This window comes from Equus asinus, chromosome 29 (genome assembly GCF_041296235.1).
Source record: "Equus asinus isolate D_3611 breed Donkey chromosome 29, EquAss-T2T_v2, whole genome shotgun sequence".
Taxonomy (NCBI): domain Eukaryota; kingdom Metazoa; phylum Chordata; class Mammalia; order Perissodactyla; family Equidae; genus Equus; species Equus asinus.
Genome location: NC_091818.1, coordinates 5,165,259 through 5,309,437, shown reverse-complemented (window position 1 = coordinate 5,309,437; position 144,179 = coordinate 5,165,259).

The following is a 144,179-nucleotide window of genomic DNA, read 5'->3' as shown; positions in this document are numbered from 1 at the left end:
TGGCCTAGGCTAGGCTATTAAAGGGACAGACACCCAGAAACAGGTTTGGCAAACAGAAAGCAGGCACAGAAACTAGAAGAGATAAAACAGAGTCTGATGCAAGGGATAAGAAAGGAACCCTAGGCCACAAGTGAGAATAGAGGGAGAGGCACGGAGAGGAGAACATTGTCATCTATTCAAGTCTATGGGGAGGTCATGCTGATTCAAGCTTGCAACTTCATTGGAAACAAGTGGCCGGACTTGGGGTTCATCACACCTACAGTGCCCTTGTGCCTTAAGCATAATGCAAAGTCAAGAAAGATGTCTTGAGGACATTGAAGAGAAGAATCGATGCCTCCTTTCCAAGGCCCATAGCATTCTTTGAAGGTCAGTCTCTTTTTCCGAAGCTCTGGTGTCACGTGGGCCCACTGGGCACATGGTAATGTGTCCCAAGAGATGTCTTGGAAGCCTTGAAGGAATGGAGCCCTGTCACGCTTGGGGTATGTCTCTTTGTTTGGAAGTGCTCTACAAGGGTGCTGAAAAGCACCCTCTTCCACAGGGCTTCGTTCCTTCGTGAAGGCTGCCCTCCCAGGCTAGTGTGCTCTGTTTGCCTCCATCGAAATTCTCTCCCCCTACCTCTTGCCGTAGAAGGATTATTGATTATGTGTTTTGACACCATATGTAAGGAAGTTGCACGAAAATTAGAACTTTACAGTTGTGTTTCAAGAAAAATAAACAGGCCAGGGTAGAGGATGTAGGGCAAACAAATGGCACACCCTATAGAAATTAAGTAAGCCGGTATCTGGACGGAATCTAGGGGAACGTTGAAGGATCAGGGGTCAAGTTCGAAACTTCCCAAATCCGGAAAAGAGACAGAAAAATATCTTTCCTGGAGAGTGGAATTCATCCGATTTGTCTAAGTTGTCTTGGAGACATTGTGTCCGTGAAGGGGGTTGCCAGGACCACCTCGAATTTGGAGTTTCTGATCTCAGGATGTCAAACCAACCCACATGACCACGTGTTCTCAGTGCTTAGTTTGACCTAGGCTAGGATAGCCAAGAGTCCTACAAGTGACCGGTGCAAATTCAAGGACAACAACCAAGAGTCACGAAAGCACTCACACCTCACCCTAGAGAACATACAGCGATTAAAGAAATACAAACTAATCCCTCGGAATGAAGGAGAACGGACTGATAAGCATGTCTAAGGGAGATAGCTGAGAAAGACCATGACGAGTATACTATGGAAAAGAAAAAGAGGACCCAGAAAATGGAAGGTGAACAGAAATCACACCTGAATTATCCACAATGAAAGATGATGTCCGTCTTTAGACAGACTCTGCTGGAACGTTTGAAAGTCAGAGAAATTCACAAGCCAAAAAACGGCAGCGAAGGTCAAGCATGGGCTAACTGGGAAGGGTGAGTTATGAGACTGCTCCAAGCAGGCTCTGAAACCTGTATCCAGGAAGCATGCTGGACCTCAGAGACACAATTATGACAAATCCTCTGACATCACAATGGACCCGAAAAACAACCTAGCCTCATCTACACAGTGCTAGAGTTGGGCTCACTAGTATATTTAACTCCCGTTGCACTCAACTGCACGTTGCCACTGAACATGTAAGTGGCCGGCCGGTGGTGCAGTGGTGAGGTCCGCACCTTCTGGGTCTGTGGCCCAGTATGGGCTGGGTGGAATCCTCGGTTTGGGCCTCCTCACCACTGCTTCAGTTGTTCTGGTGCAGGCGTCCGAGGTAGAGTAGAGGCAGATGGGAAGGGACGTTGGACAGGGCCAGACTTCCACAGCAAATACAGGAGCATTGCCAGCAGATGTGAGCACAGCAATGCACTTGTGCCAAAACAAAACCAATTAAAAGTTGCAAAGAATAGAAAAACTGAAGCTAAGGAAAAAAAAAAAAAAAAACAGGAGCTTGCCATTACGAAGAATAGGATCTCTGTGAATAACCTTAGCAAAACAGGTGAATTCTATGTTAATTCAAAAACTAGCAAACCTTTGGGGAAAGAAACTCAAGAAGACACAAGAAAAAAAAAGATATCGAGGGATCTAGGAATGGAAGGATTAACACACTTGAAAGGTTCATACCGCAGTAAGGAATCTCTGGATTCCATGCAATCCCAGTCAAAGTTGCAGCAGTATTTGCCACAGAGAAGAAGAGAGAATCCTAAAGTTTCTAGCCAGCAACACGAGACCCTGACTAGGCAAAGGAATCCTCAGGAAAACGAACAAAGCAGCACGTGTCACAATTTCTGATTTCAACATAGAGGACGAAGCGCTAGGTACCGAAACGGCACAGTCTGGGCCCCAAAACAGGCATGAAGACCCATGCAAAACAATTGAGAGCCCAGAGCCCAACTCAAACTTACATGGACAGCCCATTTTGGACCAGGGAGCCAAGTGGAGACAGCGGAGGAAGGAGAGTCTCTACAATAAACGGTGCTGGGAAGCCTGCACAGCCACATGGAACACAACGAGAGTACGCCATGATGTTACACCTGGCACACACACCACCTGAAATGGATTAAAGCCTTGAATGGCAGACTTGAAACCGTGAACCTTGTAGGAGAAGACCTAGGCAGAGTGCTCTTTGCCATCTGTCTGAGCCGCCTATTTGGAAGAAGCATGTCTGACTGGGCAAGGGCAACAAAGGAAACAAGAAACAAACGGGACCACATCAAATGCACACACTTCTGCCCACTCAAGGAAACCATCAACTGAATACTAAGACACCACAACAATTGGGAGAGGATGTTTGCAAACCACACATCGGACAAGGGGTGAAAAGCCCAAAGATACAATCAACTCGCACGTCTCCACAAGAAAAAAAACAAGCCAATGAAAACCTGGTCAAAAGATGGAAGCAGAGATTTCTCCGAAGAAGACAGAAAGAGGGCCAGTAGGTGCATGAAAACTTGTTCACCATCATTAAGTCTCAGGAAAATGCAAATCCAAACTGCAAGGCCATGGCAGCTCACTGTGGTCAGCATGGCTACAAGGAAGCAGACAGGAAATAACAAGTGTCAGAGAGGAGGTGGAGAGAAGGGAAGCCTCCTGCACTGCTGGTGGGAGTGTAACCCGGTGCAGCCACGATGCCAAAGGTGTGGAACTGCCTCAGAAGTTTAAGTATCCATGTCCCGTATGACCCAGCTATTAATCTGCCGCTTGCTTATCCAAAAGAGTCAGAAAGACTACCGCATAAAGACATGTGCATGGCTGTGTTCACCACAGTCTTACTCCGGATATCCAAGACTTGGAAAGCACCCTGGTGTCCAGCAAGGGATGATTGGAGAAGGAAGATGGGCTATAGCCACACAATGGTATACCACTCAGCCGGAACAAATGATGCAATCCAGCCGTTTGTGACCACCAGAATGGCTGTGAGGGTTTTAGGGGAAGTGTAACAAGCCCCAGGGAGAAATTCAAATACCATAGAATCTCACTTACAAGGAGAAGAAAAAGCAAGCACTAACCAACAGGTGGCACTGAACATTTGTATGCGGGCTCCCAGAGGCAAAGAGGGGCGGTGACAGAGGGTGAAAGAGAAGATTAGGCACAAGTGTGTGGTGAGGGCCTGTGATTAGTCTTACACTGGTGAAGATGATGTAAGCTACACAGAAGTCTAAAGCAATGAGGATGTGAATCTGGAAGTTATAGTACGTTCTAATGCAGGGTCATGGCTATAAATTCACCTCAAATCAAAAATCCAAAACGGGGTCCAGAATGATGTCATAAAGCTTTGGGGGCGGAAAGAGTTTACGGAAGGTGAACTTCCAAGGATGGAAAATCACCTCCAAATGCTTACAGATGCTACAGAAAGGCAGACCATTCCAAATAGGTGAAGAGGAATACTACGAAGAGAACATGATCAGTCCTAAACCCATGAACGAACGGAAAATGTTACCGTCCATGATGTTATTACTAATCACCTTCACGAATAATCCAAACAGGCCCACGTCTTCCCAAGTTCAGGCAAAAGGTTGGTCCAAAAGTACAATTCAGGGCCGGCCCTGTGGTGGAGCAGGTAAGTGCCCACATTCCGCTTGGGCGGCCCGGGCCTCACTGTTTCACATTACGAGTGCATATCACATTAGTAGTGTTAGGAAATATAGATTTCATGGTATGGTGCGGGCAGAGATCATAAATAAGCAGCAATTGTGAGGATACGTTATCAATACGCACAAGAAAAGGAACCATAAGAATATTACAATCTATGGAAGTATCTGGTACACTTCCCAAAGGCAGAAGGAAGGAAATCTTGTGACCTGCCAAGGTGGAATTGGCAGAGTGCCACGAGATGACACCATCATTGTGCATCAGAACATTCCCTGGGCAACTTCAACTTGTGAGGGAGTCCAGGACTTTTTCTGGGTAAGGTCCACCCATTTTGCCATCTACCCAAGATATAAGAGATAAAACCCAGGATAATCTTACAGGAGTGAAACCAGTGTCTAGAGAGAATGTAGGAGCCCTTTCGAAGTTCAAGGAGAAAGATAGAAACTGACAACAATTGCAGAAAAAGGAAAACTATCCTACCTAGACAGGGTGAGGAGTCAGACTGGTCTGAGATGGCTGTGAAACTCTGTGTGCACGGAGGTTGTCAGGACAACTTCGAATTTTGAGGTCGCTTATGACATCACGGTGAACATGTCCCCCAGGGTGGCCGCATGGTTACAGTCTGAGGATTGGCCTAGGCTAGGCTATTAAAGGGACAGACACCCAGAAACAGGTTTGGCAAACAGAAAGCAGGCACAGAAACTAGAAGAGATAAAACAGAGTCTGATGCAAGGGATAAGAAAGGAACCCTAGGCCACAAGTGAGAATAGAGGGACAGGCACGGAGAGGAGAACATTGTCATCTATTCAAGTCTATGGGGAGGTCATGCTGATTCAAGCTTGCAACTTCATTGGAAACAAGTGGCCGGACTTGGCGTTCATCACACCTACAGTGCCCTTGTGCCTTAAGCATAATGCAAAGTCAAGAAAGATGTCTTGAGGACATTGAAGAGAAGAATCGATGCCTCCTTTCCAAGGCCCATAGCATTCTTTGAAGGTCAGTCTCTTTTTCCGAAGCTCTGGTGTCACGTGGGCCCACTGGGCACATGGTAATGTGTCCCAAGAGATGTCTTGGAAGCCTTGAAGGAATGGAGCCCTGTCACGCTTGGGGTATGTCTCTTTGTTTGGAAGTGCTCTACAAGGGTGCTGAAAAGCACCCTCTTCCACAGGGCTTCGTTCCTTCGTGAAGGCTGCCCTCCCAGGCTAGTGTGCTCTGTTTGCCTCCATGGAAATTCTCTCCCCCTACCTCTTGCCGTAGAAGGATTATTGATTATGTGTTTTGACACCATATGTAAGGAAGTTGCACGAAAATTAGAACTTTACAGTTGTGTTTCAAGAAAAATAAACGGGCCAGGGTAGAGGATGTAGGGCAAACAAATGGCACACCCTATAGAAATTAAGTAAGCCGGTATCTGGACGGAATCTAGGGGAACGTTGAAGGATCAGGGGTCAAGTTCGAAACTTCCCAAATCCGGAAAAGAGACAGAAAAATATCTTTCCTGGAGAGTGGAATTCATCCGATTTGTCTAAGTTGTCTTGGAGACATTGTGTCCGTGAAGGGGGTTGCCAGGACCACCTCGAATTTGGAGTTTCTGATCTCAGGATGTCAAACCAACCCACATGACCACGTGTTCTCAGTGCTTAGTTTGACCTAGGCTAGGATAGCCAAGAGTCCTACAAGTGACCGGTGCAAATTCAAGGACAACAACCAAGAGTCACGAAAGCACTCACACCTCACCCTAGAGAACATACAGCGATTAAAGAAATACAAACTAATCCCTCGGAATGAAGGAGAACGGACTGATAAGCATGTCTAAGGGAGATAGCTGAGAAAGACCATGACGAGTATACTATGGAAAAGAAAAAGAGGACCCAGAAAATGGAAGGTGAACAGAAATCACACCTGAATTATCCACAATGAAAGATGATGTCCGTCTTTAGACAGACTCTGCTGGAACGTTTGAAAGTCAGAGAAATTCACAAGCCAAAAAACGGCAGCGAAGGTCAAGCATGGGCTAACTGGGAAGGGTGAGTTATGAGACTGCTCCAAGCAGGCTCTGAAACCTGTATCCAGGAAGCATGCTGGACCTCAGAGACACAATTATGACAAATCCTCTGACATCACAATGGACCCGAAAAACAACCTAGCCTCATCTACACAGTGCTAGAGTTGGGCTCACTAGTATATTTAACTCCCGTTGCACTCAACTGCACGTTGCCACTGAACATGTAAGTGGCCGGCCGGTGGTGCAGTGGTGAGGTCCGCACCTTCTGGGTCTGTGGCCCAGTATGGGCTGGGTGGAATCCTCGGTTTGGGCCTCCTCACCACTGCTTCAGTTGTTCTGGTGCAGGCGTCCGAGGTAGAGTAGAGGCAGATGGGAAGGGACGTTGGACAGGGCCAGACTTCCACAGCAAATACAGGAGCATTGCCAGCAGATGTGAGCACAGCAATGCACTTGTGCCAAAACAAAACCAATTAAAAGTTGCAAAGAATAGAAAAACTGAAGCTAAGGAAAAAAAAAAAAAAAAACAGGAGCTTGCCATTACGAAGAATAGGATCTCTGTGAATAACCTTAGCAAAACAGGTGAATTCTATGTTAATTCAAAAACTAGCAAACCTTTGGGGAAAGAAACTCAAGAAGACACAAGAAAAAAAAAGATATCGAGGGATCTAGGAATGGAAGGATTAACACACTTGAAAGGTTCATACCGCAGTAAGGAATCTCTGGATTCCATGCAATCCCAGTCAAAGTTGCAGCAGTATTTGCCACAGAGAAGAAGAGAGAATCCTAAAGTTTCTAGCCAGCAACACGAGACCCTGACTAGGCAAAGGAATCCTCAGGAAAACGAACAAAGCAGCACGTGTCACAATTTCTGATTTCAACATAGAGGACGAAGCGCTAGGTACCGAAACGGCACAGTCTGGGCCCCAAAACAGGCATGAAGACCCATGCAAAACAATTGAGAGCCCAGAGCCCAACTCAAACTTACATGGACAGCCCATTTTGGACCAGGGAGCCAAGTGGAGACAGCGGAGGAAGGAGAGTCTCTACAATAAACGGTGCTGGGAAGCCTGCACAGCCACATGGAACACAACGAGAGTACACCATGATGTTACACCTGGCACACACACCACCTGAAATGGATTAAAGCCTTGAATGGCAGACTTGAAACCGTGAACCTTGTAGGAGAAGACCTAGGCAGAGTGCTCTTTGCCATCTGTCTGAGCCGCCTATTTGGAAGAAGCATGTCTGACTGGGCAAGGGCAACAAAGGAAACAAGAAACAAACGGGACCACATCAAATGCACACACTTCTGCCCACTCAAGGAAACCATCAACTGAATACTAAGACACCACAACAATTGGGAGAGGATGTTTGCAAACCACACATCGGACAAGGGGTGAAAAGCCCAAAGATACAATCAACTCGCACGTCTCCACAAGAAAAAAAACAAGCCAATGAAAACCTGGTCAAAAGATGGAAGCAGAGATTTCTCCGAAGAAGACAGAAAGAGGGCCAGTAGGTGCATGAAAACTTGTTCACCATCATGAAGTCTCAGGAAAATGCAAATCCAAACTGCAAGGCCATGGCAGCTCACTGTGGTCAGCATGGCTAGAAGGAAGCAGACAGGAAATAACAAGTGTCAGAGAGGAGGTGGAGAGAAGGGAAGCCTCCTGCACTGCTGGTGGGAGTGTAACCCGGTGCAGCCACGATGCCAAAGGTGTGGAACTGCCTCAGAAATTTAAGTATCCATGTCCCGTATGACCCAGCTATTAATCTGCCGCTTGCTTATCCAAAACAGTCAGAAAGACTACCGCATAAAGACATGTGCATGGCTGTGTTCACCACAGTCTTACTCCTGATATCCAAGACTTGGAAAGCACCCTGGTGTCCAGCAAGGGATGATTGGAGAAGGAAGATGGGCTATAGCCACACAATGGTATACCACTCAGCCGGAACAAATGATGCAATCCAGCCATTTGTGACCACCAGAATGGCTGTGAGGGTTTTAGGGGAAGTGTAACAAGCCCCAGTGAGAAATTCAAATACCATAGAATCTCACTTACAAGGAGAAGAAAAAGCAAGCACTAACCAACAGTTGGCACTGAACATTTGTATGCGGGCTCCCAGAGGCAAAGAGGGGCGGTGACGGAGGGTGAAAGAGAAGATTAGGCACAAGTGTGTGGTGAGGGCCTGTGATTAGTCTTACACTGGTGAAGATGATGTAAGCTACACAGAAGTCTAAAGCAATGAGGATGTGAATCTGGAAGTTATAGTACGTTCTAATGCAGGGTCATGGCTATAAATTCACCTCAAATCAAAAATCCAAAACGGGGTCCAGAATGATGTCATAAAGCTTTGGGGGCGGAAAGAGTTTACAGAAGGTGAACTTCCAAGGATGGAAAATCACCTCCAAATGCTTACAGATGCTACAGAAAGGCAGACCATTCCAAATAGGTGAAGAGGAATACTACGAAGAGAACATGATCAGTCCTAAACCCATGAACGAACGGAAAATGTTACCGTCCATGATGTTATTACTAATCACCTTCACGAATAATCCAAACAGGCCCACGTCTTCCCAAGTTCAGGCAAAAGGTTGGTCCAAAAGTACAATTCAGGGCCGGCCCTGTGGTGGAGCAGGTAAGTGCCCACATTCCGCTTGGGCGGCCCGGGCCTCACTGTTTCACATTACGAGTGCATATCACATTAGTAGTGTTAGGAAATATAGATTTCATGGTATGGTGCGGGCAGAGATCATAAATAAGCAGCAATTGTGAGGATACGTTATCAATACGCACAAGAAAAGGAACCATAAGAATATTACAATCTATGGAAGTATCTGGTACACTTCCCAAAGGCAGAAGGAAGGAAAACTTGTGACCTGCCAAGGTGGAATTGGCAGAGTGCCACGAGATGACACCATCATTGTGCATCAGAACATTCCCTGGGCAACTTCAACTTGTGAGGGAGTCCAGGACTTTTTCTGGGTAAGGTCCACCCATTTTGCCATCTACCCAAGATATAAGAGATAAAACCCAGGATAATCTTACAGGAGTGAAACCAGTGTCTAGAGAGAATGTAGGAGCCCTTTCGAAGTTCAAGGAGAAAGATAGAAACTGACAACAATTGCAGAAAAAGGAAAACTATCCTACCTAGACAGGGTGAGGAGTCAGACTGGTCTGAGATGGCTGTGAAACTCTGTGTGCACGGAGGTTGTCAGGACAACTTCGAATTTTGAGGTCGCTTATGACATCACGGTGAACATGTCCCCCAGGGTGGCCGCATGGTTACAGTCTGAGGATTGGCCTAGGCTAGGCTATTAAAGGGACAGACACCCAGAAACAGGTTTGGCAAACAGAAAGCAGGCACAGAAACTAGAAGAGATAAAACAGAGTCTGATGCAAGGGATAAGAAAGGAACCCTAGGCCACAAGTGAGAATAGAGGGACAGGCACGGAGAGGAGAACATTGTCATCTATTCAAGTCTATGGGGAGGTCATGCTGATTCAAGCTTGCAACTTCATTGGAAACAAGTGGCCGGACTTGGCGTTCATCACACCTACAGTGCCCTTGTGCCTTAAGCATAATGCAAAGTCAAGAAAGATGTCTTGAGGACATTGAAGAGAAGAATCGATGCCTCCTTTCCAAGGCCCATAGCATTCTTTGAAGGTCAGTCTCTTTTTCCGAAGCTCTGGTGTCACGTGGGCCCACTGGGCACATGGTAATGTGTCCCAAGAGATGTCTTGGAAGCCTTGAAGGAATGGAGCCCTGTCACGCTTGGGGTATGTCTCTTTGTTTGGAAGTGCTCTACAAGGGTGCTGAAAAGCACCCTCTTCCACAGGGCTTCGTTCCTTCGTGAAGGCTGCCCTCCCAGGCTAGTGTGCTCTGTTTGCCTCCATGGAAATTCTCTCCCCCTACCTCTTGCCGTAGAAGGATTATTGATTATGTGTTTTGACACCATATGTAAGGAAGTTGCACGAAAATTAGAACTTTACAGTTGTGTTTCAAGAAAAATAAACGGGCCAGGGTAGAGGATGTAGGGCAAACAAATGGCACACCCTATAGAAATTAAGTAAGCCGGTATCTGGACGGAATCTAGGGGAACGTTGAAGGATCAGGGGTCAAGTTCGAAACTTCCCAAATCCGGAAAAGAGACAGAAAAATATCTTTCCTGGAGAGTGGAATTCATCCGATTTGTCTAAGTTGTCTTGGAGACATTGTGTCCGTGAAGGGGGTTGCCAGGACCACCTCGAATTTGGAGTTTCTGATCTCAGGATGTCAAACCAACCCACATGACCACGTGTTCTCAGTGCTTAGTTTGACCTAGGCTAGGATAGCCAAGAGTCCTACAAGTGACCGGTGCAAATTCAAGGACAACAACCAAGAGTCACGAAAGCACTCACACCTCACCCTAGAGAACATACAGCGATTAAAGAAATACAAACTAATCCCTCGGAATGAAGGAGAACGGACTGATAAGCATGTCTAAGGGAGATAGCTGAGAAAGACCATGACGAGTATACTATGGAAAAGAAAAAGAGGACCCAGAAAATGGAAGGTGAACAGAAATCACACCTGAATTATCCACAATGAAAGATGATGTCCGTCTTTAGACAGACTCTGCTGGAACGTTTGAAAGTCAGAGAAATTCACAAGCCAAAAAACGGCAGCGAAGGTCAAGCATGGGCTAACTGGGAAGGGTGAGTTATGAGACTGCTCCAAGCAGGCTCTGAAACCTGTATCCAGGAAGCATGCTGGACCTCAGAGACACAATTATGACAAATCCTCTGACATCACAATGGACCCGAAAAACAACCTAGCCTCATCTACACAGTGCTAGAGTTGGGCTCACTAGTATATTTAACTCCCGTTGCACTCAACTGCACGTTGCCACTGAACATGTAAGTGGCCGGCCGGTGGTGCAGTGGTGAGGTCCGCACCTTCTGGGTCTGTGGCCCAGTATGGGCTGGGTGGAATCCTCGGTTTGGGCCTCCTCACCACTGCTTCAGTTGTTCTGGTGCAGGCGTCCGAGGTAGAGTAGAGGCAGATGGGAAGGGACGTTGGACAGGGCCAGACTTCCACAGCAAATACAGGAGCATTGCCAGCAGATGTGAGCACAGCAATGCACTTGTGCCAAAACAAAACCAATTAAAAGTTGCAAAGATTAGAAAAACTGAAGCTAAGGAAAAAAAAAAACAAAAAAACAGGAGCTTGCCATTACGAAGAATAGGATCTCTGTGAATAACCTTAGCAAAACAGGTGAATTCTATGTTAATTCAAAAACTAGCAAACCTTTGGGGAAAGAAACTCAAGAAGACACAAGAAAAAAAAAGATATCGAGGGATCTAGGAATGGAAGGATTAACACACTTGAAAGGTTCATACCGCAGTAAGGAATCTCTGGATTCCATGCAATCCCAGTCAAAGTTGCAGCAGTATTTGCCACAGAGAAGAAGAGAGAATCCTAAAGTTTCTAGCCAGCAACACGAGACCCTGACTAGGCAAAGGAATCCTCAGGAAAACGAACAAAGCAGCACGTGTCACAATTTCTGATTTCAACATAGAGGACGAAGCGCTAGGTACCGAAACGGCACAGTCTGGGCCCCAAAACAGGCATGAAGACCCATGCAAAACAATTGAGAGCCCAGAGCCCAACTCAAACTTACATGGACAGCCCATTTTGGACCAGGGAGCCAAGTGGAGACAGCGGAGGAAGGAGAGTCTCTACAATAAACGGTGCTGGGAAGCCTGCACAGCCACATGGAACACAACGAGAGTACACCATGATGTTACACCTGGCACACACACCACCTGAAATGGATTAAAGCCTTGAATGGCAGACTTGAAACCGTGAACCTTGTAGGAGAAGACCTAGGCAGAGTGCTCTTTGCCATCTGTCTGAGCCGCCTATTTGGAAGAAGCATGTCTGACTGGGCAAGGGCAACAAAGGAAACAAGAAACAAACGGGACCACATCAAATGCACACACTTCTGCCCACTCAAGGAAACCATCAACTGAATACTAAGACACCACAACAATTGGGAGAGGATGTTTGCAAACCACACATCGGACAAGGGGTGAAAAGCCCAAAGATACAATCAACTCGCACGTCTCCACAAGAAAAAAAACAAGCCAATGAAAACCTGGTCAAAAGATGGAAGCAGAGATTTCTCCGAAGAAGACAGAAAGAGGGCCAGTAGGTGCATGAAAACTTGTTCACCATCATGAAGTCTCAGGAAAATGCAAATCCAAACTGCAAGGCCATGGCAGCTCACTGTGGTCAGCATGGCTAGAAGGAAGCAGACAGGAAATAACAAGTGTCAGAGAGGAGGTGGAGAGAAGGGAAGCCTCCTGCACTGCTGGTGGGAGTGTAACCCGGTGCAGCCACGATGCCAAAGGTGTGGAACTGCCTCAGAAATTTAAGTATCCATGTCCCGTATGACCCAGCTATTAATCTGCCGCTTGCTTATCCAAAACAGTCAGAAAGACTACCGCATAAAGACATGTGCATGGCTGTGTTCACCACAGTCTTACTCCTGATATCCAAGACTTGGAAAGCACCCTGGTGTCCAGCAAGGGATGATTGGAGAAGGAAGATGGGCTATAGCCACACAATGGTATACCACTCAGCCGGAACAAATGATGCAATCCAGCCATTTGTGACCACCAGAATGGCTGTGAGGGTTTTAGGGGAAGTGTAACAAGCCCCAGTGAGAAATTCAAATACCATAGAATCTCACTTACAAGGAGAAGAAAAAGCAAGCACTAACCAACAGTTGGCACTGAACATTTGTATGCGGGCTCCCAGAGGCAAAGAGGGGCGGTGACGGAGGGTGAAAGAGAAGATTAGGCACAAGTGTGTGGTGAGGGCCTGTGATTAGTCTTACACTGGTGAAGATGATGTAAGCTACACAGAAGTCTAAAGCAATGAGGATGTGAATCTGGAAGTTATAGTACGTTCTAATGCAGGGTCATGGCTATAAATTCACCTCAAATCAAAAATCCAAAACGGGGTCCAGAATGATGTCATAAAGCTTTGGGGGCGGAAAGAGTTTACAGAAGGTGAACTTCCAAGGATGGAAAATCACCTCCAAATGCTTACAGATGCTACAGAAAGGCAGACCATTCCAAATAGGTGAAGAGGAATACTACGAAGAGAACATGATCAGTCCTAAACCCATGAACGAACGGAAAATGTTACCGTCCATGATGTTATTACTAATCACCTTCACGAATAATCCAAACAGGCCCACGTCTTCCCAAGTTCAGGCAAAAGGTTGGTCCAAAAGTACAATTCAGGGCCGGCCCTGTGGTGGAGCAGGTAAGTGCCCACATTCCGCTTGGGCGGCCCGGGCCTCACTGTTTCACATTACGAGTGCATATCACATTAGTAGTGTTAGGAAATATAGATTTCATGGTATGGTGCGGGCAGAGATCATAAATAAGCAGCAATTGTGAGGATACGTTATCAATACGCACAAGAAAAGGAACCATAAGAATATTACAATCTATGGAAGTATCTGGTACACTTCCCAAAGGCAGAAGGAAGGAAAACTTGTGACCTGCCAAGGTGGAATTGGCAGAGTGCCACGAGATGACACCATCATTGTGCATCAGAACATTCCCTGGGCAACTTCAACTTGTGAGGGAGTCCAGGACTTTTTCTGGGTAAGGTCCACCCATTTTGCCATCTACCCAAGATATAAGAGATAAAACCCAGGATAATCTTACAGGAGTGAAACCAGTGTCTAGAGAGAATGTAGGAGCCCTTTCGAAGTTCAAGGAGAAAGATAGAAACTGACAACAATTGCAGAAAAAGGAAAACTATCCTACCTAGACAGGGTGAGGAGTCAGACTGGTCTGAGATGGCTGTGAAACTCTGTGTGCACGGAGGTTGTCAGGACAACTTCGAATTTTGAGGTCGCTTATGACATCACGGTGAACATGTCCCCCAGGGTGGCCGCATGGTTACAGTCTGAGGATTGGCCTAGGCTAGGCTATTAAAGGGACAGACACCCAGAAACAGGTTTGGCAAACAGAAAGCAGGCACAGAAACTAGAAGAGATAAAACAGAGTCTGATGCAAGGGATAAGAAAGGAACCCTAGGCCACAAGTGAGAATAGAGGGACAGGCACGGAGAGGAGAACATTGTCATCTATTCAAGTCTATGGGGAGGTCATGCTGATTCAAGCTTGCAACTTCATTGGAAACAAGTGGCCGGACTTGGCGTTCATCACACCTACAGTGCCCTTGTGCCTTAAGCATAATGCAAAGTCAAGAAAGATGTCTTGAGGACATTGAAGAGAAGAATCGATGCCTCCTTTCCAAGGCCCATAGCATTCTTTGAAGGTCAGTCTCTTTTTCCGAAGCTCTGGTGTCACGTGGGCCCACTGGGCACATGGTAATGTGTCCCAAGAGATGTCTTGGAAGCCTTGAAGGAATGGAGCCCTGTCACGCTTGGGGTATGTCTCTTTGTTTGGAAGTGCTCTACAAGGGTGCTGAAAAGCACCCTCTTCCACAGGGCTTCGTTCCTTCGTGAAGGCTGCCCTCCCAGGCTAGTGTGCTCTGTTTGCCTCCATCGAAATTCTCTCCCCCTACCTCTTGCCGTAGAAGGATTATTGATTATGTGTTTTGACACCATATGTAAGGAAGTTGCACGAAAATTAGAACTTTACAGTTGTGTTTCAAGAAAAATAAACAGGCCAGGGTAGAGGATGTAGGGCAAACAAATGGCACACCCTATAGAAATTAAGTAAGCCGGTATCTGGACGGAATCTAGGGGAACGTTGAAGGATCAGGGGTCAAGTTCGAAACTTCCCAAATCCGGAAAAGAGACAGAAAAATATCTTTCCTGGAGAGTGGAATTCATCCGATTTGTCTAAGTTGTCTTGGAGACATTGTGTCCGTGAAGGGGGTTGCCAGGACCACCTCGAATTTGGAGTTTCTGATCTCAGGATGTCAAACCAACCCACATGACCACGTGTTCTCAGTGCTTAGTTTGACCTAGGCTAGGATAGCCAAGAGTCCTACAAGTGACCGGTGCAAATTCAAGGACAACAACCAAGAGTCACGAAAGCACTCACACCTCACCCTAGAGAACATACAGCGATTAAAGAAATACAAACTAATCCCTCGGAATGAAGGAGAACGGACTGATAAGCATGTCTAAGGGAGATAGCTGAGAAAGACCATGACGAGTATACTATGGAAAAGAAAAAGAGGACCCAGAAAATGGAAGGTGAACAGAAATCACACCTGAATTATCCACAATGAAAGATGATGTCCGTCTTTAGACAGACTCTGCTGGAACGTTTGAAAGTCAGAGAAATTCACAAGCCAAAAAACGGCAGCGAAGGTCAAGCATGGGCTAACTGGGAAGGGTGAGTTATGAGACTGCTCCAAGCAGGCTCTGAAACCTGTATCCAGGAAGCATGCTGGACCTCAGAGACACAATTATGACAAATCCTCTGACATCACAATGGACCCGAAAAACAACCTAGCCTCATCTACACAGTGCTAGAGTTGGGCTCACTAGTATATTTAACTCCCGTTGCACTCAACTGCACGTTGCCACTGAACATGTAAGTGGCCGGCCGGTGGTGCAGTGGTGAGGTCCGCACCTTCTGGGTCTGTGGCCCAGTATGGGCTGGGTGGAATCCTCGGTTTGGGCCTCCTCACCACTGCTTCAGTTGTTCTGGTGCAGGCGTCCGAGGTAGAGTAGAGGCAGATGGGAAGGGACGTTGGACAGGGCCAGACTTCCACAGCAAATACAGGAGCATTGCCAGCAGATGTGAGCACAGCAATGCACTTGTGCCAAAACAAAACCAATTAAAAGTTGCAAAGAATAGAAAAACTGAAGCTAAGGAAAAAAAAAAACAAAAAAACAGGAGCTTGCCATTACGAAGAATAGGATCTCTGTGAATAACCTTAGCAAAACAGGTGAATTCTATGTTAATTCAAAAACTAGCAAACCTTTGGGGAAAGAAACTCAAGAAGACACAAGAAAAAAAAAGATATCGAGGGATCTAGGAATGGAAGGATTAACACACTTGAAAGGTTCATACCGCAGTAAGGAATCTCTGGATTCCATGCAATCCCAGTCAAAGTTGCAGCAGTATTTGCCACAGAGAAGAAGAGAGAATCCTAAAGTTTCTAGCCAGCAACACGAGACCCTGACTAGGCAAAGGAATCCTCAGGAAAACGAACAAAGCAGCACGTGTCACAATTTCTGATTTCAACATAGAGGACGAAGCGCTAGGTACCGAAACGGCACAGTCTGGGCCCCAAAACAGGCATGAAGACCCATGCAAAACAATTGAGAGCCCAGAGCCCAACTCAAACTTACATGGACAGCCCATTTTGGACCAGGGAGCCAAGTGGAGACAGCGGAGAAAGGAGAGTCTCTACAATAAACGGTGCTGGGAAGCCTGCACAGCCACATGGAACACAACGAGAGTACACCATGATGTTACACCTGGCACACACACCACCTGAAATGGATTAAAGCCTTGAATGGCAGACTTGAAACCGTGAACCTTGTAGGAGAAGACCTAGGCAGAGTGCTCTTTGCCATCTGTCTGAGCCGCCTATTTGGAAGAAGCATGTCTGACTGGGCAAGGGCAACAAAGGAAACAAGAAACAAACGGGACCACATCAAATGCACACACTTCTGCCCACTCAAGGAAACCATCAACTGAATACTAAGACACCACAACAATTGGGAGAGGATGTTTGCAAACCACACATCGGACAAGGGGTGAAAAGCCCAAAGATACAATCAACTCGCACGTCTCCACAAGAAAAAAAACAAGCCAATGAAAACCTGGTCAAAAGATGGAAGCAGAGATTTCTCCGAAGAAGACAGAAAGAGGGCCAGTAGGTGCATGAAAACTTGTTCACCATCATTAAGTCTCAGGAAAATGCAAATCCAAACTGCAAGGCCATGGCAGCTCACTGTGGTCAGCATGGCTAGAAGGAAGCAGACAGGAAATAACAAGTGTCAGAGAGGAGGTGGAGAGAAGGGAAGCCTCCTGCACTGCTGGTGGGAGTGTAACCCGGTGCAGCCACGATGCCAAAGGTGTGGAACTGCCTCAGAAGTTTAAGTATCCATGTCCCGTATGACCCAGCTATTAATCTGCCGCTTGCTTATCCAAAAAAGTCAGAAAGACTACCGCATAAAGACATGTGCATGGCTGTGTTCACCACCGTCTTACTCCTGATATCCAAGACTTGGAAAGCACCCTGGTGTCCAGCAAGGGATGATTGGAGAAGGAAGATGGGCTATAGCCACACAATGGTATACCACTCAGCCGGAACAAATGATGCAATCCAGCCATTTGTGACCACCAGAATGGCTGTGAGGGTTTTAGGGGAAGTGTAACAAGCCCCAGTGAGAAATTCAAATACCATAGAATCTCACTTACAAGGCGAAGAAAAAGCAAGCACTAACCAACAGGTGGCACTGAACATTTGTATGCGGGCTCCCAGAGGCAAAGAGGGGCGGTGACGGAGGGTGAAAGAGAAGATTAGGCACAAGTGTGTGGTGAGGGCCTGTGATTAGTCTTACACTGGTGAAGATGATGTAAGCTACACAGAAGTCTAAAGCAATGAGGATGTGAATCTGGAAGTTATAGTACGTTCTAATGCAGGGTCATGGCTATAAATTCACCTCAAATCAAAAATCCAAAACGGGGTCCAGAATGATGTCATAAAGCTTTGGGGGCGGAAAGAGTTTACGGAAGGTGAACTTCCAAGGATGGAAAATCACCTCCAAATGCTTACAGATGCTACAGAAAGGCAGACCATTCCAAATAGGTGAAGAGGAATACTACGAAGAGAACATGATCAGTCCTAAACCCATGAACGAACGGAAAATGTTACCGTCCATGATGTTATTACTAATCACCTTCACGAATAATCCAAACAGGCCCACGTCTTCCCAAGTTCAGGCAAAAGGTTGGTCCAAAAGTACAATTCAGGGCCGGCCCTGTGGTGGAGCAGGTAAGTGCCCACATTCCGCTTGGGCGGCCCGGGCCTCACTGTTTCACATTACGAGTGCATATCACATTAGTAGTGTTAGGAAATATAGATTTCATGGTATGGTGCGGGCAGAGATCATAAATAAGCAGCAATTGTGAGGATACGTTATCAATACGCACAAGAAAAGGAACCATAAGAATATTACAATCTATGGAAGTATCTGGTACACTTCCCAAAGGCAGAAGGAAGGAAATCTTGTGACCTGCCAAGGTGGAATTGGCAGAGTGCCACGAGATGACACCATCATTGTGCATCAGAACATTCCCTGGGCAACTTCAACTTGTGAGGGAGTCCAGGACTTTTTCTGGGTAAGGTCCACCCATTTTGCCATCTACCCAAGATATAAGAGATAAAACCCAGGATAATCTTACAGGAGTGAAACCAGTGTCTAGAGAGAATGTAGGAGCCCTTTCGAAGTTCAAGGAGAAAGATAGAAACTGACAACAATTGCAGAAAAAGGAAAACTATCCTACCTAGACAGGGTGAGGAGTCAGACTGGTCTGAGATGGCTGTGAAACTCTGTGTGCACGGAGGTTGTCAGGACAACTTCGAATTTTGAGGTCGCTTATGACATCACGGTGAACATGTCCCCCAGGGTGGCCGCATGGTTACAGTCTGAGGATTGGCCTAGGCTAGGCTATTAAAGGGACAGATACCCAGAAACAGGTTTGGCAAACAGAAAGCAGGCACAGAAACTAGAAGAGATAAAACAGAGTCTGATGCAAGGGATAAGAAAGGAACCCTAGGCCACAAGTGAGAATAGAGGGACAGGCACGGAGAGGAGAACATTGTCATCTATTCAAGTCTATGGGGAGGTCATGCTGATTCAAGCTTGCAACTTCATTGGAAACAAGTGGCCGGACTTGGGGTTCATCACACCTACAGTGCCCTTGTGCCTTAAGCATAATGCAAAGTCAAGAAAGATGTCTTGAGGACATTGAAGAGAAGAATCGATGCCTCCTTTCCAAGGCCCATAGCATTCTTTGAAGGTCAGTCTCTTTTTCCGAAGCTCTGGTGTCACGTGGGCCCACTGGGCACATGGTAATGTGTCCCAAGAGATGTCTTGGAAGCCTTGAAGGAATGGAGCCCTGTCACGCTTGGGGTATGTCTCTTTGTTTGGAAGTGCTCTACAAGGGTGCTGAAAAGCACCCTCTTCCACAGGGCTTCGTTCCTTCGTGAAGGCTGCCCTCCCAGGCTAGTGTGCTCTGTTTGCCTCCATGGAAATTCTCTCCCCCTACCTCTTGCCGTAGAAGGATTATTGATTATGTGTTTTGACACCATATGTAAGGAAGTTGCACGAAAATTAGAACTTTACAGTTGTGTTTCAAGAAAAATAAACAGGCCAGGGTAGAGGATGTAGGGCAAACAAATGGCACACCCTATAAAAATTAAGTAAGCCCGTATCTGGACGGAATCTAGGGGAACGTTCAAGGATCAGGGGTCAAGTTCGAAACTTCCCAAATCCGGAAAAGAGACAGAAAAATATCTTTCCTGGAGAGTGGAATTCATCCGATTTGTCTAAGTTGTCTTGGAAACATTGTGTCCGTGAAGGGAGTTGCCAGGACCACCTCGAATTTGGAGTTTCTGATCTCAGGATGTCAAACCAACCCACATGACCACGTGTTCTCAGTGCTTAGTTTGACCTAGGCTAGGATAGCCAAGAGTCCTACAAGTGACCGGTGCAAATTCAAGGACAACAACCAAGAGTCACGAAAGCACTCACACCTCACCCTAGAGAACATACAGCGATTAAAGAAATACAAACTAATCCCTCGGAATGAAGGAGAACGGACTGATAAGCATGTCTAAGGGAGATAGCTGAGAAAGACCATGACGAGTATTCTATGGAAAAGAAAAAGAGGACCCAGAAAATGGAAGGTGAACAGAAATCACACCTGAATTATCCACAATGAAAGATGATGTCCGTCTTTAGACAGACTCTGCTGGAACGTTTGAAAGTCAGAGAAATTCACAAGCCAAAAAACGGCAGCGAAGGTCAAGCATGGGCTAACTGGGAAGGGTGAGTTATGAGACTGCTCCAAGCAGGCTCTGAAACCTGTATCCAGGAAGCATGCTGGACCTCAGAGACACAATTATGACAAATCCTCTGACATCACAATGGACCCGAAAAACAACCTAGCCTCATCTACACAGTGCTAGAGTTGGGCTCACTAGTATATTTAACTCCCGTTGCACTCAACTGCACGTTGCCACTGAACATGTAAGTGGCCGGCCGGTGGTGCAGTGGTGAGGTCCGCACCTTCTGGGTCTGTGGCCCAGTATGGGCTGGGTGGAATCCTCGGTTTGGGCCTCCTCACCACTGCTTCAGTTGTTCTGGTGCAGGCGTCCGAGGTAGAGTAGAGGCAGATGGGAAGGGACGTTGGACAGGGCCAGACTTCCACAGCAAATACAGGAGCATTGCCAGCAGATGTGAGCACAGCAATGCACTTGTGCCAAAACAAAACCAATTAAAAGTTGCAAAGAATAGAAAAACTGAAGCTAAGGAAAAAAAAAAAAAAAAAACAGGAGCTTGCCATTACGAAGAATAGGATCTCTGTGAATAACCTTAGAAAACAGGTGAATTCTATGTTAATTCAAAAACTAGCAAACCTTTGGGGAAAGAAACTCAAGAAGACACAAGAAAAAAAAAGATATCGAGGGATCTAGGAATGGAAGGATTAACACACTTGAAAGGTTCATACCGCAGTAAGGAATCTCTGGATTCCATGCAATCCCAGTCAAAGTTGCAGCAGTATTTGCCACAGAGAAGAAGAGAGAATCCTAAAGTTTCTAGCCAGCAACACGAGACCCTGACTAGGCAAAGGAATCCTCAGGAAAACGAACAAAGCAGCACGTGTCACAATTTCTGATTTCAACATAGAGGACGAAGCGCTAGGTACCGAAACGGCACAGTCTGGGCCCCAAAACAGGCATGAAGACCCATGCAAAACAATTGAGAGCCCAGAGCCCAACTCAAACTTACATGGACAGCCCATTTTGGACCAGGGAGCCAAGTGGAGACAGCGGAGAAAGGAGAGTCTCTACAATAAACGGTGCTGGGAAGCCTGCACAGCCACATGGAACACAACGAGAGTACACCATGATGTTACACCTGGCACACACACCACCTGAAATGGATTAAAGCCTTGAATGGCAGACTTGAAACCGTGAACCTTGTAGGAGAAGACCTAGGCAGAGTGCTCTTTGCCATCTGTCTGAGCCGCCTATTTGGAAGAAGCATGTCTGACTGGGCAAGGGCAACAAAGGAAACAAGAAACAAACGGGACCACATCAAATGCACACACTTCTGCCCACTCAAGGAAACCATCAACTGAATACTAAGACACCACAACAATTGGGAGAGGATGTTTGCAAACCACACATCGGACAAGGGGTGAAAAGCCCAAAGATACAATCAACTCGCACGTCTCCACAAGAAAAAAAACAAGCCAATGAAAACCTGGTCAAAAGATGGAAGCAGAGATTTCTCCGAAGAAGACAGAAAGAGGGCCAGTAGGTGCATGAAAACTTGTTCACCATCATTAAGTCTCAGGAAAATGCAAATCCAAACTGCAAGGCCATGGCAGCTCACTGTGGTCAGCATGGCTAGAAGGAAGCAGACAGGAAATAACAAGTGTCAGAGAGGAGGTGGAGAGAAGGGAAGCCTCCTGCACTGCTGGTGGGAGTGTAACCCGGTGCAGCCACGATGCCAAAGGTGTGGAACTGCCTCAGAAGTTTAAGTATCCATGTCCCGTATGACCCAGCTATTAATCTGCCGCTTGCTTATCCAAAAAAGTCAGAAAGACTACCGCATAAAGACATGTGCATGGCTGTGTTCACCACCGTCTTACTCCTGATATCCAAGACTTGGAAAGCACCCTGGTGTCCAGCAAGGGATGATTGGAGAAGGAAGATGGGCTATAGCCACACAATGGTATACCACTCAGCCGGAACAAATGATGCAATCCAGCCATTTGTGACCACCAGAATGGCTGTGAGGGTTTTAGGGGAAGTGTAACAAGCCCCAGTGAGAAATTCAAATACCATAGAATCTCACTTACAAGGCGAAGAAAAAGCAAGCACTAACCAACAGGTGGCACTGAACATTTGTATGCGGGCTCCCAGAGGCAAAGAGGGGCGGTGACGGAGGGTGAAAGAGAAGATTAGGCACAAGTGTGTGGTGAGGGCCTGTGATTAGTCTTACACTGGTGAAGATGATGTAAGCTACACAGAAGTCTAAAGCAATGAGGATGTGAATCTGGAAGTTATAGTACGTTCTAATGCAGGGTCATGGCTATAAATTCACCTCAAATCAAAAATCCAAAACGGGGTCCAGAATGATGTCATAAAGCTTTGGGGGCGGAAAGAGTTTACGGAAGGTGAACTTCCAAGGATGGAAAATCACCTCCAAATGCTTACAGATGCTACAGAAAGGCAGACCATTCCAAATAGGTGAAGAGGAATACTACGAAGAGAACATGATCAGTCCTAAACCCATGAACGAACGGAAAATGTTACCGTCCATGATGTTATTACTAATCACCTTCACGAATAATCCAAACAGGCCCACGTCTTCCCAAGTTCAGGCAAAAGGTTGGTCCAAAAGTACAATTCAGGGCCGGCCCTGTGGTGGAGCAGGTAAGTGCCCACATTCCGCTTGGGCGGCCCGGGCCTCACTGTTTCACATTACGAGTGCATATCACATTAGTAGTGTTAGGAAATATAGATTTCATGGTATGGTGCGGGCAGAGATCATAAATAAGCAGCAATTGTGAGGATACGTTATCAATACGCACAAGAAAAGGAACCATAAGAATATTACAATCTATGGAAGTATCTGGTACACTTCCCAAAGGCAGAAGGAAGGAAATCTTGTGACCTGCCAAGGTGGAATTGGCAGAGTGCCACGAGATGACACCATCATTGTGCATCAGAACATTCCCTGGGCAACTTCAACTTGTGAGGGAGTCCAGGACTTTTTCTGGGTAAGGTCCACCCATTTTGCCATCTACCCAAGATATAAGAGATAAAACCCAGGATAATCTTACAGGAGTGAAACCAGTGTCTAGAGAGAATGTAGGAGCCCTTTCAAAGTTCAAGGAGAAAGATAGAAACTGACAACAATTGCAGAAAAAGGAAAACTATCCTACCTAGACAGGGTGAGGAGTCAGACTGGTCTGAGATGGCTGTGAAACTCTGTGTGCACGGAGGTTGTCAGGACAACTTCGAATTTTGAGGTCGCTTATGACATCACGGTGAACATGTCCCCCAGGGTGGCCGCATGGTTACAGTCTGAGGATTGGCCTAGGCTAGGCTATTAAAGGGACAGACACCCAGAAACAGGTTTGGCAAACAGAAAGCAGGCACAGAAACTAGAAGAGATAAAACAGAGTCTGATGCAAGGGATAAGAAAGGAACCCTAGGCCACAAGTGAGAATAGAGGGACAGGCACGGAGAGGAGAACATTGTCATCTATTCAAGTCTATGGGGAGGTCATGCTGATTCAAGCTTGCAACTTCATTGGAAACAAGTGGCCGGACTTGGGGTTCATCACACCTACAGTGCCCTTGTGCCTTAAGCATAATGCAAAGTCAAGAAAGATGTCTTGAGGACATTGAAGAGAAGAATCGATGCCTCCTTTCCAAGGCCCATAGCATTCTTTGAAGGTCAGTCTCTTTTTCCGAAGCTCTGGTGTCACGTGGGCCCACTGGGCACATGGTAATGTGTCCCAAGAGATGTCTTGGAAGCCTTGAAGGAATGGAGCCCTGTCACGCTTGGGGTATGTCTCTTTGTTTGGAAGTGCTCTACAAGGGTGCTGAAAAGCACCCTCTTCCACAGGGCTTCGTTCCTTCGTGAAGGCTGCCCTCCCAGGCTAGTGTGCTCTGTTTGCCTCCATCGAAATTCTCTCCCCCTACCTCTTGCCGTAGAAGGATTATTGATTATGTGTTTTGACACCATATGTAAGGAAGTTGCACGAAAATTAGAACTTTACAGTTGTGTTTCAAGAAAAATAAACAGGCCAGGGTAGAGGATGTAGGGCAAACAAATGGCACACCCTATAAAAATTAAGTAAGCCCGTATCTGGACGGAATCTAGGGGAACGTTCAAGGATCAGGGGTCAAGTTCGAAACTTCCCAAATCCGGAAAAGAGACAGAAAAATATCTTTCCTGGAGAGTGGAATTCATCCGATTTGTCTAAGTTGTCTTGGAAACATTGTGTCCGTGAAGGGAGTTGCCAGGACCACCTCGAATTTGGAGTTTCTGATCTCAGGATGTCAAACCAACCCACATGACCACGTGTTCTCAGTGCTTAGTTTGACCTAGGCTAGGATAGCCAAGAGTCCTACAAGTGACCGGTGCAAATTCAAGGACAACAACCAAGAGTCACGAAAGCACTCACACCTCACCCTAGAGAACATACAGCGATTAAAGAAATACAAACTAATCCCTCGGAATGAAGGAGAACGGACTGATAAGCATGTCTAAGGGAGATAGCTGAGAAAGACCATGACGAGTATACTATGGAAAAGAAAAAGAGGACCCAGAAAATGGAAGGTGAACAGAAATCACACCTGAATTATCCACAATGAAAGATGATGTCCGTCTTTAGACAGACTCTGCTGGAACGTTTGAAAGTCAGAGAAATTCACAAGCCATAAAACGGCAGCGAACGTCAAGCATGGGCTAACTGGGAAGGGTGAGTTATGAGACTGCTCCAAGCAGGCTCTGAAACCTGTATCCAGGAAGCATGCTGGACCTCAGAGACACAATTATGACAAATCCTCTGACATCACAATGGACCCGAAAAACAACCTAGCCTCATCTACACAGTGCTAGAGTTGGGCTCACTAGTATATTTAACTCCCGTTGCACTCAACTGCACGTTGCCACTGAACATGTAAGTGGCCGGCCGGTGGTGCAGTGGTGAGGTCCGCACCTTCTGGGTCTGTGGCCCAGTATGGGCTGGGTGGAATCCTCGGTTTGGGCCTCCTCACCACTGCTTCAGTTGTTCTGGTGCAGGCGTCCGAGGTAGAGTAGAGGCAGATGGGAAGGGACGTTGGACAGGGCCAGACTTCCACAGCAAATACAGGAGCATTGCCAGCAGATGTGAGCACAGCAATGCACTTGTGCCAAAACAAAACCAATTAAAAGTTGCAAAGATTAGAAAAACTGAAGCTAAGGAAAAAAAAAAACAAAAAAACAGGAGCTTGCCATTACGAAGAATAGGATCTCTGTGAATAACCTTAGCAAAACAGGTGAATTCTATGTTAATTCAAAAACTAGCAAACCTTTGGGGAAAGAAACTCAAGAAGACACAAGAAAAAAAAAGATATCGAGGGATCTAGGAATGGAAGGATTAACACACTTGAAAGGTTCATACCGCAGTAAGGAATCTCTGGATTCCATGCAATCCCAGTCAAAGTTGCAGCAGTATTTGCCACAGAGAAGAAGAGAGAATCCTAAAGTTTCTAGCCAGCAACACGAGACCCTGACTAGGCAAAGGAATCCTCAGGAAAACGAACAAAGCAGCACGTGTCACAATTTCTGATTTCAACATAGAGGACGAAGCGCTAGGTACCGAAACGGCACAGTCTGGGCCCCAAAACAGGCATGAAGACCCATGCAAAACAATTGAGAGCCCAGAGCCCAACTCAAACTTACATGGACAGCCCATTTTGGACCAGGGAGCCAAGTGGAGACAGCGGAGAAAGGAGAGTCTCTACAATAAACGGTGCTGGGAAGCCTGCACAGCCACATGGAACACAACGAGAGTACACCATGATGTTACACCTGGCACACACACCACCTGAAATGGATTAAAGCCTTGAATGGCAGACTTGAAACCGTGAACCTTGTAGGAGAAGACCTAGGCAGAGTGCTCTTTGCCATCTGTCTGAGCCGCCTATTTGGAAGAAGCATGTCTGACTGGGCAAGGGCAACAAAGGAAACAAGAAACAAACGGGACCACATCAAATGCACACACTTCTGCCCACTCAAGGAAACCATCAACTGAATACTAAGACACCACAACAATTGGGAGAGGATGTTTGCAAACCACACATCGGACAAGGGGTGAAAAGCCCAAAGATACAATCAACTCGCACGTCTCCACAAGAAAAAAAACAAGCCAATGAAAACCTGGTCAAAAGATGGAAGCAGAGATTTCTCCGAAGAAGACAGAAAGAGGGCCAGTAGGTCCATGAAAACTTGTTCACCATCATTAAGTCTCAGGAAAATGCAAATCCAAACTGCAAGGCCATGGCAGCTCACTGTGGTCAGCATGGCTAGAAGGAAGCAGACAGGAAATAACAAGTGTCAGAGAGGAGGTGGAGAGAAGGGAAGCCTCCTGCACTGCTGGTGGGAGTGTAACCCGGTGCAGCCACGATGCCAAAGGTGTGGAACTGCCTCAGAAGTTTAAGTATCCATGTCCCGTATGACCCAGCTATTAATCTGCCGCTTGCTTATCCAAAAAAGTCAGAAAGACTACCGCATAAAGACATGTGCATGGCTGTGTTCACCACCGTCTTACTCCTGATATCCAAGACTTGGAAAGCACCCTGGTGTCCAGCAAGGGATGATTGGAGAAGGAAGATGGGCTATAGCCACACAATGGTATACCACTCAGCCGGAACAAATGATGCAATCCAGCCATTTGTGACCACCAGAATGGCTGTGAGGGTTTTAGGGGAAGTGTAACAAGCCCCAGTGAGAAATTCAAATACCATAGAATCTCACTTACAAGGCGAAGAAAAAGCAAGCACTAACCAACAGGTGGCACTGAACATTTGTATGCGGGCTCCCAGAGGCAAAGAGGGGCGGTGACGGAGGGTGAAAGAGAAGATTAGGCACAAGTGTGTGGTGAGGGCCTGTGATTAGTCTTACACTGGTGAAGATGATGTAAGCTACACAGAAGTCTAAAGCAATGAGGATGTGAATCTGGAAGTTATAGTACGTTCTAATGCAGGGTCATGGCTATAAATTCACCTCAAATCAAAAATCCAAAACGGGGTCCAGAATGATGTCATAAAGCTTTGGGGGCGGAAAGAGTTTACGGAAGGTGAACTTCCAAGGATGGAAAATCACCTCCAAATGCTTACAGATGCTACAGAAAGGCAGACCATTCCAAATAGGTGAAGAGGAATACTACGAAGAGAACATGATCAGTCCTAAACCCATGAACGAACGGAAAATGTTACCGTCCATGATGTTATTACTAATCACCTTCACGAATAATCCAAACAGGCCCACGTCTTCCCAAGTTCAGGCAAAAGGTTGGTCCAAAAGTACAATTCAGGGCCGGCCCTGTGGTGGAGCAGGTAAGTGCCCACATTCCGCTTGGGCGGCCCGGGCCTCACTGTTTCACATTACGAGTGCATATCACATTAGTAGTGTTAGGAAATATAGATTTCATGGTATGGTGCGGGCAGAGATCATAAATAAGCAGCAATTGTGAGGATACGTTATCAATACGCACAAGAAAAGGAACCATAAGAATATTACAATCTATGGAAGTATCTGGTACACTTCCCAAAGGCAGAAGGAAGGAAATCTTGTGACCTGCCAAGGTGGAATTGGCAGAGTGCCACGAGATGACACCATCATTGTGCATCAGAACATTCCCTGGGCAACTTCAACTTGTGAGGGAGTCCAGGACTTTTTCTGGGTAAGGTCCACCCATTTTGCCATCTACCCAAGATATAAGAGATAAAACCCAGGATAATCTTACAGGAGTGAAACCAGTGTCTAGAGAGAATGTAGGAGCCCTTTCGAAGTTCAAGGAGAAAGATAGAAACTGACAACAATTGCAGAAAAAGGAAAACTATCCTACCTAGACAGGGTGAGGAGTCAGACTGGTCTGAGATGGCTGTGAAACTCTGTGTGCACGGAGGTTGTCAGGACAACTTCGAATTTTGAGGTCGCTTATGACATCACGGTGAACATGTCCCCCAGGGTGGCCGCATGGTTACAGTCTGAGGATTGGCCTAGGCTAGGCTATTAAAGGGACAGATACCCAGAAACAGGTTTGGCAAACAGAAAGCAGGCACAGAAACTAGAAGAGATAAAACAGAGTCTGATGCAAGGGATAAGAAAGGAACCCTAGGCCACAAGTGAGAATAGAGGGACAGGCACGGAGAGGAGAACATTGTCATCTATTCAAGTCTATGGGGAGGTCATGCTGATTCAAGCTTGCAACTTCATTGGAAACAAGTGGCCGGACTTGGGGTTCATCACACCTACAGTGCCCTTGTGCCTTAAGCATAATGCAAAGTCAAGAAAGATGTCTTGAGGACATTGAAGAGAAGAATCGATGCCTCCTTTCCAAGGCCCATAGCATTCTTTGAAGGTCAGTCTCTTTTTCCGAAGCTCTGGTGTCACGTGGGCCCACTGGGCACATGGTAATGTGTCCCAAGAGATGTCTTGGAAGCCTTGAAGGAATGGAGCCCTGTCACGCTTGGGGTATGTCTCTTTGTTTGGAAGTGCTCTACAAGGGTGCTGAAAAGCACCCTCTTCCACAGGGCTTCGTTCCTTCGTGAAGGCTGCCCTCCCAGGCTAGTGTGCTCTGTTTGCCTCCATCGAAATTCTCTCCCCCTACCTCTTGCCGTAGAAGGATTATTGATTATGTGTTTTGACACCATATGTAAGGAAGTTGCACGAAAATTAGAACTTTACAGTTGTGTTTCAAGAAAAATAAACAGGCCAGGGTAGAGGATGTAGGGCAAACAAATGGCACACCCTATAGAAATTAAGTAAGCCGGTATCTGGACGGAATCTAGGGGAACGTTGAAGGATCAGGGGTCAAGTTCGAAACTTCCCAAATCCGGAAAAGAGACAGAAAAATATCTTTCCTGGAGAGTGGAATTCATCCGATTTGTCTAAGTTGTCTTGGAGACATTGTGTCCGTGAAGGGGGTTGCCAGGACCACCTCGAATTTGGAGTTTCTGATCTCAGGATGTCAAACCAACCCACATGACCACGTGTTCTCAGTGCTTAGTTTGACCTAGGCTAGGATAGCCAAGAGTCCTACAAGTGACCGGTGCAAATTCAAGGACAACAACCAAGAGTCACGAAAGCACTCACACCTCACCCTAGAGAACATACAGCGATTAAAGAAATACAAACTAATCCCTCGGAATGAAGGAGAACGGACTGATAAGCATGTCTAAGGGAGATAGCTGAGAAAGACCATGACGAGTATACTATGGAAAAGAAAAAGAGGACCCAGAAAATGGAAGGTGAACAGAAATCACACCTGAATTATCCACAATGAAAGATGATGTCCGTCTTTAGACAGACTCTGCTGGAACGTTTGAAAGTCAGAGAAATTCACAAGCCAAAAAACGGCAGCGAAGGTCAAGCATGGGCTAACTGGGAAGGGTGAGTTATGAGACTGCTCCAAGCAGGCTCTGAAACCTGTATCCAGGAAGCATGCTGGACCTCAGAGACACAATTATGACAAATCCTCTGACATCACAATGGACCCGAAAAACAACCTAGCCTCATCTACACAGTGCTAGAGTTGGGCTCACTAGTATATTTAACTCCCGTTGCACTCAACTGCACGTTGCCACTGAACATGTAAGTGGCCGGCCGGTGGTGCAGTGGTGAGGTCCGCACCTTCTGGGTCTGTGGCCCAGTATGGGCTGGGTGGAATCCTCAGTTTGGGCCTCCTCACCACTGCTTCAGTTGTTCTGGTGCAGGCGTCCGAGGTAGAGTAGAGGCAGATGGGAAGGGACGTTGGACAGGGCCAGACTTCCACAGCAAATACAGGAGCATTGCCAGCAGATGTGAGCACAGCAATGCACTTGTGCCAAAACAAAACCAATTAAAAGTTGCAAAGAATAGAAAAACTGAAGCTAAGGAAAAAAAAAAAAAAAAACAGGAGCTTGCCATTACGAAGAATAGGATCTCTGTGAATAACCTTAGCAAAACAGGTGAATTCTATGTTAATTCAAAAACTAGCAAACCTTTGGGGAAAGAAACTCAAGAAGACACAAGAAAAAAAAAGATATCGAGGGATCTAGGAATGGAAGGATTAACACACTTGAAAGGTTCATACCGCAGTAAGGAATCTCTGGATTCCATGCAATCCCAGTCAAAGTTGCAGCAGTATTTGCCACAGAGAAGAAGAGAGAATCCTAAAGTTTCTAGCCAGCAACACGAGACCCTGACTAGGCAAAGGAATCCTCAGGAAAACGAACAAAGCAGCACGTGTCACAATTTCTGATTTCAACATAGAGGACGAAGCGCTAGGTACCGAAACGGCACAGTCTGGGCCCCAAAACAGGCATGAAGACCCATGCAAAACAATTGAGAGCCCAGAGCCCAACTCAAACTTACATGGACAGCCCATTTTGGACCAGGGAGCCAAGTGGAGACAGCGGAGAAAGGAGAGTCTCTACAATAAACGGTGCTGGGAAGCCTGCACAGCCACATGGAACACAACGAGAGTACACCATGATGTTACACCTGGCACACACACCACCTGAAATGGATTAAAGCCTTGAATGGCAGACTTGAAACCGTGAACCTTGTAGGAGAAGACCTAGGCAGAGTGCTCTTTGCCATCTGTCTGAGCCGCCTATTTGGAAGAAGCATGTCTGACTGGGCAAGGGCAACAAAGGAAACAAGAAACAAACGGGACCACATCAAATGCACACACTTCTGCCCACTCAAGGAAACCATCAACTGAATACTAAGACACCACAACAATTGGGAGAGGATGTTTGCAAACCACACATCGGACAAGGGGTGAAAAGCCCAAAGATACAATCAACTCGCACGTCTCCACAAGAAAAAAAACAAGCCAATGAAAACCTGGTCAAAAGATGGAAGCAGAGATTTCTCCGAAGAAGACAGAAAGAGGGCCAGTAGGTGCATGAAAACTTGTTCACCATCATTAAGTCTCAGGAAAATGCAAATCCAAACTGCAAGGCCATGGCAGCTCACTGTGGTCAGCATGGCTAGAAGGAAGCAGACAGGAAATAACAAGTGTCAGAGAGGAGGTGGAGAGAAGGGAAGCCTCCTGCACTGCTGGTGGGAGTGTAACCCGGTGCAGCCACGATGCCAAAGGTGTGGAACTGCCTCAGAAGTTTAAGTATCCATGTCCCGTATGACCCAGCTATTAATCTGCCGCTTGCTTATCCAAAACAGTCAGAAAGACTACCGCATAAAGACATGTGCATGGCTGTGTTCACCACAGTCTTACTCCGGATATCCAAGACTTGGAAAGCACCCTGGTGTCCAGCAAGGGATGATTGGAGAAGGAAGATGGGCTATAGCCACACAATGGTATACCACTCAGCCGGAACAAATGATGCAATCCAGCCATTTGTGACCACCAGAATGGCTGTGAGGGTTTTAGGGGAAGTGTAACAAGCCCCAGTGAGAAATTCAAATACCATAGAATCTCACTTACAAGGCGAAGAAAAAGCAAGCACTAACCAACAGGTGGCACTGAACATTTGTATGCGGGCTCCCAGAGGCAAAGAGGGGCGGTGACGGAGGGTGAAAGAGAAGATTAGGCACAAGTGTGTGGTGAGGGCCTGTGATTAGTCTTACACTGGTGAAGATGATGTAAGCTACACAGAAGTCTAAAGCAATGAGGATGTGAATCTGGAAGTTATAGTACGTTCTAATGCAGGGTCATGGCTATAAATTCTCCTCAAATCAAAAATCCAAAACGGGGTCCAGAATGATGTCATAAAGCTTTGGGGGCGGAAAGAGTTTACGGAAGGTGAACTTCCAAGGATGGAAAATCACCTCCAAATGCTTACAGATGCTACAGAAAGGCAGACCATTCCAAATAGGTGAAGAGGAATACTACGAAGAGAACATGATCAGTCCTAAACCCATGAACGAACGGAAAATGTTACCGTCCATGATGTTATTACTAATCACCTTCACGAATAATCCAAACAGGCCCACGTCTTCCCAAGTTCAGGCAAAAGGTTGGTCCAAAAGTACAATTCAGGGCCGGCCCTGTGGTGGAGCAGGTAAGTGCCCACATTCCGCTTGGGCGGCCCGGGCCTCACTGTTTCACATTACGAGTGCATATCACATTAGTAGTGTTAGGAAATATAGATTTCATGGTATGGTGCGGGCAGAGATCATAAATAAGCAGCAATTGTGAGGATACGTTATCAATACGCACAAGAAAAGGAACCATAAGAATATTACAATCTATGGAAGTATCTGGTACACTTCCCAAAGGCAGAAGGAAGGAAATCTTGTGACCTGCCAAGGTGGAATTGGCAGAGTGCCACGAGATGACACCATCATTGTGCATCAGAACATTCCCTGGGCAACTTCAACTTGTGAGGGAGTCCAGGACTTTTTCTGGGTAAGGTCCACCCATTTTGCCATCTACCCAAGATATAAGAGATAAAACCCAGGATAATCTTACAGGAGTGAAACCAGTGTCTAGAGAGAATGTAGGAGCCCTTTCAAAGTTCAAGGAGAAAGATAGAAACTGACAACAATTGCAGAAAAAGGAAAACTATCCTACCTAGACAGGGTGAGGAGTCAGACTGGTCTGAGATGGCTGTGAAACTCTGTGTGCACGGAGGTTGTCAGGACAACTTCGAATTTTGAGGTCGCTTATGACATCACGGTGAACATGTCCCCCAGGGTGGCCGCATGGTTACAGTCTGAGGATTGGCCTAGGCTAGGCTATTAAAGGGACAGACACCCAGAAACAGGTTTGGCAAACAGAAAGCAGGCACAGAAACTAGAAGAGATAAAACAGAGTCTGATGCAAGGGATAAGAAAGGAACCCTAGGCCACAAGTGAGAATAGAGGGAGAGGCACGGAGAGGAGAACATTGTCATCTATTCAAGTCTATGGGGAGGTCATGCTGATTCAAGCTTGCAACTTCATTGGAAACAAGTGGCCGGACTTGGGGTTCATCACACCTACAGTGCCCTTGTGCCTTAAGCATAATGCAAAGTCAAGAAAGATGTCTTGAGGACATTGAAGAGAAGAATCGATGCCTCCTTTCCAAGGCCCATAGCATTCTTTGAAGGTCAGTCTCTTTTTCCGAAGCTCTGGTGTCACGTGGGCCCACTGGGCACATGGTAATGTGTCCCAAGAGATGTCTTGGAAGCCTTGAAGGAATGGAGCCCTGTCACGCTTGGGGTATGTCTCTTTGTTTGGAAGTGCTCTACAAGGGTGCTGAAAAGCACCCTCTTCCACAGGGCTTCGTTCCTTCGTGAAGGCTGCCCTCCCAGGCTAGTGTGCTCTGTTTGCCTCCATGGAAATTCTCTCCCCCTACCTCTTGCCGTAGAAGGATTATTGATTATGTGTTTTGACACCATATGTAAGGAAGTTGCACGAAAATTAGAACTTTACAGTTGTGTTTCAAGAAAAATAAACAGGCCAGGGTAGAGGATGTAGGGCAAACAAATGGCACACCCTATAGAAATTAAGTAAGCCGGTATCTGGACGGAATCTAGGGGAACGTTGAAGGATCAGGGGTCAAGTTCGAAACTTCCCAAATCCGGAAAAGAGACAGAAAAATATCTTTCCTGGAGAGTGGAATTCATCCGATTTGTCTAAGTTGTCTTGGAGACATTGTGTCCGTGAAGGGGGTTGCCAGGACCACCTCGAATTTGGAGTTTCTGATCTCAGGATGTCAAACCAACCCACATGACCACGTGTTCTCAGTGCTTAGTTTGACCTAGGCTAGGATAGCCAAGAGTCCTACAAGTGACCGGTGCAAATTCAAGGACAACAACCAAGAGTCACGAAAGCACTCACACCTCACCCTAGAGAACATACAGCGATTAAAGAAATACAAACTAATCCCTCGGAATGAAGGAGAACGGACTGATAAGCATGTCTAAGGGAGATAGCTGAGAAAGACCATGACGAGTATACTATGGAAAAGAAAAAGAGGACCCAGAAAATGGAAGGTGAACAGAAATCACACCTGAATTATCCACAATGAAAGATGATGTCCGTCTTTAGACAGACTCTGCTGGAACGTTTGAAAGTCAGAGAAATTCACAAGCCATAAAACGGCAGCGAACGTCAAGCATGGGCTAACTGGGAAGGGTGAGTTATGAGACTGCTCCAAGCAGGCTCTGAAACCTGTATCCAGGAAGCATGCTGGACCTCAGAGACACAATTATGACAAATCCTCTGACATCACAATGGACCCGAAAAACAACCTAGCCTCATCTACACAGTGCTAGAGTTGGGCTCACTAGTATATTTAACTCCCGTTGCACTCAACTGCACGTTGCCACTGAACATGTAAGTGGCCGGCCGGTGGTGCAGTGGTGAGGTCCGCACCTTCTGGGTCTGTGGCCCAGTATGGGCTGGGTGGAATCCTCGGTTTGGGCCTCCTCACCACTGCTTCAGTTGTTCTGGTGCAGGCGTCCGAGGTAGAGTAGAGGCAGATGGGAAGGGACGTTGGACAGGGCCAGACTTCCACAGCAAATACAGGAGCATTGCCAGCAGATGTGAGCACAGCAATGCACTTGTGCCAAAACAAAACCAATTAAAAGTTGCAAAGATTAGAAAAACTGAAGCTAAGGAAAAAAAAAAACAAAAAAACAGGAGCTTGCCATTACGAAGAATAGGATCTCTGTGAATAACCTTAGCAAAACAGGTGAATTCTATGTTAATTCAAAAACTAGCAAACCTTTGGGGAAAGAAACTCAAGAAGACACAAGAAAAAAAAAGATATCGAGGGATCTAGGAATGGAAGGATTAACACACTTGAAAGGTTCATACCGCAGTAAGGAATCTCTGGATTCCATGCAATCCCAGTCAAAGTTGCAGCAGTATTTGCCACAGAGAAGAAGAGAGAATCCTAAAGTTTCTAGCCAGCAACACGAGACCCTGACTAGGCAAAGGAATCCTCAGGAAAACGAACAAAGCAGCACGTGTCACAATTTCTGATTTCAACATAGAGGACGAAGCGCTAGGTACCGAAACGGCACAGTCTGGGCCCCAAAACAGGCATGAAGACCCATGCAAAACAATTGAGAGCCCAGAGCCCAACTCAAACTTACATGGACAGCCCATTTTGGACCAGGGAGCCAAGTGGAGACAGCGGAGAAAGGAGAGTCTCTACAATAAACGGTGCTGGGAAGCCTGCACAGCCACATGGAACACAACGAGAGTACACCATGATGTTACACCTGGCACACACACCACCTGAAATGGATTAAAGCCTTGAATGGCAGACTTGAAACCGTGAACCTTGTAGGAGAAGACCTAGGCAGAGTGCTCTTTGCCATCTGTCTGAGCCGCCTATTTGGAAGAAGCATGTCTGACTGGGCAAGGGCAACAAAGGAAACAAGAAACAAACGGGACCACATCAAATGCACACACTTCTGCCCACTCAAGGAAACCATCAACTGAATACTAAGACACCACAACAATTGGGAGAGGATGTTTGCAAACCACACATCGGACAAGGGGTGAAAAGCCCAAAGATACAATCAACTCGCACGTCTCCACAAGAAAAAAAACAAGCCAATGAAAACCTGGTCAAAAGATGGAAGCAGAGATTTCTCCGAAGAAGACAGAAAGAGGGCCAGTAGGTGCATGAAAACTTGTTCACCATCATTAAGTCTCAGGAAAATGCAAATCCAAACTGCAAGGCCATGGCAGCTCACTGTGGTCAGCATGGCTAGAAGGAAGCAGACAGGAAATAACAAGTGTCAGAGAGGAGGTGGAGAGAAGGGAAGCCTCCTGCACTGCTGGTGGGAGTGTAACCCGGTGCAGCCACGATGCCAAAGGTGTGGAACTGCCTCAGAAGTTTAAGTATCCATGTCCCGTATGACCCAGCTATTAATCTGCCGCTTGCTTATCCAAAAAAGTCAGAAAGACTACCGCATAAAGACATGTGCATGGCTGTGTTCACCACCGTCTTACTCCTGATATCCAAGACTTGGAAAGCACCCTGGTGTCCAGCAAGGGATGATTGGAGAAGGAAGATGGGCTATAGCCACACAATGGTATACCACTCAGCCGGAACAAATGATGCAATCCAGCCATTTGTGACCACCAGAATGGCTGTGAGGGTTTTAGGGGAAGTGTAACAAGCCCCAGTGAGAAATTCAAATACCATAGAATCTCACTTACAAGGAGAAGAAAAAGCAAGCACTAACCAACAGGTGGCACTGAACATTTGTATGCGGGCTCCCAGAGGCAAAGAGGGGCGGTGACGGAGGGTGAAAGAGAAGATTAGGCACAAGTGTGTGGTGAGGGCCTGTGATTAGTCTTACACTGGTGAAGATGATGTAAGCTACACAGAAGTCTAAAGCAATGAGGATGTGAATCTGGAAGTTATAGTACGTTCTAATGCAGGGTCATGGCTATAAATTCACCTCAAATCAAAAATCCAAAACGGGGTCCAGAATGATGTCATAAAGCTTTGGGGGCGGAAAGAGTTTACGGAAGGTGAACTTCCAAGGATGGAAAATCACCTCCAAATGCTTACAGATGCTACAGAAAGGCAGACCATTCCAAATAGGTGAAGAGGAATACTACGAAGAGAACATGATCAGTCCTAAACCCATGAACGAACGGAAAATGTTACCGTCCATGATGTTATTACTAATCACCTTCACGAATAATCCAAACAGGCCCACGTCTTCCCAAGTTCAGGCAAAAGGTTGGTCCAAAAGTACAATTCAGGGCCGGCCCTGTGGTGGAGCAGGTAAGTGCCCACATTCCGCTTGGGCGGCCCGGGCCTCACTGTTTCACATTACGAGTGCATATCACATTAGTAGTGTTAGGAAATATAGATTTCATGGTATGGTGCGGGCAGAGATCATAAATAAGCAGCAATTGTGAGGATACGTTATCAATACGCACAAGAAAAGGAACCATAAGAATATTACAATCTATGGAAGTATCTGGTACACTTCCCAAAGGCAGAAGGAAGGAAATCTTGTGACCTGCCAAGGTGGAATTGGCAGAGTGCCACGAGATGACACCATCATTGTGCATCAGAACATTCCCTGGGCAACTTCAACTTGTGAGGGAGTCCAGGACTTTTTCTGGGTAAGGTCCACCCATTTTGCCATCTACCCAAGATATAAGAGATAAAACCCAGGATAATCTTACAGGAGTGAAACCAGTGTCTAGAGAGAATGTAGGAGCCCTTTCAAAGTTCAAGGAGAAAGATAGAAACTGACAACAATTGCAGAAAAAGGAAAACTATCCTACCTAGACAGGGTGAGGAGTCAGACTGGTCTGAGATGGCTGTGAAACTCTGTGTGCACGGAGGTTGTCAGGACAACTTCGAATTTTGAGGTCGCTTATGACATCACGGTGAACATGTCCCCCAGGGTGGCCGCATGGTTACAGTCTGAGGATTGGCCTAGGCTAGGCTATTAAAGGGACAGACACCCAGAAACAGGTTTGGCAAACAGAAAGCAGGCACAGAAACTAGAAGAGATAAAACAGAGTCTGATGCAAGGGATAAGAAAGGAACCCTAGGCCACAAGTGAGAATAGAGGGAGAGGCACGGAGAGGAGAACATTGTCATCTATTCAAGTCTATGGGGAGGTCATGCTGATTCAAGCTTGCAACTTCATTGGAAACAAGTGGCCGGACTTGGGGTTCATCACACCTACAGTGCCCTTGTGCCTTAAGCATAATGCAAAGTCAAGAAAGATGTCTTGAGGACATTGAAGAGAAGAATCGATGCCTCCTTTCCAAGGCCCATAGCATTCTTTGAAGGTCAGTCTCTTTTTCCGAAGCTCTGGTGTCACGTGGGCCCACTGGGCACATGGTAATGTGTCCCAAGAGATGTCTTGGAAGCCTTGAAGGAATGGAGCCCTGTCACGCTTGGGGTATGTCTCTTTGTTTGGAAGTGCTCTACAAGGGTGCTGAAAAGCACCCTCTTCCACAGGGCTTCGTTCCTTCGTGAAGGCTGCCCTCCCAGGCTAGTGTGCTCTGTTTGCCTCCATCGAAATTCTCTCCCCCTACCTCTTGCCGTAGAAGGATTATTGATTATGTGTTTTGACACCATATGTAAGGAAGTTGCACGAAAATTAGAACTTTACAGTTGTGTTTCAAGAAAAATAAACAGGCCAGGGTAGAGGATGTAGGGCAAACAAATGGCACACCCTATAGAAATTAAGTAAGCCGGTATCTGGACGGAATCTAGGGGAACGTTGAAGGATCAGGGGTCAAGTTCGAAACTTCCCAAATCCGGAAAAGAGACAGAAAAATATCTTTCCTGGAGAGTGGAATTCATCCGATTTGTCTAAGTTGTCTTGGAGACATTGTGTCCGTGAAGGGGGTTGCCAGGACCACCTCGAATTTGGAGTTTCTGATCTCAGGATGTCAAACCAACCCACATGACCACGTGTTCTCAGTGCTTAGTTTGACCTAGGCTAGGATAGCCAAGAGTCCTACAAGTGACCGGTGCAAATTCAAGGACAACAACCAAGAGTCACGAAAGCACTCACACCTCACCCTAGAGAACATACAGCGATTAAAGAAATACAAACTAATCCCTCGGAATGAAGGAGAACGGACTGATAAGCATGTCTAAGGGAGATAGCTGAGAAAGACCATGACGAGTATACTATGGAAAAGAAAAAGAGGACCCAGAAAATGGAAGGTGAACAGAAATCACACCTGAATTATCCACAATGAAAGATGATGTCCGTCTTTAGACAGACTCTGCTGGAACGTTTGAAAGTCAGAGAAATTCACAAGCCATAAAACGGCAGCGAAGGTCAAGCATGGGCTAACTGGGAAGGGTGAGTTATGAGACTGCTCCAAGCAGGCTCTGAAACCTGTATCCAGGAAGCATGCTGGACCTCAGAGACACAATTATGACAAATCCTCTGACATCACAATGGACCCGAAAAACAACCTAGCCTCATCTACACAGTGCTAGAGTTGGGCTCACTAGTATATTTAACTCCCGTTGCACTCAACTGCACGTTGCCACTGAACATGTAAGTGGCCGGCCGGTGGTGCAGTGGTGAGGTCCGCACCTTCTGGGTCTGTGGCCCAGTATGGGCTGGGTGGAATCCTCGGTTTGGGCCTCCTCACCACTGCTTCAGTTGTTCTGGTGCAGGCGTCCGAGGTAGAGTAGAGGCAGATGGGAAGGGACGTTGGACAGGGCCAGACTTCCACAGCAAATACAGGAGCATTGCCAGCAGATGTGAGCACAGCAATGCACTTGTGCCAAAACAAAACCAATTAAAAGTTGCAAAGAATAGAAAAACTGAAGCTAAGGAAAAAAAAAACAAAAAAACAGGAGCTTGCCATTACGAAGAATAGGATCTCTGTGAATAACCTTAGCAAAACAGGTGAATTCTATGTTAATTCAAAAACTAGCAAACCTTTGGGGAAAGAAACTCAAGAAGACACAAGAAAAAAAAAGATATCGAGGGATCTAGGAATGGAAGGATTAACACACTTGAAAGGTTCATACCGCAGTAAGGAATCTCTGGATTCCATGCAATCCCAGTCAAAGTTGCAGCAGTATTTGCCACAGAGAAGAAGAGAGAATCCTAAAGTTTCTAGCCAGCAACACGAGACCCTGACTAGGCAAAGGAATCCTCAGGAAAACGAACAAAGCAGCACGTGTCACAATTTCTGATTTCAACATAGAGGACGAAGCGCTAGGTACCGAAACGGCACAGTCTGGGCCCCAAAACAGGCATGAAGACCCATGCAAAACAATTGAGAGCCCAGAGCCCAACTCAAACTTACATGGACAGCCCATTTTGGACCAGGGAGCCAAGTGGAGACAGCGGAGGAAGGAGAGTCTCTACAATAAACGGTGCTGGGAAGCCTGCACAGCCACATGGAACACAACGAGAGTACACCATGATGTTACACCTGGCACACACACCACCTGAAATGGATTAAAGCCTTGAATGGCAGACTTGAAACCGTGAACCTTGTAGGAGAAGACCTAGGCAGAGTGCTCTTTGCCATCTGTCTGAGCCGCCTATTTGGAAGAAGCATGTCTGACTGGGCAAGGGCAACAAAGGAAACAAGAAACAAACGGGACCACATCAAATGCACACACTTCTGCCCACTCAAGGAAACCATCAACTGAATACTAAGACACCACAACAATTGGGAGAGGATGTTTGCAAACCACACATCGGACAAGGGGTGAAAAGCCCAAAGATACAATCAACTCGCACGTCTCCACAAGAAAAAAAACAAGCCAATGAAAACCTGGTCAAAAGATGGAAGCAGAGATTTCTCCGAAGAAGACAGAAAGAGGGCCAGTAGGTGCATGAAAACTTGTTCACCATCATTAAGTCTCAGGAAAATGCAAATCCAAACTGCAAGGCCATGGCAGCTCACTGTGGTCAGCATGGCTAGAAGGAAGCAGACAGGAAATAACAAGTGTCAGAGAGGAGGTGGAGAGAAGGGAAGCCTCCTGCACTGCTGGTGGGAGTGTAACCCGGTGCAGCCACGATGCCAAAGGTGTGGAACTGCCTCAGAAATTTAAGTATCCATGTCCCGTATGACCCAGCTATTAATCTGCCGCTTGCTTATCCAAAACAGTCAGAAAGACTACCGCATAAAGACATGTGCATGGCTGTGTTCACCACAGTCTTACTCCTGATATCCAAGACTTGGAAAGCACCCTGGTGTCCAGCAAGGGATGATTGGAGAAGGAAGATGGGCTATAGCCACACAATGGTATACCACTCAGCCGGAACAAATGATGCAATCCAGCCATTTGTGACCACCAGAATGGCTGTGAGGGTTTTAGGGGAAGTGTAACAAGCCCCAGTGAGAAATTCAAATACCATAGAATCTCACTTACAAGGCGAAGAAAAAGCAAGCACTAACCAACAGGTGGCACTGAACATTTGTATGCGGGCTCCCAGAGGCAAAGAGGGGCGGTGACGGAGGGTGAAAGAGAAGATTAGGCACAAGTGTGTGGTGAGGGCCTGTGATTAGTCTTACACTGGTGAAGATGATGTAAGCTACACAGAAGTCTAAAGCAATGAGGATGTGAATCTGGAAGTTATAGTACGTTCTAATGCAGGGTCATGGCTATAAATTCACCTCAAATCAAAAATCCAAAACGGGGTCCAGAATGATGTCATAAAGCTTTGGGGGCGGAAAGAGTTTACGGAAGGTGAACTTCCAAGGATGGAAAATCACCTCCAAATGCTTACAGATGCTACAGAAAGGCAGACCATTCCAAATAGGTGAAGAGGAATACTACGAAGAGAACATGATCAGTCCTAAACCCATGAACGAACGGAAAATGTTACCGTCCATGATGTTATTACTAATCACCTTCACGAATAATCCAAACAGGCCCACGTCTTCCCAAGTTCAGGCAAAAGGTTGGTCCAAAAGTACAATTCAGGGCCGGCCCTGTGGTGGAGCAGGTAAGTGCCCACATTCCGCTTGGGCGGCCCGGGCCTCACTGTTTCACATTACGAGTGCATATCACATTAGTAGTGTTAGGAAATATAGATTTCATGGTATGGTGCGGGCAGAGATCATAAATAAGCAGCAATTGTGAGGATACGTTATCAATACGCACAAGAAAAGGAACCATAAGAATATTACAATCTATGGAAGTATCTGGTACACTTCCCAAAGGCAGAAGGAAGGAAATCTTGTGACCTGCCAAGGTGGAATTGGCAGAGTGCCACGAGATGACACCATCATTGTGCATCAGAACATTCCCTGGGCAACTTCAACTTGTGAGGGAGTCCAGGACTTTTTCTGGGTAAGGTCCACCCATTTTGCCATCTACCCAAGATATAAGAGATAAAACCCAGGATAATCTTACAGGAGTGAAACCAGTGTCTAGAGAGAATGTAGGAGCCCTTTCAAAGTTCAAGGAGAAAGATAGAAACTGACAACAATTGCAGAAAAAGGAAAACTATCCTACCTAGACAGGGTGAGGAGTCAGACTGGTCTGAGATGGCTGTGAAACTCTGTGTGCACGGAGGTTGTCAGGACAACTTCGAATTTTGAGGTCGCTTATGACATCACGGTGAACATGTCCCCCAGGGTGGCCGCATGGTTACAGTCTGAGGATTGGCCTAGGCTAGGCTATTAAAGGGACAGACACCCAGAAACAGGTTTGGCAAACAGAAAGCAGGCACAGAAACTAGAAGAGATAAAACAGAGTCTGATGCAAGGGATAAGAAAGGAACCCTAGGCCACAAGTGAGAATAGAGGGAGAGGCACGGAGAGGAGAACATTGTCATCTATTCAAGTCTATGGGGAGGTCATGCTGATTCAAGCTTGCAACTTCATTGGAAACAAGTGGCCGGACTTGGGGTTCATCACACCTACAGTGCCCTTGTGCCTTAAGCATAATGCAAAGTCAAGAAAGATGTCTTGAGGACATTGAAGAGAAGAATCGATGCCTCCTTTCCAAGGCCCATAGCATTCTTTGAAGGTCAGTCTCTTTTTCCGAAGCTCTGGTGTCACGTGGGCCCACTGGGCACATGGTAATGTGTCCCAAGAGATGTCTTGGAAGCCTTGAAGGAATGGAGCCCTGTCACGCTTGGGGTATGTCTCTTTGTTTGGAAGTGCTCTACAAGGGTGCTGAAAAGCACCCTCTTCCACAGGGCTTCGTTCCTTCGTGAAGGCTGCCCTCCCAGGCTAGTGTGCTCTGTTTGCCTCCATGGAAATTCTCTCCCCCTACCTCTTGCCGTAGAAGGATTATTGATTATGTGTTTTGACACCATATGTAAGGAAGTTGCACGAAAATTAGAACTTTACAGTTGTGTTTCAAGAAAAATAAACGGGCCAGGGTAGAGGATGTAGGGCAAACAAATGGCACACCCTATAGAAATTAAGTAAGCCGGTATCTGGACGGAATCTAGGGGAACGTTGAAGGATCAGGGGTCAAGTTCGAAACTTCCCAAATCCGGAAAAGAGACAGAAAAATATCTTTCCTGGAGAGTGGAATTCATCCGATTTGTCTAAGTTGTCTTGGAGACATTGTGTCCGTGAAGGGGGTTGCCAGGACCACCTCGAATTTGGAGTTTCTGATCTCAGGATGTCAAACCAACCCACATGACCACGTGTTCTCAGTGCTTAGTTTGACCTAGGCTAGGATAGCCAAGAGTCCTACAAGTGACCGGTGCAAATTCAAGGACAACAACCAAGAGTCACGAAAGCACTCACACCTCACCCTAGAGAACATACAGCGATTAAAGAAATACAAACTAATCCCTCGGAATGAAGGAGAACGGACTGATAAGCATGTCTAAGGGAGATAGCTGAGAAAGACCATGACGAGTATACTATGGAAAAGAAAAAGAGGACCCAGAAAATGGAAGGTGAACAGAAATCACACCTGAATTATCCACAATGAAAGATGATGTCCGTCTTTAGACAGACTCTGCTGGAACGTTTGAAAGTCAGAGAAATTCACAAGCCAAAAAACGGCAGCGAAGGTCAAGCATGGGCTAACTGGGAAGGGTGAGTTATGAGACTGCTCCAAGCAGGCTCTGAAACCTGTATCCAGGAAGCATGCTGGACCTCAGAGACACAATTATGACAAATCCTCTGACATCACAATGGACCCGAAAAACAACCTAGCCTCATCTACACAGTGCTAGAGTTGGGCTCACTAGTATATTTAACTCCCGTTGCACTCAACTGCACGTTGCCACTGAACATGTAAGTGGCCGGCCGGTGGTGCAGTGGTGAGGTCCGCACCTTCTGGGTCTGTGGCCCAGTATGGGCTGGGTGGAATCCTCGGTTTGGGCCTCCTCACCACTGCTTCAGTTGTTCTGGTGCAGGCGTCCGAGGTAGAGTAGAGGCAGATGGGAAGGGACGTTGGACAGGGCCAGACTTCCACAGCAAATACAGGAGCATTGCCAGCAGATGTGAGCACAGCAATGCACTTGTGCCAAAACAAAACCAATTAAAAGTTGCAAAGATTAGAAAAACTGAAGCTAAGGAAAAAAAAAAACAAAAAAACAGGAGCTTGCCATTACGAAGAATAGGATCTCTGTGAATAACCTTAGCAAAACAGGTGAATTCTATGTTAATTCAAAAACTAGCAAACCTTTGGGGAAAGAAACTCAAGAAGACACAAGAAAAAAAAAGATATCGAGGGATCTAGGAATGGAAGGATTAACACACTTGAAAGGTTCATACCGCAGTAAGGAATCTCTGGATTCCATGCAATCCCAGTCAAAGTTGCAGCAGTATTTGCCACAGAGAAGAAGAGAGAATCCTAAAGTTTCTAGCCAGCAACACGAGACCCTGACTAGGCAAAGGAATCCTCAGGAAAACGAACAAAGCAGCACGTGTCACAATTTCTGATTTCAACATAGAGGACGAAGCGCTAGGTACCGAAACGGCACAGTCTGGGCCCCAAAACAGGCATGAAGACCCATGCAAAACAATTGAGAGCCCAGAGCCCAACTCAAACTTACATGGACAGCCCATTTTGGACCAGGGAGCCAAGTGGAGACAGCGGAGAAAGGAGAGTCTCTACAATAAACGGTGCTGGGAAGCCTGCACAGCCACATGGAACACAACGAGAGTACACCATGATGTTACACCTGGCACACACACCACCTGAAATGGATTAAAGCCTTGAATGGCAGACTTGAAACCGTGAACCTTGTAGGAGAAGACCTAGGCAGAGTGCTCTTTGCCATCTGTCTGAGCCGCCTATTTGGAAGAAGCATGTCTGACTGGGCAAGGGCAACAAAGGAAACAAGAAACAAACGGGACCACATCAAATGCACACACTTCTGCCCACTCAAGGAAACCATCAACTGAATACTAAGACACCACAACAATTGGGAGAGGATGTTTGCAAACCACACATCGGACAAGGGGTGAAAAGCCCAAAGATACAATCAACTCGCACGTCTCCACAAGAAAAAAAACAAGCCAATGAAAACCTGGTCAAAAGATGGAAGCAGAGATTTCTCCGAAGAAGACAGAAAGAGGGCCAGTAGGTGCATGAAAACTTGTTCACCATCATTAAGTCTCAGGAAAATGCAAATCCAAACTGCAAGGCCATGGCAGCTCACTGTGGTCAGCATGGCTAGAAGGAAGCAGACAGGAAATAACAAGTGTCAGAGAGGAGGTGGAGAGAAGGGAAGCCTCCTGCACTGCTGGTGGGAGTGTAACCCGGTGCAGCCACGATGCCAAAGGTGTGGAACTGCCTCAGAAGTTTAAGTATCCATGTCCCGTATGACCCAGCTATTAATCTGCCGCTTGCTTATCCAAAAAAGTCAGAAAGACTACCGCATAAAGACATGTGCATGGCTGTGTTCACCACCGTCTTACTCCTGATATCCAAGACTTGGAAAGCACCCTGGTGTCCAGCAAGGGATGATTGGAGAAGGAAGATGGGCTATAGCCACACAATGGTATACCACTCAGCCGGAACAAATGATGCAATCCAGCCATTTGTGACCACCAGAATGGCTGTGAGGGTTTTAGGGGAAGTGTAACAAGCCCCAGTGAGAAATTCAAATACCATAGAATCTCACTTACAAGGAGAAGAAAAAGCAAGCACTAACCAACAGGTGGCACTGAACATTTGTATGCGGGCTCCCAGAGGCAAAGAGGGGCGGTGACGGAGGGTGAAAGAGAAGATTAGGCACAAGTGTGTGGTGAGGGCCTGTGATTAGTCTTACACTGGTGAAGATGATGTAAGCTACACAGAAGTCTAAAGCAATGAGGATGTGAATCTGGAAGTTATAGTACGTTCTAATGCAGGGTCATGGCTATAAATTCACCTCAAATCAAAAATCCAAAACGGGGTCCAGAATGATGTCATAAAGCTTTGGGGGCGGAAAGAGTTTACGGAAGGTGAACTTCCAAGGATGGAAAATCACCTCCAAATGCTTACAGATGCTACAGAAAGGCAGACCATTCCAAATAGGTGAAGAGGAATACTACGAAGAGAACATGATCAGTCCTAAACCCATGAACGAACGGAAAATGTTACCGTCCATGATGTTATTACTAATCACCTTCACGAATAATCCAAACAGGCCCACGTCTTCCCAAGTTCAGGCAAAAGGTTGGTCCAAAAGTACAATTCAGGGCCGGCCCTGTGGTGGAGCAGGTAAGTGCCCACATTCCGCTTGGGCGGCCCGGGCCTCACTGTTTCACATTACGAGTGCATATCACATTAGTAGTGTTAGGAAATATAGATTTCATGGTATGGTGCGGGCAGAGATCATAAATAAGCAGCAATTGTGAGGATACGTTATCAATACGCACAAGAAAAGGAACCATAAGAATATTACAATCTATGGAAGTATCTGGTACACTTCCCAAAGGCAGAAGGAAGGAAATCTTGTGACCTGCCAAGGTGGAATTGGCAGAGTGCCACGAGATGACACCATCATTGTGCATCAGAACATTCCCTGGGCAACTTCAACTTGTGAGGGAGTCCAGGACTTTTTCTGGGTAAGGTCCACCCATTTTGCCATCTACCCAAGATATAAGAGATAAAACCCAGGATAATCTTACAGGAGTGAAACCAGTGTCTAGAGAGAATGTAGGAGCCCTTTCGAAGTTCAAGGAGAAAGATAGAAACTGACAACAATTGCAGAAAAAGGAAAACTATCCTACCTAGACAGGGTGAGGAGTCAGACTGGTCTGAGATGGCTGTGAAACTCTGTGTGCACGGAGGTTGTCAGGACAACTTCGAATTTTGAGGTCGCTTATGACATCACGGTGAACATGTCCCCCAGGGTGGCCGCATGGTTACAGTCTGAGGATTGGCCTAGGCTAGGCTATTAAAGGGACAGATACCCAGAAACAGGTTTGGCAAACAGAAAGCAGGCACAGAAACTAGAAGAGATAAAACAGAGTCTGATGCAAGGGATAAGAAAGGAACCCTAGGCCACAAGTGAGAATAGAGGGACAGGCACGGAGAGGAGAACATTGTCATCTATTCAAGTCTATGGGGAGGTCATGCTGATTCAAGCTTGCAACTTCATTGGAAACAAGTGGCCGGACTTGGGGTTCATCACACCTACAGTGCCCTTGTGCCTTAAGCATAATGCAAAGTCAAGAAAGATGTCTTGAGGACATTGAAGAGAAGAATCGATGCCTCCTTTCCAAGGCCCATAGCATTCTTTGAAGGTCAGTCTCTTTTTCCGAAGCTCTGGTGTCACGTGGGCCCACTGGGCACATGGTAATGTGTCCCAAGAGATGTCTTGGAAGCCTTGAAGGAATGGAGCCCTGTCACGCTTGGGGTATGTCTCTTTGTTTGGAAGTGCTCTACAAGGGTGCTGAAAAGCACCCTCTTCCACAGGGCTTCGTTCCTTCGTGAAGGCTGCCCTCCCAGGCTAGTGTGCTCTGTTTGCCTCCATCGAAATTCTCTCCCCCTACCTCTTGCCGTAGAAGGATTATTGATTATGTGTTTTGACACCATATGTAAGGAAGTTGCACGAAAATTAGAACTTTACAGTTGTGTTTCAAGAAAAATAAACAGGCCAGGGTAGAGGATGTAGGGCAAACAAATGGCACACCCTATAAAAATTAAGTAAGCCCGTATCTGGACGGAATCTAGGGGAACGTTCAAGGATCAGGGGTCAAGTTCGAAACTTCCCAAATCCGGAAAAGAGACAGAAAAATATCTTTCCTGGAGAGTGGAATTCATCCGATTTGTCTAAGTTGTCTTGGAAACATTGTGTCCGTGAAGGGAGTTGCCAGGACCACCTCGAATTTGGAGTTTCTGATCTCAGGATGTCAAACCAACCCACATGACCACGTGTTCTCAGTGCTTAGTTTGACCTAGGCTAGGATAGCCAAGAGTCCTACAAGTGACCGGTGCAAATTCAAGGACAACAACCAAGAGTCACGAAAGCACTCACACCTCACCCTAGAGAACATACAGCGATTAAAGAAATACAAACTAATCCCTCGGAATGAAGGAGAACGGACTGATAAGCATGTCTAAGGGAGATAGCTGAGAAAGACCATGACGAGTATTCTATGGAAAAGAAAAAGAGGACCCAGAAAATGGAAGGTGAACAGAAATCACACCTGAATTATCCACAATGAAAGATGATGTCCGTCTTTAGACAGACTCTGCTGGAACGTTTGAAAGTCAGAGAAATTCACAAGCCAAAAAACGGCAGCGAAGGTCAAGCATGGGCTAACTGGGAAGGGTGAGTTATGAGACTGCTCCAAGCAGGCTCTGAAACCTGTATCCAGGAAGCATGCTGGACCTCAGAGACACAATTATGACAAATCCTCTGACATCACAATGGACCCGAAAAACAACCTAGCCTCATCTACACAGTGCTAGAGTTGGGCTCACTAGTATATTTAACTCCCGTTGCACTCAACTGCACGTTGCCACTGAACATGTAAGTGGCCGGCCGGTGGTGCAGTGGTGAGGTCCGCACCTTCTGGGTCTGTGGCCCAGTATGGGCTGGGTGGAATCCTCGGTTTGGGCCTCCTCACCACTGCTTCAGTTGTTCTGGTGCAGGCGTCCGAGGTAGAGTAGAGGCAGATGGGAAGGGACGTTGGACAGGGCCAGACTTCCACAGCAAATACAGGAGCATTGCCAGCAGATGTGAGCACAGCAATGCACTTGTGCCAAAACAAAACCAATTAAAAGTTGCAAAGAATAGAAAAACTGAAGCTAAGGAAAAAAAAACAAAAAAACAGGAGCTTGCCATTACGAAGAATAGGATCTCTGTGAATAACCTTAGCAAAACAGGTGAATTCTATGTTAATTCAAAAACTAGCAAACCTTTGGGGAAAGAAACTCAAGAAGACACAAGAAAAAAAAAGATATCGAGGGATCTAGGAATGGAAGGATTAACACACTTGAAAGGTTCATACCGCAGTAAGGAATCTCTGGATTCCATGCAATCCCAGTCAAAGTTGCAGCAGTATTTGCCACAGAGAAGAAGAGAGAATCCTAAAGTTTCTAGCCAGCAACACGAGACCCTGACTAGGCAAAGGAATCCTCAGGAAAACGAACAAAGCAGCACGTGTCACAATTTCTGATTTCAACATAGAGGACGAAGCGCTAGGTACCGAAACGGCACAGTCTGGGCCCCAAAACAGGCATGAAGACCCATGCAAAACAATTGAGAGCCCAGAGCCCAACTCAAACTTACATGGACAGCCCATTTTGGACCAGGGAGCCAAGTGGAGACAGCGGAGAAAGGAGAGTCTCTACAATAAACGGTGCTGGGAAGCCTGCACAGCCACATGGAACACAACGAGAGTACACCATGATGTTACACCTGGCACACACACCACCTGAAATGGATTAAAGCCTTGAATGGCAGACTTGAAACCGTGAACCTTGTAGGAGAAGACCTAGGCAGAGTGCTCTTTGCCATCTGTCTGAGCCGCCTATTTGGAAGAAGCATGTCTGACTGGGCAAGGGCAACAAAGGAAACAAGAAACAAACGGGACCACATCAAATGCACACACTTCTGCCCACTCAAGGAAACCATCAACTGAATACTAAGACACCACAACAATTGGGAGAGGATGTTTGCAAACCACACATCGGACAAGGGGTGAAAAGCCCAAAGATACAATCAACTCGCACGTCTCCACAAGAAAAAAAACAAGCCAATGAAAACCTGGTCAAAAGATGGAAGCAGAGATTTCTCCGAAGAAGACAGAAAGAGGGCCAGTAGGTGCATGAAAACTTGTTCACCATCATGAAGTCTCAGGAAAATGCAAATCCAAACTGCAAGGCCATGGCAGCTCACTGTGGTCAGCATGGCTAGAAGGAAGCAGACAGGAAATAACAAGTGTCAGAGAGGAGGTGGAGAGAAGGGAAGCCTCCTGCACTGCTGGTGGGAGTGTAACCCGGTGCAGCCACGATGCCAAAGGTGTGGAACTGCCTCAGAAGTTTAAGTATCCATGTCCCGTATGACCCAGCTATTAATCTGCCGCTTGCTTATCCAAAAAAGTCAGAAAGACTACCGCATAAAGACATGTGCATGGCTGTGTTCACCACCGTCTTACTCCTGATATCCAAGACTTGGAAAGCACCCTGGTGTCCAGCAAGGGATGATTGGAGAAGGAAGATGGGCTATAGCCACACAATGGTATACCACTCAGCCGGAACAAATGATGCAATCCAGCCATTTGTGACCACCAGAATGGCTGTGAGGGTTTTAGGGGAAGTGTAACAAGCCCCAGTGAGAAATTCAAATACCATAGAATCTCACTTACAAGGCGAAGAAAAAGCAAGCACTAACCAACAGGTGGCACTGAACATTTGTATGCGGGCTCCCAGAGGCAAAGAGGGGCGGTGACGGAGGGTGAAAGAGAAGATTAGGCACAAGTGTGTGGTGAGGGCCTGTGATTAGTCTTACACTGGTGAAGATGATGTAAGCTACACAGAAGTCTAAAGCAATGAGGATGTGAATCTGGAAGTTATAGTACGTTCTAATGCAGGGTCATGGCTATAAATTCACCTCAAATCAAAAATCCAAAACGGGGTCCAGAATGATGTCATAAAGCTTTGGGGGCGGAAAGAGTTTACGGAAGGTGAACTTCCAAGGATGGAAAATCACCTCCAAATGCTTACAGATGCTACAGAAAGGCAGACCATTCCAAATAGGTGAAGAGGAATACTACGAAGAGAACATGATCAGTCCTAAACCCATGAACGAATGGAAAATGTTACCGTCCATGATGTTATTACTAATCACCTTCACGAATAATCCAAACAGGCCCACGTCTTCCCAAGTTCAGGCAAAAGGTTGGTCCAAAAGTACAATTCAGGGCCGGCCCTGTGGTGGAGCAGGTAAGTGCCCACATTCCGCTTGGGCGGCCCGGGCCTCACTGTTTCACATTACGAGTGCATATCACATTAGTAGTGTTAGGAAATATAGATTTCATGGTATGGTGCGGGCAGAGATCATAAATAAGCAGCAATTGTGAGGATACGTTATCAATACGCACAAGAAAAGGAACCATAAGAATATTACAATCTATGGAAGTATCTGGTACACTTCCCAAAGGCAGAAGGAAGGAAATCTTGTGACCTGCCAAGGTGGAATTGGCAGAGTGCCACGAGATGACACCATCATTGTGCATCAGAACATTCCCTGGGCAACTTCAACTTGTGAGGGAGTCCAGGACTTTTTCTGGGTAAGGTCCACCCATTTTGCCATCTACCCAAGATATAAGAGATAAAACCCAGGATAATCTTACAGGAGTGAAACCAGTGTCTAGAGAGAATGTAGGAGCCCTTTCGAAGTTCAAGGAGAAAGATAGAAACTGACAACAATTGCAGAAAAAGGAAAACTATCCTACCTAGACAGGGTGAGGAGTCAGACTGGTCTGAGATGGCTGTGAAACTCTGTGTGCACGGAGGTTGTCAGGACAACTTCGAATTTTGAGGTCGCTTATGACATCACGGTGAACATGTCCCCCAGGGTGGCCGCATGGTTACAGTCTGAGGATTGGCCTAGGCTAGGCTATTAAAGGGACAGATACCCAGAAACAGGTTTGGCAAACAGAAAGCAGGCACAGAAACTAGAAGAGATAAAACAGAGTCTGATGCAAGGGATAAGAAAGGAACCCTAGGCCACAAGTGAGAATAGAGGGACAGGCACGGAGAGGAGAACATTGTCATCTATTCAAGTCTATGGGGAGGTCATGCTGATTCAAGCTTGCAACTTCATTGGAAACAAGTGGCCGGACTTGGGGTTCATCACACCTACAGTGCCCTTGTGCCTTAAGCATAATGCAAAGTCAAGAAAGATGTCTTGAGGACATTGAAGAGAAGAATCGATGCCTCCTTTCCAAGGCCCATAGCATTCTTTGAAGGTCAGTCTCTTTTTCCGAAGCTCTGGTGTCACGTGGGCCCACTGGGCACATGGTAATGTGTCCCAAGAGATGTCTTGGAAGCCTTGAAGGAATGGAGCCCTGTCACGCTTGGGGTATGTCTCTTTGTTTGGAAGTGCTCTACAAGGGTGCTGAAAAGCACCCTCTTCCACAGGGCTTCGTTCCTTCGTGAAGGCTGCCCTCCCAGGCTAGTGTGCTCTGTTTGCCTCCATCGAAATTCTCTCCCCCTACCTCTTGCCGTAGAAGGATTATTGATTATGTGTTTTGACACCATATGTAAGGAAGTTGCACGAAAATTAGAACTTTACAGTTGTGTTTCAAGAAAAATAAACAGGCCAGGGTAGAGGATGTAGGGCAAACAAATGGCACACCCTATAGAAATTAAGTAAGCCGGTATCTGGACGGAATCTAGGGGAACGTTGAAGGATCAGGGGTCAAGTTCGAAACTTCCCAAATCCGGAAAAGAGACAGAAAAATATCTTTCCTGGAGAGTGGAATTCATCCGATTTGTCTAAGTTGTCTTGGAGACATTGTGTCCGTGAAGGGGGTTGCCAGGACCACCTCGAATTTGGAGTTTCTGATCTCAGGATGTCAAACCAACCCACATGACCACGTGTTCTCAGTGCTTAGTTTGACCTAGGCTAGGATAGCCAAGAGTCCTACAAGTGACCGGTGCAAATTCAAGGACAACAACCAAGAGTCACGAAAGCACTCACACCTCACCCTAGAGAACATACAGCGATTAAAGAAATACAAACTAATCCCTCGGAATGAAGGAGAACGGACTGATAAGCATGTCTAAGGGAGATAGCTGAGAAAGACCATGACGAGTATACTATGGAAAAGAAAAAGAGGACCCAGAAAATGGAAGGTGAACAGAAATCACACCTGAATTATCCACAATGAAAGATGATGTCCGTCTTTAGACAGACTCTGCTGGAACGTTTGAAAGTCAGAGAAATTCACAAGCCAAAAAACGGCAGCGAAGGTCAAGCATGGGCTAACTGGGAAGGGTGAGTTATGAGACTGCTCCAAGCAGGCTCTGAAACCTGTATCCAGGAAGCATGCTGGACCTCAGAGACACAATTATGACAAATCCTCTGACATCACAATGGACCCGAAAAACAACCTAGCCTCATCTACACAGTGCTAGAGTTGGGCTCACTAGTATATTTAACTCCCGTTGCACTCAACTGCACGTTGCCACTGAACATGTAAGTGGCCGGCCGGTGGTGCAGTGGTGAGGTCCGCACCTTCTGGGTCTGTGGCCCAGTATGGGCTGGGTGGAATCCTCGGTTTGGGCCTCCTCACCACTGCTTCAGTTGTTCTGGTGCAGGCGTCCGAGGTAGAGTAGAGGCAGATGGGAAGGGACGTTGGACAGGGCCAGACTTCCACAGCAAATACAGGAGCATTGCCAGCAGATGTGAGCACAGCAATGCACTTGTGCCAAAACAAAACCAATTAAAAGTTGCAAAGAATAGAAAAACTGAAGCTAAGGAAAAAAAAAAAAAAAAAACAGGAGCTTGCCATTACGAAGAATAGGATCTCTGTGAATAACCTTAGCAAAACAGGTGAATTCTATGTTAATTCAAAAACTAGCAAACCTTTGGGGAAAGAAACTCAAGAAGACACAAGAAAAAAAAAGATATCGAGGGATCTAGGAATGGAAGGATTAACACACTTGAAAGGTTCATACCGCAGTAAGGAATCTCTGGATTCCATGCAATCCCAGTCAAAGTTGCAGCAGTATTTGCCACAGAGAAGAAGAGAGAATCCTAAAGTTTCTAGCCAGCAACACGAGACCCTGACTAGGCAAAGGAATCCTCAGGAAAACGAACAAAGCAGCACGTGTCACAATTTCTGATTTCAACATAGAGGACGAAGCGCTAGGTACCGAAACGGCACAGTCTGGGCCCCAAAACAGGCATGAAGACCCATGCAAAACAATTGAGAGCCCAGAGCCCAACTCAAACTTACATGGACAGCCCATTTTGGACCAGGGAGCCAAGTGGAGACAGCGGAGAAAGGAGAGTCTCTACAATAAACGGTGCTGGGAAGCCTGCACAGCCACATGGAACACAACGAGAGTACACCATGATGTTACACCTGGCACACACACCACCTGAAATGGATTAAAGCCTTGAATGGCAGACTTGAAACCGTGAACCTTGTAGGAGAAGACCTAGGCAGAGTGCTCTTTGCCATCTGTCTGAGCCGCCTATTTGGAAGAAGCATGTCTGACTGGGCAAGGGCAACAAAGGAAACAAGAAACAAACGGGACCACATCAAATGCACACACTTCTGCCCACTCAAGGAAACCATCAACTGAATACTAAGACACCACAACAATTGGGAGAGGATGTTTGCAAACCACACATCGGACAAGGGGTGAAAAGCCCAAAGATACAATCAACTCGCACGTCTCCACAAGAAAAAAAACAAGCCAATGAAAACCTGGTCAAAAGATGGAAGCAGAGATTTCTCCGAAGAAGACAGAAAGAGGGCCAGTAGGTGCATGAAAACTTGTTCACCATCATTAAGTCTCAGGAAAATGCAAATCCAAACTGCAAGGCCATGGCAGCTCACTGTGGTCAGCATGGCTAGAAGGAAGCAGACAGGAAATAACAAGTGTCAGAGAGGAGGTGGAGAGAAGGGAAGCCTCCTGCACTGCTGGTGGGAGTGTAACCCGGTGCAGCCACGATGCCAAAGGTGTGGAACTGCCTCAGAAGTTTAAGTATCCATGTCCCGTATGACCCAGCTATTAATCTGCCGCTTGCTTATCCAAAACAGTCAGAAAGACTACCGCATAAAGACATGTGCATGGCTGTGTTCACCACAGTCTTACTCCGGATATCCAAGACTTGGAAAGCACCCTGGTGTCCAGCAAGGGATGATTGGAGAAGGAAGATGGGCTATAGCCACACAATGGTATACCACTCAGCCAGAACAAATGATGCAATCCAGCCATTTGTGACCACCAGAATGGCTGTGAGGGTTTTAGGGGAAGTGTAACAAGCCCCAGTGAGAAATTCAAATACCATAGAATCTCACTTACAAGGCGAAGAAAAAGCAAGCACTAACCAACAGGTGGCACTGAACATTTGTATGTGGGCTCCCAGAGGCAAAGAGGGGCGGTGACGGAGGGTGAAAGAGAAGATTAGGCACAAGTGTGTGGTGAGGGCCTGTGATTAGTCTTACACTGGTGAAGATGATGTAAGCTACACAGAAGTCTAAAGCAATGAGGATGTGAATCTGGAAGTTATAGTACGTTCTAATGCAGGGTCATGGCTATAAATTCACCTCAAATCAAAAATCCAAAACGGGGTCCAGAATGATGTCATAAAGCTTTGGGGGCGGAAAGAGTTTACGGAAGGTGAACTTCCAAGGATGGAAAATCACCTCCAAATGCTTACAGATGCTACAGAAAGGCAGACCATTCCAAATAGGTGAAGAGGAATACTACGAAGAGAACATGATCAGTCCTAAACCCATGAACGAACGGAAAATGTTACCGTCCATGATGTTATTACTAATCACCTTCACGAATAATCCAAACAGGCCCACGTCTTCCCAAGTTCAGGCAAAAGGTTGGTCCAAAAGTACAATTCAGGGCCGGCCCTGTGGTGGAGCAGGTAAGTGCCCACATTCCGCTTGGGCGGCCCGGGCCTCACTGTTTCACATTACGAGTGCATATCACATTAGTAGTGTTAGGAAATATAGATTTCATGGTATGGTGCGGGCAGAGATCATAAATAAGCAGCAATTGTGAGGATACGTTATCAATACGCACAAGAAAAGGAACCATAAGAATATTACAATCTATGGAAGTATCTGGTACACTTCCCAAAGGCAGAAGGAAGGAAATCTTGTGACCTGCCAAGGTGGAATTGGCAGAGTGCCACGAGATGACACCATCATTGTGCATCAGAACATTCCCTGGGCAACTTCAACTTGTGAGGGAGTCCAGGACTTTTTCTGGGTAAGGTCCACCCATTTTGCCATCTACCCAAGATATAAGAGATAAAACCCAGGATAATCTTACAGGAGTGAAACCAGTGTCTAGAGAGAATGTAGGAGCCCTTTCAAAGTTCAAGGAGAAAGATAGAAACTGACAACAATTGCAGAAAAAGGAAAACTATCCTACCTAGACAGGGTGAGGAGTCAGACTGGTCTGAGATGGCTGTGAAACTCTGTGTGCACGGAGGTTGTCAGGACAACTTCGAATTTTGAGGTCGCTTATGACATCACGGTGAACATGTCCCCCAGGGTGGCCGCATGGTTACAGTCTGAGGATTGGCCTAGGCTAGGCTATTAAAGGGACAGACACCCAGAAACAGGTTTGGCAAACAGAAAGCAGGCACAGAAACTAGAAGAGATAAAACAGAGTCTGATGCAAGGGATAAGAAAGGAACCCTAGGCCACAAGTGAGAATAGAGGGACAGGCACGGAGAGGAGAACATTGTCATCTATTCAAGTCTATGGGGAGGTCATGCTGATTCAAGCTTGCAACTTCATTGGAAACAAGTGGCCGGACTTGGGGTTCATCACACCTACAGTGCCCTTGTGCCTTAAGCATAATGCAAAGTCAAGAAAGATGTCTTGAGGACATTGAAGAGAAGAATCGATGCCTCCTTTCCAAGGCCCATAGCATTCTTTGAAGGTCAGTCTCTTTTTCCGAAGCTCTGGTGTCACGTGGGCCCACTGGGCACATGGTAATGTGTCCCAAGAGATGTCTTGGAAGCCTTGAAGGAATGGAGCCCTGTCACGCTTGGGGTATGTCTCTTTGTTTGGAAGTGCTCTACAAGGGTGCTGAAAAGCACCCTCTTCCACAGGGCTTCGTTCCTTCGTGAAGGCTGCCCTCCCAGGCTAGTGTGCTCTGTTTGCCTCCATGGAAATTCTCTCCCCCTACCTCTTGCCGTAGAAGGATTATTGATTATGTGTTTTGACACCATATGTAAGGAAGTTGCACGAAAATTAGAACTTTACAGTTGTGTTTCAAGAAAAATAAACAGGCCAGGGTAGAGGATGTAGGGCAAACAAATGGCACACCCTATAGAAATTAAGTAAGCCGGTATCTGGACGGAATCTAGGGGAACGTTGAAGGATCAGGGGTCAAGTTCGAAACTTCCCAAATCCGGAAAAGAGACAGAAAAATATCTTTCCTGGAGAGTGGAATTCATCCGATTTGTCTAAGTTGTCTTGGAGACATTGTGTCCGTGAAGGGGGTTGCCAGGACCACCTCGAATTTGGAGTTTCTGATCTCAGGATGTCAAACCAACCCACATGACCACGTGTTCTCAGTGCTTAGTTTGACCTAGGCTAGGATAGCCAAGAGTCCTACAAGTGACCGGTGCAAATTCAAGGACAACAACCAAGAGTCACGAAAGCACTCACACCTCACCCTAGAGAACATACAGCGATTAAAGAAATACAAACTAATCCCTCGGAATGAAGGAGAACGGACTGATAAGCATGTCTAAGGGAGATAGCTGAGAAAGACCATGACGAGTATACTATGGAAAAGAAAAAGAGGACCCAGAAAATGGAAGGTGAACAGAAATCACACCTGAATTATCCACAATGAAAGATGATGTCCGTCTTTAGACAGACTCTGCTGGAACGTTTGAAAGTCAGAGAAATTCACAAGCCATAAAACGGCAGCGAAGGTCAAGCATGGGCTAACTGGGAAGGGTGAGTTATGAGACTGCTCCAAGCAGGCTCTGAAACCTGTATCCAGGAAGCATGCTGGACCTCAGAGACACAATTATGACAAATCCTCTGACATCACAATGGACCCGAAAAACAACCTAGCCTCATCTACACAGTGCTAGAGTTGGGCTCACTAGTATATTTAACTCCCGTTGCACTCAACTGCACGTTGCCACTGAACATGTAAGTGGCCGGCCGGTGGTGCAGTGGTGAGGTCCGCACCTTCTGGGTCTGTGGCCCAGTATGGGCTGGGTGGAATCCTCGGTTTGGGCCTCCTCACCACTGCTTCAGTTGTTCTGGTGCAGGCGTCCGAGGTAGAGTAGAGGCAGATGGGAAGGGACGTTGGACAGGGCCAGACTTCCACAGCAAATACAGGAGCATTGCCAGCAGATGTGAGCACAGCAATGCACTTGTGCCAAAACAAAACCAATTAAAAGTTGCAAAGATTAGAAAAACTGAAGCTAAGGAAAAAAAAAAACAAAAAAACAGGAGCTTGCCATTACGAAGAATAGGATCTCTGTGAATAACCTTAGCAAAACAGGTGAATTCTATGTTAATTCAAAAACTAGCAAACCTTTGGGGAAAGAAACTCAAGAAGACACAAGAAAAAAAAAGATATCGAGGGATCTAGGAATGGAAGGATTAACACACTTGAAAGGTTCATACCGCAGTAAGGAATCTCTGGATTCCATGCAATCCCAGTCAAAGTTGCAGCAGTATTTGCCACAGAGAAGAAGAGAGAATCCTAAAGTTTCTAGCCAGCAACACGAGACCCTGACTAGGCAAAGGAATCCTCAGGAAAACGAACAAAGCAGCACGTGTCACAATTTCTGATTTCAACATAGAGGACGAAGCGCTAGGTACCGAAACGGCACAGTCTGGGCCCCAAAACAGGCATGAAGACCCATGCAAAACAATTGAGAGCCCAGAGCCCAACTCAAACTTACATGGACAGCCCATTTTGGACCAGGGAGCCAAGTGGAGACAGCGGAGGAAGGAGAGTCTCTACAATAAACGGTGCTGGGAAGCCTGCACAGCCACATGGAACACAACGAGAGTACACCATGATGTTACACCTGGCACACACACCACCTGAAATGGATTAAAGCCTTGAATGGCAGACTTGAAACCGTGAACCTTGTAGGAGAAGACCTAGGCAGAGTGCTCTTTGCCATCTGTCTGAGCCGCCTATTTGGAAGAAGCATGTCTGACTGGGCAAGGGCAACAAAGGAAACAAGAAACAAACGGGACCACATCAAATGCACACACTTCTGCCCACTCAAGGAAACCATCAACTGAATACTAAGACACCACAACAATTGGGAGAGGATGTTTGCAAACCACACATCGGACAAGGGGTGAAAAGCCCAAAGATACAATCAACTCGCACGTCTCCACAAGAAAAAAAACAAGCCAATGAAAACCTGGTCAAAAGATGGAAGCAGAGATTTCTCCGAAGAAGACAGAAAGAGGGCCAGTAGGTGCATGAAAACTTGTTCACCATCATGAAGTCTCAGGAAAATGCAAATCCAAACTGCAAGGCCATGGCAGCTCACTGTGGTCAGCATGGCTAGAAGGAAGCAGACAGGAAATAACAAGTGTCAGAGAGGAGGTGGAGAGAAGGGAAGCCTCCTGCACTGCTGGTGGGAGTGTAACCCGGTGCAGCCACGATGCCAAAGGTGTGGAACTGCCTCAGAAATTTAAGTATCCATGTCCCGTATGACCCAGCTATTAATCTGCCGCTTGCTTATCCAAAACAGTCAGAAAGACTACCGCATAAAGACATGTGCATGGCTGTGTTCACCACAGTCTTACTCCTGATATCCAAGACTTGGAAAGCACCCTGGTGTCCAGCAAGGGATGATTGGAGAAGGAAGATGGGCTATAGCCACACAATGGTATACCACTCAGCCGGAACAAATGATGCAATCCAGCCATTTGTGACCACCAGAATGGCTGTGAGGGTTTTAGGGGAAGTGTAACAAGCCCCAGTGAGAAATTCAAATACCATAGAATCTCACTTACAAGGAGAAGAAAAAGCAAGCACTAACCAACAGTTGGCTCTGAACATTTGTATGCGGGCTCCCAGAGGCAAAGAGGGGCGGTGACGGAGGGTGAAAGAGAAGATTAGGCACAAGTGTGTGGTGAGGGCCTGTGATTAGTCTTACACTGGTGAAGATGATGTAAGCTACACAGAAGTCTAAAGCAATGAGGATGTGAATCTGGAAGTTATAGTACGTTCTAATGCAGGGTCATGGCTATAAATTCACCTCAAATCAAAAATCCAAAACGGGGTCCAGAATGATGTCATAAAGCTTTGGGGGCGGAAAGAGTTTACAGAAGGTGAACTTCCAAGGATGGAAAATCACCTCCAAATGCTTACAGATGCTACAGAAAGGCAGACCATTCCAAATAGGTGAAGAGGAATACTACGAAGAGAACATGATCAGTCCTAAACCCATGAACGAACGGAAAATGTTACCGTCCATGATGTTATTACTAATCACCTTCACGAATAATCCAAACAGGCCCACGTCTTCCCAAGTTCAGGCAAAAGGTTGGTCCAAAAGTACAATTCAGGGCCGGCCCTGTGGTGGAGCAGGTAAGTGCCCACATTCCGCTTGGGCGGCCCGGGCCTCACTGTTTCACATTACGAGTGCATATCACATTAGTAGTGTTAGGAAATATAGATTTCATGGTATGGTGCGGGCAGAGATCATAAATAAGCAGCAATTGTGAGGATACGTTATCAATACGCACAAGAAAAGGAACCATAAGAATATTACAATCTATGGAAGTATCTGGTACACTTCCCAAAGACAGAAGGAAGGAAAACTTGTGACCTGCCAAGGTGGAATTGGCAGAGTGCCACGAGATGACACCATCATTGTGCATCAGAACATTCCCTGGGCAACTTCAACTTGTGAGGGAGTCCAGGACTTTTTCTGGGTAAGGTCCACCCATTTTGCCATCTACCCAAGATATAAGAGATAAAACCCAGGATAATCTTACAGGAGTGAAACCAGTGTCTAGAGAGAATGTAGGAGCCCTTTCGAAGTTCAAGGAGAAAGATAGAAACTGACAACAATTGCAGAAAAAGGAAAACTATCCTACCTAGACAGGGTGAGGAGTCAGACTGGTCTGAGATGGCTGTGAAACTCTGTGTGCACGGAGGTTGTCAGGACAACTTCGAATTTTGAGGTCGCTTATGACATCACGGTGAACATGTCCCCCAGGGTGGCCGCATGGTTACAGTCTGAGGATTGGCCTAGGCTAGGCTATTAAAGGGACAGATACCCAGAAACAGGTTTGGCAAACAGAAAGCAGGCACAGAAACTAGAAGAGATAAAACAGAGTCTGATGCAAGGGATAAGAAAGGAACCCTAGGCCACAAGTGAGAATAGAGGGAGAGGCACGGAGAGGAGAACATTGTCATCTATTCAAGTCTATGGGGAGGTCATGCTGATTCAAGCTTGCAACTTCATTGGAAACAAGTGGCCGGACTTGGCGTTCATCACACCTACAGTGCCCTTGTGCCTTAAGCATAATGCAAAGTCAAGAAAGATGTCTTGAGGACATTGAAGAGAAGAATCGATGCCTCCTTTCCAAGGCCCATAGCATTCTTTGCAGGTCAGTCTCTTTTTCCGAAGCTCTGGTGTCACGTGGGCCCACTGGGCACATGGTAATGTGTCCCAAGAGATGTCTTGGAAGCCTTGAAGGAATGGAGCCCTGTCACGCTTGGGGTATGTCTCTTTGTTTGGAAGTGCTCTACAAGGGTGCTGAAAAGCACCCTCTTCCACAGGGCTTCGTTCCTTCGTGAAGGCTGCCCTCCCAGGCTAGTGTGCTCTGTTTGCCTCCATCGAAATTCTCTCCCCCTACCTCTTGCCGTAGAAGGATTATTGATTATGTGTTTTGACACCATATGTAAGGAAGTTGCACGAAAATTAGAACTTTACAGTTGTGTTTCAAGAAAAATAAACAGGCCAGGGTAGAGGATGTAGGGCAAACAAATGGCACACCCTATAAAAATTAAGTAAGCCCGTATCTGGACGGAATCTAGGGGAACGTTCAAGGATCAGGGGTCAAGTTCGAAACTTCCCAAATCCGGAAAAGAGACAGAAAAATATATTTCCTGGAGAGTGGAATTCATCCGATTTGTCTAAGTTGTCTTGGAAACATTGTGTCCGTGAAGGGGGTTGCCAGGACCACCTCGAATTTGGAGTTTCTGATCTCAGGATGTCAAACCAACCCACATGACCACGTGTTCTCAGTGCTTAGTTTGACCTTGGCTAGGGTAGCCAAGAGTCCTACAAGTGACCGGTGCAAATTCAAGGACAACAACCAAGAGTCACGAAAGCACTCACACCTCACCCTAGAGAACATACAGCGATTAAAGAAATACAAACTAATCCCTTGGAATGAAGGAGAACGGACTGATAAGCATGTCTAAGGGAGATAGCTGAGAAAGACCATGACGAGTATACTATGGAAAAGAAAAAGAGGACCCAGAAAATGGAAGGTGAACAGAAATCACACCTGAATTATCCACAATGAAAGATGATGTCCGTCTTTAGACAGACTCTGCTGGAACGTTTGAAAGTCAGAGAAATTCACAAGCCGAAAAACGGCAGCGAAGGTCAAGCATGGGCTAACTGGGAAGGGTGAGTTATGAGACTGCTCCAAGCAGGCTCTGAAACCTGTATCCAGGAAGCATGCTGGACCTCAGAGACACAATTATGACAAATCCTCTGACATCACAATGGACCCGAAAAACAACCTAGCCTCATCTACACAGTGCTAGAGTTGGGCTCACTAGTATATTTAACTCCCATTGCACTCAACTGCACGTTGCCACTGAACATGTAAGTGGCCGGCCGGTGGTGCAGTGGTGAGGTCCGCAACTTCTGGGTCTGTGGCCCAGTATGGGCTGGGTGGAATCCTCGGTTTGGGCCTCCTCACCACTGCTTCAGTTGTTCTGGTGCAGGCGTCCGAGGTAGAGTAGAGGCAGATGGGAAGGGACGTTGGACAGGGCCAGACTTCCACAGCAAATACAGGAGCATTGCCAGCAGATGTGAGCACAGCAATGCACTTGTGCCAAAACAAAACCAATTAAAAGTTGCAAAGAACAGAAAAACTGAAGCTAAGGAAAAAAAAAACCAAAAAACAGGAGCTTGCCATTACGAAGAATAGGATCTCTGTGAATAACCTTAGCAAAACAGGTGAATTCTATGTTAATTCAAAAACTAGCAAACCTTTGGGGAAAGAAACTCAAGAAGACACAAGAAAAAAAAAGATATCGAGGGATCTAGGAATGGAAGGATTAACACACTTGAAAGGTTCATACCGCAGTAAGGAATCTCTGGATTCCATGCAATCCCAGTCAAAGTTGCAGCAGTATTTGCCACAGAGAAGAAGAGAGAATCCTAAAGTTTCTAGCCAGCAACGCGAGACCCTGACTAGGCAAAGGAATCCTCAGGAAAACGAACAAAGCAGCACGTGTCACAATTTCTGATTTCAACATAGAGGACGAAGCGCTAGGTACCGAAACGGCACAGTCTGGGCCCCAAAACAGGCATGAAGACCCATGCAAAACAATTGAGAGCCCAGAGCCCAACTCAAACTTACATGGACAGCCCATTTTGGACCAGGGAGCCAAGTGGAGACAGCGGAGAAAGGAGAGTCTCTACAATAAACGGTGCTGGGAAGCCTGCACAGCCACATGGAACACAACGAGAGTACACCATGATGTTACACCTGGCACACACACCACCTGAAATGGATTAAAGCCTTGAATGGCAGACTTGAAACCGTGAACCTTGTAGGAGAAGACCTAGGCAGAGTGCTCTTTGCCATCTGTCTGAGCCGCCTATTTGGAAGAAGCATGTCTGACTGGGCAAGGGCAACAAAGGAAACAAGAAACAAACGGGACCACATCAAATGCACACACTTCTGCCCACTCAAGGAAACCATCAACTGAATACTAAGACACCACAACAATTGGGAGAGGATGTTTGCAAACCACACATCGGACAAGGGGTGAAAAGCCCAAAGATACAATCAACTCGCACGTCTCCACAAGAAAAAAAACAAGCCAATGAAAACCTGGTCAAAAGATGGAAGCAGAGATTTCTCCGAAGAAGACAGAAAGAGGGCCAGTAGGTGCATGAAAACTTGTTCACCATCATGAAGTCTCAGGAAAATGCAAATCCAAACTGCAAGGCCATGGCAGCTCACTGTGGTCAGCATGGCTAGAAGGAAGCAGACAGGAAATAACAAGTGTCAGAGAGGAGGTGGAGAGAAGGGAAGCCTCCTGCACTGCTGGTGGGAGTGTAACCCGGTGCAGCCACGATGCCAAAGGTGTGGAACTGCCTCAGAAGTTTAAGTATCCATGTCCCGTATGACCCAGCTATTAATCTGCCGCTTGCTTATCCAAAAAAGTCAGAAAGACTACCGCATAAAGACATGTGCATGGCTGTGTTCACCACCGTCTTACTCCTGATATCCAAGACTTGGAAAGCACCCTGGTGTCCAGCAAGGGATGATTGGAGAAGGAAGATGGGCTATAGCCACACAATGGTATACCACTCAGCCGGAACAAATGATGCAATCCAGCCATTTGTGACCACCAGAATGGCTGTGAGGGTTTTAGGGGAAGTGTAACAAGCCCCAGTGAGAAATTCAAATACCATAGAATCTCACTTACAAGGCGAAGAAAAAGCAAGCACTAACCAACAGGTGGCACTGAACATTTGTATGCGGGCTCCCAGAGGCAAAGAGGGGCGGTGACGGAGGGTGAAAGAGAAGATTAGGCACAAGTGTGTGGTGAGGGCCTGTGATTAGTCTTACACTGGTGAAGATGATGTAAGCTACACAGAAGTCTAAAGCAATGAGGATGTGAATCTGGAAGTTATAGTACGTTCTAATGCAGGGTCATGGCTATAAATTCACCTCAAATCAAAAATCCAAAACGGGGTCCAGAATGATGTCATAAAGCTTTGGGGGCGGAAAGAGTTTACAGAAGGTGAACTTCCAAGGATGGAAAATCACCTCCAAATGCTTACAGATGCTACAGAAAGGCAGACCATTCCAAATAGGTGAAGAGGAATACTACGAAGAGAACATGATCAGTCCTAAACCCATGAACGAACGGAAAATGTTACCGTCCATGATGTTATTACTAATCACCTTCACGAATAATCCAAACAGGCCCACGTCTTCCCAAGTTCAGGCAAAAGGTTGGTCCAAAAGTACAATTCAGGGCCGGCCCTGTGGTGGAGCAGGTAAGTGCCCACATTCCGCTTGGGCGGCCCGGGCCTCACTGTTTCACATTACGAGTGCATATCACATTAGTAGTGTTAGGAAATATAGATTTCATGGTATGGTGCGGGCAGAGATCATAAATAAGCAGCAATTGTGAGGATACGTTATCAATACGCACAAGAAAAGGAACCATAAGAATATTACAATCTATGGAAGTATCTGGTACACTTCCCAAAGACAGAAGGAAGGAAAACTTGTGACCTGCCAAGGTGGAATTGGCAGAGTGCCACGAGATGACACCATCATTGTGCATCAGAACATTCCCTGGGCAACTTCAACTTGTGAGGGAGTCCAGGACTTTTTCTGGGTAAGGTCCACCCATTTTGCCATCTACCCAAGATATAAGAGATAAAACCCAGGATAATCTTACAGGAGTGAAACCAGTGTCTAGAGAGAATGTAGGAGCCCTTTCGAAGTTCAAGGAGAAAGATAGAAACTGACAACAATTGCAGAAAAAGGAAAACTATCCTACCTAGACAGGGTGAGGAGTCAGACTGGTCTGAGATGGCTGTGAAACTCTGTGTGCACGGAGGTTGTCAGGACAACTTCGAATTTTGAGGTCGCTTATGACATCACGGTGAACATGTCCCCCAGGGTGGCCGCATGGTTACAGTCTGAGGATTGGCCTAGGCTAGGCTATTAAAGGGACAGATACCCAGAAACAGGTTTGGCAAACAGAAAGCAGGCACAGAAACTAGAAGAGATAAAACAGAGTCTGATGCAAGGGATAAGAAAGGAACCCTAGGCCACAAGTGAGAATAGAGGGAGAGGCACGGAGAGGAGAACATTGTCATCTATTCAAGTCTATGGGGAGGTCATGCTGATTCAAGCTTGCAACTTCATTGGAAACAAGTGGCCGGACTTGGCGTTCATCACACCTACAGTGCCCTTGTGCCTTAAGCATAATGCAAAGTCAAGAAAGATGTCTTGAGGACATTGAAGAGAAGAATCGATGCCTCCTTTCCAAGGCCCATAGCATTCTTTGCAGGTCAGTCTCTTTTTCCGAAGCTCTGGTGTCACGTGGGCCCACTGGGCACATGGTAATGTGTCCCAAGAGATGTCTTGGAAGCCTTGAAGGAATGGAGCCCTGTCACGCTTGGGGTATGTCTCTTTGTTTGGAAGTGCTCTACAAGGGTGCTGAAAAGCACCCTCTTCCACAGGGCTTCGTTCCTTCGTGAAGGCTGCCCTCCCAGGCTAGTGTGCTCTGTTTGCCTCCATCGAAATTCTCTCCCCCTACCTCTTGCCGTAGAAGGATTATTGATTATGTGTTTTGACACCATATGTAAGGAAGTTGCACGAAAATTAGAACTTTACAGTTGTGTTTCAAGAAAAATAAACAGGCCAGGGTAGAGGATGTAGGGCAAACAAATGGCACACCCTATAAAAATTAAGTAAGCCCGTATCTGGACGGAATCTAGGGGAACGTTCAAGGATCAGGGGTCAAGTTCGAAACTTCCCAAATCCGGAAAAGAGACAGAAAAATATATTTCCTGGAGAGTGGAATTCATCCGATTTGTCTAAGTTGTCTTGGAAACATTGTGTCCGTGAAGGGGGTTGCCAGGACCACCTCGAATTTGGAGTTTCTGATCTCAGGATGTCAAACCAACCCACATGACCACGTGTTCTCAGTGCTTAGTTTGACCTTGGCTAGGGTAGCCAAGAGTCCTACAAGTGACCGGTGCAAATTCAAGGACAACAACCAAGAGTCACGAAAGCACTCACACCTCACCCTAGAGAACATACAGCGATTAAAGAAATACAAACTAATCCCTTGGAATGAAGGAGAACGGACTGATAAGCATGTCTAAGGGAGATAGCTGAGAAAGACCATGACGAGTATACTATGGAAAAGAAAAAGAGGACCCAGAAAATGGAAGGTGAACAGAAATCACACCTGAATTATCCACAATGAAAGATGATGTCCGTCTTTAGACAGACTCTGCTGGAACGTTTGAAAGTCAGAGAAATTCACAAGCCGAAAAACGGCAGCGAAGGTCAAGCATGGGCTAACTGGGAAGGGTGAGTTATGAGACTGCTCCAAGCAGGCTCTGAAACCTGTATCCAGGAAGCATGCTGGACCTCAGAGACACAATTATGACAAATCCTCTGACATCACAATGGACCCGAAAAACAACCTAGCCTCATCTACACAGTGCTAGAGTTGGGCTCACTAGTATATTTAACTCCCATTGCACTCAACTGCACGTTGCCACTGAACATGTAAGTGGCCGGCCGGTGGTGCAGTGGTGAGGTCCGCAACTTCTGGGTCTGTGGCCCAGTATGGGCTGGGTGGAATCCTCGGTTTGGGCCTCCTCACCACTGCTTCAGTTGTTCTGGTGCAGGCGTCCGAGGTAGAGTAGAGGCAGATGGGAAGGGACGTTGGACAGGGCCAGACTTCCACAGCAAATACAGGAGCATTGCCAGCAGATGTGAGCACAGCAATGCACTTGTGCCAAAACAAAACCAATTAAAAGTTGCAAAGAACAGAAAAACTGAAGCTAAGGAAAAAAAAAACCAAAAAACAGGAGCTTGCCATTACGAAGAATAGGATCTCTGTGAATAACCTTAGCAAAACAGGTGAATTCTATGTTAATTCAAAAACTAGCAAACCTTTGGGGAAAGAAACTCAAGAAGACACAAGAAAAAAAAAGATATCGAGGGATCTAGGAATGGAAGGATTAACACACTTGAAAGGTTCATACCGCAGTAAGGAATCTCTGGATTCCATGCAATCCCAGTCAAAGTTGCAGCAGTATTTGCCACAGAGAAGAAGAGAGAATCCTAAAGTTTCTAGCCAGCAACGCGAGACCCTGACTAGGCAAAGGAATCCTCAGGAAAACGAACAAAGCAGCACGTGTCACAATTTCTGATTTCAACATAGAGGACGAAGCGCTAGGTACCGAAACGGCACAGTCTGGGCCCCAAAACAGGCATGAAGACCCATGCAAAACAATTGAGAGCCCAGAGCCCAACTCAAACTTACATGGACAGCCCATTTTGGACCAGGGAGCCAAGTGGAGACAGCGGAGAAAGGAGAGTCTCTACAATAAACGGTGCTGGGAAGCCTGCACAGCCACATGGAACACAACGAGAGTACACCATGATGTTACACCTGGCACACACACCACCTGAAATGGATTAAAGCCTTGAATGGCAGACTTGAAACCGTGAACCTTGTAGGAGAAGACCTAGGCAGAGTGCTCTTTGCCATCTGTCTGAGCCGCCTATTTGGAAGAAGCATGTCTGACTGGGCAAGGGCAACAAAGGAAACAAGAAACAAACGGGACCACATCAAATGCACACACTTCTGCCCACTCAAGGAAACCATCAACTGAATACTAAGACACCACAACAATTGGGAGAGGATGTTTGCAAACCACACATCGGACAAGGGGTGAAAAGCCCAAAGATACAATCAACTCGCACGTCTCCACAAGAAAAAAAACAAGCCAATGAAAACCTGGTCAAAAGATGGAAGCAGAGATTTCTCCGAAGAAGACAGAAAGAGGGCCAGTAGGTGCATGAAAACTTGTTCACCATCATGAAGTCTCAGGAAAATGCAAATCCAAACTGCAAGGCCATGGCAGCTCACTGTGGTCAGCATGGCTAGAAGGAAGCAGACAGGAAATAACAAGTGTCAGAGAGGAGGTGGAGAGAAGGGAAGCCTCCTGCACTGCTGGTGGGAGTGTAACCCGGTGCAGCCACGATGCCAAAGGTGTGGAACTGCCTCAGAAGTTTAAGTATCCATGTCCCGTATGACCCAGCTATTAATCTGCCGCTTGCTTATCCAAAAAAGTCAGAAAGACTACCGCATAAAGACATGTGCATGGCTGTGTTCACCACCGTCTTACTCCTGATATCCAAGACTTGGAAAGCACCCTGGTGTCCAGCAAGGGATGATTGGAGAAGGAAGATGGGCTATAGCCACACAATGGTATACCACTCAGCCGGAACAAATGATGCAATCCAGCCATTTGTGACCACCAGAATGGCTGTGAGGGTTTTAGGGGAAGTGTAACAAGCCCCAGTGAGAAATTCAAATACCATAGAATCTCACTTACAAGGCGAAGAAAAAGCAAGCACTAACCAACAGGTGGCACTGAACATTTGTATGCGGGCTCCCAGAGGCAAAGAGGGGCGGTGACGGAGGGTGAAAGAGAAGATTAGGCACAAGTGTGTGGTGAGGGCCTGTGATTAGTCTTACACTGGTGAAGATGATGTAAGCTACACAGAAGTCTAAAGCAATGAGGATGTGAATCTGGAAGTTATAGTACGTTCTAATGCAGGGTCATGGCTATAAATTCACCTCAAATCAAAAATCCAAAACGGGGTCCAGAATGATGTCATAAAGCTTTGGGGGCGGAAAGAGTTTACGGAAGGTGAACTTCCAAGGATGGAAAATCACCTCCAAATGCTTACAGATGCTACAGAAAGGCAGACCATTCCAAATAGGTGAAGAGGAATACTACGAAGAGAACATGATCAGTCCTAAACCCATGAACGAACGGAAAATGTTACCGTCCATGATGTTATTACTAATCACCTTCACGAATAATCCAAACAGGCCCACGTCTTCCCAAGTTCAGGCAAAAGGTTGGTCCAAAAGTACAATTCAGGGCCGGCCCTGTGGTGGAGCAGGTAAGTGCCCACATTCCGCTTGGGCGGCCCGGGCCTCACTGTTTCACATTACGAGTGCATATCACATTAGTAGTGTTAGGAAATATAGATTTCATGGTATGGTGCGGGCAGAGATCATAAATAAGCAGCAATTGTGAGGATACGTTATCAATACGCACAAGAAAAGGAACCATAAGAATATTACAATCTATGGAAGTATCTGGTACACTTCCCAAAGGCAGAAGGAAGGAAATCTTGTGACCTGCCAAGGTGGAATTGGCAGAGTGCCACGAGATGACACCATCATTGTGCATCAGAACATTCCCTGGGCAACTTCAACTTGTGAGGGAGTCCAGGACTTTTTCTGGGTAAGGTCCACCCATTTTGCCATCTACCCAAGATATAAGAGATAAAACCCAGGATAATCTTACAGGAGTGAAACCAGTGTCTAGAGAGAATGTAGGAGCCCTTTCGAAGTTCAAGGAGAAAGATAGAAACTGACAACAATTGCAGAAAAAGGAAAACTATCCTACCTAGACAGGGTGAGGAGTCAGACTGGTCTGAGATGGCTGTGAAACTCTGTGTGCACGGAGGTTGTCAGGACAACTTCGAATTTTGAGGTCGCTTATGACATCACGGTGAACATGTCCCCCAGGGTGGCCGCATGGTTACAGTCTGAGGATTGGCCTAGGCTAGGCTATTAAAGGGACAGATACCCAGAAACAGGTTTGGCAAACAGAAAGCAGGCACAGAAACTAGAAGAGATAAAACAGAGTCTGATGCAAGGGATAAGAAAGGAACCCTAGGCCACAAGTGAGAATAGAGGGACAGGCACGGAGAGGAGAACATTGTCATCTATTCAAGTCTATGGGGAGGTCATGCTGATTCAAGCTTGCAACTTCATTGGAAACAAGTGGCCGGACTTGGGGTTCATCACACCTACAGTGCCCTTGTGCCTTAAGCATAATGCAAAGTCAAGAAAGATGTCTTGAGGACATTGAAGAGAAGAATCGATGCCTCCTTTCCAAGGCCCATAGCATTCTTTGAAGGTCAGTCTCTTTTTCCGAAGCTCTGGTGTCACGTGGGCCCACTGGGCACATGGTAATGTGTCCCAAGAGATGTCTTGGAAGCCTTGAAGGAATGGAGCCCTGTCACGCTTGGGGTATGTCTCTTTGTTTGGAAGTGCTCTACAAGGGTGCTGAAAAGCACCCTCTTCCACAGGGCTTCGTTCCTTCGTGAAGGCTGCCCTCCCAGGCTAGTGTGCTCTGTTTGCCTCCATCGAAATTCTCTCCCCCTACCTCTTGCCGTAGAAGGATTATTGATTATGTGTTTTGACACCATATGTAAGGAAGTTGCACGAAAATTAGAACTTTACAGTTGTGTTTCAAGAAAAATAAACAGGCCAGGGTAGAGGATGTAGGGCAAACAAATGGCACACCCTATAAAAATTAAGTAAGCCCGTATCTGGACGGAATCTAGGGGAACGTTCAAGGATCAGGGGTCAAGTTCGAAACTTCCCAAATCCGGAAAAGAGACAGAAAAATATCTTTCCTGGAGAGTGGAATTCATCCGATTTGTCTAAGTTGTCTTGGAAACATTGTGTCCGTGAAGGGGGTTGCCAGGACCACCTCGAATTTGGAGTTTCTGATCTCAGGATGTCAAACCAACCCACATGACCACGTGTTCTCAGTGCTTAGTTTGACCTTGGCTAGGGTAGCCAAGAGTCCTACAAGTGACCGGTGCAAATTCAAGGACAACAACCAAGAGTCACGAAAGCACTCACACCTCACCCTAGAGAACATACAGCGATTAAAGAAATACAAACTAATCCCTCGGAATGAAGGAGAACGGACTGATAAGCATGTCTAAGGGAGATAGCTGAGAAAGACCATGACGAGTATACTATGGAAAAGAAAAAGAGGACCCAGAAAATGGAAGGTGAACAGAAATCACACCTGAATTATCCACAATGAGAGATGATGTCCGTCTTTAGACAGACTCTGCTGGAACGTTTGAAAGTCAGAGAAATTCACAAGCCATAAAACGGCAGCGAACGTCAAGCATGGGCTAACTGGGAAGGGTGAGTTATGAGACTGCTCCAAGCAGGCTCTGAAACCTGTATCCAGGAAGCATGCTGGACCTCAGAGACACAATTATGACAAATCCTCTGACATCACAATGGACCCGAAAAACAACCTAGCCTCATCTACACAGTGCTAGAGTTGGGCTCACTAGTATATTTAACTCCCGTTGCACTCAACTGCACGTTGCCACTGAACATGTAAGTGGCCGGCCGGTGGTGCAGTGGTGAGGTCCGCACCTTCTGGGTCTGTGGCCCAGTATGGGCTGGGTGGAATCCTCGGTTTGGGCCTCCTCACCACTGCTTCAGTTGTTCTGGTGCAGGCGTCCGAGGTAGAGTAGAGGCAGATGGGAAGGGACGTTGGACAGGGCCAGACTTCCACAGCAAATACAGGAGCATTGCCAGCAGATGTGAGCACAGCAATGCACTTGTGCCAAAACAAAACCAATTAAAAGTTGCAAAGAATAGAAAAACTGAAGCTAAGGAAAAAAAAAAAAAAAACAGGAGCTTGCCATTACGAAGAATAGGATCTCTGTGAATAACCTTAGCAAAACAGGTGAATTCTATGTTAATTCAAAAACTAGCAAACCTTTGGGGAAAGAAACTCAAGAAGACACAAGAAAAAAAAAGATATCGAGGGATCTAGGAATGGAAGGATTAACACACTTGAAAGGTTCATACCGCAGTAAGGAATCTCTGGATTCCATGCAATCCCAGTCAAAGTTGCAGCAGTATTTGCCACAGAGAAGAAGAGAGAATCCTAAAGTTTCTAGCCAGCAACACGAGACCCTGACTAGGCAAAGGAATCCTCAGGAAAACGAACAAAGCAGCACGTGTCACAATTTCTGATTTCAACATAGAGGACGAAGCGCTAGGTACCGAAACGGCACAGTCTGGGCCCCAAAACAGGCATGAAGACCCATGCAAAACAATTGAGAGCCCAGAGCCCAACTCAAACTTACATGGACAGCCCATTTTGGACCAGGGAGCCAAGTGGAGACAGCGGAGAAAGGAGAGTCTCTACAATAAACGGTGCTGGGAAGCCTGCACAGCCACATGGAACACAACGAGAGTACACCATGATGTTACACCTGGCACACACACCACCTGAAATGGATTAAAGCCTTGAATGGCAGACTTGAAACCGTGAACCTTGTAGGAGAAGACCTAGGCAGAGTGCTCTTTGCCATCTGTCTGAGCCGCCTATTTGGAAGAAGCATGTCTGACTGGGCAAGGGCAACAAAGGAAACAAGAAACAAACGGGACCACATCAAATGCACACACTTCTGCCCACTCAAGGAAACCATCAACTGAATACTAAGACACCACAACAATTGGGAGAGGATGTTTGCAAACCACACATCGGACAAGGGGTGAAAAGCCCAAAGATACAATCAACTCGCACGTCTCCACAAGAAAAAAAACAAGCCAATGAAAACCTGGTCAAAAGATGGAAGCAGAGATTTCTCCGAAGAAGACAGAAAGAGGGCCAGTAGGTGCATGAAAACTTGTTCACCATCATTAAGTCTCAGGAAAATGCAAATCCAAACTGCAAGGCCATGGCAGCTCACTGTGGTCAGCATGGCTAGAAGGAAGCAGACAGGAAATAACAAGTGTCAGAGAGGAGGTGGAGAGAAGGGAAGCCTCCTGCACTGCTGGTGGGAGTGTAACCCGGTGCAGCCACGATGCCAAAGGTGTGGAACTGCCTCAGAAGTTTAAGTATCCATGTCCCGTATGACCCAGCTATTAATCTGCCGCTTGCTTATCCAAAAAAGTCAGAAAGACTACCGCATAAAGACATGTGCATGGCTGTGTTCACCACCGTCTTACTCCTGATATCCAAGACTTGGAAAGCACCCTGGTGTCCAGCAAGGGATGATTGGAGAAGGAAGATGGGCTATAGCCACACAATGGTATACCACTCAGCCGGAACAAATGATGCAATCCAGCCATTTGTGACCACCAGAATGGCTGTGAGGGTTTTAGGGGAAGTGTAACAAGCCCCAGTGAGAAATTCAAATACCATAGAATCTCACTTACAAGGCGAAGAAAAAGCAAGCACTAACCAACAGGTGGCACTGAACATTTGTATGCGGGCTCCCAGAGGCAAAGAGGGGCGGTGACGGAGGGTGAAAGAGAAGATTAGGCACAAGTGTGTGGTGAGGGCCTGTGATTAGTCTTACACTGGTGAAGATGATGTAAGCTACACAGAAGTCTAAAGCAATGAGGATGTGAATCTGGAAGTTATAGTACGTTCTAATGCAGGGTCATGGCTATAAATTCACCTCAAATCAAAAATCCAAAACGGGGTCCAGAATGATGTCATAAAGCTTTGGGGGCGGAAAGAGTTTACGGAAGGTGAACTTCCAAGGATGGAAAATCACCTCCAAATGCTTACAGATGCTACAGAAAGGCAGACCATTCCAAATAGGTGAAGAGGAATACTACGAAGAGAACATGATCAGTCCTAAACCCATGAACGAACGGAAAATGTTACCGTCCATGATGTTATTACTAATCACCTTCACGAATAATCCAAACAGGCCCACGTCTTCCCAAGTTCAGGCAAAAGGTTGGTCCAAAAGTACAATTCAGGGCCGGCCCTGTGGTGGAGCAGGTAAGTGCCCACATTCCGCTTGGGCGGCCCGGGCCTCACTGTTTCACATTACGAGTGCATATCACATTAGTAGTGTTAGGAAATATAGATTTCATGGTATGGTGCGGGCAGAGATCATAAATAAGCAGCAATTGTGAGGATACGTTATCAATACGCACAAGAAAAGGAACCATAAGAATATTACAATCTATGGAAGTATCTGGTACACTTCCCAAAGGCAGAAGGAAGGAAATCTTGTGACCTGCCAAGGTGGAATTGGCAGAGTGCCACGAGATGACACCATCATTGTGCATCAGAACATTCCCTGGGCAACTTCAACTTGTGAGGGAGTCCAGGACTTTTTCTGGGTAAGGTCCACCCATTTTGCCATCTACCCAAGATATAAGAGATAAAACCCAGGATAATCTTACAGGAGTGAAACCAGTGTCTAGAGAGAATGTAGGAGCCCTTTCGAAGTTCAAGGAGAAAGATAGAAACTGACAACAATTGCAGAAAAAGGAAAACTATCCTACCTAGACAGGGTGAGGAGTCAGACTGGTCTGAGATGGCTGTGAAACTCTGTGTGCACGGAGGTTGTCAGGACAACTTCGAATTTTGAGGTCGCTTATGACATCACGGTGAACATGTCCCCCAGGGTGGCCGCATGGTTACAGTCTGAGGATTGGCCTAGGCTAGGCTATTAAAGGGACAGATACCCAGAAACAGGTTTGGCAAACAGAAAGCAGGCACAGAAACTAGAAGAGATAAAACAGAGTCTGATGCAAGGGATAAGAAAGGAACCCTAGGCCACAAGTGAGAATAGAGGGACAGGCACGGAGAGGAGAACATTGTCATCTATTCAAGTCTATGGGGAGGTCATGCTGATTCAAGCTTGCAACTTCATTGGAAACAAGTGGCCGGACTTGGGGTTCATCACACCTACAGTGCCCTTGTGCCTTAAGCATAATGCAAAGTCAAGAAAGATGTCTTGAGGACATTGAAGAGAAGAATCGATGCCTCCTTTCCAAGGCCCATAGCATTCTTTGAAGGTCAGTCTCTTTTTCCGAAGCTCTGGTGTCACGTGGGCCCACTGGGCACATGGTAATGTGTCCCAAGAGATGTCTTGGAAGCCTTGAAGGAATGGAGCCCTGTCACGCTTGGGGTATGTCTCTTTGTTTGGAAGTGCTCTACAAGGGTGCTGAAAAGCACCCTCTTCCACAGGGCTTCGTTCCTTCGTGAAGGCTGCCCTCCCAGGCTAGTGTGCTCTGTTTGCCTCCATCGAAATTCTCTCCCCCTACCTCTTGCCGTAGAAGGATTATTGATTATGTGTTTTGACACCATATGTAAGGAAGTTGCACGAAAATTAGAACTTTACAGTTGTGTTTCAAGAAAAATAAACAGGCCAGGGTAGAGGATGTAGGGCAAACAAATGGCACACCCTATAAAAATTAAGTAAGCCCGTATCTGGACGGAATCTAGGGGAACGTTCAAGGATCAGGGGTCAAGTTCGAAACTTCCCAAATCCGGAAAAGAGACAGAAAAATATCTTTCCTGGAGAGTGGAATTCATCCGATTTGTCTAAGTTGTCTTGGAAACATTGTGTCCGTGAAGGGAGTTGCCAGGACCACCTCGAATTTGGAGTTTCTGATCTCAGGATGTCAAACCAACCCACATGACCACGTGTTCTCAGTGCTTAGTTTGACCTAGGCTAGGATAGCCAAGAGTCCTACAAGTGACCGGTGCAAATTCAAGGACAACAACCAAGAGTCACGAAAGCACTCACACCTCACCCTAGAGAACATACAGCGATTAAAGAAATACAAACTAATCCCTCGGAATGAAGGAGAACGGACTGATAAGCATGTCTAAGGGAGATAGCTGAGAAAGACCATGACGAGTATACTATGGAAAAGAAAAAGAGGACCCAGAAAATGGAAGGTGAACAGAAATCACACCTGAATTATCCACAATGAAAGATGATGTCCGTCTTTAGACAGACTCTGCTGGAACGTTTGAAAGTCAGAGAAATTCACAAGCCATAAAACGGCAGCGAACGTCAAGCATGGGCTAACTGGGAAGGGTGAGTTATGAGACTGCTCCAAGCAGGCTCTGAAACCTGTATCCAGGAAGCATGCTGGACCTCAGAGACACAATTATGACAAATCCTCTGACATCACAATGGACCCGAAAAACAACCTAGCCTCATCTACACAGTGCTAGAGTTGGGCTCACTAGTATATTTAACTCCCGTTGCACTCAACTGCACGTTGCCACTGAACATGTAAGTGGCCGGCCGGTGGTGCAGTGGTGAGGTCCGCACCTTCTGGGTCTGTGGCCCAGTATGGGCTGGGTGGAATCCTCGGTTTGGGCCTCCTCACCACTGCTTCAGTTGTTCTGGTGCAGGCGTCCGAGGTAGAGTAGAGGCAGATGGGAAGGGACGTTGGACAGGGCCAGACTTCCACAGCAAATACAGGAGCATTGCCAGCAGATGTGAGCACAGCAATGCACTTGTGCCAAAACAAAACCAATTAAAAGTTGCAAAGAATAGAAAAACTGAAGCTAAGGAAAAAAAAAAAAAAAAAAACAGGAGCTTGCCATTACGAAGAATAGGATCTCTGTGAATAACCTTAGCAAAACAGGTGAATTCTATGTTAATTCAAAAACTAGCAAACCTTTGGGGAAAGAAACTCAAGAAGACACAAGAAAAAAAAAGATATCGAGGGATCTAGGAATGGAAGGATTAACACACTTGAAAGGTTCATACCGCAGTAAGGAATCTCTGGATTCCATGCAATCCCAGTCAAAGTTGCAGCAGTATTTGCCACAGAGAAGAAGAGAGAATCCTAAAGTTTCTAGCCAGCAACACGAGACCCTGACTAGGCAAAGGAATCCTCAGGAAAACGAACAAAGCAGCACGTGTCACAATTTCTGATTTCAACATAGAGGACGAAGCGCTAGGTACCGAAACGGCACAGTCTGGGCCCCAAAACAGGCATGAAGACCCATGCAAAACAATTGAGAGCCCAGAGCCCAACTCAAACTTACATGGACAGCCCATTTTGGACCAGGGAGCCAAGTGGAGACAGCGGAGAAAGGAGAGTCTCTACAATAAACGGTGCTGGGAAGCCTGCACAGCCACATGGAACACAACGAGAGTACACCATGATGTTACACCTGGCACACACACCACCTGAAATGGATTAAAGCCTTGAATGGCAGACTTGAAACCGTGAACCTTGTAGGAGAAGACCTAGGCAGAGTGCTCTTTGCCATCTGTCTGAGCCGCCTATTTGGAAGAAGCATGTCTGACTGGGCAAGGGCAACAAAGGAAACAAGAAACAAACGGGACCACATCAAATGCACACACTTCTGCCCACTCAAGGAAACCATCAACTGAATACTAAGACACCACAACAATTGGGAGAGGATGTTTGCAAACCACACATCGGACAAGGGGTGAAAAGCCCAAAGATACAATCAACTCGCACGTCTCCACAAGAAAAAAAACAAGCCAATGAAAACCTGGTCAAAAGATGGAAGCAGAGATTTCTCCGAAGAAGACAGAAAGAGGGCCAGTAGGTGCATGAAAACTTGTTCACCATCATGAAGTCTCAGGAAAATGCAAATCCAAACTGCAAGGCCATGGCAGCTCACTGTGGTCAGCATGGCTAGAAGGAAGCAGACAGGAAATAACAAGTGTCAGAGAGGAGGTGGAGAGAAGGGAAGCCTCCTGCACTGCTGGTGGGAGTGTAACCCGGTGCAGCCACGATGCCAAAGGTGTGGAACTGCCTCAGAAGTTTAAGTATCCATGTCCCGTATGACCCAGCTATTAATCTGCCGCTTGCTTATCCAAAAAAGTCAGAAAGACTACCGCATAAAGACATGTGCATGGCTGTGTTCACCACCGTCTTACTCCTGATATCCAAGACTTGGAAAGCACCCTGGTGTCCAGCAAGGGATGATTGGAGAAGGAAGATGGGCTATAGCCACACAATGGTATACCACTCAGCCGGAACAAATGATGCAATCCAGCCATTTGTGACCACCAGAATGGCTGTGAGGGTTTTAGGGGAAGTGTAACAAGCCCCAGTGAGAAATTCAAATACCATAGAATCTCACTTACAAGGAGAAGAAAAAGCAAGCACTAACCAACAGGTGGCACTGAACATTTGTATGCGGGCTCCCAGAGGCAAAGAGGGGCGGTGACGGAGGGTGAAAGAGAAGATTAGGCACAAGTGTGTGGTGAGGGCCTGTGATTAGTCTTACACTGGTGAAGATGATGTAAGCTACACAGAAGTCTAAAGCAATGAGGATGTGAATCTGGAAGTTATAGTACGTTCTAATGCAGGGTCATGGCTATAAATTCACCTCAAATCAAAAATCCAAAACGGGGTCCAGAATGATGTCATAAAGCTTTGGGGGCGGAAAGAGTTTACGGAAGGTGAACTTCCAAGGATGGAAAATCACCTCCAAATGCTTACAGATGCTACAGAAAGGCAGACCATTCCAAATAGGTGAAGAGGAATACTACGAAGAGAACATGATCAGTCCTAAACCCATGAACGAACGGAAAATGTTACCGTCCATGATGTTATTACTAATCACCTTCACGAATAATCCAAACAGGCCCACGTCTTCCCAAGTTCAGGCAAAAGGTTGGTCCAAAAGTACAATTCAGGGCCGGCCCTGTGGTGGAGCAGGTAAGTGCCCACATTCCGCTTGGGCGGCCCGGGCCTCACTGTTTCACATTACGAGTGCATATCACATTAGTAGTGTTAGGAAATATAGATTTCATGGTATGGTGCGGGCAGAGATCATAAATAAGCAGCAATTGTGAGGATACGTTATCAATACGCACAAGAAAAGGAACCATAAGAATATTACAATCTATGGAAGTATCTGGTACACTTCCCAAAGGCAGAAGGAAGGAAATCTTGTGACCTGCCAAGGTGGAATTGGCAGAGTGCCACGAGATGACACCATCATTGTGCATCAGAACATTCCCTGGGCAACTTCAACTTGTGAGGGAGTCCAGGACTTTTTCTGGGTAAGGTCCACCCATTTTGCCATCTACCCAAGATATAAGAGATAAAACCCAGGATAATCTTACAGGAGTGAAACCAGTGTCTAGAGAGAATGTAGGAGCCCTTTCGAAGTTCAAGGAGAAAGATAGAAACTGACAACAATTGCAGAAAAAGGAAAACTATCCTACCTAGACAGGGTGAGGAGTCAGACTGGTCTGAGATGGCTGTGAAACTCTGTGTGCACGGAGGTTGTCAGGACAACTTCGAATTTTGAGGTCGCTTATGACATCACGGTGAACATGTCCCCCAGGGTGGCCGCATGGTTACAGTCTGAGGATTGGCCTAGGCTAGGCTATTAAAGGGACAGATACCCAGAAACAGGTTTGGCAAACAGAAAGCAGGCACAGAAACTAGAAGAGATAAAACAGAGTCTGATGCAAGGGATAAGAAAGGAACCCTAGGCCACAAGTGAGAATAGAGGGACAGGCACGGAGAGGAGAACATTGTCATCTATTCAAGTCTATGGGGAGGTCATGCTGATTCAAGCTTGCAACTTCATTGGAAACAAGTGGCCGGACTTGGGGTTCATCACACCTACAGTGCCCTTGTGCCTTAAGCATAATGCAAAGTCAAGAAAGATGTCTTGAGGACATTGAAGAGAAGAATCGATGCCTCCTTTCCAAGGCCCATAGCATTCTTTGAAGGTCAGTTTCTTTTTCCGAAGCTCTGGTGTCACGTGGGCCCACTGGGCACATGGTAATGTGTCCCAAGAGATGTCTTGGAAGCCTTGAAGGAATGGAGCCCTGTCACGCTTGGGGTATGTCTCTTTGTTTGGAAGTGCTCTACAAGGGTGCTGAAAAGCACCCTCTTCCACAGGGCTTCGTTCCTTCGTGAAGGCTGCCCTCCCAGGCTAGTGTGCTCTGTTTGCCTCCATCGAAATTCTCTCCCCCTACCTCTTGCCGTAGAAGGATTATTGATTATGTGTTTTGACACCATATGTAAGGAAGTTGCACGAAAATTAGAACTTTACAGTTGTGTTTCAAGAAAAATAAACAGGCCAGGGTAGAGGATGTAGGGCAAACAAATGGCACACCCTATAAAAATTAAGTAAGCCCGTATCTGGACGGAATCTAGGGGAACGTTCAAGGATCAGGGGTCAAGTTCGAAACTTCCCAAATCCGGAAAAGAGACAGAAAAATATCTTTCCTGGAGAGTGGAATTCATCCGATTTGTCTAAGTTGTCTTGGAAACATTGTGTCCGTGAAGGGAGTTGCCAGGACCACCTCGAATTTGGAGTTTCTGATCTCAGGATGTCAAACCAACCCACATGACCACGTGTTCTCAGTGCTTAGTTTGACCTAGGCTAGGATAGCCAAGAGTCCTACAAGTGACCGGTGCAAATTCAAGGACAACAACCAAGAGTCACGAAAGCACTCACACCTCACCCTAGAGAACATACAGCGATTAAAGAAATACAAACTAATCCCTCGGAATGAAGGAGAACGGACTGATAAGCATGTCTAAGGGAGATAGCTGAGAAAGACCATGACGAGTATACTATGGAAAAGAAAAAGAGGACCCAGAAAATGGAAGGTGAACAGAAATCACACCTGAATTATCCACAATGAAAGATGATGTCCGTCTTTAGACAGACTCTGCTGGAACGTTTGAAAGTCAGAGAAATTCACAAGCCATAAAACGGCAGCGAACGTCAAGCATGGGCTAACTGGGAAGGGTGAGTTATGAGACTGCTCCAAGCAGGCTCTGAAACCTGTATCCAGGAAGCATGCTGGACCTCAGAGACACAATTATGACAAATCCTCTGACATCACAATGGACCCGAAAAACAACCTAGCCTCATCTACACAGTGCTAGAGTTGGGCTCACTAGTATATTTAACTCCCGTTGCACTCAACTGCACGTTGCCACTGAACATGTAAGTGGCCGGCCGGTGGTGCAGTGGTGAGGTCCGCACCTTCTGGGTCTGTGGCCCAGTATGGGCTGGGTGGAATCCTCGGTTTGGGCCTCCTCACCACTGCTTCAGTTGTTCTGGTGCAGGCGTCCGAGGTAGAGTAGAGGCAGATGGGAAGGGACGTTGGACAGGGCCAGACTTCCACAGCAAATACAGGAGCATTGCCAGCAGATGTGAGCACAGCAATGCACTTGTGCCAAAACAAAACCAATTAAAAGTTGCAAAGAATAGAAAAACTGAAGCTAAGGAAAAAAAAAAAAAAAAAACAGGAGCTTGCCATTACGAAGAATAGGATCTCTGTGAATAACCTTAGCAAAACAGGTGAATTCTATGTTAATTCAAAAACTAGCAAACCTTTGGGGAAAGAAACTCAAGAAGACACAAGAAAAAAAAAGATATCGAGGGATCTAGGAATGGAAGGATTAACACACTTGAAAGGTTCATACCGCAGTAAGGAATCTCTGGATTCCATGCAATCCCAGTCAAAGTTGCAGCAGTATTTGCCACAGAGAAGAAGAGAGAATCCTAAAGTTTCTAGCCAGCAACACGAGACCCTGACTAGGCAAAGGAATCCTCAGGAAAACGAACAAAGCAGCACGTGTCACAATTTCTGATTTCAACATAGAGGACGAAGCGCTAGGTACCGAAACGGCACAGTCTGGGCCCCAAAACAGGCATGAAGACCCATGCAAAACAATTGAGAGCCCAGAGCCCAACTCAAACTTACATGGACAGCCCATTTTGGACCAGGGAGCCAAGTGGAGACAGCGGAGAAAGGAGAGTCTCTACAATAAACGGTGCTGGGAAGCCTGCACAGCCACATGGAACACAACGAGAGTACACCATGATGTTACACCTGGCACACACACCACCTGAAATGGATTAAAGCCTTGAATGGCAGACTTGAAACCGTGAACCTTGTAGGAGAAGACCTAGGCAGAGTGCTCTTTGCCATCTGTCTGAGCCGCCTATTTGGAAGAAGCATGTCTGACTGGGCAAGGGCAACAAAGGAAACAAGAAACAAACGGGACCACATCAAATGCACACACTTCTGCCCACTCAAGGAAACCATCAACTGAATACTAAGACACCACAACAATTGGGAGAGGATGTTTGCAAACCACACATCGGACAAGGGGTGAAAAGCCCAAAGATACAATCAACTCGCACGTCTCCACAAGAAAAAAAACAAGCCAATGAAAACCTGGTCAAAAGATGGAAGCAGAGATTTCTCCGAAGAAGACAGAAAGAGGGCCAGTAGGTGCATGAAAACTTGTTCACCATCATGAAGTCTCAGGAAAATGCAAATCCAAACTGCAAGGCCATGGCAGCTCACTGTGGTCAGCATGGCTAGAAGGAAGCAGACAGGAAATAACAAGTGTCAGAGAGGAGGTGGAGAGAAGGGAAGCCTCCTGCACTGCTGGTGGGAGTGTAACCCGGTGCAGCCACGATGCCAAAGGTGTGGAACTGCCTCAGAAGTTTAAGTATCCATGTCCCGTATGACCCAGCTATTAATCTGCCGCTTGCTTATCCAAAAAAGTCAGAAAGACTACCGCATAAAGACATGTGCATGGCTGTGTTCACCACCGTCTTACTCCTGATATCCAAGACTTGGAAAGCACCCTGGTGTCCAGCAAGGGATGATTGGAGAAGGAAGATGGGCTATAGCCACACAATGGTATACCACTCAGCCGGAACAAATGATGCAATCCAGCCATTTGTGACCACCAGAATGGCTGTGAGGGTTTTAGGGGAAGTGTAACAAGCCCCAGTGAGAAATTCAAATACCATAGAATCTCACTTACAAGGCGAAGAAAAAGCAAGCACTAACCAACAGGTGGCACTGAACATTTGTATGCGGGCTCCCAGAGGCAAAGAGGGGCGGTGACGGAGGGTGAAAGAGAAGATTAGGCACAAGTGTGTGGTGAGGGCCTGTGATTAGTCTTACACTGGTGAAGATGATGTAAGCTACACAGAAGTCTAAAGCAATGAGGATGTGAATCTGGAAGTTATAGTACGTTCTAATGCAGGGTCATGGCTATAAATTCACCTCAAATCAAAAATCCAAAACGGGGTCCAGAATGATGTCATAAAGCTTTGGGGGCGGAAAGAGTTTACGGAAGGTGAACTTCCAAGGATGGAAAATCACCTCCAAATGCTTACAGATGCTACAGAAAGGCAGACCATTCCAAATAGGTGAAGAGGAATACTACGAAGAGAACATGATCAGTCCTAAACCCATGAACGAACGGAAAATGTTACCGTCCATGATGTTATTACTAATCACCTTCACGAATAATCCAAACAGGCCCACGTCTTCCCAAGTTCAGGCAAAAGGTTGGTCCAAAAGTACAATTCAGGGCCGGCCCTGTGGTGGAGCAGGTAAGTGCCCACATTCCGCTTGGGCGGCCCGGGCCTCACTGTTTCACATTACGAGTGCATATCACATTAGTAGTGTTAGGAAATATAGATTTCATGGTATGGTGCGGGCAGAGATCATAAATAAGCAGCAATTGTGAGGATACGTTATCAATACGCACAAGAAAAGGAACCATAAGAATATTACAATCTATGGAAGTATCTGGTACACTTCCCAAAGGCAGAAGGAAGGAAAACTTGTGACCTGCCAAGGTGGAATTGGCAGAGTGCCACGAGATGACACCATCATTGTGCATCAGAACATTCCCTGGGCAACTTCAACTTGTGAGGGAGTCCAGGACTTTTTCTGGGTAAGGTCCACCCATTTTGCCATCTACCCAAGATATAAGAGATAAAACCCAGGATAATCTTACAGGAGTGAAACCAGTGTCTAGAGAGAATGTAGGAGCCCTTTCGAAGTTCAAGGAGAAAGATAGAAACTGACAACAATTGCAGAAAAAGGAAAACTATCCTACCTAGACAGGGTGAGGAGTCAGACTGGTCTGAGATGGCTGTGAAACTCTGTGTGCATGGAGGTTGTCAGGACAACTTCGAATTTTGAGGTCGCTTATGACATCACGGTGAACATGTCCCCCAGGGTGGCCGCATGGTTACAGTCTGAGGATTGGCCTAGGCTAGGCTATTAAAGGGACAGATACCCAGAAACAGGTTTGGCAAACAGAAAGCAGGCACAGAAACTAGAAGAGATAAAACAGAGTCTGATGCAAGGGATAAGAAAGGAACCCTAGGCCACAAGTGAGAATAGAAGGACAGGCACGGAGAGGAGAACATTGTCATCTATTCAAGTCTATGGGGAGGTCATGCTGATTCAAGCTTGCAACTTCATTGGAAACAAGTGGCCGGACTTGGGGTTCATCACACCTACAGTGCCCTTGTGCCTTAAGCATAATGCAAAGTCAAGAAAGATGTCTTGAGGACATTGAAGAGAAGAATCGATGCCTCCTTTCCAAGGCCCATAGCATTCTTTGAAGGTCAGTCTCTTTTTCCGAAGCTCTGGTGTCACGTGGGCCCACTGGGCACATGGTAATGTGTCCCAAGAGATGTCTTGGAAGCCTTGAAGGAATGGAGCCCTGTCACGCTTGGGGTATGTCTCTTTGTTTGGAAGTGCTCTACAAGGGTGCTGAAAAGCACCCTCTTCCACAGGGCTTCGTTCCTTCGTGAAGGCTGCCCTCCCAGGCTAGTGTGCTCTGTTTGCCTCCATCGAAATTCTCTCCCCCTACCTCTTGCCGTAGAAGGATTATTGATTATGTGTTTTGACACCATATGTAAGGAAGTTGCACGAAAATTAGAACTTTACAGTTGTGTTTCAAGAAAAATAAACAGGCCAGGGTAGAGGATGTAGGGCAAACAAATGGCACACCCTATAAAAATTAAGTAAGCCCGTATCTGGACGGAATCTAGGGGAACGTTCAAGGATCAGGGGTCAAGTTCGAAACTTCCCAAATCCGGAAAAGAGACAGAAAAATATCTTTCCTGGAGAGTGGAATTCATCCGATTTGTCTAAGTTGTCTTGGAAACATTGTGTCCGTGAAGGGAGTTGCCAGGACCACCTCGAATTTGGAGTTTCTGATCTCAGGATGTCAAACCAACCCACATGACCACGTGTTCTCAGTGCTTAGTTTGACCTAGGCTAGGATAGCCAAGAGTCCTACAAGTGACCGGTGCAAATTCAAGGACAACAACCAAGAGTCACGAAAGCACTCACACCTCACCCTAGAGAACATACAGCGATTAAAGAAATACAAACTAATCCCTCGGAATGAAGGAGAACGGACTGATAAGCATGTCTAAGGGAGATAGCTGAGAAAGACCATGACGAGTATACTATGGAAAAGAAAAAGAGGACCCAGAAAATGGAAGGTGAACAGAAATCACACCTGAATTATCCACAATGAAAGATGATGTCCGTCTTTAGACAGACTCTGCTGGAACGTTTGAAAGTCAGAGAAATTCACAAGCCATAAAACGGCAGCGAACGTCAAGCATGGGCTAACTGGGAAGGGTGAGTTATGAGACTGCTCCAAGCAGGCTATGAAACCTGTATCCAGGAAGCATGCTGGACCTCAGAGACACAATTATGACAAATCCTCTGACATCACAATGGACCCGAAAAACAACCTAGCCTCATCTACACAGTGCTAGAGTTGGGCTCACTAGTATATTTAACTCCCGTTGCACTCAACTGCACGTTGCCACTGAACATGTAAGTGGCCGGCCGGTGGTGCAGTGGTGAGGTCCGCACCTTCTGGGTCTGTGGCCCAGTATGGGCTGGGTGGAATCCTCGGTTTGGGCCTCCTCACCACTGCTTCAGTTGTTCTGGTGCAGGCGTCCGAGGTAGAGTAGAGGCAGATGGGAAGGGACGTTGGACAGGGCCAGACTTCCACAGCAAATACAGGAGCATTGCCAGCAGATGTGAGCACAGCAATGCACTTGTGCCAAAACAAAACCAATTAAAAGTTGCAAAGAATAGAAAAACTGAAGCTAAGGGAAAAAAAAACAAAAAAACAGGAGCTTGCCATTACGAAGAATAGGATCTCTGTGAATAACCTTAGCAAAACAGGTGAATTCTATGTTAATTCAAAAACTAGCAAACCTTTGGGGAAAGAAACTCAAGAAGACACAAGAAAAAAAAAGATATCGAGGGATCTAGGAATGGAAGGATTAACACACTTGAAAGGTTCATACCGCAGTAAGGAATCTCTGGATTCCATGCAATCCCAGTCAAAGTTGCAGCAGTATTTGCCACAGAGAAGAAGAGAGAATCCTAAAGTTTCTAGCCAGCAACACGAGACCCTGACTAGGCAAAGGAATCCTCAGGAAAACGAACAAAGCAGCACGTGTCACAATTTCTGATTTCAACATAGAGGACGAAGCGCTAGGTACCGAAACGGCACAGTCTGGGCCCCAAAACAGGCATGAAGACCCATGCAAAACAATTGAGAGCCCAGAGCCCAACTCAAACTTACATGGACAGCCCATTTTGGACCAGGGAGCCAAGTGGAGACAGCGGAGGAAGGAGAGTCTCTACAATAAACGGTGCTGGGAAGCCTGCACAGCCACATGGAACACAACGAGAGTACACCATGATGTTACACCTGGCACACACACCACCTGAAATGGATTAAAGCCTTGAATGGCAGACTTGAAACCGTGAACCTTGTAGGAGAAGACCTAGGCAGAGTGCTCTTTGCCATCTGTCTGAGCCGCCTATTTGGAAGAAGCATGTCTGACTGGGCAAGGGCAACAAAGGAAACAAGAAACAAACGGGACCACATCAAATGCACACACTTCTGCCCACTCAAGGAAACCATCAACTGAATACTAAGACACCACAACAATTGGGAGAGGATGTTTGCAAACCACACATCGGACAAGGGGTGAAAAGCCCAAAGATACAATCAACTCGCACGTCTCCACAAGAAAAAAAACAAGCCAATGAAAACCTGGTCAAAAGATGGAAGCAGAGATTTCTCCGAAGAAGACAGAAAGAGGGCCAGTAGGTGCATGAAAACTTGTTCACCATCATTAAGTCTCAGGAAAATGCAAATCCAAACTGCAAGGCCATGGCAGCTCACTGTGGTCAGCATGGCTAGAAGGAAGCAGACAGTTAATAACAAGTGTCAGAGAGGAGGTGCAGAGAAGGGAAGCCTCCTGCACTGCTGGTGGGAGTGTAACCCGGTGCAGCCACGATGCCAAAGGTGTGGAACTGCCTCAGAAGTTTAAGTATCCATGTCCCGTATGACCCAGCTATTAATCTGCCGCTTGCTTATCCAAAAAAGTCAGAAAGACTACCGCATAAAGACATGTGCATGGCTGTGTTCACCACCGTCTTACTCCTGATATCCAAGACTTGGAAAGCACCCTGGTGTCCAGCAAGGGATGATTGGAGAAGGAAGATGGGCTATAGCCACACAATGGTATACCACTCAGCCGGAACAAATGATGCAATCCAGCCATTTGTGACCACCAGAATGGCTGTGAGGGTTTTAGGGGAAGTGTAACAAGCCCCAGTGAGAAATTCAAATACCATAGAATCTCACTTACAAGGCGAAGAAAAAGCAAGCACTAACCAACAGGTGGCACTGAACATTTGTATGCGGGCTCCCAGAGGCAAAGAGGGGCGGTGACGGAGGGTGAAAGAGAAGATTAGGCACAAGTGTGTGGTGAGGGCCTGTGATTAGTCTTACACTGGTGAAGATGATGTAAGCTACACAGAAGTCTAAAGCAATGAGGATGTGAATCTGGAAGTTATAGTACGTTCTAATGCAGGGTCATGGCTATAAATTCACCTCAAATCAAAAATCCAAAACGGGGTCCAGAATGATGTCATAAAGCTTTGGGGGCGGAAAGAGTTTACGGAAGGTGAACTTCCAAGGATGGAAAATCACCTCCAAATGCTTACAGATGCTACAGAAAGGCAGACCATTCCAAATAGGTGAAGAGGAATACTACGAAGAGAACATGATCAGTCCTAAACCCATGAACGAACGGAAAATGTTACCGTCCATGATGTTATTACTAATCACCTTCACGAATAATCCAAACAGGCCCACGTCTTCCCAAGTTCAGGCAAAAGGTTGGTCCAAAAGTACAATTCAGGGCCGGCCCTGTGGTGGAGCAGGTAAGTGCCCACATTCCGCTTGGGCGGCCCGGGCCTCACTGTTTCACATTACGAGTGCATATCACATTAGTAGTGTTAGGAAATATAGATTTCATGGTATGGTGCGGGCAGAGATCATAAATAAGCAGCAATTGTGAGGATACGTTATCAATACGCACAAGAAAAGGAACCATAAGAATATTACAATCTATGGAAGTATCTGGTACACTTCCCAAAGGCAGAAGGAAGGAAAACTTGTGACCTGCCAAGGTGGAATTGGCAGAGTGCCACGAGATGACACCATCATTGTGCATCAGAACATTCCCTGGGCAACTTCAACTTGTGAGGGAGTCCAGGACTTTTTCTGGGTAAGGTCCACCCATTTTGCCATCTACCCAAGATATAAGAGATAAAACCCAGGATAATCTTACAGGAGTGAAACCAGTGTCTAGAGAGAATGTAGGAGCCCTTTCGAAGTTCAAGGAGAAAGATAGAAACTGACAACAATTGCAGAAAAAGGAAAACTATCCTACCTAGACAGGGTGAGGAGTCAGACTGGTCTGAGATGGCTGTGAAACTCTGTGTGCATGGAGGTTGTCAGGACAACTTCGAATTTTGAGGTCGCTTATGACATCACGGTGAACATGTCCCCCAGGGTGGCCGCATGGTTACAGTCTGAGGATTGGCCTAGGCTAGGCTATTAAAGGGACAGATACCCAGAAACAGGTTTGGCAAACAGAAAGCAGGCACAGAAACTAGAAGAGATAAAACAGAGTCTGATGCAAGGGATAAGAAAGGAACCCTAGGCCACAAGTGAGAATAGAGGGACAGGCACGGAGAGGAGAACATTGTCATCTATTCAAGTCTATGGGGAGGTCATGCTGATTCAAGCTTGCAACTTCATTGGAAACAAGTGGCCGGACTTGGGGTTCATCACACCTACAGTGCCCTTGTGCCTTAAGCATAATGCAAAGTCAAGAAAGATGTCTTGAGGACATTGAAGAGAAGAATCGATGCCTCCTTTCCAAGGCCCATAGCATTCTTTGAAGGTCAGTCTCTTTTTCCGAAGCTCTGGTGTCACGTGGGCCCACTGGGCACATGGTAATGTGTCCCAAGAGATGTCTTGGAAGCCTTGAAGGAATGGAGCCCTGTCACGCTTGGGGTATGTCTCTTTGTTTGGAAGTGCTCTACAAGGGTGCTGAAAAGCACCCTCTTCCACAGGGCTTCGTTCCTTCGTGAAGGCTGCCCTCCCAGGCTAGTGTGCTCTGTTTGCCTCCATCGAAATTCTCTCCCCCTACCTCTTGCCGTAGAAGGATTATTGATTATGTGTTTTGACACCATATGTAAGGAAGTTGCACGAAAATTAGAACTTTACAGTTGTGTTTCAAGAAAAATAAACAGGCCAGGGTAGAGGATGTAGGGCAAACAAATGGCACACCCTATAAAAATTAAGTAAGCCCGTATCTGGACGGAATCTAGGGGAACGTTCAAGGATCAGGGGTCAAGTTCGAAACTTCCCAAATCCGGAAAAGAGACAGAAAAATATCTTTCCTGGAGAGTGGAATTCATCCGATTTGTCTAAGTTGTCTTGGAAACATTGTGTCCGTGAAGGGAGTTGCCAGGACCACCTCGAATTTGGAGTTTCTGATCTCAGGATGTCAAACCAACCCACATGACCACGTGTTCTCAGTGCTTAGTTTGACCTAGGCTAGGATAGCCAAGAGTCCTACAAGTGACCGGTGCAAATTCAAGGACAACAACCAAGAGTCACGAAAGCACTCACACCTCACCCTAGAGAACATACAGCGATTAAAGAAATACAAACTAATCCCTCGGAATGAAGGAGAACGGACTGATAAGCATGTCTAAGGGAGATAGCTGAGAAAGACCATGACGAGTATACTATGGAAAAGAAAAAGAGGACCCAGAAAATGGAAGGTGAACAGAAATCACACCTGAATTATCCACAATGAAAGATGATGTCCGTCTTTAGACAGACTCTGCTGGAACGTTTGAAAGTCAGAGAAATTCACAAGCCATAAAACGGCAGCGAACGTCAAGCATGGGCTAACTGGGAAGGGTGAGTTATGAGACTGCTCCAAGCAGGCTATGAAACCTGTATCCAGGAAGCATGCTGGACCTCAGAGACACAATTATGACAAATCCTCTGACATCACAATGGACCCGAAAAACAACCTAGCCTCATCTACACAGTGCTAGAGTTGGGCTCACTAGTATATTTAACTCCCGTTGCACTCAACTGCACGTTGCCACTGAACATGTAAGTGGCCGGCCGGTGGTGCAGTGGTGAGGTCCGCACCTTCTGGGTCTGTGGCCCAGTATGGGCTGGGTGGAATCCTCGGTTTGGGCCTCCTCACCACTGCTTCAGTTGTTCTGGTGCAGGCGTCCGAGGTAGAGTAGAGGCAGATGGGAAGGGACGTTGGACAGGGCCAGACTTCCACAGCAAATACAGGAGCATTGCCAGCAGATGTGAGCACAGCAATGCACTTGTGCCAAAACAAAACCAATTAAAAGTTGCAAAGAATAGAAAAACTGAAGCTAAGGAAAAAAAAAACAAAAAAACAGGAGCTTGCCATTACGAAGAATAGGATCTCTGTGAATAACCTTAGCAAAACAGGTGAATTCTATGTTAATTCAAAAACTAGCAAACCTTTGGGGAAAGAAACTCAAGAAGACACAAGAAAAAAAAAGATATCGAGGGATCTAGGAATGGAAGGATTAACACACTTGAAAGGTTCATACCGCAGTAAGGAATCTCTGGATTCCATGCAATCCCAGTCAAAGTTGCAGCAGTATTTGCCACAGAGAAGAAGAGAGAATCCTAAAGTTTCTAGCCAGCAACACGAGACCCTGACTAGGCAAAGGAATCCTCAGGAAAACGAACAAAGCAGCACGTGTCACAATTTCTGATTTCAACATAGAGGACGAAGCGCTAGGTACCGAAACGGCACAGTCTGGGCCCCAAAACAGGCATGAAGACCCATGCAAAACAATTGAGAGCCCAGAGCCCAACTCAAACTTACATGGACAGCCCATTTTGGACCAGGGAGCCAAGTGGAGACAGCGGAGGAAGGAGAGTCTCTACAATAAACGGTGCTGGGAAGCCTGCACAGCCACATGGAACACAACGAGAGTACACCATGATGTTACACCTGGCACACACACCACCTGAAATGGATTAAAGCCTTGAATGGCAGACTTGAAACCGTGAACCTTGTAGGAGAAGACCTAGGCAGAGTGCTCTTTGCCATCTGTCTGAGCCGCCTATTTGGAAGAAGCATGTCTGACTGGGCAAGGGCAACAAAGGAAACAAGAAACAAACGGGACCACATCAAATGCACACACTTCTGCCCACTCAAGGAAACCATCAACTGAATACTAAGACACCACAACAATTGGGAGAGGATGTTTGCAAACCACACATCGGACAAGGGGTGAAAAGCCCAAAGATACAATCAACTCGCACGTCTCCACAAGAAAAAAAACAAGCCAATGAAAACCTGGTCAAAAGATGGAAGCAGAGATTTCTCCGAAGAAGACAGAAAGAGGGCCAGTAGGTGCATGAAAACTTGTTCACCATCATTAAGTCTCAGGAAAATGCAAATCCAAACTGCAAGGCCATGGCAGCTCACTGTGGTCAGCATGGCTAGAAGGAAGCAGACAGTTAATAACAAGTGTCAGAGAGGAGGTGCAGAGAAGGGAAGCCTCCTGCACTGCTGGTGGGAGTGTAACCCGGTGCAGCCACGATGCCAAAGGTGTGGAACTGCCTCAGAAGTTTAAGTATCCATGTCCCGTATGACCCAGCTATTAATCTGCCGCTTGCTTATCCAAAAAAGTCAGAAAGACTACCGCATAAAGACATGTGCATGGCTGTGTTCACCACCGTCTTACTCCTGATATCCAAGACTTGGAAAGCACCCTGGTGTCCAGCAAGGGATGATTGGAGAAGGAAGATGGGCTATAGCCACACAATGGTATACCACTCAGCCGGAACAAATGATGCAATCCAGCCATTTGTGACCACCAGAATGGCTGTGAGGGTTTTAGGGGAAGTGTAACAAGCCCCAGTGAGAAATTCAAATACCATAGAATCTCACTTACAAGGCGAAGAAAAAGCAAGCACTAACCAACAGGTGGCACTGAACATTTGTATGCGGGCTCCCAGAGGCAAAGAGGGGCGGTGACGGAGGGTGAAAGAGAAGATTAGGCACAAGTGTGTGGTGAGGGCCTGTGATTAGTCTTACACTGGTGAAGATGATGTAAGCTACACAGAAGTCTAAAGCAATGAGGATGTGAATCTGGAAGTTATAGTACGTTCTAATGCAGGGTCATGGCTATAAATTCACCTCAAATCAAAAATCCAAAACGGGGTCCAGAATGATGTCATAAAGCTTTGGGGGCGGAAAGAGTTTACGGAAGGTGAACTTCCAAGGATGGAAAATCACCTCCAAATGCTTACAGATGCTACAGAAAGGCAGACCATTCCAAATAGGTGAAGAGGAATACTACGAAGAGAACATGATCAGTCCTAAACCCATGAACGAACGGAAAATGTTACCGTCCATGATGTTATTACTAATCACCTTCACGAATAATCCAAACAGGCCCACGTCTTCCCAAGTTCAGGCAAAAGGTTGGTCCAAAAGTACAATTCAGGGCCGGCCCTGTGGTGGAGCAGGTAAGTGCCCACATTCCGCTTGGGCGGCCCGGGCCTCACTGTTTCACATTACGAGTGCATATCACATTAGTAGTGTTAGGAAATATAGATTTCATGGTATGGTGCGGGCAGAGATCATAAATAAGCAGCAATTGTGAGGATACGTTATCAATACGCACAAGAAAAGGAACCATAAGAATATTACAATCTATGGAAGTATCTGGTACACTTCCCAAAGGCAGAAGGAAGGAAAACTTGTGACCTGCCAAGGTGGAATTGGCAGAGTGCCACGAGATGACACCATCATTGTGCATCAGAACATTCCCTGGGCAACTTCAACTTGTGAGGGAGTCCAGGACTTTTTCTGGGTAAGGTCCACCCATTTTGCCATCTACCCAAGATATAAGAGATAAAACCCAGGATAATCTTACAGGAGTGAAACCAGTGTCTAGAGAGAATGTAGGAGCCCTTTCGAAGTTCAAGGAGAAAGATAGAAACTGACAACAATTGCAGAAAAAGGAAAACTATCCTACCTAGACAGGGTGAGGAGTCAGACTGGTCTGAGATGGCTGTGAAACTCTGTGTGCACGGAGGTTGTCAGGACAACTTCGAATTTTGAGGTCGCTTATGACATCACGGTGAACATGTCCCCCAGGGTGGCCGCATGGTTACAGTCTGAGGATTGGCCTAGGCTAGGCTATTAAAGGGACAGACACCCAGAAACAGGTTTGGCAAACAGAAAGCAGGCACAGAAACTAGAAGAGATAAAACAGAGTCTGTTGCAAGGGATAAGAAAGGAACCCTAGGCCACAAGTGAGAATAGAGGGACAGGCACGGAGAGGAGAACATTGTCATCTATTCAAGTCTATGGGGAGGTCATGCTGATTCAAGCTTGCAACTTCATTGGAAACAAGTGGCCGGACTTGGGGTTCATCACACCTACAGTGCCCTTGTGCCTTAAGCATAATGCAAAGTCAAGAAAGATGTCTTGAGGACATTGAAGAGAAGAATCGATGCCTCCTTTCCAAGGCCCATAGCATTCTTTGAAGGTCAGTCTCTTTTTCCGAAGCTCTGGTGTCACGTGGGCCCACTGGGCACATGGTAATGTGTCCCAAGAGATGTCTTGGAAGCCTTGAAGGAATGGAGCCCTGTCACGCTTGGGGTATGTCTCTTTGTTTGGAAGTGCTCTACAAGGGTGCTGAAAAGCACCCTCTTCCACAGGGCTTCGTTCCTTCGTGAAGGCTGCCCTCCCAGGCTAGTGTGCTCTGTTTGCCTCCATCGAAATTCTCTCCCCCTACCTCTTGCCGTAGAAGGATTATTGATTATGTGTTTTGACACCATATGTAAGGAAGTTGCACGAAAATTAGAACTTTACAGTTGTGTTTCAAGAAAAATAAACAGGCCAGGGTAGAGGATGTAGGGCAAACAAATGGCACACCCTATAAAAATTAAGTAAGCCCGTATCTGGACGGAATCTAGGGGAACGTTCAAGGATCAGGGGTCAAGTTCGAAACTTCCCAAATCCGGAAAAGAGACAGAAAAATATCTTTCCTGGAGAGTGGAATTCATCCGATTTGTCTAAGTTGTCTTGGAGACATTGTGTCCGTGAAGGGGGTTGCCAGGACCACCTCGAATTTGGAGTTTCTGATCTCAGGATGTCAAACCAACCCACATGACCACGTGTTCTCAGTGCTTAGTTTGACCTAGGCTAGGATAGCCAAGAGTCCTACAAGTGACCGGTGCAAATTCAAGGACAACAACCAAGAGTCACGAAAGCACTCACACCTCACCCTAGAGAACATACAGCGATTAAAGAAATACAAACTAATCCCTCGGAATGAAGGAGAACGGACTGATAAGCATGTCTAAGGGAGATAGCTGAGAAAGACCATGACGAGTATACTATGGAAAAGAAAAAGAGGACCCAGAAAATGGAAGGTGAACAGAAATCACACCTGAATTATCCACAATGAAAGATGATGTCCGTCTTTAGACAGACTCTGCTGGAACGTTTGAAAGTCAGAGAAATTCACAAGCCATAAAACGGCAGCGAACGTCAAGCATGGGCTAACTGGGAAGGGTGAGTTATGAGACTGCTCCAAGCAGGCTCTGAAACCTGTATCCAGGAAGCATGCTGGACCTCAGAGACACAATTATGACAAATCCTCTGACATCACAATGGACCCGAAAAACAACCTAGCCTCATCTACACAGTGCTAGAGTTGGGCTCACTAGTATATTTAACTCCCGTTGCACTCAACTGCACGTTGCCACTGAACATGTAAGTGGCCGGCCGGTGGTGCAGTGGTGAGGTCCGCACCTTCTGGGTCTGTGGCCCAGTATGGGCTGGGTGGAATCCTCGGTTTGGGCCTCCTCACCACTGCTTCAGTTGTTCTGGTGCAGGCGTCCGAGGTAGAGTAGAGGCAGATGGGAAGGGACGTTGGACAGGGCCAGACTTCCACAGCAAATACAGGAGCATTGCCAGCAGATGTGAGCACAGCAATGCACTTGTGCCAAAACAAAACCAATTAAAAGTTGCAAAGAATAGAAAAACTGAAGCTAAGGAAAAAAAAAACAAAAAAACAGGAGCTTGCCATTACGAAGAATAGGATCTCTGTGAATAACCTTAGCAAAACAGGTGAATTCTATGTTAATTCAAAAACTAGCAAACCTTTGGGGAAAGAAACTCAAGAAGACACAAGAAAAAAAAAGATATCGAGGGATCTAGGAATGGAAGGATTAACACACTTGAAAGGTTCATACCGCAGTAAGGAATCTCTGGATTCCATGCAATCCCAGTCAAAGTTGCAGCAGTATTTGCCACAGAGAAGAAGAGAGAATCCTAAAGTTTCTAGCCAGCAACACGAGACCCTGACTAGGCAAAGGAATCCTCAGGAAAACGAACAAAGCAGCACGTGTCACAATTTCTGATTTCAACATAGAGGACGAAGCGCTAGGTACCGAAACGGCACAGTCTGGGCCCCAAAACAGGCATGAAGACCCATGCAAAACAATTGAGAGCCCAGAGCCCAACTCAAACTTACATGGACAGCCCATTTTGGACCAGGGAGCCAAGTGGAGACAGCGGAGGAAGGAGAGTCTCTACAATAAACGGTGCTGGGAAGCCTGCACAGCCACATGGAACACAACGAGAGTACACCATGATGTTACACCTGGCACACACACCACCTGAAATGGATTAAAGCCTTGAATGGCAGACTTGAAACCGTGAACCTTGTAGGAGAAGACCTAGGCAGAGTGCTCTTTGCCATCTGTCTGAGCCGCCTATTTGGAAGAAGCATGTCTGACTGGGCAAGGGCAACAAAGGAAACAAGAAACAAACGGGACCACATCAAATGCACACACTTCTGCCCACTCAAGGAAACCATCAACTGAATACTAAGACACCACAACAATTGGGAGAGGATGTTTGCAAACCACACATCGGACAAGGGGTGAAAAGCCCAAAGATACAATCAACTCGCACGTCTCCACAAGAAAAAAAACAAGCCAATGAAAACCTGGTCAAAAGATGGAAGCAGAGATTTCTCCGAAGAAGACAGAAAGAGGGCCAGTAGGTGCATGAAAACTTGTTCACCATCATTAAGTCTCAGGAAAATGCAAATCCAAACTGCAAGGCCATGGCAGCTCACTGTGGTCAGCATGGCTAGAAGGAAGCAGACAGTTAATAACAAGTGTCAGAGAGGAGGTGCAGAGAAGGGAAGCCTCCTGCACTGCTGGTGGGAGTGTAACCCGGTGCAGCCACGATGCCAAAGGTGTGGAACTGCCTCAGAAGTTTAAGTATCCATGTCCCGTATGACCCAGCTATTAATCTGCCGCTTGCTTATCCAAAACAGTCAGAAAGACTACCGCATAAAGACATGTGCATGGCTGTGTTCACCACCGTCTTACTCCTGATATCCAAGACTTGGAAAGCACCCTGGTGTCCAGCAAGGGATGATTGGAGAAGGAAGATGGGCTATAGCCACACAATGGTATACCACTCAGCCGGAACAAATGATGCAATCCAGCCATTTGTGACCACCAGAATGGCTGTGAGGGTTTTAGGGGAAGTGTAACAAGCCCCAGTGAGAAATTCAAATACCATAGAATCTCACTTACAAGGCGAAGAAAAAGCAAGCACTAACCAACAGGTGGCACTGAACATTTGTATGCGGGCTCCCAGAGGCAAAGAGGGGCGGTGACGGAGGGTGAAAGAGAAGATTAGGCACAAGTGTGTGGTGAGGGCCTGTGATTAGTCTTACACTGGTGAAGATGATGTAAGCTACACAGAAGTCTAAAGCAATGAGGATGTGAATCTGGAAGTTATAGTACGTTCTAATGCAGGGTCATGGCTATAAATTCACCTCAAATCAAAAATCCAAAACGGGGTCCAGAATGATGTCATAAAGCTTTGGGGGCGGAAAGAGTTTACGGAAGGTGAACTTCCAAGGATGGAAAATCACCTCCAAATGCTTACAGATGCTACAGAAAGGCAGACCATTCCAAATAGGTGAAGAGGAATACTACGAAGAGAACATGATCAGTCCTAAACCCATGAACGAACGGAAAATGTTACCGTCCATGATGTTATTACTAATCACCTTCACGAATAATCCAAACAGGCCCACGTCTTCCCAAGTTCAGGCAAAAGGTTGGTCCAAAAGTACAATTCAGGGCCGGCCCTGTGGTGGAGCAGGTAAGTGCCCACATTCCGCTTGGGCGGCCCGGGCCTCACTGTTTCACATTACGAGTGCATATCACATTAGTAGTGTTAGGAAATATAGATTTCATGGTATGGTGCGGGCAGAGATCATAAATAAGCAGCAATTGTGAGGATACGTTATCAATACGCACAAGAAAAGGAACCATAAGAATATTACAATCTATGGAAGTATCTGGTACACTTCCCAAAGGCAGAAGGAAGGAAAACTTGTGACCTGCCAAGGTGGAATTGGCAGAGTGCCACGAGATGACACCATCATTGTGCATCAGAACATTCCCTGGGCAACTTCAACTTGTGAGGGAGTCCAGGACTTTTTCTGGGTAAGGTCCACCCATTTTGCCATCTACCCAAGATATAAGAGATAAAACCCAGGATAATCTTACAGGAGTGAAACCAGTGTCTAGAGAGAATGTAGGAGCCCTTTCGAAGTTCAAGGAGAAAGATAGAAACTGACAACAATTGCAGAAAAAGGAAAACTATCCTACCTAGACAGGGTGAGGAGTCAGACTGGTCTGAGATGGCTGTGAAACTCTGTGTGCACGGAGGTTGTCAGGACAACTTCGAATTTTGAGGTCGCTTATGACATCACGGTGAACATGTCCCCCAGGGTGGCCGCATGGTTACAGTCTGAGGATTGGCCTAGGCTAGGCTATTAAAGGGACAGACACCCAGAAACAGGTTTGGCAAACAGAAAGCAGGCACAGAAACTAGAAGAGATAAAACAGAGTCTGTTGCAAGGGATAAGAAAGGAACCCTAGGCCACAAGTGAGAATAGAGGGACAGGCACGGAGAGGAGAACATTGTCATCTATTCAAGTCTATGGGGAGGTCATGCTGATTCAAGCTTGCAACTTCATTGGAAACAAGTGGCCGGACTTGGCGTTCATCACACCTACAGTGCCCTTGTGCCTTAAGCATAATGCAAAGTCAAGAAAGATGTCTTGAGGACATTGAAGAGAAGAATCGATGCCTCCTTTCCAAGGCCCATAGCATTCTTTGCAGGTCAGTCTCTTTTTCCGAAGCTCTGGTGTCACGTGGGCCCACTGGGCACATGGTAATGTGTCCCAAGAGATGTCTTGGAAGCCTTGAAGGAATGGAGCCCTGTCACGCTTGGGGTATGTCTCTTTGTTTGGAAGTGCTCTACAAGGGTGCTGAAAAGCACCCTCTTCCACAGGGCTTCGTTCCTTCGTGAAGGCTGCCCTCCCAGGCTAGTGTGCTCTGTTTGCCTCCATCGAAATTCTCTCCCCCTACCTCTTGCCGTAGAAGGATTATTGATTATGTGTTTTGACACCATATGTAAGGAAGTTGCACGAAAATTAGAACTTTACAGTTGTGTTTCAAGAAAAATAAACAGGCCAGGGTAGAGGATGTAGGGCAAACAAATGGCACACCCTATAAAAATTAAGTAAGCCCGTATCTGGACGGAATCTAGGGGAACGTTCAAGGATCAGGGGTCAAGTTCGAAACTTCCCAAATCCGGAAAAGAGACAGAAAAATATCTTTCCTGGAGAGTGGAATTCATCCGATTTGTCTAAGTTGTCTTGGAAACATTGTGTCCGTGAAGGGAGTTGCCAGGACCACCTCGAATTTGGAGTTTCTGATCTCAGGATGTCAAACCAACCCACATGACCACGTGTTCTCAGTGCTTAGTTTGACCTAGGCTAGGATAGCCAAGAGTCCTACAAGTGACCGGTGCAAATTCAAGGACAACAACCAAGAGTCACGAAAGCACTCACACCTCACCCTAGAGAACATACAGCGATTAAAGAAATACAAACTAATCCCTCGGAATGAAGGAGAACGGACTGATAAGCATGTCTAAGGGAGATAGCTGAGAAAGACCATGACGAGTATACTATGGAAAAGAAAAAGAGGACCCAGAAAATGGAAGGTGAACAGAAATCACACCTGAATTATCCACAATGAAAGATGATGTCCGTCTTTAGACAGACTCTGCTGGAACGTTTGAAAGTCAGAGAAATTCACAAGCCATAAAACGGCAGCGAACGTCAAGCATGGGCTAACTGGGAAGGGTGAGTTATGAGACTGCTCCAAGCAGGCTCTGAAACCTGTATCCAGGAAGCATGCTGGACCTCAGAGACACAATTATGACAAATCCTCTGACATCACAATGGACCCGAAAAACAACCTAGCCTCATCTACACAGTGCTAGAGTTGGGCTCACTAGTATATTTAACTCCCGTTGCACTCAACTGCACGTTGCCACTGAACATGTAAGTGGCCGGCCGGTGGTGCAGTGGTGAGGTCCGCACCTTCTGGGTCTGTGGCCCAGTATGGGCTGGGTGGAATCCTCGGTTTGGGCCTCCTCACCACTGCTTCAGTTGTTCTGGTGCAGGCGTCCGAGGTAGAGTAGAGGCAGATGGGAAGGGACGTTGGACAGGGCCAGACTTCCACAGCAAATACAGGAGCATTGCCAGCAGATGTGAGCACAGCAATGCACTTGTGCCAAAACAAAACCAATTAAAAGTTGCAAAGAATAGAAAAACTGAAGCTAAGGAAAAAAAAAACAAAAAAACAGGAGCTTGCCATTACGAAGAATAGGATCTCTGTGAATAACCTTAGCAAAACAGGTGAATTCTATGTTAATTCAAAAACTAGCAAACCTTTGGGGAAAGAAACTCAAGAAGACACAAGAAAAAAAAAGATATCGAGGGATCTAGGAATGGAAGGATTAACACACTTGAAAGGTTCATACCGCAGTAAGGAATCTCTGGATTCCATGCAATCCCAGTCAAAGTTGCAGCAGTATTTGCCACAGAGAAGAAGAGAGAATCCTAAAGTTTCTAGCCAGCAACACGAGACCCTGACTAGGCAAAGGAATCCTCAGGAAAACGAACAAAGCAGCACGTGTCACAATTTCTGATTTCAACATAGAGGACGAAGCGCTAGGTACCGAAACGGCACAGTCTGGGCCCCAAAACAGGCATGAAGACCCATGCAAAACAATTGAGAGCCCAGAGCCCAACTCAAACTTACATGGACAGCCCATTTTGGACCAGGGAGCCAAGTGGAGACAGCGGAGGAAGGAGAGTCTCTACAATAAACGGTGCTGGGAAGCCTGCACAGCCACATGGAACACAACGAGAGTACACCATGATGTTACACCTGGCACACACACCACCTGAAATGGATTAAAGCCTTGAATGGCAGACTTGAAACCGTGAACCTTGTAGGAGAAGACCTAGGCAGAGTGCTCTTTGCCATCTGTCTGAGCCGCCTATTTGGAAGAAGCATGTCTGACTGGGCAAGGGCAACAAAGGAAACAAGAAACAAACGGGACCACATCAAATGCACACACTTCTGCCCACTCAAGGAAACCATCAACTGAATACTAAGACACCACAACAATTGGGAGAGGATGTTTGCAAACCACACATCGGACAAGGGGTGAAAAGCCCAAAGATACAATCAACTCGCACGTCTCCACAAGAAAAAAAACAAGCCAATGAAAACCTGGTCAAAAGATGGAAGCAGAGATTTCTCCGAAGAAGACAGAAAGAGGGCCAGTAGGTGCATGAAAACTTGTTCACCATCATTAAGTCTCAGGAAAATGCAAATCCAAACTGCAAGGCCATTGCAGCTCACTGTGGTCAGCATGGCTAGAGGGAGCAGACAGGAAATAACAAGTGTCAGAGAGGAGGTGCAGAGAAGGGAAGCCTCCTGCACTGCTGGTGGGAGTGTAACCCAGTGCAGCCACGATGCCAAAGGTGTGGAACTGCCTCAGAAGTTTAAGTATCCATGTCCCGTATGACCCAGCTATTAATCTGCCGCTTGCTTATCCAAAAAAGTCAGAAAGACTACCGCATAAAGACATGTGCATGGCTGTGTTCACCACCATCTTACTCCTGATATCCAAGACTTGGAAAGCACCCTGGTGTCCAGCAAGGGATGATTGGAGAAGGAAGATGGGCTATAGCCACACAATGGTATACCACTCAGCCGGAACAAATGATGCAATCCAGCCATTTGTGACCACCAGAATGGCTGTGAGGGTTTTAGGGGAAGTGTAACAAGCCCCAGTGAGAAATTCAAATACCATAGAATCTCACTTACAAGGCGAAGAAAAAGCAAGCACTAACCAACAGGTGGCACTGAACATTTGTATGCGGGCTCCCAGAGGCAAAGAGGGGCGGTGACGGAGGGTGAAAGAGAAGATTAGGCACAAGTGTGTGGTGAGGGCCTGTGATTAGTCTTACACTGGTGAAGATGATGTAAGCTACACAGAAGTCTAAAGCAATGAGGATGTGAATCTGGAAGTTATAGTACGTTCTAATGCAGGGTCATGGCTATAAATTCACCTCAAATCAAAAATCCAAAACGGGGTCCAGAATGATGTCATAAAGCTTTGGGGGCGGAAAGAGTTTACGGAAGGTGAACTTCCAAGGATGGAAAATCACCTCCAAATGCTTACAGATGCTACAGAAAGGCAGACCATTCCAAATAGGTGAAGAGGAATACTACGAAGAGAACATGATCAGTCCTAAACCCATGAACGAACGGAAAATGTTACCGTCCATGATGTTATTACTAATCACCTTCACGAATAATCCAAACAGGCCCACGTCTTCCCAAGTTCAGGCAAAAGGTTGGTCCAAAAGTACAATTCAGGGCCGGCCCTGTGGTGGAGCAGGTAAGTGCCCACATTCCGCTTGGGTGGCCCGGGCCTCACTGTTTCACATTACGAGTGCATATCACATTAGTAGTGTTAGGAAATATAGATTTCATGGTATGGTGCGGGCAGAGATCATAAATAAGCAGCAATTGTGAGGATACGTTATCAATACGCACAAGAAAAGGAACCATAAGAATATTACAATCTATGGAAGTATCTGGTACACTTCCCAAAGGCAGAAGGAAGGAAATCTTGTGACCTGCCAAGGTGGAATTGGCAGAGTGCCACGAGATGACACCATCATTGTGCATCAGAACATTCCCTGGGCAACTTCAACTTGTGAGGGAGTCCAGGACTTTTTCTGGGTAAGGTCCACCCATTTTGCCATCTACCCAAGATATAAGAGATAAAACCCAGGATAATCTTACAGGAGTGAAACCAGTGTCTAGAGAGAATGTAGGAGCCCTTTCAAAGTTCAAGGAGAAAGATAGAAACTGACAACAATTGCAGAAAAAGGAAAACTATCCTACCTAGACAGGGTGAGGAGTCAGACTGGTCTGAGATGGCTGTGAAACTCTGTGTGCACGGAGGTTGTCAGGACAACTTCGAATTTTGAGGTCGCTTATGACATCACGGTGAACATGTCCCCCAGGGTGGCCGCATGGTTACAGTCTGAGGATTGGCCTAGGCTAGGCTATTAAAGGGACAGACACCCAGAAACAGGTTTGGCAAACAGAAAGCAGGCACAGAAACTAGAAGAGATAAAACAGAGTCTGATGCAAGGGATAAGAAAGGAACCCTAGGCCACAAGTGAGAATAGAGGGAGAGGCACGGAGAGGAGAACATTGTCATCTATTCAAGTCTATGGGGAGGTCATGCTGATTCAAGCTTGCAACTTCATTGGAAACAAGTGGCCGGACTTGGCGTTCATCACACCTACAGTGCCCTTGTGCCTTAAGCATAATGCAAAGTCAAGAAAGATGTCTTGAGGACATTGAAGAGAAGAATCGATGCCTCCTTTCCAAGGCCCATAGCATTCTTTGAAGGTCAGTCTCTTTTTCCGAAGCTCTGGTGTCACGTGGGCCCACTGGGCACATGGTAATGTGTCCCAAGAGATGTCTTGGAAGCCTTGAAGGAATGGAGCCCTGTCACGCTTGGGGTATGTCTCTTTGTTTGGAAGTGCTCTACAAGGGTGCTGAAAAGCACCCTCTTCCACAGGGCTTCGTTCCTTCGTGAAGGCTGCCCTCCCAGGCTAGTGTGCTCTGTTTGCCTCCATCGAAATTCTCTCCCCCTACCTCTTGCCGTAGAAGGATTATTGATTATGTGTTTTGACACCATATGTAAGGAAGTTGCACGAAAATTAGAACTTTACAGTTGTGTTTCAAGAAAAATAAACAGGCCAGGGTAGAGGATGTAGGGCAAACAAATGGCACACCCTATAGAAATTAAGTAAGCCGGTATCTGGACGGAATCTAGGGGAACGTTGAAGGATCAGGGGTCAAGTTCGAAACTTCCCAAATCCGGAAAAGAGACAGAAAAATATCTTTCCTGGAGAGTGGAATTCATCCGATTTGTCTAAGTTGTCTTGGAGACATTGTGTCCGTGAAGGGGGTTGCCAGGACCACCTCGAATTTGGAGTTTCTGATCTCAGGATGTCAAACCAACCCACATGACCACGTGTTCTCAGTGCTTAGTTTGACCTAGGCTAGGATAGCCAAGAGTCCTACAAGTGACCGGTGCAAATTCAAGGACAACAACCAAGAGTCACGAAAGCACTCACACCTCACCCTAGAGAACATACAGCGATTAAAGAAATACAAACTAATCCCTCGGAATGAAGGAGAACGGACTGATAAGCATGTCTAAGGGAGATAGCTGAGAAAGACCATGACGAGTATACTATGGAAAAGAAAAAGAGGACCCAGAAAATGGAAGGTGAACAGAAATCACACCTGAATTATCCACAATGAAAGATGATGTCCGTCTTTAGACAGACTCTGCTGGAACGTTTGAAAGTCAGAGAAATTCACAAGCCAAAAAACGGCAGCGAAGGTCAAGCATGGGCTAACTGGGAAGGGTGAGTTATGAGACTGCTCCAAGCAGGCTCTGAAACCTGTATCCAGGAAGCATGCTGGACCTCAGAGACACAATTATGACAAATCCTCTGACATCACAATGGACCCGAAAAACAACCTAGCCTCATCTACACAGTGCTAGAGTTGGGCTCACTAGTATATTTAACTCCCGTTGCACTCAACTGCACGTTGCCACTGAACATGTAAGTGGCCGGCCGGTGGTGCAGTGGTGAGGTCCGCACCTTCTGGGTCTGTGGCCCAGTATGGGCTGGGTGGAATCCTCGGTTTGGGCCTCCTCACCACTGCTTCAGTTGTTCTGGTGCAGGCGTCCGAGGTAGAGTAGAGGCAGATGGGAAGGGACGTTGGACAGGGCCAGACTTCCACAGCAAATACAGGAGCATTGCCAGCAGATGTGAGCACAGCAATGCACTTGTGCCAAAACAAAACCAATTAAAAGTTGCAAAGAATAGAAAAACTGAAGCTAAGGAAAAAAAAAACAAAAAAACAGGAGCTTGCCATTACGAAGAATAGGATCTCTGTGAATAACCTTAGCAAAACAGGTGAATTCTATGTTAATTCAAAAACTAGCAAACCTTTGGGGAAAGAAACTCAAGAAGACACAAGAAAAAAAAAGATATCGAGGGATCTAGGAATGGAAGGATTAACACACTTGAAAGGTTCATACCGCAGTAAGGAATCTCTGGATTCCATGCAATCCCAGTCAAAGTTGCAGCAGTATTTGCCACAGAGAAGAAGAGAGAATCCTAAAGTTTCTAGCCAGCAACACGAGACCCTGACTAGGCAAAGGAATCCTCAGGAAAACGAACAAAGCAGCACGTGTCACAATTTCTGATTTCAACATAGAGGACGAAGCGCTAGGTACCGAAACGGCACAGTCTGGGCCCCAAAACAGGCATGAAGACCCATGCAAAACAATTGAGAGCCCAGAGCCCAACTCAAACTTACATGGACAGCCCATTTTGGACCAGGGAGCCAAGTGGAGACAGCGGAGGAAGGAGAGTCTCTACAATAAACGGTGCTGGGAAGCCTGCACAGCCACATGGAACACAACGAGAGTACACCATGATGTTACACCTGGCACACACACCACCTGAAATGGATTAAAGCCTTGAATGGCAGACTTGAAACCGTGAACCTTGTAGGAGAAGACCTAGGCAGAGTGCTCTTTGCCATCTGTCTGAGCCGCCTATTTGGAAGAAGCATGTCTGACTGGGCAAGGGCAACAAAGGAAACAAGAAACAAACGGGACCACATCAAATGCACACACTTCTGCCCACTCAAGGAAACCATCAACTGAATACTAAGACACCACAACAATTGGGAGAGGATGTTTGCAAACCACACATCGGACAAGGGGTGAAAAGCCCAAAGATACAATCAACTCGCACGTCTCCACAAGAAAAAAAACAAGCCAATGAAAACCTGGTCAAAAGATGGAAGCAGAGATTTCTCCGAAGAAGACAGAAAGAGGGCCAGTAGGTGCATGAAAACTTGTTCACCATCATGAAGTCTCAGGAAAATGCAAATCCAAACTGCAAGGCCATGGCAGCTCACTGTGGTCAGCATGGCTAGAAGGAAGCAGACAGGAAATAACAAGTGTCAGAGAGGAGGTGGAGAGAAGGGAAGCCTCCTGCACTGCTGGTGGGAGTGTAACCCGGTGCAGCCACGATGCCAAAGGTGTGGAACTGCCTCAGAAATTTAAGTATCCATGTCCCGTATGACCCAGCTATTAATCTGCCGCTTGCTTATCCAAAACAGTCAGAAAGACTACCGCATAAAGACATGTGCATGGCTGTGTTCACCACAGTCTTACTCCTGATATCCAAGACTTGGAAAGCACCCTGGTGTCCAGCAAGGGATGATTGGAGAAGGAAGATGGGCTATAGCCACACAATGGTATACCACTCAGCCGGAACAAATGATGCAATCCAGCCATTTGTGACCACCAGAATGGCTGTGAGTGTTTTAGGGGAAGTGTAACAAGCCCCAGTGAGAAATTCAAATACCATAGAATCTCACTTACAAGGAGAAGAAAAAGCAAGCACTAACCAACAGTTGGCACTGAACATTTGTTTGCGGGCTCCCAGAGGCAAAGAGGGGCGGTGACGGAGGGTGAAAGAGAAGATTAGGCACAAGTGTGTGGTGAGGGCCTGTGATTAGTCTTACACTGGTGAAGATGATGTAAGCTACACAGAAGTCTAAAGCAATGAGGATGTGAATCTGGAAGTTATAGTACGTTCTAATGCAGGGTCATGGCTATAAATTCACCTCAAATCAAAAATCCAAAACGGGGTCCAGAATGATGTCATAAAGCTTTGGGGGCGGAAAGAGTTTACAGAAGGTGAACTTCCAAGGATGGAAAATCACCTCCAAATGCTTACAGATGCTACAGAAAGGCAGACCATTCCAAATAGGTGAAGAGGAATACTACGAAGAGAACATGATCAGTCCTAAACCCATGAACGAACGGAAAATGTTACCGTCCATGATGTTATTACTAATCACCTTCACGAATAATCCAAACAGGCCCACGTCTTCCCAAGTTCAGGCAAAAGGTTGGTCCAAAAGTACAATTCAGGGCCGGCCCTGTGGTGGAGCAGGTAAGTGCCCACATTCCGCTTGGGCGGCCCGGGCCTCACTGTTTCACATTACGAGTGCATATCACATTAGTAGTGTTAGGAAATATAGATTTCATGGTATGGTGCGGGCAGAGATCATAAATAAGCAGCAATTGTGAGGATACGTTATCAATACGCACAAGAAAAGGAACCATAAGAATATTACAATCTATGGAAGTATCTGGTACACTTCCCAAAGGCAGAAGGAAGGAAAACTTGTGACCTGCCAAGGTGGAATTGGCAGAGTGCCACGAGATGACACCATCATTGTGCATCAGAACATTCCCTGGGCAACTTCAACTTGTGAGGGAGTCCAGGACTTTTTCTGGGTAAGGTCCACCCATTTTGCCATCTACCCAAGATATAAGAGATAAAACCCAGGATAATCTTACAGGAGTGAAACCAGTGTCTAGAGAGAATGTAGGAGCCCTTTCGAAGTTCAAGGAGAAAGATAGAAACTGACAACAATTGCAGAAAAAGGAAAACTATCCTACCTAGACAGGGTGAGGAGTCAGACTGGTCTGAGATGGCTGTGAAACTCTGTGTGCACGGAGGTTGTCAGGACAACTTCGAATTTTGAGGTCGCTTATGACATCACGGTGAACATGTCCCCCAGGGTGGCCGCATGGTTACAGTCTGAGGATTGGCCTAGGCTAGGCTATTAAAGGGACAGATACCCAGAAACAGGTTTGGCAAACAGAAAGCAGGCACAGAAACTAGAAGAGATAAAACAGAGTCTGATGCAAGGGATAAGAAAGGAACCCTAGGCCACAAGTGAGAATAGAGGGACAGGCACGGAGAGGAGAACATTGTCATCTATTCAAGTCTATGGGGAGGTCATGCTGATTCAAGCTTGCAACTTCATTGGAAACAAGTGGCCGGACTTGGGGTTCATCACACCTACAGTGCCCTTGTGCCTTAAGCATAATGCAAAGTCAAGAAAGATGTCTTGAGGACATTGAAGAGAAGAATCGATGCCTCCTTTCCAAGGCCCATAGCATTCTTTGAAGGTCAGTCTCTTTTTCCGAAGCTCTGGTGTCACGTGGGCCCACTGGGCACATGGTAATGTGTCCCAAGAGATGTCTTGGAAGCCTTGAAGGAATGGAGCCCTGTCACGCTTGGGGTATGTCTCTTTGTTTGGAAGTGCTCTACAAGGGTGCTGAAAAGCACCCTCTTCCACAGGGCTTCGTTCCTTCGTGAGGGCTGCCCTCCCAGGCTAGTGTGCTCTGTTTGCCTCCATCGAAATTCTCTCCCCCTACCTCTTGCCGTAGAAGGATTATTGATTATGTGTTTTGACACCATATGTAAGGAAGTTGCACGAAAATTAGAACTTTACAGTTGTGTTTCAAGAAAAATAAACAGGCCAGGGTAGAGGATGTAGGGCAAACAAATGGCACACCCTATAGAAATTAAGTAAGCCGGTATCTGGACGGAATCTAGGGGAACGTTGAAGGATCAGGGGTCAAGTTCGAAACTTCCCAAATCCGGAAAAGAGACAGAAAAATATCTTTCCTGGAGAGTGGAATTCATCCGATTTGTCTAAGTTGTCTTGGAGACATTGTGTCCGTGAAGGGGGTTGCCAGGACCACCTCGAATTTGGAGTTTCTGATCTCAGGATGTCAAACCAACCCACATGACCACGTGTTCTCAGTGCTTAGTTTGACCTAGGCTAGGATAGCCAAGAGTCCTACAAGTGACCGGTGCAAATTCAAGGACAACAACCAAGAGTCACGAAAGCACTCACACCTCACCCTAGAGAACATACAGCGATTAAAGAAATACAAACTAATCCCTCGGAATGAAGGAGAACGGACTGATAAGCATGTCTAAGGGAGATAGCTGAGAAAGACCATGACGAGTATACTATGGAAAAGAAAAAGAGGACCCAGAAAATGGAAGGTGAACAGAAATCACACCTGAATTATCCACAATGAAAGATGATGTCCGTCTTTAGACAGACTCTGCTGGAACGTTTGAAAGTCAGAGAAATTCACAAGCCAAAAAACGGCAGCGAAGGTCAAGCATGGGCTAACTGGGAAGGGTGAGTTATGAGACTGCTCCAAGCAGGCTCTGAAACCTGTATCCAGGAAGCATGCTGGACCTCAGAGACACAATTATGACAAATCCTCTGACATCACAATGGACCCGAAAAACAACCTAGCCTCATCTACACAGTGCTAGAGTTGGGCTCACTAGTATATTTAACTCCTGTTGCACTCAACTGCACGTTGCCACTGAACATGTAAGTGGCCGGCCGGTGGTGCAGTGGTGAGGTCCGCACCTTCTGGGTCTGTGGCCCAGTATGGGCTGGGTGGAATCCTCGGTTTGGGCCTCCTCACCACTGCTTCAGTTGTTCTGGTGCAGGCGTCCGAGGTAGAGTAGAGGCAGATGGGAAGGGACGTTGGACAGGGCCAGACTTCCACAGCAAATACAGGAGCATTGCCAGCAGATGTGAGCACAGCAATGCACTTGTGCCAAAACAAAACCAATTAAAAGTTGCAAAGAATAGAAAAACTGAAGCTAAGGAAAAAAAAAACAAAAAAACAGGAGCTTGCCATTACGAAGAATAGGATCTCTGTGAATAACCTTAGCAAAACAGGTGAATTCTATGTTAATTCAAAAACTAGCAAACCTTTGGGGAAAGAAACTCAAGAAGACACAAGAAAAAAAAAGATATCGAGGGATCTAGGAATGGAAGGATTAACACACTTGAAAGGTTCATACCGCAGTAAGGAATCTCTGGATTCCATGCAATCCCAGTCAAAGTTGCAGCAGTATTTGCCACAGAGAAGAAGAGAGAATCCTAAAGTTTCTAGCCAGCAACACGAGACCCTGACTAGGCAAAGGAATCCTCAGGAAAACGAACAAAGCAGCACGTGTCACAATTTCTGATTTCAACATAGAGGACGAAGCGCTAGGTACCGAAACGGCACAGTCTGGGCCCCAAAACAGGCATGAAGACCCATGCAAAACAATTGAGAGCCCAGAGCCCAACTCAAACTTACATGGACAGCCCATTTTGGACCAGGGAGCCAAGTGGAGACAGCGGAGGAAGGAGAGTCTCTACAATAAACGGTGCTGGGAAGCCTGCACAGCCACATGGAACACAACGAGAGTACACCATGATGTTACACCTGGCACACACACCACCTGAAATGGATTAAAGCCTTGAATGGCAGACTTGAAACCGTGAACCTTGTAGGAGAAGACCTAGGCAGAGTGCTCTTTGCCATCTGTCTGAGCCGCCTATTTGGAAGAAGCATGTCTGACTGGGCAAGGGCAACAAAGGAAACAAGAAACAAACGGGACCACATCAAATGCACACACTTCTGCCCACTCAAGGAAACCATCAACTGAATACTAAGACACCACAACAATTGGGAGAGGATGTTTGCAAACCACACATCGGACAAGGGGTGAAAAGCCCAAAGATACAATCAACTCGCACGTCTCCACAAGAAAAAAAACAAGCCAATGAAAACCTGGTCAAAAGATGGAAGCAGAGATTTCTCCGAAGAAGACAGAAAGAGGGCCAGTAGGTGCATGAAAACTTGTTCACCATCATGAAGTCTCAGGAAAATGCAAATCCAAACTGCAAGGCCATGGCAGCTCACTGTGGTCAGCATGGCTAGAAGGAAGCAGACAGGAAATAACAAGTGTCAGAGAGGAGGTGGAGAGAAGGGAAGCCTCCTGCACTGCTGGTGGGAGTGTAACCCGGTGCAGCCACGATGCCAAAGGTGTGGAACTGCCTCAGAAATTTAAGTATCCATGTCCCGTATGACCCAGCTATTAATCTGCCGCTTGCTTATCCAAAACAGTCAGAAAGACTACCGCATAAAGACATGTGCATGGCTGTGTTCACCACAGTCTTACTCCTGATATCCAAGACTTGGAAAGCACCCTGGTGTCCAGCAAGGGATGATTGGAGAAGGAAGATGGGCTATAGCCACACAATGGTATACCACTCAGCCGGAACAAATGATGCAATCCAGCCATTTGTGACCACCAGAATGGCTGTGAGTGTTTTAGGGGAAGTGTAACAAGCCCCAGTGAGAAATTCAAATACCATAGAATCTCACTTACAAGGAGAAGAAAAAGCAAGCACTAACCAACAGTTGGCACTGAACATTTGTTTGCGGGCTCCCAGAGGCAAAGAGGGGCGGTGACGGAGGGTGAAAGAGAAGATTAGGCACAAGTGTGTGGTGAGGGCCTGTGATTAGTCTTACACTGGTGAAGATGATGTAAGCTACACAGAAGTCTAAAGCAATGAGGATGTGAATCTGGAAGTTATAGTACGTTCTAATGCAGGGTCATGGCTATAAATTCACCTCAAATCAAAAATCCAAAACGGGGTCCAGAATGATGTCATAAAGCTTTGGGGGCGGAAAGAGTTTACAGAAGGTGAACTTCCAAGGATGGAAAATCACCTCCAAATGCTTACAGATGCTACAGAAAGGCAGACCATTCCAAATAGGTGAAGAGGAATACTACGAAGAGAACATGATCAGTCCTAAACCCATGAACGAACGGAAAATGTTACCGTCCATGATGTTATTACTAATCACCTTCACGAATAATCCAAACAGGCCCACGTCTTCCCAAGTTCAGGCAAAAGGTTGGTCCAAAAGTACAATTCAGGGCCGGCCCTGTGGTGGAGCAGGTAAGTGCCCACATTCCGCTTGGGCGGCCCGGGCCTCACTGTTTCACATTACGAGTGCATATCACATTAGTAGTGTTAGGAAATATAGATTTCATGGTATGGTGCGGGCAGAGATCATAAATAAGCAGCAATTGTGAGGATACGTTATCAATACGCACAAGAAAAGGAACCATAAGAATATTACAATCTATGGAAGTATCTGGTACACTTCCCAAAGGCAGAAGGAAGGAAAACTTGTGACCTGCCAAGGTGGAATTGGCAGAGTGCCACGAGATGACACCATCATTGTGCATCAGAACATTCCCTGGGCAACTTCAACTTGTGAGGGAGTCCAGGACTTTTTCTGGGTAAGGTCCACCCATTTTGCCATCTACCCAAGATATAAGAGATAAAACCCAGGATAATCTTACAGGAGTGAAACCAGTGTCTAGAGAGAATGTAGGAGCCCTTTCGAAGTTCAAGGAGAAAGATAGAAACTGACAACAATTGCAGAAAAAGGAAAACTATCCTACCTAGACAGGGTGAGGAGTCAGACTGGTCTGAGATGGCTGTGAAACTCTGTGTGCACGGAGGTTGTCAGGACAACTTCGAATTTTGAGGTCGCTTATGACATCACGGTGAACATGTCCCCCAGGGTGGCCGCATGGTTACAGTCTGAGGATTGGCCTAGGCTAGGCTATTAAAGGGACAGATACCCAGAAACAGGTTTGGCAAACAGAAAGCAGGCACAGAAACTAGAAGAGATAAAACAGAGTCTGATGCAAGGGATAAGAAAGGAACCCTAGGCCACAAGTGAGAATAGAGGGACAGGCACGGAGAGGAGAACATTGTCATCTATTCAAGTCTATGGGGAGGTCATGCTGATTCAAGCTTGCAACTTCATTGGAAACAAGTGGCCGGACTTGGGGTTCATCACACCTACAGTGCCCTTGTGCCTTAAGCATAATGCAAAGTCAAGAAAGATGTCTTGAGGACATTGAAGAGAAGAATCGATGCCTCCTTTCCAAGGCCCATAGCATTCTTTGCAGGTCAGTCTCTTTTTCCGAAGCTCTGGTGTCACGTGGGCCCACTGGGCACATGGTAATGTGTCCCAAGAGATGTCTTGGAAGCCTTGAAGGAATGGAGCCCTGTCACGCTTGGGGTATGTCTCTTTGTTTGGAAGTGCTCTACAAGGGTGCTGAAAAGCACCCTCTTCCACAGGGCTTCGTTCCTTCGTGAGGGCTGCCCTCCCAGGCTAGTGTGCTCTGTTTGCCTCCATCGAAATTCTCTCCCCCTACCTCTTGCCGTAGAAGGATTATTGATTATGTGTTTTGACACCATATGTAAGGAAGTTGCACGAAAATTAGAACTTTACAGTTGTGTTTCAAGAAAAATAAACAGGCCAGGGTAGAGGATGTAGGGCAAACAAATGGCACACCCTATAGAAATTAAGTAAGCCGGTATCTGGACGGAATCTAGGGGAACGTTGAAGGATCAGGGGTCAAGTTCGAAACTTCCCAAATCCGGAAAAGAGACAGAAAAATATCTTTCCTGGAGAGTGGAATTCATCCGATTTGTCTAAGTTGTCTTGGAGACATTGTGTCCGTGAAGGGGGTTGCCAGGACCACCTCGAATTTGGAGTTTCTGATCTCAGGATGTCAAACCAACCCACATGACCACGTGTTCTCAGTGCTTAGTTTGACCTAGGCTAGGATAGCCAAGAGTCCTACAAGTGACCGGTGCAAATTCAAGGACAACAACCAAGAGTCACGAAAGCACTCACACCTCACCCTAGAGAACATACAGCGATTAAAGAAATACAAACTAATCCCTCGGAATGAAGGAGAACGGACTGATAAGCATGTCTAAGGGAGATAGCTGAGAAAGACCATGACGAGTATACTATGGAAAAGAAAAAGAGGACCCAGAAAATGGAAGGTGAACAGAAATCACACCTGAATTATCCACAATGAAAGATGATGTCCGTCTTTAGACAGACTCTGCTGGAACGTTTGAAAGTCAGAGAAATTCACAAGCCAAAAAACGGCAGCGAAGGTCAAGCATGGGCTAACTGGGAAGGGTGAGTTATGAGACTGCTCCAAGCAGGCTCTGAAACCTGTATCCAGGAAGCATGCTGGACCTCAGAGACACAATTATGACAAATCCTCTGACATCACAATGGACCCGAAAAACAACCTAGCCTCATCTACACAGTGCTAGAGTTGGGCTCACTAGTATATTTAACTCCCGTTGCACTCAACTGCACGTTGCCACTGAACATGTAAGTGGCCGGCCGGTGGTGCAGTGGTGAGGTCCGCACCTTCTGGGTCTGTGGCCCAGTATGGGCTGGGTGGAATCCTCGGTTTGGGCCTCCTCACCACTGCTTCAGTTGTTCTGGTGCAGGCGTCCGAGGTAGAGTAGAGGCAGATGGGAAGGGACGTTGGACAGGGCCAGACTTCCACAGCAAATACAGGAGCATTGCCAGCAGATGTGAGCACAGCAATGCACTTGTGCCAAAACAAAACCAATTAAAAGTTGCAAAGAATAGAAAAACTGAAGCTAAGGAAAAAAAAAACAAAAAAACAGGAGCTTGCCATTACGAAGAATAGGATCTCTGTGAATAACCTTAGCAAAACAGGTGAATTCTATGTTAATTCAAAAACTAGCAAACCTTTGGGGAAAGAAACTCAAGAAGACACAAGAAAAAAAAAGATATCGAGGGATCTAGGAATGGAAGGATTAACACACTTGAAAGGTTCATACCGCAGTAAGGAATCTCTGGATTCCATGCAATCCCAGTCAAAGTTGCAGCAGTATTTGCCACAGAGAAGAAGAGAGAATCCTAAAGTTTCTAGCCAGCAACACGAGACCCTGACTAGGCAAAGGAATCCTCAGGAAAACGAACAAAGCAGCACGTGTCACAATTTCTGATTTCAACATAGAGGACGAAGCGCTAGGTACCGAAACGGCACAGTCTGGGCCCCAAAACAGGCATGAAGACCCATGCAAAACAATTGAGAGCCCAGAGCCCAACTCAAACTTACATGGACAGCCCATTTTGGACCAGGGAGCCAAGTGGAGACAGCGGAGGAAGGAGAGTCTCTACAATAAACGGTGCTGGGAAGCCTGCACAGCCACATGGAACACAACGAGAGTACACCATGATGTTACACCTGGCACACACACCACCTGAAATGGATTAAAGCCTTGAATGGCAGACTTGAAACCGTGAACCTTGTAGGAGAAGACCTAGGCAGAGTGCTCTTTGCCATCTGTCTGAGCCGCCTATTTGGAAGAAGCATGTCTGACTGGGCAAGGGCAACAAAGGAAACAAGAAACAAACGGGACCACATCAAATGCACACACTTCTGCCCACTCAAGGAAACCATCAACTGAATACTAAGACACCACAACAATTGGGAGAGGATGTTTGCAAACCACACATCGGACAAGGGGTGAAAAGCCCAAAGATACAATCAACTCGCACGTCTCCACAAGAAAAAAAACAAGCCAATGAAAACCTGGTCAAAAGATGGAAGCAGAGATTTCTCCGAAGAAGACAGAAAGAGGGCCAGTAGGTGCATGAAAACTTGTTCACCATCATGAAGTCTCAGGAAAATGCAAATCCAAACTGCAAGGCCATGGCAGCTCACTGTGGTCAGCATGGCTAGAAGGAAGCAGACAGGAAATAACAAGTGTCAGAGAGGAGGTGGAGAGAAGGGAAGCCTCCTGCACTGCTGGTGGGAGTGTAACCCGGTGCAGCCACGATGCCAAAGGTGTGGAACTGCCTCAGAAATTTAAGTATCCATGTCCCGTATGACCCAGCTATTAATCTGCCGCTTGCTTATCCAAAACAGTCAGAAAGACTACCGCATAAAGACATGTGCATGGCTGTGTTCACCACAGTCTTACTCCTGATATCCAAGACTTGGAAAGCACCCTGGTGTCCAGCAAGGGATGATTGGAGAAGGAAGATGGGCTATAGCCACACAATGGTATACCACTCAGCCGGAACAAATGATGCAATCCAGCCATTTGTGACCACCAGAATGGCTGTGAGTGTTTTAGGGGAAGTGTAACAAGCCCCAGTGAGAAATTCAAATACCATAGAATCTCACTTACAAGGAGAAGAAAAAGCAAGCACTAACCAACAGTTGGCACTGAACATTTGTTTGCGGGCTCCCAGAGGCAAAGAGGGGCGGTGACGGAGGGTGAAAGAGAAGATTAGGCACAAGTGTGTGGTGAGGGCCTGTGATTAGTCTTACACTGGTGAAGATGATGTAAGCTACACAGAAGTCTAAAGCAATGAGGATGTGAATCTGGAAGTTATAGTACGTTCTAATGCAGGGTCATGGCTATAAATTCACCTCAAATCAAAAATCCAAAACGGGGTCCAGAATGATGTCATAAAGCTTTGGGGGCGGAAAGAGTTTACAGAAGGTGAACTTCCAAGGATGGAAAATCACCTCCAAATGCTTACAGATGCTACAGAAAGGCAGACCATTCCAAATAGGTGAAGAGGAATACTACGAAGAGAACATGATCAGTCCTAAACCCATGAACGAACGGAAAATGTTACCGTCCATGATGTTATTACTAATCACCTTCACGAATAATCCAAACAGGCCCACGTCTTCCCAAGTTCAGGCAAAAGGTTGGTCCAAAAGTACAATTCAGGGCCGGCCCTGTGGTGGAGCAGGTAAGTGCCCACATTCCGCTTGGGCGGCCCGGGCCTCACTGTTTCACATTACGAGTGCATATCACATTAGTAGTGTTAGGAAATATAGATTTCATGGTATGGTGCGGGCAGAGATCATAAATAAGCAGCAATTGTGAGGATACGTTATCAATACGCACAAGAAAAGGAACCATAAGAATATTACAATCTATGGAAGTATCTGGTACACTTCCCAAAGGCAGAAGGAAGGAAAACTTGTGACCTGCCAAGGTGGAATTGGCAGAGTGCCACGAGATGACACCATCATTGTGCATCAGAACATTCCCTGGGCAACTTCAACTTGTGAGGGAGTCCAGGACTTTTTCTGGGTAAGGTCCACCCATTTTGCCATCTACCCAAGATATAAGAGATAAAACCCAGGATAATCTTACAGGAGTGAAACCAGTGTCTAGAGAGAATGTAGGAGCCCTTTCGAAGTTCAAGGAGAAAGATAGAAACTGACAACAATTGCAGAAAAAGGAAAACTATCCTACCTAGACAGGGTGAGGAGTCAGACTGGTCTGAGATGGCTGTGAAACTCTGTGTGCACGGAGGTTGTCAGGACAACTTCGAATTTTGAGGTCGCTTATGACATCACGGTGAACATGTCCCCCAGGGTGGCCGCATGGTTACAGTCTGAGGATTGGCCTAGGCTAGGCTATTAAAGGGACAGATACCCAGAAACAGGTTTGGCAAACAGAAAGCAGGCACAGAAACTAGAAGAGATAAAACAGAGTCTGATGCAAGGGATAAGAAAGGAACCCTAGGCCACAAGTGAGAATAGAGGGACAGGCACGGAGAGGAGAACATTGTCATCTATTCAAGTCTATGGGGAGGTCATGCTGATTCAAGCTTGCAACTTCATTGGAAACAAGTGGCCGGACTTGGGGTTCATCACACCTACAGTGCCCTTGTGCCTTAAGCATAATGCAAAGTCAAGAAAGATGTCTTGAGGACATTGAAGAGAAGAATCGATGCCTCCTTTCCAAGGCCCATAGCATTCTTTGAAGGTCAGTCTCTTTTTCCGAAGCTCTGGTGTCACGTGGGCCCACTGGGCACATGGTAATGTGTCCCAAGAGATGTCTTGGAAGCCTTGAAGGAATGGAGCCCTGTCACGCTTGGGGTATGTCTCTTTGTTTGGAAGTGCTCTACAAGGGTGCTGAAAAGCACCCTCTTCCACAGGGCTTCGTTCCTTCGTGAGGGCTGCCCTCCCAGGCTAGTGTGCTCTGTTTGCCTCCATCGAAATTCTCTCCCCCTACCTCTTGCCGTAGAAGGATTATTGATTATGTGTTTTGACACCATATGTAAGGAAGTTGCACGAAAATTAGAACTTTACAGTTGTGTTTCAAGAAAAATAAACAGGCCAGGGTAGAGGATGTAGGGCAAACAAATGGCACACCCTATAGAAATTAAGTAAGCCGGTATCTGGACGGAATCTAGGGGAACGTTGAAGGATCAGGGGTCAAGTTCGAAACTTCCCAAATCCGGAAAAGAGACAGAAAAATATCTTTCCTGGAGAGTGGAATTCATCCGATTTGTCTAAGTTGTCTTGGAGACATTGTGTCCGTGAAGGGGGTTGCCAGGACCACCTCGAATTTGGAGTTTCTGATCTCAGGATGTCAAACCAACCCACATGACCACGTGTTCTCAGTGCTTAGTTTGACCTAGGCTAGGATAGCCAAGAGTCCTACAAGTGACCGGTGCAAATTCAAGGACAACAACCAAGAGTCACGAAAGCACTCACACCTCACCCTAGAGAACATACAGCGATTAAAGAAATACAAACTAATCCCTCGGAATGAAGGAGAACGGACTGATAAGCATGTCTAAGGGAGATAGCTGAGAAAGACCATGACGAGTATACTATGGAAAAGAAAAAGAGGACCCAGAAAATGGAAGGTGAACAGAAATCACACCTGAATTATCCACAATGAAAGATGATGTCCGTCTTTAGACAGACTCTGCTGGAACGTTTGAAAGTCAGAGAAATTCACAAGCCAAAAAACGGCAGCGAAGGTCAAGCATGGGCTAACTGGGAAGGGTGAGTTATGAGACTGCTCCAAGCAGGCTCTGAAACCTGTATCCAGGAAGCATGCTGGACCTCAGAGACACAATTATGACAAATCCTCTGACATCACAATGGACCCGAAAAACAACCTAGCCTCATCTACACAGTGCTAGAGTTGGGCTCACTAGTATATTTAACTCCCGTTGCACTCAACTGCACGTTGCCACTGAACATGTAAGTGGCCGGCCGGTGGTGCAGTGGTGAGGTCCGCACCTTCTGGGTCTGTGGCCCAGTATGGGCTGGGTGGAATCCTCGGTTTGGGCCTCCTCACCACTGCTTCAGTTGTTCTGGTGCAGGCGTCCGAGGTAGAGTAGAGGCAGATGGGAAGGGACGTTGGACAGGGCCAGACTTCCACAGCAAATACAGGAGCATTGCCAGCAGATGTGAGCACAGCAATGCACTTGTGCCAAAACAAAACCAATTAAAAGTTGCAAAGAATAGAAAAACTGAAGCTAAGGAAAAAAAAAAAAAAAAACAGGAGCTTGCCATTACGAAGAATAGGATCTCTGTGAATAACCTTAGCAAAACAGGTGAATTCTATGTTAATTCAAAAACTAGCAAACCTTTGGGGAAAGAAACTCAAGAAGACACAAGAAAAAAAAAGATATCGAGGGATCTAGGAATGGAAGGATTAACACACTTGAAAGGTTCATACCGCAGTAAGGAATCTCTGGATTCCATGCAATCCCAGTCAAAGTTGCAGCAGTATTTGCCACAGAGAAGAAGAGAGAATCCTAAAGTTTCTAGCCAGCAACACGAGACCCTGACTAGGCAAAGGAATCCTCAGGAAAACGAACAAAGCAGCACGTGTCACAATTTCTGATTTCAACATAGAGGACGAAGCGCTAGGTACCGAAACGGCACAGTCTGGGCCCCAAAACAGGCATGAAGACCCATGCAAAACAATTGAGAGCCCAGAGCCCAACTCAAACTTACATGGACAGCCCATTTTGGACCAGGGAGCCAAGTGGAGACAGCGGAGGAAGGAGAGTCTCTACAATAAACGGTGCTGGGAAGCCTGCACAGCCACATGGAACACAACGAGAGTACACCATGATGTTACACCTGGCACACACACCACCTGAAATGGATTAAAGCCTTGAATGGCAGACTTGAAACCGTGAACCTTGTAGGAGAAGACCTAGGCAGAGTGCTCTTTGCCATCTGTCTGAGCCGCCTATTTGGAAGAAGCATGTCTGACTGGGCAAGGGCAACAAAGGAAACAAGAAACAAACGGGACCACATCAAATGCACACACTTCTGCCCACTCAAGGAAACCATCAACTGAATACTAAGACACCACAACAATTGGGAGAGGATGTTTGCAAACCACACATCGGACAAGGGGTGAAAAGCCCAAAGATACAATCAACTCGCACGTCTCCACAAGAAAAAAAACAAGCCAATGAAAACCTGGTCAAAAGATGGAAGCAGAGATTTCTCCGAAGAAGACAGAAAGAGGGCCAGTAGGTGCATGAAAACTTGTTCACCATCATTAAGTCTCAGGAAAATGCAAATCCAAACTGCAAGGCCATGGCAGCTCACTGTGGTCAGCATGGCTAGAAGGAAGCAGACAGGAAATAACAAGTGTCAGAGAGGAGGTGGAGAGAAGGGAAGCCTCCTGCACTGCTGGTGGGAGTGTAACCCGGTGCAGCCACAATGCCAAAGGTGTGGAACTGCCTCAGAAATTTAAGTATCCATGTCCCGTATGACCCAGCTATTAATCTGCCGCTTGCTTATCCAAAACAGTCAGAAAGACTACCGCATAAAGACATGTGCATGGCTGTGTTCACCACAGTCTTACTCCTGATATCCAAGACTTGGAAAGCACCCTGGTGTCCAGCAAGGGATGATTGGAGAAGGAAGATGGGCTATAGCCACACAATGGTATACCACTCAGCCGGAACAAATGATGCAATCCAGCCATTTGTGACCACCAGAATGGCTGTGAGGGTTTTAGGGGAAGTGTAACAAGCCCCAGTGAGAAATTCAAATACCATAGAATCTCACTTACAAGGCGAAGAAAAAGCAAGCACTAACCAACAGGTGGCACTGAACATTTGTATGCGGGCTCCCAGAGGCAAAGAGGGGCGGTGACGGAGGGTGAAAGAGAAGATTAGGCACAAGTGTGTGGTGAGGGCCTGTGATTAGTCTTACACTGGTGAAGATGATGTAAGCTACACAGAAGTCTAAAGCAATGAGGATGTGAATCTGGAAGTTATAGTACGTTCTAATGCAGGGTCATGGCTATAAATTCACCTCAAATCAAAAATCCAAAACGGGGTCCAGAATGATGTCATAAAGCTTTGGGGGCGGAAAGAGTTTACGGAAGGTGAACTTCCAAGGATGGAAAATCACCTCCAAATGCTTACAGATGCTACAGAAAGGCAGACCATTCCAAATAGGTGAAGAGGAATACTACGAAGAGAACATGATCAGTCCTAAACCCATGAACGAACGGAAAATGTTACCGTCCATGATGTTATTACTAATCACCTTCACGAATAATCCAAACAGGCCCACGTCTTCCCAAGTTCAGGCAAAAGGTTGGTCCAAAAGTACAATTCAGGGCCGGCCCTGTGGTGGAGCAGGTAAGTGCCCACATTCCGCTTGGGCGGCCCGGGCCTCACTGTTTCACATTACGAGTGCATATCACATTAGTAGTGTTAGGAAATATAGATTTCATGGTATGGTGCGGGCAGAGATCATAAATAAGCAGCAATTGTGAGGATACGTTATCAATACGCACAAGAAAAGGAACCATAAGAATATTACAATCTATGGAAGTATCTGGTACACTTCCCAAAGGCAGAAGGAAGGAAAACTTGTGACCTGCCAAGGTGGAATTGGCAGAGTGCCACGAGATGACACCATCATTGTGCATCAGAACATTCCCTGGGCAACTTCAACTTGTGAGGGAGTCCAGGACTTTTTCTGGGTAAGGTCCACCCATTTTGCCATCTACCCAAGATATAAGAGATAAAACCCAGGATAATCTTACAGGAGTGAAACCAGTGTCTAGAGAGAATGTAGGAGCCCTTTCGAAGTTCAAGGAGAAAGATAGAAACTGACAACAATTGCAGAAAAAGGAAAACTATCCTACCTAGACAGGGTGAGGAGTCAGACTGGTCTGAGATGGCTGTGAAACTCTGTGTGCACGGAGGTTGTCAGGACAACTTCGAATTTTGAGGTCGCTTATGACATCACGGTGAACATGTCCCCCAGGGTGGCCGCATGGTTACAGTCTGAGGATTGGCCTAGGCTAGGCTATTAAAGGGACAGATACCCAGAAACAGGTTTGGCAAACAGAAAGCAGGCACAGAAACTAGAAGAGATAAAACAGAGTCTGATGCAAGGGATAAGAAAGGAACCCTAGGCCACAAGTGAGAATAGAGGGACAGGCACGGAGAGGAGAACATTGTCATCTATTCAAGTCTATGGGGAGGTCATGCTGATTCAAGCTTGCAACTTCATTGGAAACAAGTGGCCGGACTTGGCGTTCATCACACCTACAGTGCCCTTGTGCCTTAAGCATAATGCAAAGTCAAGAAAGATGTCTTGAGGACATTGAAGAGAAGAATCGATGCCTCCTTTCCAAGGCCCATAGCATTCTTTGCAGGTCAGTCTCTTTTTCCGAAGCTCTGGTGTCACGTGGGCCCACTGGGCACATGGTAATGTGTCCCAAGAGATGTCTTGGAAGCCTTGAAGGAATGGAGCCCTGTCACGCTTGGGGTATGTCTCTTTGTTTGGAAGTGCTCTACAAGGGTGCTGAAAAGCACCCTCTTCCACAGGGCTTCGTTCCTTCGTGAAGGCTGCCCTCCCAGGCTAGTGTGCTCTGTTTGCCTCCATCGAAATTCTCTCCCCCTACCTCTTGCCGTAGAAGGATTATTGATTATGTGTTTTGACACCATATGTAAGGAAGTTGCACGAAAATTAGAACTTTACAGTTGTGTTTCAAGAAAAATAAACAGGCCAGCGTAGAGGATGTAGGGCAAACAAATGGCACACCCTATAAAAATTAAGTAAGCCCGTATCTGGACGGAATCTAGGGGAACGTTGAAGGATCAGGGGTCAAGTTCGAAACTTCCCAAATCCGGAAAAGAGACAGAAAAATATCTTTCCTGGAGAGTGGAATTCATCCGATTTGTCTAAGTTGTCTTGGAGACATTGTGTCCGTGAAGGGGGTTGCCAGGACCACCTCGAATTTGGAGTTTCTGATCTCAGGATGTCAAACCAACCCACATGACCACGTGTTCTCAGTGCTTAGTTTGACCTAGGCTAGGATAGCCAAGAGTCCTACAAGTGACCGGTGCAAATTCAAGGACAACAACCAAGAGTCACGAAAGCACTCACACCTCACCCTAGAGAACATACAGCGATTAAAGAAATACAAACTAATCCCTCGGAATGAAGGAGAACGGACTGATAAGCATGTCTAAGGGAGATAGCTGAGAAAGACCATGACGAGTATACTATGGAAAAGAAAAAGAGGACCCAGAAAATGGAAGGTGAACAGAAATCACACCTGAATTATCCACAATGAAAGATGATGTCCGTCTTTAGACAGACTCTGCTGGAACGTTTGAAAGTCAGAGAAATTCACAAGCCAAAAAACGGCAGCGAAGGTCAAGCATGGGCTAACTGGGAAGGGTGAGTTATGAGACTGCTCCAAGCAGGCTCTGAAACCTGTATCCAGGAAGCATGCTGGACCTCAGAGACACAATTATGACAAATCCTCTGACATCACAATGGACCCGAAAAACAACCTAGCCTCATCTACACAGTGCTAGAGTTGGGCTCACTAGTATATTTAACTCCCGTTGCACTCAACTGCACGTTGCCACTGAACATGTAAGTGGCCGGCCGGTGGTGCAGTGGTGAGGTCCGCACCTTCTGGGTCTGTGGCCCAGTATGGGCTGGGTGGAATCCTCGGTTTGGGCCTCCTCACCACTGCTTCAGTTGTTCTGGTGCAGGCGTCCGAGGTAGAGTAGAGGCAGATGGGAAGGGACGTTGGACAGGGCCAGACTTCCACAGCAAATACAGGAGCATTGCCAGCAGATGTGAGCACAGCAATGCACTTGTGCCAAAACAAAACCAATTAAAAGTTGCAAAGATTAGAAAAACTGAAGCTAAGGAAAAAAAAAAAAAAAAACAGGAGCTTGCCATTACGAAGAATAGGATCTCTGTGAATAACCTTAGCAAAACAGGTGAATTCTATGTTAATTCAAAAACTAGCAAACCTTTGGGGAAAGAAACTCAAGAAGACACAAGAAAAAAAAAGATATCGAGGGATCTAGGAATGGAAGGATTAACACACTTGAAAGGTTCATACCGCAGTAAGGAATCTCTGGATTCCATGCAATCCCAGTCAAAGTTGCAGCAGTATTTGCCACAGAGAAGAAGAGAGAATCCTAAAGTTTCTAGCCAGCAACACGAGACCCTGACTAGGCAAAGGAATCCTCAGGAAAACGAACAAAGCAGCACGTGTCACAATTTCTGATTTCAACATAGAGGACGAAGCGCTAGGTACCGAAACGGCACAGTCTGGGCCCCAAAACAGGCATGAAGACCCATGCAAAACAATTGAGAGCCCAGAGCCCAACTCAAACTTACATGGACAGCCCATTTTGGACCAGGGAGCCAAGTGGAGACAGCGGAGGAAGGAGAGTCTCTACAATAAACGGTGCTGGGAAGCCTGCACAGCCACATGGAACACAACGAGAGTACACCATGATGTTACACCTGGCACACACACCACCTGAAATGGATTAAAGCCTTGAATGGCAGACTTGAAACCGTGAACCTTGTAGGAGAAGACCTAGGCAGAGTGCTCTTTGCCATCTGTCTGAGCCGCCTATTTGGAAGAAGCATGTCTGACTGGGCAAGGGCAACAAAGGAAACAAGAAACAAACGGGACCACATCAAATGCACACACTTCTGCCCACTCAAGGAAACCATCAACTGAATACTAAGACACCACAACAATTGGGAGAGGATGTTTGCAAACCACACATCGGACAAGGGGTGAAAAGCCCAAAGATACAATCAACTCGCACGTCTCCACAAGAAAAAAAACAAGCCAATGAAAACCTGGTCAAAAGATGGAAGCAGAGATTTCTCCGAAGAAGACAGAAAGAGGGCCAGTAGGTGCATGAAAACTTGTTCACCATCATTAAGTCTCAGGAAAATGCAAATCCAAACTGCAAGGCCATGGCAGCTCACTGTGGTCAGCATGGCTAGAAGGAAGCAGACAGGAAATAACAAGTGTCAGAGAGGAGGTGGAGAGAAGGGAAGCCTCCTGCACTGCTGGTGGGAGTGTAACCCGGTGCAGCCACAATGCCAAAGGTGTGGAACTGCCTCAGAAATTTAAGTATCCATGTCCCGTATGACCCAGCTATTAATCTGCCGCTTGCTTATCCAAAACAGTCAGAAAGACTACCGCATAAAGACATGTGCATGGCTGTGTTCACCACAGTCTTACTCCTGATATCCAAGACTTGGAAAGCACCCTGGTGTCCAGCAAGGGATGATTGGAGAAGGAAGATGGGCTATAGCCACACAATGGTATACCACTCAGCCGGAACAAATGATGCAATCCAGCCATTTGTGACCACCAGAATGGCTGTGAGGGTTTTAGGGGAAGTGTAACAAGCCCCAGTGAGAAATTCAAATACCATAGAATCTCACTTACAAGGCGAAGAAAAAGCAAGCACTAACCAACAGGTGGCACTGAACATTTGTATGCGGGCTCCCAGAGGCAAAGAGGGGCGGTGACGGAGGGTGAAAGAGAAGATTAGGCACAAGTGTGTGGTGAGGGCCTGTGATTAGTCTTACACTGGTGAAGATGATGTAAGCTACACAGAAGTCTAAAGCAATGAGGATGTGAATCTGGAAGTTATAGTACGTTCTAATGCAGGGTCATGGCTATAAATTCACCTCAAATCAAAAATCCAAAACGGGGTCCAGAATGATGTCATAAAGCTTTGGGGGCGGAAAGAGTTTACGGAAGGTGAACTTCCAAGGATGGAAAATCACCTCCAAATGCTTACAGATGCTACAGAAAGGCAGACCATTCCAAATAGGTGAAGAGGAATACTACGAAGAGAACATGATCAGTCCTAAACCCATGAACGAACGGAAAATGTTACCGTCCATGATGTTATTACTAATCACCTTCACGAATAATCCAAACAGGCCCACGTCTTCCCAAGTTCAGGCAAAAGGTTGGTCCAAAAGTACAATTCAGGGCCGGCCCTGTGGTGGAGCAGGTAAGTGCCCACATTCCGCTTGGGCGGCCCGGGCCTCACTGTTTCACATTACGAGTGCATATCACATTAGTAGTGTTAGGAAATATAGATTTCATGGTATGGTGCGGGCAGAGATCATAAATAAGCAGCAATTGTGAGGATACGTTATCAATACGCACAAGAAAAGGAACCATAAGAATATTACAATCTATGGAAGTATCTGGTACACTTCCCAAAGGCAGAAGGAAGGAAAACTTGTGACCTGCCAAGGTGGAATTGGCAGAGTGCCACGAGATGACACCATCATTGTGCATCAGAACATTCCCTGGGCAACTTCAACTTGTGAGGGAGTCCAGGACTTTTTCTGGGTAAGGTCCACCCATTTTGCCATCTACCCAAGATATAAGAGATAAAACCCAGGATAATCTTACAGGAGTGAAACCAGTGTCTAGAGAGAATGTAGGAGCCCTTTCGAAGTTCAAGGAGAAAGATAGAAACTGACAACAATTGCAGAAAAAGGAAAACTATCCTACCTAGACAGGGTGAGGAGTCAGACTGGTCTGAGATGGCTGTGAAACTCTGTGTGCACGGAGGTTGTCAGGACAACTTCGAATTTTGAGGTCGCTTATGACATCACGGTGAACATGTCCCCCAGGGTGGCCGCATGGTTACAGTCTGAGGATTGGCCTAGGCTAGGCTATTAAAGGGACAGATACCCAGAAACAGGTTTGGCAAACAGAAAGCAGGCACAGAAACTAGAAGAGATAAAACAGAGTCTGATGCAAGGGATAAGAAAGGAACCCTAGGCCACAAGTGAGAATAGAGGGACAGGCACGGAGAGGAGAACATTGTCATCTATTCAAGTCTATGGGGAGGTCATGCTGATTCAAGCTTGCAACTTCATTGGAAACAAGTGGCCGGACTTGGCGTTCATCACACCTACAGTGCCCTTGTGCCTTAAGCATAATGCAAAGTCAAGAAAGATGTCTTGAGGACATTGAAGAGAAGAATCGATGCCTCCTTTCCAAGGCCCATAGCATTCTTTGAAGGTCAGTCTCTTTTTCCGAAGCTCTGGTGTCACGTGGGCCCACTGGGCACATGGTAATGTGTCCCAAGAGATGTCTTGGAAGCCTTGAAGGAATGGAGCCCTGTCACGCTTGGGGTATGTCTCTTTGTTTGGAAGTGCTCTACAAGGGTGCTGAAAAGCACCCTCTTCCACAGGGCTTCGTTCCTTCGTGAAGGCTGCCCTCCCAGGCTAGTGTGCTCTGTTTGCCTCCATCGAAATTCTCTCCCCCTACCTCTTGCCGTAGAAGGATTATTGATTATGTGTTTTGACACCATATGTAAGGAAGTTGCACGAAAATTAGAACTTTACAGTTGTGTTTCAAGAAAAATAAACAGGCCAGCGTAGAGGATGTAGGGCAAACAAATGGCACACCCTATAAAAATTAAGTAAGCCCGTATCTGGACGGAATCTAGGGGAACGTTCAAGGATCAGGGGTCAAGTTCGAAACTTCCCAAATCCGGAAAAGAGACAGAAAAATATCTTTCCTGGAGAGTGGAATTCATCCGATTTGTCTAAGTTGTCTTGGAAACATTGTGTCCGTGAAGGGGGTTGCCAGGACCACCTCGAATTTGGAGTTTCTGATCTCAGGATGTCAAACCAACCCACATGACCACGTGTTCTCAGTGCTTAGTTTGACCTAGGCTAGGATAGCCAAGAGTCCTACAAGTGACCGGTGCAAATTCAAGGACAACAACCAAGAGTCACGAAAGCACTCACACCTCACCCTAGAGAACATACAGCGATTAAAGAAATACAAACTAATCCCTCGGAATGAAGGAGAACGGACTGATAAGCATGTCTAAGGGAGATAGCTGAGAAAGACCATGACGAGTATACTATGGAAAAGAAAAAGAGGACCCAGAAAATGGAAGGTGAACAGAAATCACACCTGAATTATCCACAATGAAAGATGATGTCCGTCTTTAGACAGACTCTGCTGGAACGTTTGAAAGTCAGAGAAATTCACAAGCCAAAAAACGGCAGCGAAGGTCAAGCATGGGCTAACTGGGAAGGGTGAGTTATGAGACTGCTCCAAGCAGGCTCTGAAACCTGTATCCAGGAAGCATGCTGGACCTCAGAGACACAATTATGACAAATCCTCTGACATCACAATGGACCCGAAAAACAACCTAGCCTCATCTACACAGTGCTAGAGTTGGGCTCACTAGTATATTTAACTCCCATTGCACTCAAGTGCACGTTGCCACTGAACATGTAAGTGGCCGGCCGGTGGTGCAGTGGTGAGGTCCGCACCTTCTGGGTCTGTGGCCCAGTATGGGCTGGGTGGAATCCTCGGTTTGGGCCTCCTCACCACTGCTTCAGTTGTTCTGGTGCAGGCGTCCGAGGTAGAGTAGAGGCAGATGGGAAGGGACGTTGGACAGGGCCAGACTTCCACAGCAAATACAGGAGCATTGCCAGCAGATGTGAGCACAGCAATGCACTTGTGCCAAAACAAAACCAATTAAAAGTTGCAAAGATTAGAAAAACTGAAGCTAAGGAAAAAAAAAAACAAAAAAACAGGAGCTTGCCATTACGAAGAATAGGATCTCTGTGAATAACCTTAGCAAAACAGGTGAATTCTATGTTAATTCAAAAACTAGCAAACCTTTGGGGAAAGAAACTCAAGAAGACACAAGAAAAAAAAAGATATCGAGGGATCTAGGAATGGAAGGATTAACACACTTGAAAGGTTCATACCGCAGTAAGGAATCTCTGGATTCCATGCAATCCCAGTCAAAGTTGCAGCAGTATTTGCCACAGAGAAGAAGAGAGAATCCTAAAGTTTCTAGCCAGCAACACGAGACCCTGACTATGCAAAGGAATCCTCAGGAAAACGAACAAAGCAGCACGTGTCACAATTTCTGATTTCAACATAGAGGACGAAGCGCTAGGTACCGAAACGGCACAGTCTGGGCCCCAAAACAGGCATGAAGACCCATGCAAAACAATTGAGAGCCCAGAGCCCAACTCAAACTTACATGGACAGCCCATTTTGGACCAGGGAGCCAAGTGGAGACAGCGGAGGAAGGAGAGTCTCTACAATAAACGGTGCTGGGAAGCCTGCACAGCCACATGGAACACAACGAGAGTACGCCATGATGTTACACCTGGCACACACACCACCTGAAGTGGATTAAAGCCTTGAATGGCAGACTTGAAACCGTGAACCTTGTAGGAGAAGACCTAGGCAGAGTGCTCTTTGCCATCTGTCTGAGCCGCCTATTTGGAAGAAGCATGTCTGACTGGGCAAGGGCAACAAAGGAAACAAGAAACAAACGGGACCACATCAAATGCACACACTTCTGCCCACTCAAGGAAACCATCAACTGAATACTAAGACACCACAACAATTGGGAGAGGATGTTTGCAAACCACACATCGGACAAGGGGTGAAAAGCCCAAAGATACAATCAACTCGCACGTCTCCACAAGAAAAAAAACAAGCCAATGAAAACCTGGTCAAAAGATGGAAGCAGAGATTTCTCCGAAGAAGACAGAAAGAGGGCCAGTAGGTGCATGAAAACTTGTTCACCATCATGAAGTCTCAGGAAAATGCAAATCCAAACTGCAAGGCCATGGCAGCTCACTGTGGTCAGCATGGCTAGAAGGAAGCAGACAGGAAATAACAAGTGTCAGAGAGGAGGTGGAGAGAAGGGAAGCCTCCTGCACTGCTGGTGGGAGTGTAACCCGGTGCAGCCACGATGCCAAAGGTGTGGAACTGCCTCAGAAGTTTAAGTATCCATGTCCCGTATGACCCAGCTATTAATCTGCCGCTTGTTTATCCAAAAAAGTCAGAAAGACTACCGCATAAAGACATGTGCATGGCTGTGTTCACCACAGTCTTACTCCTGATATCCAAGACTTGGAAAGCACCCTGGTGTCCAGCAAGGGATGATTGGAGAAGGAAGATGGGCTATAGCCACACAATGGTATACCACTCAGCCGGAACAAATGATGCAATCCAGCCATTTGTGACCACCAGAATGGCTGTGAGGGTTTTAGGGGAAGTGTAACAAGCCCCAGTGAGAAATTCAAATACCATAGAATCTCACTTACAAGGCGAAGAAAAAGCAAGCACTAACCAACAGGTGGCACTGAACATTTGTATGCGGGCTCCCAGAGGCAAAGAGGGGCGGTGACGGAGGGTGAAAGAGAAGATTAGGCACAAGTGTGTGGTGAGGGCCTGTGATTAGTCTTACACTGGTGAAGATGATGTAAGCTACACAGAAGTCTAAAGCAATGAGGATGTGAATCTGGAAGTTATAGTACGTTCTAATGCAGGGTCATGGCTATAAATTCACCTCAAATCAAAAATCCAAAACGGGGTCCAGAATGATGTCATAAAGCTTTGGGGGCGGAAAGAGTTTACGGAAGGTGAACTTCCAAGGATGGAAAATCACCTCCAAATGCTTACAGATGCTACAGAAAGGCAGACCATTCCAAATAGGTGAAGAGGAATACTACGAAGAGAACATGATCAGTCCTAAACCCATGAACGAACGGAAAATGTTACCGTCCATGATGTTATTACTAATCACCTTCACGAATAATCCAAACAGGCCCACGTCTTCCCAAGTTCAGGCAAAAGGTTGGTCCAAAAGTACAATTCAGGGCCGGCCCTGTGGTGGAGCAGGTAAGTGCCCACATTCCGCTTGGGCGGCCCGGGCCTCACTGTTTCACATTACGAGTGCATATCACATTAGTAGTGTTAGGAAATATAGATTTCATGGTATGGTGCGGGCAGAGATCATAAATAAGCAGCAATTGTGAGGATACGTTATCAATACGCACAAGAAAAGGAACCATAAGAATATTACAATCTATGGAAGTATCTGGTACACTTCCCAAAGGCAGAAGGAAGGAAAACTTGTGACCTGCCAAGGTGGAATTGGCAGAGTGCCACGAGATGACACCATCATTGTGCATCAGAACATTCCCTGGGCAACTTCAACTTGTGAGGGAGTCCAGGACTTTTTCTGGGTAAGGTCCACCCATTTTGCCATCTACCCAAGATATAAGAGATAAAACCCAGGATAATCTTACAGGAGTGAAACCAGTGTCTAGAGAGAATGTAGGAGCCCTTTCGAAGTTCAAGGAGAAAGATAGAAACTGACAACAATTGCAGAAAAAGGAAAACTATCCTACCTAGACAGGGTGAGGAGTCAGACTGGTCTGAGATGGCTGTGAAACTCTGTGTGCACGGAGGTTGTCAGGACAACTTCGAATTTTGAGGTCGCTTATGACATCACGGTGAACATGTCCCCCAGGGTGGCCGCATGGTTACAGTCTGAGGATTGGCCTAGGCTAGGCTATTAAAGGGACAGATACCCAGAAACAGGTTTGGCAAACAGAAAGCAGGCACAGAAACTAGAAGAGATAAAACAGAGTCTGATGCAAGGGATAAGAAAGGAACCCTAGGCCACAAGTGAGAATAGAGGGACAGGCACGGAGAGGAGAACATTGTCATCTATTCAAGTCTATGGGGAGGTCATGCTGATTCAAGCTTGCAACTTCATTGGAAACAAGTGGCCGGACTTGGCGTTCATCACACCTACAGTGCCCTTGTGCCTTAAGCATAATGCAAAGTCAAGAAAGATGTCTTGAGGACATTGAAGAGAAGAATCGATGCCTCCTTTCCAAGGCCCATAGCATTCTTTGAAGGTCAGTCTCTTTTTCCGAAGCTCTGGTGTCACGTGGGCCCACTGGGCACATGGTAATGTGTCCCAAGAGATGTCTTGGAAGCCTTGAAGGAATGGAGCCCTGTCACGCTTGGGGTATGTCTCTTTGTTTGGAAGTGCTCTACAAGGGTGCTGAAAAGCACCCTCTTCCACAGGGCTTCGTTCCTTCGTGAAGGCTGCCCTCCCAGGCTAGTGTGCTCTGTTTGCCTCCATCGAAATTCTCTCCCCCTACCTCTTGCCGTAGAAGGATTATTGATTATGTGTTTTGACACCATATGTAAGGAAGTTGCACGAAAATTAGAACTTTACAGTTGTGTTTCAAGAAAAATAAACAGGCCAGCGTAGAGGATGTAGGGCAAACAAATGGCACACCCTATAAAAATTAAGTAAGCCCGTATCTGGACGGAATCTAGGGGAACGTTCAAGGATCAGGGGTCAAGTTCGAAACTTCCCAAATCCGGAAAAGAGACAGAAAAATATCTTTCCTGGAGAGTGGAATTCATCCGATTTGTCTAAGTTGTCTTGGAAACATTGTGTCCGTGAAGGGGGTTGCCAGGACCACCTCGAATTTGGAGTTTCTGATCTCAGGATGTCAAACCAACCCACATGACCACGTGTTCTCAGTGCTTAGTTTGACCTAGGCTAGGATAGCCAAGAGTCCTACAAGTGACCGGTGCAAATTCAAGGACAACAACCAAGAGTCACGAAAGCACTCACACCTCACCCTAGAGAACATACAGCGATTAAAGAAATACAAACTAATCCCTCGGAATGAAGGAGAACGGACTGATAAGCATGTCTAAGGGAGATAGCTGAGAAAGACCATGACGAGTATACTATGGAAAAGAAAAAGAGGACCCAGAAAATGGAAGGTGAACAGAAATCACACCTGAATTATCCACAATGAAAGATGATGTCCGTCTTTAGACAGACTCTGCTGGAACGTTTGAAAGTCAGAGAAATTCACAAGCCAAAAAACGGCAGCGAAGGTCAAGCATGGGCTAACTGGGAAGGGTGAGTTATGAGACTGCTCCAAGCAGGCTCTGAAACCTGTATCCAGGAAGCATGCTGGACCTCAGAGACACAATTATGACAAATCCTCTGACATCACAATGGACCCGAAAAACAACCTAGCCTCATCTACACAGTGCTAGAGTTGGGCTCACTAGTATATTTAACTCCCATTGCACTCAAGTGCACGTTGCCACTGAACATGTAAGTGGCCGGCCGGTGGTGCAGTGGTGAGGTCCGCACCTTCTGGGTCTGTGGCCCAGTATGGGCTGGGTGGAATCCTCGGTTTGGGCCTCCTCACCACTGCTTCAGTTGTTCTGGTGCAGGCGTCCGAGGTAGAGTAGAGGCAGATGGGAAGGGACGTTGGACAGGGCCAGACTTCCACAGCAAATACAGGAGCATTGCCAGCAGATGTGAGCACAGCAATGCACTTGTGCCAAAACAAAACCAATTAAAAGTTGCAAAGATTAGAAAAACTGAAGCTAAGGAAAAAAAAAAACAAAAAAACAGGAGCTTGCCATTACGAAGAATAGGATCTCTGTGAATAACCTTAGCAAAACAGGTGAATTCTATGTTAATTCAAAAACTAGCAAACCTTTGGGGAAAGAAACTCAAGAAGACACAAGAAAAAAAAAGATATCGAGGGATCTAGGAATGGAAGGATTAACACACTTGAAAGGTTCATACCGCAGTAAGGAATCTCTGGATTCCATGCAATCCCAGTCAAAGTTGCAGCAGTATTTGCCACAGAGAAGAAGAGAGAATCCTAAAGTTTCTAGCCAGCAACACGAGACCCTGACTATGCAAAGGAATCCTCAGGAAAACGAACAAAGCAGCACGTGTCACAATTTCTGATTTCAACATAGAGGACGAAGCGCTAGGTACCGAAACGGCACAGTCTGGGCCCCAAAACAGGCATGAAGACCCATGCAAAACAATTGAGAGCCCAGAGCCCAACTCAAACTTACATGGACAGCCCATTTTGGACCAGGGAGCCAAGTGGAGACAGCGGAGGAAGGAGAGTCTCTACAATAAACGGTGCTGGGAAGCCTGCACAGCCACATGGAACACAACGAGAGTACGCCATGATGTTACACCTGGCACACACACCACCTGAAGTGGATTAAAGCCTTGAATGGCAGACTTGAAACCGTGAACCTTGTAGGAGAAGACCTAGGCAGAGTGCTCTTTGCCATCTGTCTGAGCCGCCTATTTGGAAGAAGCATGTCTGACTGGGCAAGGGCAACAAAGGAAACAAGAAACAAACGGGACCACATCAAATGCACACACTTCTGCCCACTCAAGGAAACCATCAACTGAATACTAAGACACCACAACAATTGGGAGAGGATGTTTGCAAACCACACATCGGACAAGGGGTGAAAAGCCCAAAGATACAATCAACTCGCACGTCTCCACAAGAAAAAAAACAAGCCAATGAAAACCTGGTCAAAAGATGGAAGCAGAGATTTCTCCGAAGAAGACAGAAAGAGGGCCAGTAGGTGCATGAAAACTTGTTCACCATCATGAAGTCTCAGGAAAATGCAAATCCAAACTGCAAGGCCATGGCAGCTCACTGTGGTCAGCATGGCTAGAAGGAAGCAGACAGGAAATAACAAGTGTCAGAGAGGAGGTGGAGAGAAGGGAAGCCTCCTGCACTGCTGGTGGGAGTGTAACCCGGTGCAGCCACGATGCCAAAGGTGTGGAACTGCCTCAGAAGTTTAAGTATCCATGTCCCGTATGACCCAGCTATTAATCTGCCGCTTGTTTATCCAAAAAAGTCAGAAAGACTACCGCATAAAGACATGTGCATGGCTGTGTTCACCACAGTCTTACTCCTGATATCCAAGACTTGGAAAGCACCCTGGTGTCCAGCAAGGGATGATTGGAGAAGGAAGATGGGCTATAGCCACACAATGGTATACCACTCAGCCGGAACAAATGATGCAATCCAGCCATTTGTGACCACCAGAATGGCTGTGAGGGTTTTAGGGGAAGTGTAACAAGCCCCAGTGAGAAATTCAAATACCATAGAATCTCACTTACAAGGCGAAGAAAAAGCAAGCACTAACCAACAGGTGGCACTGAACATTTGTATGCGGGCTCCCAGAGGCAAAGAGGGGCGGTGACGGAGGGTGAAAGAGAAGATTAGGCACAAGTGTGTGGTGAGGGCCTGTGATTAGTCTTACACTGGTGAAGATGATGTAAGCTACACAGAAGTCTAAAGCAATGAGGATGTGAATCTGGAAGTTATAGTACGTTCTAATGCAGGGTCATGGCTATAAATTCACCTCAAATCAAAAATCCAAAACGGGGTCCAGAATGATGTCATAAAGCTTTGGGGGCGGAAAGAGTTTACAGAAGGTGAACTTCCAAGGATGGAAAATCACCTCCAAATGCTTACAGATGCTACAGAAAGGCAGACCATTCCAAATAGGTGAAGAGGAATACTACGAAGAGAACATGATCAGTCCTAAACCCATGAACGAACGGAAAATGTTACCGTCCATGATGTTATTACTAATCACCTTCACGAATAATCCAAACAGGCCCACGTCTTCCCAAGTTCAGGCAAAAGGTTGGTCCAAAAGTACAATTCAGGGCCGGCCCTGTGGTGGAGCAGGTAAGTGCCCACATTCCGCTTGTGCGGCCCGGGCCTCACTGTTTCACATTACGAGTGCATATCACATTAGTAGTGTTAGGAAATATAGATTTCATGGTATGGTGCGGGCAGAGATCATAAATAAGCAGCAATTGTGAGGATACGTTATCAATACGCACAAGAAAAGGAACCATAAGAATATTACAATCTATGGAAGTATCTGGTACACTTCCCAAAGGCAGAAGGAAGGAAAACTTGTGACCTGCCAAGGTGGAATTGGCAGAGTGCCACGAGATGACACCATCATTGTGCATCAGAACATTCCCTGGGCAACTTCAACTTGTGAGAGAGTCCAGGACTTTTTCTGGGTAAGGTCCACCCATTTTGCCATCTACCCAAGATATAAGAGATAAAACCCAGGATAATCTTACAGGAGTGAAACCAGTGTCTAGAGAGAATGTAGGAGCCCTTTCGAAGTTCAAGGAGAAAGATAGAAACTGACAACAATTGCAGAAAAAGGAAAACTATCCTACCTAGACAGGGTGAGGAGTCAGACTGGTCTGAGATGGCTGTGAAACTCTGTGTGCACGGAGGTTGTCAGGACAACTTCGAATTTTGAGGTCGCTTATGACATCACGGTGAACATGTCCCCCAGGGTGGCCGCATGGTTACAGTCTGAGGATTGGCCTAGGCTAGGCTATTAAAGGGACAGATACCCAGAAACAGGTTTGGCAAACAGAAAGCAGGCACAGAAACTAGAAGAGATAAAACAGAGTCTGATGCAAGGGATAAGAAAGGAACCCTAGGCCACAAGTGAGAATAGAGGGACAGGCACGGAGAGGAGAACATTGTCATCTATTCAAGTCTATGGGGAGGTCATGCTGATTCAAGCTTGCAACTTCATTGGAAACAAGTGGCCGGACTTGGGGTTCATCACACCTACAGTGCCCTTGTGCCTTAAGCATAATGCAAAGTCAAGAAAGATGTCTTGAGGACATTGAAGAGAAGAATCGATGCCTCCTTTCCAAGGCCCATAGCATTCTTTGAAGGTCAGTCTCTTTTTCCGAAGCTCTGGTGTCACGTGGGCCCACTGGGCACATGGTAATGTGTCCCAAGAGATGTCTTGGAAGCCTTGAAGGAATGGAGCCCTGTCACGCTTGGGGTATGTCTCTTTGTTTGGAAGTGCTCTACAAGGGTGCTGAAAAGCACCCTCTTCCACAGGGCTTCGTTCCTTCGTGAAGGCTGCCCTCCCAGGCTAGTGTGCTCTGTTTGCCTCCATCGAAATTCTCTCCCCCTACCTCTTGCCGTAGAAGGATTATTGATTATGTGTTTTGACACCATATGTAAGGAAGTTGCACGAAAATTAGAACTTTACAGTTGTGTTTCAAGAAAAATAAACAGGCCAGGGTAGAGGATGTAGGGCAAACAAATGGCACACCCTATAAAAATTAAGTAAGCCCGTATCTGGACGGAATCTAGGGGAACGTTCAAGGATCAGGGGTCAAGTTCGAAACTTCCCAAATCCGGAAAAGAGACAGAAAAATATCTTTCCTGGAGAGTGGAATTCATCCGATTTGTCTAAGTTGTCTTGGAGACATTGTGTCCGTGAAGGGGGTTGGCAGGACCACCTCGAATTTGGAGTTTCTGATCTCAGGATGTCAAACCAACCCACATGACCACGTGTTCTCAGTGCTTAGTTTGACCTAGGCTAGGATAGCCAAGAGTCCTACAAGTGACCGGTGCAAATTCAAGGACAACAACCAAGAGTCACGAAAGCACTCACACCTCACCCTAGAGAACATACAGCGATTAAAGAAATACAAACTAATCCCTTGGAATGAAGGAGAACGGACTGATAAGCATGTCTAAGGGAGATAGCTGAGAAAGACCATGACGAGTATACTATGGAAAAGAAAAAGAGGACCCAGAAAATGGAAGGTGAACAGAAATCACACCTGAATTATCCACAATGAAAGATGATGTCCGTCTTTAGACAGACTCTGCTGGAACGTTTGAAAGTCAGAGAAATTCACAAGCCAAAAAACGGCAGCGAAGGTCAAGCATGGGCTAACTGGGAAGGGTGAGTTATGAGACTGCTCCAAGCAGGCTCTGAAACCTGTATCCAGGAAGCATGCTGGACCTCAGAGACACAATTATGACAAATCCTCTGACATCACAATGGACCCGAAAAACAACCTAGCCTCATCTACACAGTGCTAGAGTTGGGCTCACTAGTATATTTAACTCCCATTGCACTCAACTGCACGTTGCCACTGAACATGTAAGTGGCCGGCCGGTGGTGCAGTGGTGAGGTCCGCACCTTCTGGGTCTGTGGCCCAGTATGGGCTGGGTGGAATCCTCGGTTTGGGCCTCCTCACCACTGCTTCAGTTGTTCTGGTGCAGGCGTCCGAGGTAGAGTAGAGGCAGATGGGAAGGGACGTTGGACAGGGCCAGACTTCCACAGCAAATACAGGAGCATTGCCAGCAGATGTGAGCACAGCAATGCACTTGTGCCAAAACAAAACCAATTAAAAGTTGCAAAGATTAGAAAAACTGAAGCTAAGGAAAAAAAAAAACAAAAAAACAGGAGCTTGCCATTACGAAGAATAGGATCTCTGTGAATAACCTTAGCAAAACAGGTGAATTCTATGTTAATTCAAAAACTAGCAAACCTTTGGGGAAAGAAACTCAAGAAGACACAAGAAAAAAAAAGATATCGAGGGATCTAGGAATGGAAGGATTAACACACTTGAAAGGTTCATACCGCAGTAAGGAATCTCTGGATTCCATGCAATCCCAGTCAAAGTTGCAGCAGTATTTGCCACAGAGAAGAAGAGAGAATCCTAAAGTTTCTAGCCAGCAACACGAGACCCTGACTAGGCAAAGGAATCCTCAGGAAAACGAACAAAGCAGCACGTGTCACAATTTCTGATTTCAACATAGAGGACGAAGCGCTAGGTACCGAAACGGCACAGTCTGGGCCCCAAAACAGGCATGAAGACCCATGCAAAACAATTGAGAGCCCAGAGCCCAACTCAAACTTACATGGACAGCCCATTTTGGACCAGGGAGCCAAGTGGAGACAGCGGAGAAAGGAGAGTCTCTACAATAAACGGTGCTGGGAAGCCTGCACAGCCACATGGAACACAACGAGAGTACACCATGATGTTACACCTGGCACACACACCACCTGAAATGGATTAAAGCCTTGAATGGCAGACTTGAAACCGTGAACCTTGTAGGAGAAGACCTAGGCAGAGTGCTCTTTGCCATCTGTCTGAGCCGCCTATTTGGAAGAAGCATGTCTGACTGGGCAAGGGCAACAAAGGAAACAAGAAACAAACGGGACCACATCAAATGCACACACTTCTGCCCACTCAAGGAAACCATCAACTGAATACTAAGACACCACAACAATTGGGAGAGGATGTTTGCAAACCACACATCGGACAAGGGGTGAAAAGCCCAAAGATACAATCAACTCGCACGTCTCCACAAGAAAAAAAACAAGCCAATGAAAACCTGGTCAAAAGATGGAAGCAGAGATTTCTCCGAAGAAGACAGAAAGAGGGCCAGTAGGTGCATGAAAACTTGTTCACCATCATGAAGTCTCAGGAAAATGCAAATCCAAACTGCAAGGCCATGGCAGCTCACTGTGGTCAGCATGGCTAGAAGGAAGCAGACAGGAAATAACAAGTGTCAGAGAGGAGGTGGAGAGAAGGGAAGCCTCCTGCACTGCTGGTGGGAGTGTAACCCGGTGCAGCCACGATGCCAAAGGTGTGGAACTGCCTCAGAAATTTAAGTATCCATGTCCCGTATGACCCAGCTATTAATCTGCCGCTTGCTTATCCAAAACAGTCAGAAAGACTACCGCATAAAGACATGTGCATGGCTGTGTTCACCACAGTCTTACTCCTGATATCCAAGACTTGGAAAGCACCCTGGTGTCCAGCAAGGGATGATTGGAGAAGGAAGATGGGCTATAGCCACACAATGGTATACCACTCAGCCGGAACAAATGATGCAATCCAGCCATTTGTGACCACCAGAATGGCTGTGAGGGTTTTAGGGGAAGTGTAACAAGCCCCAGTGAGAAATTCAAATACCATAGAATCTCACTTACAAGGAGAAGAAAAAGCAAGCACTAACCAACAGGTGGCACTGAACATTTGTATGCGGGCTCCCAGAGGCAAAGAGGGGCGGTGACGGAGGGTGAAAGAGAAGATTAGGCACAAGTGTGTGGTGAGGGCCTGTGATTAGTCTTACACTGGTGAAGATGATGTAAGCTACACAGAAGTCTAAAGCAATGAGGATGTGAATCTGGAAGTTATAGTACGTTCTAATGCAGGGTCATGGCTATAAATTCACCTCAAATCAAAAATCCAAAAAGGGGTCCAGAATGATGTCATAAAGCTTTGGGGGCGGAAAGAGTTTACAGAAGGTGAACTTCCAAGGATGGAAAATCACCTCCAAATGCTTACAGATGCTACAGAAAGGCAGACCATTCCAAATAGGTGAAGAGGAATACTACGAAGAGAACATGATCAGTCCTAAACCCATGAACGAACGGAAAATGTTACCGTCCATGATGTTATTACTAATCACCTTCACGAATAATCCAAACAGGCCCACGTCTTCCCAAGTTCAGGCAAAAGGTTGGTCCAAAAGTACAATTCAGGGCCGGCCCTGTGGTGGAGCAGGTAAGTGCCCACATTCCGCTTGGGCGGCCCGGGCCTCACTGTTTCACATTACGAGTGCATATCACATTAGTAGTGTTAGGAAATATAGATTTCATGGTATGGTGCGGGCAGAGATCACAAATAAGCAGCAATTGTGAGGATACGTTATCAATACGCACAAGAAAAGGAACCATAAGAATATTACAATCTATGGAAGTATCTGGTACACTTCCCAAAGGCAGAAGGAAGGAAAACTTGTGACCTGCCAAGGTGGAATTGGCAGAGTGCCACGAGATGACACCATCATTGTGCATCAGAACATTCCCTGGGCAACTTCAACTTGTGAGGGAGTCCAGGACTTTTTCTGGGTAAGGTCCACCCATTTTGCCATCTACCCAAGATATAAGAGATAAAACCCAGGATAATCTTACAGGAGTGAAACCAGTGTCTAGAGAGAATGTAGGAGCCCTTTCGAAGTTCAAGGAGAAAGATAGAAACTGACAACAATTGCAGAAAAAGGAAAACTATCCTACCTAGACAGGGTGAGGAGTCAGACTGGTCTGAGATGGCTGTGAAACTCTGTGTGCACGGAGGTTGTCAGGACAACTTCGAATTTTGAGGTCGCTTATGACATCACGGTGAACATGTCCCCCAGGGTGGCCGCATGGTTACAGTCTGAGGATTGGCCTAGGCTAGGCTATTAAAGGGACAGATACCCAGAAACAGGTTTGGCAAACAGAAAGCAGGCACAGAAACTAGAAGAGATAAAACAGAGTCTGATGCAAGGGATAAGAAAGGAACCCTAGGCCACAAGTGAGAATAGAGGGACAGGCACGGAGAGGAGAACATTGTCATCTATTCAAGTCTATGGGGAGGTCATGCTGATTCAAGCTTGCAACTTCATTGGAAACAAGTGGCCGGACTTGGCGTTCATCACACCTACAGTGCCCTTGTGCCTTAAGCATAATGCAAAGTCAAGAAAGATGTCTTGAGGACATTGAAGAGAAGAATCGATGCCTCCTTTCCAAGGCCCATAGCATTCTTTGCAGGTCAGTCTCTTTTTCCGAAGCTCTGGTGTCACGTGGGCCCACTGGGCACATGGTAATGTGTCCCAAGAGATGTCTTGGAAGCCTTGAAGGAATGGAGCCCTGTCACGCTTGGGGTATGTCTCTTTGTTTGGAAGTGCTCTACAAGGGTGCTGAAAAGCACCCTCTTCCACAGGGCTTCGTTCCTTCGTGAAGGCTGCCCTCCCAGGCTAGTGTGCTCTGTTTGCCTCCATCGAAATTCTCTCCCCCTACCTCTTGCCGTAGAAGGATTATTGATTATGTGTTTTGACACCATATGTAAGGAAGTTGCACGAAAATTAGAACTTTACAGTTGTGTTTCAAGAAAAATAAACAGGCCAGGGTAGAGGATGTAGGGCAAACAAATGGCACACCCTATAAAAATTAAGTAAGCCCGTATCTGGACGGAATCTAGGGGAACGTTCAAGGATCAGGGGTCAAGTTCGAAACTTCCCAAATCCGGAAAAGAGACAGAAAAATATCTTTCCTGGAGAGTGGAATTCATCCGATTTGTCTAAGTTGTCTTGGAAACATTGTGTCCGTGAAGGGGGTTGCCAGGACCACCTCGAATTTGGAGTTTCTGATCTCAGGATGTCAAACCAACCCACATGACCACGTGTTCTCAGTGCTTAGTTTGACCTAGGCTAGGATAGCCAAGAGTCCTACAAGTGACCGGTGCAAATTCAAGGACAACAACCAAGAGTCACGAAAGCACTCACACCTCACCCTAGAGAACATACAGCGATTAAAGAAATACAAACTAATCCCTTGGAATGAAGGAGAACGGACTGATAAGCATGTCTAAGGGAGATAGCTGAGAAAGACCATGACGAGTATACTATGGAAAAGAAAAAGAGGACCCAGAAAATGGAAGGTGAACAGAAATCACACCTGAATTATCCACAATGAAAGATGATGTCCGTCTTTAGACAGACTCTGCTGGAACGTTTGAAAGTCAGAGAAATTCACAAGCCAAAAAACGGCAGCGAAGGTCAAGCATGGGCTAACTGGGAAGGGTGAGTTATGAGACTGCTCCAAGCAGGCTCTGAAACCTGTATCCAGGAAGCATGCTGGACCTCAGAGACACAATTATGACAAATCCTCTGACATCACAATGGACCCGAAAAACAACCTAGCCTCATCTACACAGTGCTAGAGTTGGGCTCACTAGTATATTTAACTCCCATTGCACTCAAGTGCACGTTGCCACTGAACATGTAAGTGGCCGGCCGGTGGTGCAGTGGTGAGGTCCGCACCTTCTGGGTCTGTGGCCCAGTATGGGCTGGGTGGAATCCTCGGTTTGGGCCTCCTCACCACTGCTTCAGTTGTTCTGGTGCAGGCGTCCGAGGTAGAGTAGAGGCAGATGGGAAGGGACGTTGGACAGGGCCAGACTTCCACAGCAAATACAGGAGCATTGCCAGCAGATGTGAGCACAGCAATGCACTTGTGCCAAAACAAAACCAATTAAAAGTTGCAAAGATTAGAAAAACTGAAGCTAAGGAAAAAAAAAAAAAAAAAAACAGGAGCTTGCCATTACGAAGAATAGGATCTCTGTGAATAACCTTAGCAAAACAGGTGAATTCTATGTTAATTCAAAAACTAGCAAACCTTTGGGGAAAGAAACTCAAGAAGACACAAGAAAAAAAAAGATATCGAGGGATCTAGGAATGGAAGGATTAACACACTTGAAAGGTTCATACCGCAGTAAGGAATCTCTGGATTCCATGCAATCCCAGTCAAAGTTGCAGCAGTATTTGCCACAGAGAAGAAGAGAGAATCCTAAAGTTTCTAGCCAGCAACACGAGACCCTGACTAGGCAAAGGAATCCTCAGGAAAACGAACAAAGCAGCACGTGTCACAATTTCTGATTTCAACATAGAGGACGAAGCGCTAGGTACCGAAACGGCACAGTCTGGGCCCCAAAACAGGCATGAAGACCCATGCAAAACAATTGAGAGCCCAGAGCCCAACTCAAACTTACATGGACAGCCCATTTTGGACCAGGGAGCCAAGTGGAGACAGCGGAGAAAGGAGAGTCTCTACAATAAACGGTGCTGGGAAGCCTGCACAGCCACATGGAACACAACGAGAGTACACCATGATGTTACACCTGGCACACACACCACCTGAAATGGATTAAAGCCTTGAATGGCAGACTTGAAACCGTGAACCTTGTAGGAGAAGACCTAGGCAGAGTGCTCTTTGCCATCTGTCTGAGCCGCCTATTTGGAAGAAGCATGTCTGACTGGGCAAGGGCAACAAAGGAAACAAGAAACAAACGGGACCACATCAAATGCACACACTTCTGCCCACTCAAGGAAACCATCAACTGAATACTAAGACACCACAACAATTGGGAGAGGATGTTTGCAAACCACACATCGGACAAGGGGTGAAAAGCCCAAAGATACAATCAACTCGCACGTCTCCACAAGAAAAAAAACAAGCCAATGAAAACCTGGTCAAAAGATGGAAGCAGAGATTTCTCCGAAGAAGACAGAAAGAGGGCCAGTAGGTGCATGAAAACTTGTTCACCATCATGAAGTCTCAGGAAAATGCAAATCCAAACTGCAAGGCCATGGCAGCTCACTGTGGTCAGCATGGCTAGAAGGAAGCAGACAGGAAATAACAAGTGTCAGAGAGGAGGTGGAGAGAAGGGAAGCCTCCTGCACTGCTGGTGGGAGTGTAACCCGGTGCAGCCACGATGCCAAAGGTGTGGAACTGCCTCAGAAGTTTAAGTATCCATGTCCCGTATGACCCAGCTATTAATCTGCCGCTTGCTTATCCAAAACAGTCAGAAAGACTACCGCATAAAGACATGTGCATGGCTGTGTTCACCACAGTCTTACTCCGGATATCCAAGACTTGGAAAGCACCCTGGTGTCCAGCAAGGGATGATTGGAGAAGGAAGATGGTCTATAGCCACACAATGGTATACCACTCAGCCGGAACAAATGATGCAATCCAGCCATTTGTGACCACCAGAATGGCTGTGAGGGTTTTAGGGGAAGTGTAACAAGCCCCAGTGAGAAATTCAAATACCATAGAATCTCACTTACAAGGAGAAGAAAAAGCAAGCACTAACCAACAGGTGGCACTGAACATTTGTATGCGGGCTCCCAGAGGCAAAGAGGGGCGGTGACGGAGGGTGAAAGAGAAGATTAGGCACAAGTGTGTGGTGAGGGCCTGTGATTAGTCTTACACTGGTGAAGATGATGTAAGCTACACAGAAGTCTAAAGCAATGAGGATGTGAATCTGGAAGTTATAGTACGTTCTAATGCAGGGTCATGGCTATAAATTCACCTCAAATCAAAAATCCAAAAAGGGGTCCAGAATGATGTCATAAAGCTTTGGGGGCGGAAAGAGTTTACAGAAGGTGAACTTCCAAGGATGGAAAATCACCTCCAAATGCTTACAGATGCTACAGAAAGGCAGACCATTCCAAATAGGTGAAGAG